General features: G+C 41.5%; 2 protein-coding genes across 2 annotated transcripts; one reads left to right on the top strand and one right to left on the bottom strand.

The window, feature by feature from the left end:
• The first annotated feature begins 34187 nt into the window (after positions 1-34187).
• On the top strand, positions 34188-106659 carry syt6a (synaptotagmin VIa). The gene is made up of 7 exons (XM_052106175.1): positions 34188-34309; positions 82585-82969; positions 86434-86992; positions 97158-97278; positions 98981-99152; positions 102639-102789; positions 103850-106659. The coding sequence occupies exons 2-7, from the start codon at positions 82791-82793 to the stop codon at positions 103919-103921; spliced, it is 1254 nt and encodes a 417-aa protein (XP_051962135.1). The 5' UTR covers positions 34188-34309; positions 82585-82790; the 3' UTR covers positions 103922-106659.
• A 179-nt stretch (positions 106660-106838) lies between these two features.
• Positions 106839-116888, bottom strand: LOC127629111 (olfactomedin-like protein 3B). Its single transcript, XM_052106178.1, has 3 exons — positions 116636-116888; positions 114660-114942; positions 106839-108127 (listed from the first exon to the last, which is right to left on the bottom strand). Exons 1-3 carry the CDS (start codon positions 116747-116749, stop codon positions 107337-107339), a joined length of 1188 nt encoding a protein of 395 aa, XP_051962138.1. The 5' UTR covers positions 116750-116888; the 3' UTR covers positions 106839-107336.
• Between the last annotated feature and the right edge of the window lie 27291 nt (positions 116889-144179).

Raw genomic sequence — 144179 nt, 5'->3', positions numbered from 1 at the left:
TACAATGTCATAATGCTGTTTTAAACATACTGTATTTATAACATCACACAGTTTTATCCTCAATCATCAAATCAATAAAGTTTCATTATCACTTTTGATACAATGAGGCCAGAGTATTTTTAATTTATACCTTGGCCTTGTTATAAAACATCAAGTACTTACTTGTGGTCTTGACACTGTGCTATTACTACAAAGCCCAGCAAGGTAATAAAATGGATGTTTTGCCCTATAGCACTCTGAACCACTTCTTGACTGAGGTATTTATCCAGTAATTTCTCTCTTTAATGGAAAACCTTTAATGATACAGAGAAATGGGTAATCTTTAACCCTCCAGGGTCCAAAATGTATACAAATAAGGTACAACGCATAAGACTAAGCACACATCTTAAAATAAACTGACTCTGTTGTTGTTAAACAGGAGAGCCCTGGATTATCAGGAAAGTCTGGCTAAGCACAGTTAGAGAAGATGTCAATTAGAGAGCAAATATTCCTTCCGTGTCACTTCTTTCAGTGAAACATGCTCTTTTGAACTGCACAGCAATTAATTCACTGTACATAGCTAATATTGTTTGCCTTTCAGTAAAATTGATTCATTTGAAAGACCCTGTATAAGTTAAAATGTAATTATCTTGAATTTAGACTGTGTGTGTACTGTATAGTATGCACTTATTGACTCTGATTCGCTAAGTTCACCAATAAAGATTTCTAATACCTGTCTCTCATTGGTTTTAATTTGCACAAGCCATTGCCATTTCTGAAATGAAGAGATGTATTGTCATAATTTGCAAAAACTATTTGCATTGACTGCACACTGTATTTTGCAAGTACATGGAGGCATGTGTGGGGAAACATACAATATATTGACAGATTAATTTAATTTTGTATAAAAAGCTAGACCCCCCCATAATATGTTGTGGAGCGGAGGGGGGGCGCGGCCGATCAGAATATCGCGCGCCCGGTCCCCAATCGGCCTGATGAGGCGCGCGAGGGATAAAGGCGGCCGGTGACGATGGTTCGAGAGAGAGAATTATGGGTATGTCCGTCGTGTGTGTTTGTTTATGTGTTTTGGTTTAAGTTTTCATTAAATTATCATTTATATTGACAAGCCGGTTCTCGCCTCCTCCTTGCCCATCCTTGAGCTATTTTACATTGGTGCCGAAAGCCGGGAAGGAGGAGGGATGCCCGTCGCAGAGTCCTCGACACTGCCGTCCACCCTGGGGAGCGCCGCTGCCATCTTCCGGGTGACGGAGTAGCCCGACCGCCCGGATGCAGGGAACGGCCGTCATCCGCGGGGCAAATGGGGACTGGATAACCCGACTGCCTGGAGCGAGGGAGCCGCTGCCGGGGGCGGAGGAGTGCCCTGCCGTTCCCCGAGACGCGGAGGGGTCGAGGGAGACCGCCGTCCGCGAGGGGAGGAGGGAATAATCTCTCCGACCGCCCGGAGCGGTAGAGCCGCTGCCAGGGGCGGAGGAGTGTGCCCATATGCTGCCAGAAAAGCGGAGGCGCGTTCTGCCCGCTGGGGGTCGAAGGTGTCACCAGTTTGCCCGGGGTTGGAGCGGCTGTCGTCCGCCTGAGTGTTGAAGAGTGTTCGAGGACCACGCGACGGTACATCGGAGAACCGGTGAGTGAGTTTTTTCTCTCTCTCCTCTCTCTCTCCCTTTCGCACCGTGTTGGCCTTTTCCCTCGCCTATTTTGTTGTTTGTTTGTTTTTCTCCCTCCTCTCCTCCCAGGGTGAGGAAGGCGGGATGACCACGCGGGACGTAAGATACACCCCGCCCCAGGGATGGGGGTGTACGTCATGCCGGTGGCACCCGGCCTGAGATAACGCCGGGAGGAGTGTGGAGCGGAGGGGCGCGGCCGATCAGAATATCAGCGCCCGGTCCCCAATCGGCCTGATGAGGCACGCGAGGGATAAAGGCGGCCGGTGACGATGGTTCGAGAGAGAGAGAATTATGGGCATGTCCGTCGTGTGTGTTTGTTTATGTGTTTTGGTTTAAGTTTCATTAAATTATCATTTATATTGACAAGCCGGTTCTCGCCTCCTCCTTGCCCATCCTTGAGCTATTTTACATATGTATTTTTCTGTCATTTCTGTTTGATTATTAATAATGGTTGTTTAATTATTCAGCGTATGCATGTATATTTGTAGTATACTTACAGCTATGCGATGCGTATCCAGTAGGTGGCAGTAGCCAGGGAGAGAATCCCAGAGTAGACCTAAATGGAAACGATAGAAGAAAAAGTGTTAGTAGTTGTACACTTTACATTGAAATGACTGACAGTATTGTACTGAGCTCAAGCTGTGACTAGATCTGTGAATGATCGTGCAAATTGACTGAATAAAGAACCCGAAACAAATCACACGCTTGTTGAACCCTTCCTTCAAGTGTGTTACGCGTGCCCCAAAAATGAAAATTCTGTCATAATTTACCCACCCGTATGTTATTCCAAACCCATATGAATTTCTTTCTACTGTAGAACACAAAAGGGAAGTTAGGCAGAATGACAGCAGCAGTCACCGTTCACATTCATAGTATGGAAAAGTGACTGAGACAACTTCTACCTAACATCTGTTGTGTTCTACTTAAAATAGAAAGTTAAACAGCTTTGGAACAACATAGTGGTGAGTGAATAATGACAGTATTAGTTTTGGGTGAACTATTACTTTCAGTGAAACTGAAAAGTTGTGCTATTGTACTGTAGGTCCCATAATGCTGATTTTTGGCAGTTCAGCTACATAGTTAACACAACTATTGACTGAGTGGTTTAAACATATTCAAATCTTCCTACATCACGTAAGCAATGAATATGTAAGAGCCAGTTAAAAAAAAACACAGCCACATTTAATTACAGTCACAACAGGAAGAAATTAGAGAGATGAATGTTGTAGAAAGCAACCCTTCAGAAGTGTTTAGTCATTAAACCCACATACACTTCACAAATCCACACAGGGCTCTGATTTCTAAGGACAGACAGACTCACAAAGGGACATGTCAACCTGAAAAAAACAATCGCAATGGTCATCATGAGAAGCTTTTACATTTACATTTATGCATTTGGTAGAAGCTTTTATCCAAAGCGACTTACAGTGCACTTATTACAGGGACAACCCCCCTGGAGCAACCTGGAGTTAAGTGCCTTGCTCAAGGACACAATGGTGGTGGCTGTGGGGGTTGAACCAGCAACCTTCTGATTAGCAGTTATGTGCTTTAGCCCACTACACCACCACCACTCTTTCACTTTTCATAACAGGCGTGGGTATGAAGTGGGGGCATGGGGAGCAAGAGTGGTTGATGGAGGCAGATGCTCACAGCCTCCCTCCTGTGCCCCTGGAATCATTTGTTGCATTTCATTTGTGGATTGTGAATGCCATCTCTGGAATACCTGGGGGCGTTAGTGAATAATTACGCACAGACACACACACATTTGTGCGATTATGCCTACACAAACACAAATGCACAAACAAAATCTGTCTATTTCTGTTAAATATAAACACTTCTTGTATAGAGCGCACACACACAAACCCATCCAGACATGCTCATACATTCTTGCACACATACTTGAGTGACGGCAATAGAGCAAAAACAATCAGCACAAGGGGAAACTTGCATTCATATGGCTGCTTCAGAGGCACCGTGAGAGGGGTTGTGCTTGGATACCGTAGGAGGAGGCAGTCACACTAAGGATGCATCAGGGAGCATGACTGCTGCTGGAAAGGGGCATGACATGTACTGTCAGGAGGCAGTGTCCCTCATTGTTGACCTCTGTACACAGGACAGCCCACGGCTAGACCACAGCACCTGTGAGGAGTTCCTCTTTCTCATCTCCAATCAAGAGCTCAACCGCAGAGAACCGGGTAATGAAGATTCTTCCTTTATCTTTACAGTTCTGGTAGAGCAGATTATGTTTTTTATTTGATGTTGTGATGTTCTTCTGGATGAGAATCTCATTTGAATTACAAATGCTTTTTGCTTTGGGCTCAGAAACAAACTCTGAAACAACTGTGTTTTGCTCATCACAGAACCAATGCCTTGCAGGGCAGTATTGAGTTACTATTACCTGTTAAAATGGGGAATAACTGTTCAGTGTCCCAAGAGATAAAAGTAGTTTTGTGCATGGATATTCCATGGATCTTGTACATCCTTATGCATTGCCACAAAAAAATACACTCATCTTGTTATCAGAAAACTATGTAATGTATTGTCAGATATAGATTGCAAAATGTTTGATCATGCGTGGAATCCTTATCTGAAGCGAGCACAACGATAAAGAATAGCCAGATTTACTTCCAAACTCTGCAATGTATGTAATTTCTTTTGTTGAAGAAAAAAAGACCTTAAACAGAACAATTCTACATTAATTACTGTTAAGTATTTATTGAATTGAATAAATCAAAGCAAAAAATAAATCAAATATAATAACCCCCCCCCCCCTCCCCTTTTGTTTTTTTTTTGAGAGGTCAGTAAGTATGTAGAAAGTAAGGACTCTTGTTCTGTACAATCAGTTTGCTTGCAACCAGACAAGGGGTATGTCTGGCCAATTTTGCTTGTCTCTCTGTGATGTCAATGTGTTGACAGACTCCTGCTTTGAAGGACTGTCTTAAGCGACTGTAGACAAAAATCCTATGCCACTTTGTATTAATCTCACTTGGCAAATCGAAGGCACTCCAGCACACCATTGACATCCATGGCTAAGCCGTGGGGGCACTAAATGCCACAGCATGTCATCAGATCATCGCTATGAATCACTAGTGTCAGATAAAGGCTGAACCGAGGCTCTTCTCATATTGTTTGTCTGATTTAAAGCAGAGTGTTTGGTTTCCCTCACATTACCAGAGGGAAATGTCAAAAAGCTTGCTTTGTTTGGAAATGGGGAGGTTTCTTACCTCTGGAACAATTTAGGTGGAAAATCTCATATTGTGAGATATTTATGTGTTATGGTGAAATCGTGCCTGTCTCAAAGACAACAGTGTGTGTGTGTAATATATTTGTTTATCTTTCTTCTATGTTACTTCCCGTGTCCTTGTTGCCAGACAAATCTTTAAATTCTGTAAACAAACCAATTTTCAGGTTCTTCAAATGTCAGGTGCCTTGTCGCAAAGTAGATTGTAGCAGCAGTAATTGCATTCAGCGTGTGCTTCTTCTGTGATTGCAGACTTGTTTCCAAAATAGTCAGTAGGCTTGCAGTCGGTTGCTGGTTTTATGAGGGGGAAGGATGACAAAAGACGCAAATTTCATTTCAAATTTGCAGGAAGCTCACCACTGATCATTTTCACATTAAAATGAGCTTTGCGGCAAATTGTCCATTATTGCCAAAGGTTTGCGGCAGATTCAGAGCTGCAAACATATGGTAAACATTTACACCGAATCACAAGCTCATTGGCATGTATAAACAATGAGAGGCAAATTTGCATCAAGTTTACATTTATGCATTTGGCAGACGCTTTTATCCAAAGCGATTTACAGTGCACTTATTACAGGGACAATCCCCCCGGAGCAACCTGGATTTAAGTGCCTTGCTCAAGGACACAATGGTGGTGGTCGTGGGGATCGAACCAGCAACCTTCTGATTAGCAGTTATGTGATTTAGCCTACTACGCCACCACCACTCACGTGTTTGCAATAAAGTTTGCAATAGATTTGCCATGAACCTTTGATTATTGTAAGGCTATCCTTCTTCTAGAGTGCATTTGATTGGACAAAAATCTGTGTAGTGCAACATTATGCTGCGTTCCATTCAGGTGGGATATTGATATCTCCGATCTCCGACCATAAAGGCATTCCATTGCGAGATGCTCGGAAGATGACTTGTAAGGACACAAATGTGCAAAGCTCCCATTAGTTTAGCAGGTGTTTGACTGTCACCAGAGAAGTCTCCTAGCATCCCAACTCATAAACAAGGTTGCACTTTGTGATCATGTTTGTGTGATTTCTGAAAATTTCAGCACTAGATTCCAAGTTGGAATTTCTACTTCAAGTGGCATTCCATTGCACCTTTCCTAGAAGGAAATTGTAAAATCATACTTTTCGAGTTGAATAGAATGCAGCATAATGTCATACACATTCTGGTTGGTTTTCTTTGAAAAGAATGTCAATTTTAAATTCATAGCTGCTAAAAGTACATTTTGTCCACTTTTGGTGGACACTAGCATATATATGACTTTAAAGCAGCAGACATGGACTATAAAACAGCAAAACTTCCATTTTAATTTGATGGGGTCTTTAATATAAACTCATATGTTGTGAGGGCACAGAAGTAGTTACTACACCAAGTGTTCCAGTGTGAAAGCTTTCACGGGTCTGTATGTTGGAGCACAGCTGCTGTTCAGGGATGGCAGGACACAGGGCTGCTGTGGATGATGGATGGAAAGCTCTGCATAATCCCATTAACAGTCAACAGATGTCTGAAGATGAGACCGTTAGGGGTATAACAGTTATGACCTGAGTTATGATAAGGAGAAAGAAAAACCAGGAGTCAAGAAGTTCAATCAAAGAATCCAAAATTTACTGAAGAATAGTTTGCAGTGAAATTGGTACAGCCAGCGGCAAAGTCTCACGAGGAGATTGAAAGCTAACTCATACCTTACACAAAATTTTACATCAATTATACCATTTGCAAGGACGTATATTCTATTATTTAACTCCTGATTGGCTAACAGAGCATAAAGTCACAACATATATATAGCTATAGCACATCAACATTAATCAGCGCAATTGTCGTCCTGGCCCGAGATTTACATCTGAAGTGACCTCGCAGATGGTCTCGGGCGTCTTCGAGTCTGCCTGCTGTGTCTCCCTGGGTTCAAAACCTGGATAGAAGGTCAATACGCACACACGAAACACTGACGAACGACAGTGTTTCTCTGCGCACAAGGGAACCAGAGCACACATTTATCAGGTCATTTTAACCAAAACAGTGAGATAAGAAATATTCACCCCTCAGGCAAAGGAGAGGAAAGAAATAATAAGAGAAAATTTACACTTCTACTTATTCAAGTGCTATTACATAGGATTTTAAATCATATAATTAGTCATGGACAGGTAAAAATCAACCACAGAATACATCTGGAACATATGTTTAACATTCTCCCTGGTGTCTCATCTCAAGCTTATTCCCAAGACGACCTTCAAGTCAGCCTCCGTGCAGAACAGAGAGAGAGGCTTCAAGGAATGTGCATGAAATCAAAAATTAACTCTTAACACACATATGATTCGAAGTATATTTCAGTTATGCATAAGAAAAATGAAATTGATTATGTGCGAATGCATATAGTTAATTCATCACTTTATTAAAGAAGTTTAAGCAACAGAATATAGATACATAGTGATATACATCTTTATATATGTATCGATATAACGGAAGAGACAAGGGATTTCGACCCTCACCCTTCAAGACGCAGACAGTGGAGACAAAACAACATTTACCTCCATGAGCATGGAGAGCTCTTTTATAACAAAGGATAGAACAACAGTGACACAGTTGTCATTGTCCACAAGAAAACCCATTTGAATAATGGATGCCAAATCACAGGTGAGGTGTCAGATTTTAACAAACACAAATCAATTATATCTCATTTTCACTTTCACATCTTGGGTTTACAAGATGTACCCCCTATAGAGAATATTAGTGGCAAATGATTATTCATTAGACATGATTATTCATTATCCATTCTTTGAAAGTATAGAGAAAGTTTGGCATTGCACGTGTACCTAAAAAAAAACAGCACAAGTAGTACTAAAGAAGCCTTTTTTTGTTGTTGTGCTATAAAGCATTTAGTTCTTCCAATTTTGTATCACTCCACTTGTCTATGTTTGCAGCAATTCAGATAGATTAACAGTCTATGTTGTATGGAGATGGAATTGTTACATATTAACATACAAATGGAAAGAGATCCACAAATAAATGTAAGAGTTTCACAAAAATAAAGTGAATTCACAAATAAATTATATGAGATTTGAAATTAAAATAATTATTTACAAATATATTTTTTAAATCACAAACACAACTCTGTCTAGCATTAATTTGTGAATCATGCGCATTTACTGTGGATCACTTGCTGTATGTTTGCAGATCGCTACACGCATTTGTCGATTTTAAAAAAGAAATCTAGCATCAAGACGTGCACACAAATCTACAAATAGGAGCACGTCTTGACGCTAGATTTGTTTCAAAATCGACAAATGCGTGTAGCATCTGCAAATCCACAGGAAGTGATACAAAAATAAATGCACATGATTCACAAATGAATGTTGGACAGAGTTGTTTGTGATTTAAAAAAAAAATTTGTAAATATTTTTTTTCTTTTCAAATCTCATATTATTTATGTGAAACTCCTAACATGTATTTAGAAATTTCATTATTTTTATTTGGTGGATCTCATTCAATTTATTTGTGAACCAACATTCTATTTGTTAATCTCTTTCCATTTGTTTGTTAATATGCAACAATTCCATCTCCATAATGTTGTAATACATAATTCAATGGTTGTATATTTAAGCTGTGAATAAAGCATTTCAAATAAATGTCATCATTTCAATAATATATATTCACCTTACAAAATTCATTAAAAAAAATTATAAATTTCATTTCAGGTATATTACCTGTTGAATAACACCCAGTTGCACTATCTAGTGGTGAAGAATAGTAGCAGCAAATGAAGATTGTGTATTGACACTCTACTGCTTTTCCTGTATTGCCAGGATGTACAAGGTTGAAGGAATTTTAACCAATATTAGAGGGAACGTGAAGTATAATGGACTGAAAATTACCTGCCAAATAATAAAGGAGAAATTGAAAAAATATATATATATATTTTGGAACTGATTTTTTGGAAGGTAAATATTTATTATTGAAATTTTTTGTAAAACGTTTTCAGTATTCACAGCTTATACAACCATATGAAATTACCTCACTATAAATGAAAACTGTTTATTTTTCAATTACTGCAGTTCAGCAATGCATTTTGTTTCAAAGACAATTGTGATTAATATACTTCCATATTAATATGCATTCAACAATTCGCATGCATCTTGTCATGTCTTTTATAGACAACCCACATTAACAAAAAACAAAAAACAAAACAAAAAGCTGTAAAACAAAAGTTGAAATTTGCAAGCAGCCATTGGGAAGATAATTCACTTCTGTGCTGGTGTTAGCAGAGGCAAGCAGATGTCATGACAAGTCCAACAGCTGTGGCTAATTTATACAATTATTATGTGTCTTTCAGATACCAGGGTAATTGTTGCTGTGGTGGTGGAGTGTGGTTGTTGGGACCCAGGCTTGAGGTCTATAGTGGAGAATAGTTTAAAGTGTTTCCTTTGAAACTCATTCAAATAAAACTTAAAACTAACATGCATATGTAGGTCATCATGGACTTATACTGACAATTAGTGGATGGAGTATAATGCAAAAGCATTTGTTTTCAGTCACCGATGCCATTGTAATGTGCTATTCAGTCACCCATGATTAATTTATGCAATGAGTGAAAGTGTCTTATTAAAAGTGGGTTACTGAGATAAATTGAGAAATATTCGACTGGTCATGTGATCTTAGCATGACAATCCATCTCTATCTAAAACAGCTTTTATTGTGCTACTGAAATTACTCTATGTAAGTGGATGTGATTTTAAACATGTTTTCCAAAAGCACTATTCATTTCTTTAGGGGTAAAACTGAAGATGGCTAGAGTGACAAGTTTTTTAATGTACTGCATGAAGAATTTCTATTTATACTGTAGCCAAGTGGAGAAATTGAATGTAATTTAAATCTAGTCATAAATTGGACGAGGCCCCTCTGACACCAGAGGTTGGCGATGCCCACTTTCCAGCACTCTCTAGTTAGATGCGTCAGAACATACGTCGTGCAAGAGAGTTCCCAGTTTTGTTCATAAGTTGAACATTTTGGGGATGTGTGAAGTTTGACCACATTCTGTGTACACATGTGATTACTGGTTATGTAAATGTAGAATTAATCATATCTTGTTTAATGATTTATAGCCCCAAGAGTTTTTCAGTTTTAGTGAATCAGTGTTATATGTGAGAGCATGTGTAATGACAATTATGTAGTCTTTAAAAGTATGTCCTTTACTTTTAAAAATAAATAAAATACTGTGAGAGATTTCAGCATGTATTAAATGCATAAAATACTGTGAGTAGAAGCATGTGTTTAGTGCTTGGAGTGCTGTGAATGATATAAGCATGTATTAAGGTGATGTAAACTGAAGCATCTAGGCAGGCTAATGCTTAGTTCCCCTTCTGTCGCTCTCTTACGTTGTGTCAGAGAACGACACTAGGGGTCTCTCTTGAGCGCCGATATTCACCTCTGTACTATGAAAAAAGGCCAATGAGAGTTGGCAGCCAGTATTTGCATGTCCCGCCCCCGGACATACGGGTATTTAAGCGGCGCAAATACGGGAGTTCATTCAGAAAATTTCTTCGGAGCCGATGGTCGTGTTTGCAGTTTGCTGCGTGACTACACACCGAGTTCCTGCTATCCTCTGCTGCATGCTGTTGGATTCTACGGCGCACAACAGCGGCTTTCTCCTGGTTGCACGGCTGTGCACTTCCTGCCCCTGAGCGCATCGACAGTTGCAGATAGAAAGATCTCTCACGAGTCTTTCATTCATAAAAGAGTGATTTTATTTAAAAGAGTAATTTCCTCTAAAAGAGCAAAACACAGCGGCGTGAACGTCCTTTTAAGGACGCGTCTTTTAAAGATGCCCTTCCGCCCCTGTGTTGTTCCTGGATGCGGTAGAGTACTCTCCGCTTCCGACGGCCACAGGCGTTGTCTCGTGTGTCTGGGCAGTGATCACACCGAGGCTGCGTTTGTGGATGGTTCATGCTCTCACTGCGAGAACATGACCATGACAACGTTAGCGATCGCGGCTTGCTTACAATCGTAAGCAAGCCACTCCAGCCGCCCCGTGTCGCTCCTTCTTCCCACGGGATTGAGGACGATGCGGCTGGCGATGGAGGCGATTTGGGGATGGCAGCGGGTGCAGCTCGCCGGTACGCCCCTCGGACCACCAGCGCCCGGCACGCTCGTTGACTCCGTCTTCGCTCGAGGTGGCGGCGACTCGCCTCACAGCCAGTCTGCCTACCCTCAGGCGATGGAAGCAGATGAGTTCGCCGCGACATCGAGGGCGTGGGCTCTGACGCTGAGGGCTCCTCTAGGCTGCCGCCTCGGGCTTGCACGCCCAGCAGGAGGCCGACGCGCAGATGTCCGATATGCTTTCCGGGCAGCCAATAGCGTGGGCCTGGATTGGAACCCTCCATCCTCCCCGCAGCCATCACGGCTAGATGATTGGTTTTTGGGCGTGGAGCCGCTCACAGCCTCGCCCCCAGTACCTTTCTTCCGGAGGTGCATGATGAGCTGACGTCTTCGTGGAGAGCACCCCTCTCCACTCGTCGTGCCACCTGCTCATCCGCCCTCGCCACCCTCGACGGCGGAGCGCCATGGGTACACGGAGATCCCCAGGTGGATAGAGCTGTTGCGATCCACCTATGCCCCGGAAGCACTACCACCTGGCGGGGCCGCCCTGTACTCCCTTTCCGGTCCTGTAGAGCAACATCCTCGCTCACCGCGAAGGCCTACAGCGCTACCGGACGCGCCGCTTCCGCCCTGCATGCCATGGCTCTCCTGCAGGTCCACCAAGCCAAGGCACTCCGCAACATGCACGGGGTGGCCCTGATCCCGACACGCTGCAGGAACTGCGCTCAGCGACCGACCTCGCCCTGAGAGCGACGAAGGTCACAGCGCGGGCACTCGGGCAGGCGATGGCCACTCTGGTGGTCCAGGAACGTCAGCAGTGGCTGGACTTGGTCGAGATGCGTGAAGCCGACAAGACTCGCTTCCTCAACGCCCCTGTCTCCCAGTTCGGCCTCTTCGGCGACACCGTGGAGGACTTTGCCCAGCAGTTCTCCCTGGTGAAGAAGCAGACGGAGGCCATTTCTCACATCATGCCGCGCCGCAAGCCTGCCGCCACGGCCCAGGCCCCATCTGCTCGCCGAGGGCGTCCTCCTGCGGCCAGAAGATCTTCTGCTCCGCCCCAACCTGGGCCCAGCTCTCAGCCCCAGCGTCGAGCAAACCGCAGGAAGCGCACGCCCCTGCCTCACGGACTCCGTCGAGGACCCGGAAGGCTCCCAAGCGTCCCTGAGACAGCGGACCCAGAGGACGAGACGTTAGCTCCGGAGATGGTGAGACCGCTCCGTCCCCGGTGGAGGGCCGGGAGGAGAATCTTGTGTTTTTTCATTTGCCGCACCCCTGGCGGGGCTGCGGTACCCAAATTCTCAATAAAAGAGCTATTTCCTTTACCTCTGGGTCACATGGCCGCAAATGCCGTTCTCACGGCACTTTTGTTTCAGGCCTCAACAGTCCGGCGCCCAGGATGCGGTGCTCCGCCCTCAGCTCCACGACTGTTCCCCGGCCGGCCGGTTCAGACGAGTCCAGAGGGCGCCGACATCAGACCTCCTCCTCTGTCACGAACCCGCCCCTGCCGGGTGCGCGGAACAAGGTAAGTGCTTTGAGCTTATTCTCAGCACCAGAGCCTCGGGCGCCACAGAGCCTCCCGACGCTTGCGTTACCTGTTCCGCACCGCTGCGAAGCCCGCCGGATACGTCCAAAATACTTGTCCCCTTGGTGCCGCTAGCACAGAGCGCAGAGGCATGGCTTTCTCTGCCCAGCTCGTCATGCTGGCTGCACCGGACCATTCGACTTCGGTTACGCAATTCAGTTTGCCAGGTCTCCGCCCCCTTCCTGGGCGTTCGTTCCTCCGCAGTGCACGGCGAACATGCCCTCTCCCTGCGCTGAGGAAATCGCCTCCCTTCTAATCAAGGACAGCGATAGAGCCCGTCCCTCCAACCGAAACGAAGAAGGGTTTCTACAGCCCTTACTCGTTGTACCCAAGAAAGGCGGTGGCATACGACCGATCTTGGACCTCGCGAAGTTTTCAATCGGACCCTGTCCAAACTCCCGTTCAAAATGCTCACCCAGAAACAAATTCTATCTGGCGTTCGGCATCTAGATTGGTTCGCAGCGGTAGACCTGAAGGACGCGTACTTTCACGTCTCAATTAGCCCTCGACACCGACCCTTTCTACGGTTCGCATTCGACGGCCAGGCGTATCAGTACAAGGTCCTCCCCTTCGGCCTGTCTCTGTCCCTCGCGTCTTCACGAAGGTCGCAGAAGCGGCTCTTGCCCGCTCACGAGGGCGGGCATACGCATACTCAATTACCTCGACGATTGGCTTATTCTGGCCCCTCGCGAGGAATTACTATGCGCACACAGAGACCAGGTGCTCGAGCACCTCCGCCGCTGGGGCTTCAGGTCAACTGGGAGAAGAGCAAGCTCACCCCAGTCCAGAGCATCTCTTTTCTCGGTTTGGAGTTAGACTCAGTCTCAATGACAGCACGTCTCTCCAACGAACGTGCTCAGTCAGTGCTGGAATGCCTCGCTTCCTTCAAGCCAGGCACCGTGGTCCTGTTGAAGCGTTTCCAACAGCTCCTGGGGCATATGGCATCCTCCGCGGCGGTCGCGCCACTAGGGTTGATGCATATGAGACCACTTCAGCATTGGCTCCAGACTCGAGTCCCGAGACGAGCATGGCGCCACGGCACGCACGGCGTGGAAATTACCACTGCCTGCCTCCAAACCTTCAAACCCTGGATAGACCTCTGCTTTCTTCGGGCAGGGGTACCCTTGCAGCAGGTGTCCCGTCGCGTTCTGGTTACAACCGACGCCTCCAAATTGGGTTGGGGCGCCGTGTGCAACGGGCGCGCAGCCGCAGGCCGGTGGAACCAAGGCCCCGCTGCGCTGGCACATCAACTGCCTAGAGCTGCTGGCCGTTCGTCTTGCCCTGAAGAAATTTCTTCCGATGATTCGTGGCAAACATGTCCTGGTCAGGACAGACAGCACCACGGTGGTGGCTTACATAAACCGCCAAGGCGGAGTACGCTCCCCCCACATGTCACAGCTCGCCCGTCGTTGGAGTCAGCAGCGACTGGAGTCGCTGCGCGCCACTCACATCCCCGGCAAACTCAATGTGATAGCGGACGCGCTGTCAAGACAAACCTTGCCTGGCGGAGAGTGGAGGCTCCACCCCCAATCGGTCCAGCTGATTTGGGACAGGTTCGGCAAGGACCAGGTAGACCTATTTGCCTCCCAGGAAACCTCCCACTGTCCGCTCTGGTATGCCCTCACAGAGGCTCCCCTGGGGACAGATGCTCTGGCACACAGCTGGCCCGTGGGGCTGCGCAAGGATGCTTTTCCCCCAGTGAGCCTTCTTGCACAGGTGCTATGCAAGGTCAGGGAGGACAAGGAGCAAGTCACTCTGGTGGCCCCCTACTGGCCCAACCGGACGTGGTTTTCGGATCTTATGACAGCCCCTCCCTGGCGAATTCCCCTGAGGAAGGACCTTCTTTCTCAGGGACGGGGCACGCTCTGGCACCCGCGCCCAGACCTCTGGAAACTCCACGTCTGGTCCCTGGACGGGACGCGGAGGGTCTAGCCGGCCTACCTTTAGCCGTCATAGACACTATTAACCAAGCCAGAGCCCCTTCGACCAGGCATCTTTACGCCCTGAAGTGGCGTCTGTTCGCGAACTGGTGTTCTTCCCGAGCCGAAGACCCGCAGAAGTGCGCAGTTAGGTCAGTGCTCGTGTTTCTTCAGGAGAGGCTGGAGAGGAGGCTGTCCCCCTCCACCCTCAAGGTGTATGTTGCTGCTATCGCGGCCCACCATGACACGGTAGACGGCAAGCACGACTTAATCGTCAGGTTCCTAAAAGGTGCCCGGAGGATGATTCCCTCCCAGCCTAACCTATTTCCCTCCTGGGATCTCTCGGTCGTCCTGATGGGACTCCGGAGACCCCCCTTCGAGCCGCTTGACTCAGTTGGACTCAGGGCCCTCTCTCTCAAGACGGCCCTGCTGATCGCGCTCGCCTCCATCAAGAGGGTCGGGGACCTGCATGCGTTCTCTGTTAGCGACGCCTGCCTGGAGTTCGGTCCGGCAGACACTTTCGTGATCCTAAGACCGCGACCGGGCTACGTGCCCAAGGTTCCTACCACACCCTTCAGGGATCAAGTGGTGAACCTGCAAGCGCTGCCCGGGAGGAGGCAGACCCAGCCCTCTCACTGCTGTGTCCGGTACGTGCCTTACGTATTTACCTGGACCGCACACAGAGCACCAGACGCTCTGAGCAGCTCTTCGTCTGCTTTGGGGGACAGCAGAAAGGGAACGCTGTCTCCAAGCAGAGACTCGCCCACTGGGTTGTCGATGCCATTTCCCTGGCTTATCACACCCAGGCTGTGCCCCCCTTTGCGGGTCCGAGCCCACTCCACCAGGAGTGTGGCGTCCTCATGGGCACTGGCTAGGGGCACTGCCCTAGCAGACATTTGTAGAGCTGCGGGCTGGGCAACACCTAACACTTTTGCGAGATTCTACAATCTCCGAAGTTGAGTCAGTTTCGTCCCGTGTTCTCTCAGGTACCGAGCCCGTAGAACTCGGTGACACGCCGACGATCTGACCGGGTGGATCGCTTGCACCCAGCCCTTCCCCTAACCAGGGGAAACAGTGCGCCTTCTTCCCAGGAGATCCCAGGCTTGGGACACTGGTTGGCTCCTCCCCTAGCCCTTGCGGGTCGCAGTTCTGCGGAGGGACTCGCCGACCCAAACCACTGCGGGTACCGCTAGCTACCCTGTACTGGTATAGGGGCCCCACAGGTAAGGCCTCCTGCTAGGACTCCCCCTGTGTGTAAAACCACGGTTCTGTCCCCTCACGTGAGTTGACACCGTGTTTCCCTTAGGCAGTCACAGCTGCCTCAGGTGCCGTGCTGTATGCTCCCCCCTCTTTGAGGCTGGTGCTGCCACCGCACTACTGTTCCGCATAAGGCCTAGGTATAGGCCATGTGATGTATGTGCCACTCAAATTTGCCTCCCCTCCGGGTAGGTGTGGCCTCCGCAGGGTCTTCCCCGCCCTACCAAGGGCTAAGACCCCCTTCCCTCAATGCGTGTAAGGGCCCCGGCCGTAGTTGCTCTATGCGAGAAACATAGAGAGAAAAGAGGCCCAGCCAGGCTGGCCCGTTCCCATGTTGGCGGCCGTCACCTTGTTCCCCCCTCCGGGGTAACGATAAGGAATCCTGATGGCTTAAATGGGGCATTGGGGAAGGGTACGTGCGGCTGATACAGTTGGTCGTTCTGCACGTAGGAATACCTGCTCGCTCCTGTATCAGCGGATCACGTACACGGCTCAGCGCATGGCGCTTTTAAGTGGACCCCTAGTGTCGTTCTCTGACACAACGTAAGAGAGCGACAGAAGGGGAACGTCTAGGTTACGTATGTAACCTCAGTTCCCCGATGGAGGGAACGAGACGTTGTGTCCCCCTTGCCACGTCGCTGAGCCGAGCCCCTGTTGTGGCCGGACCATTTCCGGCTCCTCAGAAAAATCCTGAATGAACTCCCGTATTTGCGCCGCTTAAATACCCGTATGTCCGGGGGCGGGACATGCAAATACTGGCTGCCAACTCTCATTGGCCTTTTTTCATAGTACAGAGGTGAATATCGGCGCTCAAGAGAGACCCCTAGTGTCGTTCTCTGACACAACGTCTCGTTCCCTCCATCGGGGAACTGAGGTTACATACGTAACCTAGACGTTTCTGTTTGTATTTCTTTTGACATCAGCCTCTACCATATTTAATTTGTTGTATTTCATTGTACCTTATTTAATTACAATATTTCACAAGCACAAAGACACAGTTTTTGTATATTTCTTTATTTTTTAATTCCCTTTTTTAATACATCCCCATCGACCACTGTCTTTTTAATAAACATACATCAGAAGAAAACCCCCAAAAGATATTTTTGTGTCCAGTATGGTTATTTGCAACCCACAGGCTATGTTTTGGTATCAGGAGTGGGGTATCTGACTGTTGGATGCCAATTTTTTGTTCTTTTTGAAATACGGTAGAGGTGAAGATAGATGCCTGTGGGACACAGAGTGGAGAGGTCTTCCTTGGTGAGGTTGTCCAGTGAACAGACACCAGGGGTGCATGGCAATGTGCATGGCAATCTTGAAATGTCACAATCATTTTATTATATTCCAGTATTACAAAACACTGATGATGAACATGGTGTAAATATTAGTATGCATGATGTTCAGAGACAAATTCAAGAACTGAACAGAAAACATGACGAGACCATGGCAGCTATCTCCAATTTGAGTAAAGAGCCAACCAGGTCTTATGTATATGAGTCAAGATAACTTCACATTTAACCATTCAATGGTGATTTCAGCAAAGATGGGAGACATGTTGATGAGTTTAGTGAAGAAGTAGAGAGGGTTTTACATGCTACAAATCAGACCACCGAGGACCAGCTAGACATCATACTCTCCCTCTTAAGGGGTGCAGCCTTAGAAGAGGTCAGATTACGGATGGAAAATGAACCAAAGCGACCATGTGACCTTTTTGTGTACCAGAGAAAAGTTTTTCAAGAAAAGCACAGTGTGTCTCAGTTGTTACAAACATTCAATAGCCATAAACAATTAGGCTTAGAAGGGAGCTTCGCAAGATTGTGAGAGATGAACCACAGGCAGCACTAATTGAAGTGCGAGATAAAGCCCTTATGTGATCTCTTGAAGATCTTAAATCTTGTGTCACAAAATTGTCAGCAACAAAAGTGTTGTGTCCGAGACAGCAGAAGCTCAGTGCACAGCTGTTGGTATACCTGAGTATATAGGAGAGCTAACACAAGCTGTCGAGAAACTCACTTTGCAGTGCACTAGGTTTAGACCTTAGGTTTAGAGTTGGAGGTTGAAACCATGGGTATTACCCTACCACAGTGTGGTTTTCTAGTAGTCAGAGACTCACACATTTTTTCTGCTGTACCAGCCCTCATTGGCATGAATATCATTAGTAGATGTAGACAACTGGTTCATGCAGAGTTTGATATTACCCTAGGTGGGGAGTTGCAGTCTGATTGGAGGGAGGCATTTCAGCAGATGCAGTGTCAGCAGTCTAGAGAAGCAACGCATAGTCCGAGTAGCTGGAAAAGACATGGTACACATACCCTGCTTCTTCAGTTACAATGGTAATGGTCAAGGGAGCAAAGAGTATGTTAAATGATGGTTCACAGGACTTCCTTTCAGAACCAGCAAACACACCCTTACCTGGTGGTCTGATTGTTGTTCTCTCTCTAGTGTCTTCAGAGAAACTGTTGTTTCTTGTACAGGTTGTGAACCTCTACCCAGAAGATATCTTATTACAGGCCAGAACCAGACTTGTTACTCTGTCTGGTGTTGAGAGTGTAAAGTCCAATGAACATGTGAGGTGATATTTCAGAGAATTTCTGCCGATATTGAAGATATCAGTGCAAACACAAAAGACAGTCAGTTATTGGAGTACAGCTCCAAATAATTTCTCAACAAACTAAACATTGGTGGTACACCTGGACAGCAGGCAGAGTTGAGTGATTTATTGATGAAGTACTTTGATGGTTTTGCTCTTGAGGATGAAGACCTCAGATTTACAGGCAAAGTGCAACATGAGATTCATGTGGTGGATTATGTACCGGTGTTCCAGAGTATAGGTGTATCCCACCTACTCAATATAGGGAAGTCAGAGAACATATCAACAAAATCCTTAAGAAAGGAGTGATCCAAGAAAGCACTTTTGCTGATGCTTCACCTATAGTACTAGTTAGGAAAACTGATGGCAGTCTCAGGCTTTGTGTCGATTGCAGGCATCTGAACTCAAAGACCAAGCGAGACGTGTTCCCTCTGCCTAGGATAGATGAAAGATTTGATGCACTAAAAGGTTGTTTTTTTACATATATTTAGATATTTAGATATTATCAGGTTGCTGTCCACGAGCGAGACAGACATAAGACTGCATTTACCACTCCATTTGGGATCTTTGAGTATTCTCGGATGCCCTTTGGGGTTTGCAATGGACCTCCAATGTTTTAATGTCTTATGCAGGCTTCCATGGGTGATCTAAATTTACAGATCATTCTAGTGTACCTTGATGACCTACTAGTGTACTCACCCACTTTCCCAGAGCACTTGCAGAGACTGGAAGTAGTCTTTTTCAGACTAAAAGAAATAGGTCTCAAAGTTAAGCCTGAAAAGTGTAATTTCTTGCAGCAAGAAGTAGCTTTCTTAGGTCATCAGATCTCAGCTTGAATTTTTGGAACTGATGCAGGTACATTTGAAGCAGTCAAACAATAGAAAATTCCTAGTACAGTTAAGGAATTACGCTCGTTCTTAGGGTTCTGTATTTACTACAGAAAGTTAATTTTGGGTTTTTCTAGAATTGTAGACCCTCTCCATGATTTAGTAACCTTGGTATCAAGCAGTTTGGTGCCACAAAGTGAGAGTGCATTAGTGCTTTATGGCCATCAGAGTGCAATCAGCATTTGAGCTGCTTACTTCTGCTGTTGTGTTAGGGTAAGCAGATTCCTTTTACAGTGGCGACTGATGCGAGCAATGATGGCCTGGGTGTTGTCTTATATCATCAGCAGGGTGAGTGTAGGAGAGTCATACCTTATGCCAGTAGGAGACTTCTTAAAGCAGAAAGAAATGACAGATGTTACAGTAGCATGAAGCTTGAGCTACTGGCCCTCAAGTGGGCTAACTCTGAAAAATTCTGAGGTTATCTGCTGGGTTCCAAGTTTGCGGTCATCACAGAGCGCAACCCTTTGTGCCATCTTGCCGAATTAACCATCTTTGATTTTGAGGTGAAATACCGCCCAGGATGGCGGAATGCAGCTGATGATGCCCTCTGGTGAAAAGTGCTGTAGGGTTAGACAGATTCGTGCTCTAGAGTGTGGAGTGGAGGAAGGCAGTAAGCCTCAAGAAAGTACGCCTACTCTCCCGGGATATACAACAGCTGAACTGAAGGATATTCAAATGAAAGATCCCACTCTCAGTTCTTTCAGAACCTTTTGGGAACATAAACAAAAGCCCATCAATCATGAAAGATCTTGTCTGTCAAAGTCTGTACTGTCACTGATAAAGCAGTGTGTATTAGAGAGCTGGATGGCTTGCTTTATCGCATTGTGAATGACCTACATCGTGGTGAATGTCAGAAGCTGCTCTTAACCTCACGTCTGGAAGAACAGGTCCTTGAAAGTGTTCACGACAGTATGGGACACCAGGGCATTGAGCGCATGCTAAACCTGTTGAGGCAATGATGCTTATGAGTTGACATATATAATGATGTGCAGAAGTGGATCAAAAAGTATCAAAGGTGCATCTTAACCATGATGCCACAGTCAAGGATACGCCCTCCTATGAAGCCATTTCTTACTTCAAGGCCCCTTGAAGTAGTGGCAGTAGATTTCACTGTGCTTGAACCTGCCTCTGATGTCCGTGAGAACGTGTTAATTGTGACTGATGTTTTCACAAAGTTCACACAGATGTTTCCAAACAAGGATCAGAGGGCTTATACCACTGCCAAGAACCTTCTGAAAAAGTGGTTCATGAAATATGGTGTGCCTGAATGATTACATTCTAATCAGGGCAGAAAATTTGATGTGATTGCTGAGCTATATAAAATGTATGGTGTAAAGAAAACCCACACTGCACCCTATCGGCCTCAGGGTAACGCTCAGTGCAAGCGCTTTAACAGAAAATCCCATGATCTATTACGTACACTTCCCCCTGAAAAGAACTCCTTACTGAGTTGGTTTATGCTCATAATGGAACACTACATGCAACCACTGGATACTCACCACATTACTTGCTGGTTGGAGTCAACCTGCATCTTCTAGTGGATGTACTGTTTGGTCAAGGGCAAACTGTGGACAGAATACATGATTGGTTAGTGATTTACCCAGCTAGATTAAAAGAAACACAAGGCTGCTGACTTAAGGTCTATTAGAGATAAGAGATTAGGTCTATTGCATTATGACTGATGTGGGTCAGCAGGTTTACTTGCATCACAGACCTTTGTATAGAAACAAAATACAGACAAATAAAGTTCTTCTGAACCCAAAAGATTGATTATTTTTTAGAAACAAAACAATACTTATATACTTTTTAACTACAAATGTTCGCTTCAGTAAATCTCTGTGACGCGTGCTTATGAGAGGGATGATGTGAGCTCATTGGTAAGGTCACACGTCAGGTGGAGGAGCAGGCAGGAAGCAGGGTATTCCTTACTCCTGCTATATGGCCAATGCTCAGGGTAATTTTTTGACAGATTAATGAGCAGAAGTGGAAAGGTTGCAACACTTTCCGTGTTAATTAAAGCACTGCTGCTTTATAAACCAAATTGCTAACAAATATCTCCACTTTGATGGCCTTGTAGTGTGGTAGGAATTTTTAAGAGATTATATTAAATCATTAGCTCTTACACTCTTCGAAGAAATGGTTCTATGTACAACCTATAAGGGCTCTATTGCTTGATTCATATATGGAACCCCTAAAACATTTCCAGTAGAACTCTTTAAAAGAGTTCAATTTAAGCACTTTGTTCATTGCCAGGTAAAAAGTTTCTATAATCTTTTTGGGGTTCTAAATATGGGATCATGGTATTTTATTGCTTTTCAATGAAATGCAAATAAAACAATCATAAACCTGAGATGAAATAGCCATGGCCATAACACTTACACGTACCGAATACTTCATAGCCTGCAGAATGCCTTTGAGCCAAATTGATTCTTTGTTATTATATACAGTACGTAGAACCTTGCTGCCATAAAGAGTTCTTAGATGTGCACTTTCTTTGTTCCTAAATAATTTGCAAGAGCATAGAGAGGTGAATAAATGAATGAATGTATTGATTAAATGTTTTACACCGATCAACAACAAGGCCACAAATGGATCTGTTTCAGCATTATGAGCATTGCCATAGAGTTTGCACATTTCTAATTTTGAGGGCTTGAGCTGCTCCGAGTAGAATCTCAGAGGTGACTTGTAACTATACAGTAATTCCTACAATATGTCAACACAGCATAAGGTAAAGAATTCAATAGGGTTCTGAATTGAACAGTAATGAAAATAAATCTGAAAATGTACCTTGTATTATATTAAAAGATATATGAAGAACCTATTTATTTTAAATCCTGCATTTAGAAGTTTTTAGCATCTTATACACAGTGATTCACAGGCATGCTGTCATAAGAAACAATTTGAGTTTTGTGCACTCATTATTCATTGTGCTGTATAAAGCCCATCAATCCTTTTTAATACATTTTAAGGCATGTAATACTGAATGTTCCTTGTCAGTGTAATGCAAATGAAGAGGCATGTTTGGCAGCAAAGCCTTCCTCTAGTTCTTTGTCATGCTGTGTTAACAGACAGCACGGCAGTTAAGGTGCACCATGAGCATCTGCTCCGACAACAACAAAGCTTTATAGATATTATATTCCTTGTTTTCTGAAATACACTGTGTTTGATAAGATGCAGCTGTATTTTCTTCTAAAGTGCTATCTCGAACCCCTACAGATTTGCCAGTATGAGGATAATGTGCAGAAGAAAAGCAGTAATACCATAGTACACCCAGACACAATGGGGTAAAAATAAAAAGATAGATCATATATGAATCATACTGTATATATCTTGCACAAGATCAGAATGAAGATATTTTTGATTTTTATTTTTTATTTTTGCTCTGTCCAAAATTAATGCTGTAAAAGTTGTCCTAACTGTTTTTATTTATTTATTTGTATCTGAGTTCAAGTAAATTGCCTGCAGGTACAGAAATGATCTTTACTAGCTGAGGCAACCAGACAGTAATTGGAAATCTATGAAAGCATCAAAGAGCATCTGAATAGACCTTTAACAAGGCAGGCATGTTTGATTTGATTAATGTAAAGCCAATTGTTTATTTTGGGCTACTTTTACAAGAGAGGTATTTCACTTGAGGACACGACTGTGTCAGTAAACTGAAAAATGCTGTCTTCGTTAGCAATATGGACGTATGTAATAAGGCACATTCGAATCCAATGTTTTTGTCCTGTTTACCAAGATGCTGTCTAATAAGATGCCTTCATCTCTTAAGTTTTTAAATGGTGAATGGTGACTGTGACTATCATTCTTCCTATCATGTACTTTTGTGTTCCAAGGAAGAAAGAAAATCATAAAGGTTTGGAATATCATGAACAGAATTTTCATTTTACATATATAGGTGAACTATTCCTTTAAAGCTGATGACTTTATTATGTTCTTGTTATTCATGCAGATTAGTTACATAATAAACACACCTATTTGCATAATCTTCACCTTTTTATACTGTGTGTAGTAATTTAATGCTTACTAGCCTTTCTGAGGCATCTGCGACTACCTTTATTCATGCATGAATGGTTGTGTGACCCTCAGGTCACTTTTGAAATTCCAACACGCAGGATCCTCAGAATATTTTTTTTCTACAAGATTGCCTTTCCCCGCAAAGTAATCCCAGTGAGGCGTGTAATTACCAGCAAGATAAGGAGTTTATTTTTTCATGCAATGACAGTGACATGTTCCTCATCAGCTGCTTGCTGCTCAAAAGTGTTAAAATGAGTAGGAAAAACAATACACTCTTGTTCAGTCTTAGCACAATGTCTAAAGCCTACTTGCCTCATCTGTTTACACAGACATATTTCAGTTCATTAAATATCAAAGCTGTTGTGTTGTAAAGCTGAGCAACACACAGTGGTCCAAAAGAAAACTGTTATCTCCTCATTCAAGCACTCACATAATGACACTGTGGATTGAATTGTGTTTAGAGTGCACTCTTCACCAAACCAGAGGCACACCTTCTGCAGATTGCATCCGTGAGAGAGTTGGAAGCCAAAATAGATGTAATTAGAAAATGTGTAATGTACAGGGAAAAATCATGGATTGAATGCACTTTCCATTAATACAGATGCTGGAGGTGAAGAATGGGGGCCAGGTTATGAGACCCTCGCTGCATGTTAAACAGGGACAAGGACTCATGGGTTACATGAGTGAAGGGGACATTTTGCTCTGACTGTCTGATATGAATGTCAAAAAAGTATGCTTTCAGTAAAACAAGGTCCTCTTGTTTTGAGTCCTCTCCCCTGCCTTTCTCAACAAAAAAAATAAATGATGACATTTTTCTATACTACTCCAGAGTAATTGATCACATGGTATTTACAACTCATTGGTCATATAGCACGGTGATTGTCTCAAAAACGGCAAGAACTGAGTGCTCATGCACTAAGATGGCTGCAAGCAGATGCCGTACTTTAGGTTGGGGTGAATGGAAATACTAACGGAAAGCATTCCCCTGGCAGTATAGACCTCAATGGGCATGTACATATCACAATATTCTTTTGTAAAATCTTTAGAGATCACAGAGCAGACATTTTGATGGACATGTCTCAGTGTTTGTCCTCAGAACTGGTGATAGAAGAAGAGGATTGTAACTCCTTTGGGCTTTGGCAGACATTGACTGATAGGAGATCAATCCAGAGAAGCTCATGTAGATTAGTTGAACAATATGGAGGATTTTTGCTGACTACGGCACTCTCTCAAGTATTCAAGAGAACAAAACATCGCAAAAGCCTTCTAGTCAGGAACCTGCTGCACTAGCAAAAACAATCAGAGAGCCAATAATATTACTGTGATGTGTTAAGTCACCTAAAATAGAGAAACTGTGTAAAGGAAAGGGAAAGTAAGATTACTGCCAAAGGCTCTAGAATCACGTCTCCATGCCTTTTGAAATCAGCTGGATTTCAGGATTTCATTTAATAGAGGATTCAATGCATTATGTATTGTCCATCATGTGATTTTTCTGCCAGCTGCATTTCAATGCAATCCTTTGCTCTCTTAAATGCGCTCTCTCTCTCTCTCTCTCTCTCTCTCTCTCTCTCTCTCTCTCTCTCTCTCTCTCTCTCTCTCTCTCTCTGTCTCTCTCTCTGTGGTGTTTTGCTGGGAGTGGGTTGAGAGTGGTGTTGGGTGAGATCTGAGATGTGTGAATTCACCTTGCTTTAATTACGCTTTTTTTCTATTTCTTTTTTCCTTGCATGGTTTGTTTAAGTTTGATTTAGACTCAGTTTGTTTATTATTGTGATTATTGCACAAGGAGATGGCGTCTCACGAGGCGTCACAGTTGAAGATGTGCTCATTTCGACTGACGAGAAAGTAGGGCATGAAAATATTGTGTCCATTTCTCTCATGAATAAAGCCGTAGTGGTGTTCTTGAAAGAGCAAAACCTTGTTATTCGTTTAATCGAGAATGGCCTTGTTATAAATTAAAATTTTGTTCAGGTTACCCATTACATGCTCCGACAACAAAAGTCACGGTGTCAAATGTTCCACCTTTTATTACGGATGACGCGTTGGAACGGGAATTAGTACGGTTTGACAAATTTGCCAGCGCTTTCAAAACAATAACGCTAGGCTGTAAACCCCCATCTCTGAAACACGTTAATTCTTTCAGAAGACAGGTGTTTATGTTTCTAGACTCCCCCGAGAATACGTTGGATGTTTCATTCTGAGCACGATACGAAGGAAGAACCTACATGGTGTTTGCAACAACTGGTAGTTTGAGGTGCTTCGAATGTGGCAATTTAGGTCATAAAAAGTTTGCATGCCCACATAGAGAGAGTGCAACAGAGAATGGGCCTACTGTCTCAGGAGAGGGAGATGTGGCGGAGCACACTGCTCAAAAGGAAAAAGCAGGTTCATCAGAGGTAAGCGATTCTGGTGCGGCGCCGTCAGCCATAGAAACACATGAGTATGTTGTTACTAATACAGATACTAATGTGAATGAACGTCAGCAAAATGAAAATATTGCAGATATTGTACAAAATATTAATGCAAATGAGCAGCAAGATAACATTGTGGTAAATGCAGGGCCCAGTTCAAGTAGGTGTGACGAGCCTGTTTGTTTGGGTACAAGAAAAAGAGAGTTGTGTCTCGGTAATGATTGTAGTTGGATGATGTTGATTCTGACGAAAATGGTTCTCTTCTTGATTATGAATGTGACTCACAAGGTGGTTCTGTACGTGGACCTGAAGGTGAATCTCAAGACATGTCCTTTAAAGATCCTTCCTTGTATACATTAGAGGAAATTAATGATTTTCTTGATGAGACGTTTGGAAAACAAGTCAATATCAAAGATTTTTTTCCTGAAATATTTGAGAAGTCAGTGGCGTCTCTTCAGAAGACTGTGAGTCTTGACCAACTGAGTGAAAAGAAACGTTTTCGTTTAAAAAAAAACATGTTACAGTCATCAGAAAATGTAAAAAGGTGGATAAAAAGAAGAGGCTAAAAGCATTCTTATAAGTGATTAGCCATGCATCACGTGGTGTGTTTGTCTTTTTTTCTACTGTTTTCTTCTGCTGTTATCTGTTCTCTATCCTCCCTAAACCTATATATGGATCTTTTGAGGGTGGGTTCATTAAATATTAATGGTGGGAGGGATAGACATAAACGAGCCTTAGTGTCTGAAATAATGCAGAATAAAAAGCTGCACGTCATTTTATTGCAAGAAACCCATAGTGATATAGATAATGAAACCGAGTGGGGGATGTGGTGGAAAGGTCAGCATATACTTAGCCATGGTACAAATCTGAGCGCTGGAATTGCTCTCCTTTTTTGTCCAGATAGAAGAGTTAGTATTGACAAAAAACTGAAGAAATTGTAAAAGGTCGTCTTGTCCTTGTTAAATCTGTTATTGAAGGCACCATATTTTAATTTATAAATTTTTATGCACCAAATGTGGGACATGAACGACTAAATCTTGGTGGAGATTGGAATTGTACAGAATGTTTCAATGTTGATCGTAACAATGAAGAGCCTCATATGCTTTCCTCCAACTATTTGTCAAGATTAATGAAAGAGGCTGAACTTTTAGATATGTGGAGAATCAAGCATCCAGTTGAAAAACAATATACATGGGTTAAAATCTCTGATAATAGAGTTAGTGCTGCTCTATTAGACAGAATCTATGTTTCAACATTTTTTAATAACAGGGTTATTGATTGTTCTCCTATAGGTTTTTCTGATCACCATCTGGTTTTTATTTCAATAAATAAGGTACAGTTTCCAAGAAAATCATCTTATTGGCATTTTAATGCTAAATTGTTGCAAGATACTTTTTTTCTCGAACATTTCGTGGTATTTTGGAATTACTGGAAGAAGAAAAAAGTAGAATTTGAAAACTTAAAACAATGGTGGGAGGTTGGTAAAACTCAAATAAAACTATGCTGTCAACAGTACACAGCATACTGTACTACCACTCAAAGAGAAACTTTTCAAGCCCTAGAAAGAGATATAGAGTCTATAGAGACAGAAATGCTTAAAAAACATGACCCAACCTTTATTACTAACTTACAACAGAAAAAGAAACAGTTAAGTTTTCATTTGAATGAGAGGGTGAAGACAGCTTTGATGAGGTCACGATTTACATCAGTCACTGATATGGATGCCCCAAGTACCTACTTTTTTTAATTTAGAACATTCAGTGGCACAACATAAGCAGATGACATGTTTACGTCTTCCAGATGGGAAGATTGCAAATGACATTATAGAAATGCATCACCATGCTGTTGACTTTTATTCTTGTCTCTACAAAGCTGAGAATTGCAATTCTGGTTGTGAAGCACAACTTTTGCATGAACTTCCTGAAATAGACTGAATTTTATAAACATTTTTGGAAGCATATTGGAATGGACCTTTATGAAGTCTTGAGAAAGTTATGAAGATGGCATTCTACCTGTTACATGTCAACGTGCTGTATTGTCCCTACTACCAAAAAAGGGAGACTTGACTTTGTTGAAGAACTGGAGACCTGTTGCTCTATTAACAACAGAATACAAAATCCTATCCAAATGTCTTTCTAATAGACTTAAGAAGGTTTTACATTTGATAATTCATCAAGACCAAACCTATTGCATTCCAAAGAGATCTATAATGGATAATCTTTTTTGTGAGAGATATGTTGGATATCTGCAAAATGTTTGATGCAGAGGTTGGATTGATTGCTTTAGACCAAGAAAAGGCATTTGATAGGGTCGATCATAATTATCATTTCAATCTACTTGCTGCTTTTGGGTTTGGTCAGGATTTTATCAAATGGATACAGTTGTTATATACTGGAGCTTCTTGTATGTTAAGGTGGGGGGTGGTCTAAGTTGGCCTATTCTGGTTTCAAGGGACATTAGACAAGGATGCCCTTTATCAGGGCAATTGTACAGTATTGCTATTGAACCATTACTTTTTAATATAAGAAAACTGTAACTGGTTTATTAATACCCACAATGCCTCAACATTTAAGAACTATAATTAGTGGAACTGGTTGCTACCCCAGTTATCCTACAGGGGGAGAGTTTTAGTTGCAAACAATTTGGTCGCTTCTGCTCTGTGGCATAAATTTATTGTGTTACAGCCTCCCGCTGGATTAGTTCAAGACATTCAAAGGATGTTGGTGAACTTTTTTTTGGTCAGAACAGCATTGGGTCCGATCAGCTGTCCTTTTTTTGTCAGTACAACAAGGGGGACAAGGTCTGGTAGATATCAGATCTAGACTTATGACTTTTTGTCTACAAGCTGCTCAGAGACTGCGGTATAACAATGATAATGCCTGGTCTAACATAACAGATGCACTCCTGAGAAAGGCCGGCAATATGGGACTTGATAAACACTTATTTTTAATGAACTTGAATGAAACTATTTTAACAGACTTGACTTTCTTCTATAGATCTGTGATGGAAGCCTGGAAAGTTTTTTCTGTCTCAAGACCTGCTGGAATACATGCAGGTTTTTTGGCTGATGGAAGAGCCATTGTTCCAGAACCCTTTTTTACCTTCTAGATGCTTATGCTCTGCCAAATTGTCATTACGGCTGATAGCTGCTAGATGTGTAAAACTTGGCCACATTTTAAGTATCAGTTTTGAGAGAACTGGGATCAAATCTATTCGATTTTTGAAACAGCTTACTGATGAAGTGGTCGGAGAGCTGAATTTTGATCAACAACTCTTTATCAACCACTCTAACCATATTAAAGAATGGATAGCTGGCTGTGGCTATGATTTTCCATCCTTGAAGATAACTGCTGACGTAAGGGAATGGTATGAGGAGGAAAGTCTTATATTATCTTTTAAAACCCTCAGCTGGATAGTTTTGAGACTGCTGGACAAAAGCTCTGTATGTGACTTGTGTGAAAGTGACCAATGCACATCTTTTATCTGGAGTAATGTCATCTAGATGGACTGAATTTTTTGGAGTGGACATCTCCCCAAAGGTAGCTGGCGGTCACTGTACAAACGGCCAATTGATAAACGGTCTGGTGACTTACAGTGGAGTATTGTACATGATCCAATAGCTACAAACAGACATGTGGTGCACCGCAATCCAAATGTAAGGGTGGGTTGCACTTTTTGTTCCGAAAATGAAAAATGTTTTCATCTTTTTGTGCAATGTGCACGTTTGGGTAATTTGTTTTCTTTTTTACTTCAATGGGTATCATCTTTAGGTGAAGATTTATCTCATCAATTGTTCATTTTTGGGCCAAAATATTCTGTTAGTCGTAAAAATGTTTTGGTTTTATAAAATTTTTTGTTTGGAACTGCCAAACACGCCATTTGGAAAATATGGAAAAATAAGATGCTTGGTAAAGATACTTTAGATCTTTATGGATGTTCATGGGTTTGGTAGCATCAAGGCTTAGGATAGAATATGCATATTACAAACTGGTAGGGTGCTTACCAATGTTTGTTAATACTTGGGCCATAAATGGGGTGTTATGTACAGTTAATGAAAATGATGATTTACTTTTGACTTTTTAAGTTATATCATTGTTTTAGTTTTTTTGTTATTGTTAATTTTATTTTATTTTTTACTTTTTTAAATCTTTGTTATTTTATAATTTTTTTATTTTGTATTTGAGATTGTGGAATGAAGATCTTCAGTGGTAATACAGACTGGGTTTAAACATAAGTTTTAAATAAAGGTGATTCAATCTCTCTTTCTCTCTCTCTCTCTCTCTCTCTCTCTCTCTCTCTCTCTCTCTCTCTCTCTTTTTTTTTCTTTACAAAAATCAAAACACATAAAAAACAGAGTACATTGCTTTGTTTGATCAGGGAAAACAGAGAAATGAAACTCTGTGAAATGATTATATTCAATCACATTAGCTACCCAAAAGCCTACCGAGAGCTTTAATTTGGATGTTTATTTGATGTGAAATTAACAGGACTGGCAATGAATCTCATTGCCTCACAAATGTGCTTGGAGACAAGCAAAACACAGTTCCCTGTGAGCTTTGATCTGATCGGAAGTTGTCCTATATGAAGACTTCTTTACAGTTTCCCATAGTGCGACTTCCGTTTTCAGATCGTTTTCACATAAGTATGTCCTTAACCTTCTATACCTCCTTTTAAGTGTGAGTGCCAGTCCGTTTCATCTTTGTTAAGGAATTGATGGATTTCGAGAGGGCTTAAAGCTTTTCCAGGGCATCTGAGAATAACAGCTGTATTTTGAAGTGGATTTTGATTTAGATTTTACTCATCCACTTAGTCCCAAAAGGATGAAGCTTCAAGTCTGCGATATTTTTTCCCCTTTAAACCTCTCGCCATGAATCCCTTAGGCTTCCAGGTGCTGTCAGATCTGTGTCATGGTTGCTGTCAAAGATTACCAGAGGTGTAGATCTATGGTTCATTAGAAAGATGAATGATATGTTCAGAGATGCCCAATCCTTGAGCCAGATAGCATGGCTTGAGCATGTTTAGAGCACAACCCCCTTCCATTTCACATGCAGGCACAGTATTTCCCATAGCACAGCCGAAATTCTCATGAAGCAATTCTATTGTCAAAAAATGTATAATTCTTTCTAATGGAGGGAACGAGATTTTGTGTCGATGTAGTGACACAAGGAGTCACACTTGGGAGCCCCAAACACCTCTGATCTTTATGAAAAGGCCAATGGGAATTGGCGAGTGGAATTTGCATGCCATTCATGCCATGACATATGGGTATAAAAGGAGCTGTCTCACAACCACTCATTCAGGTTTTGTGCTGAGGGGCCAACACAGGGTCCCGGCTGTTTCAGCGGGTAGTTCAGTGTTGTGGCAGGAGGTACACAACATCTCAATACCTCCATCAGGGAACAGATGTTACGAAATTAACCAGGACATTCACTATCTGTCACTAACTCGAAGTTGTGTCAACGTAGTGACAATAGTGACAATACGTGACAATACGAAAAGTGCACATCTACCCCTCCAGGAGGGGAAGGTTCTATACGAAAGCAGCACACCCGGCCAGTTGTCCCTCAAACCTACCTGTTCGTACCTGACAACACACAGTACAGCCACCCCACCAGCCTCTCCTGCAGGAAGGAAAGCACAGACACGACTGCGCATATCTGGGGGTCTATGCGTCGGGAAGAACACCACGCGAAAAGACGCCACTTTAAGGCATACAGGCACCTTGTAGAACCCTAGCCTGAGTGATCATATCTACCACCGCAGGTGGTAGGCCACTTAGGTCCACCACAACCCGTCCAAGGGCCAGACATGGACATTCCAGAGGTCTGGTCTCGGGTGCCAGATGGTGCCCTCTCCCTGAGAGAGGAGATCCCTCCTCAGGGAAATTTGCCAGAGAGGGGCTGTTGCGAGGTCTGAGACCCAAGTCTGGATGGGCCAGTAGGGTGCTACTAGGATGACCTGCTCCTCATCCTCCCTGACATTGCACTGGGTCTGTGGAACACTTACTAGCGCAGCCCCCAGGGCCAGCCGTGTGCCAGCACATCTGTGCAGAGGGGAGCCTTGGTCAGGACGTAGCAGAGCGTGCAGTGGGAGGATTCCCAGGAAACGAACAGGCCTACCTGTGCTTGACTGAATCGACTCCAAACCAGCTGGACTAACACGTGCTTGCCCTGGATCAAAGGCTGAAGCCTCTGCAGGGTGAGAAACACTGCCAACAATACGAGGCAGTTGATATGTACCTTTTACTGGTGCGCCCGGCCCTCGAAGTTGAATGAAGAAAGGGCCTGTGCCAAGGGGAAACCGAGACGTTGAATTACGCGTCTTTCAGGAGCCAAGTTGAGGGGACTCCGACCCCACGCTCATGGCCATTCTGAGTCTGGGGATATCGAAGCACTTACCTCCCTCCGGGTACCTACCATAGGACCGTTCAGTGGCAGGGGAGGAGGAAACTGTCCTGGTAATCCATCACATCCACTCGGGCATAGGTGACAATCACAATTATTATGGTTTAATGAATTTCTCATACCAGCTTTTGTCCAAATAAATCACCTTCAGAGAGCTGCTAACATTCTTCACATCCCTTGCAATGCATCCATGCAGACAAACACTAATATTCGACACATACAGTAATTGCACATTCAATGCATCTGTGCAGACAAACATAATTGTTTTTTTGTGCATGTAAAGTTTTGGTGGTAAATCCATAGAGATAAATACTTTAATAACCTGGGGTGGATCAAGAATTTTTTTATGGGGTGGCATGGTGTGGAATCACTGAAACAAGCACCCATGCATAGTTCTTTTGAATTAAGGTACCAAGCTTCATTGCAACAAATTATAGTTCATTAATTGGAGTCACTATCAAATTATAGCTGAAATAATCAATTTGAAAGATAAGATCAACACAAAGTTCGTTCAAAATAAAATGTTTTTAGTTTTTAGAGGTTTTGGATTTTAATTCGCCCAAATATAACTTTTTATTTTAATAAAACAAGATTGGATCTGTATGTCAGTAGCTGGGTGTTACACTTTAAAAATAAAATGCCATTGGCCATTCCATTGATAGGAAAAGCAGACAGTCCTGGATATCCAGCTGGGATAAGAGAAAGTATTTTAACACTGGAAACATAACACACTCTAGCTTTCAATTGGTTAAGAATGTTCCTAAGACAACTGTTTATAATTCATCTAAATAGAAATGGAATAAGATAAATATGAGAAAATGCCTTGATTTAACAATAACCTTTTGTGTTTAAAGTCTAAACACACACATTTTCTTAACTAAATTGAGCCACGAAGGAAAGAAAATCAATTTGGTACTTGCAAAACTAAAACAAAATGCAATTTTCCACCACTATGCTCATAAAATCACTCAAGGGCTCGTGTGTAGTGTTGCATTTATTATTTGAATCAAAATGGCTCTTGTTCATCAGAGCTGTTGTAATGGTTCCAGTTTGAGATACATGAGGTATGTCCCTGGCAGAGAAGATAGCAGGAAGAGGAAAGTGCACCCAGGGTTTGATTGCGCTGACTGTTCAGTGTGCTCTGCTGAATGCAGCTGATAGGCTGATGGTAATCTAGACAGAGGGAGGCAGGAGGCAAGCGCTATCTCTCCAGCTTGGGGGAAGATAGTGCTGCAGTATGGTTTGAACCCAACGCAAAGGCTGCAGGCTGAGGTGACGACTATTGACGTATTAAATCGCTGTGACCTGTCTCACACATGTTCTCCATCCATCTCTCTAGCTGCCACATGGCTTTGTCTTTAAAGGGATACTTCACCTCAAAATTTAAATTATGTAATTATTTACCCTCATGTTACCAAACCTGAATGACTGTTTTTCTTCTGTGGAACACAAATGGAGATGGTTAAATGGTTAAGCTGAATATTAGTCACTGAATGCCTTGCATTTTGTTCCATACAATGAAAGTAAATGTTGACTAAGGCTATCATTCGCCTGGCATCTCCTATTATGTTCCACAGTAGGAAAAAAATGAGGGTGAGTAAATGATGACAAAACTGTCATTTTGCATGAACTATCCCTTTTACCAAGAAGTGGGAACAAAATGAGTGCATACTGTAGTGCATCGTAATAGTATCTTTTCATCCATTGACACATTTGTGTAATCTAATTTAATATCTAAATAAAGATGAACCTAAACCATTTAGTGCTTCGTCCATTCACTAAATATGCTTATAATAAAAATTGTATAATATTTATGAAGTCACCTTAATAATATACATGCCCCAAACTTATGCAGCAATGCTGCTTTGTACTTCTAGTTTGTCGGGCATAAGATCACAGGTGTTTGCTCAATCTCTAATGTATTACTGCCCTTGTGACAGAAAAGTCTATGCCCTATGTGTAGTTGTGTATTGCAATGTAACAACACAAGGATTGTATGAGTGTGGAGTGTATGTAAGTATAGAGCAGAGTGAGGGAGCTGCCCCCAGCCTTTTGCCATATCTTGCTGACTGGCTTGCTCTCACTGCCATAGAAACGGGGTTCTTAACGCGGTGGAGGCTCATTCTGTCTGGGCGCTGCCGAGTGTAAGCATCGCAGGAACCAAGAGAGGGAGAGAGAGTGAGAGAGAGAGCAAAGAAGAGAGAGTGTGTGTGAGAGAGAAGAGAGATAAGAAAGTGTAAGGAAAGAAAGATAAAATCGGTGAGTAAACAAGTTTTAAATCTTTATGGAGTAGCTTTGAGTAACTGTTATTTGAATTGGTTATGTATTTTGAATGGATTTGTGCATCAATGGACTGTAGGAGAAACAGGTTGCATGCGCATTGATTGTGATACAAAGAAACAAAGGCTTCAACCAGATGGGGGCTTCAAAGAAAGAAAGCACATGCTGCTTTAATTTACAACAATCTACTCTAACTAGTGTGCACATTTACTATTTGGTGTGTCCGTGTGTGCTTGTGTGTATGTGTATGTGTATGTGTGCATGTGCATGCAGCATTCAACACATGAAAGGAGGGATGCAGTCATTCCAGCTCTTATAAGTTCTTTATTGCTTTTATTTTATGTCTCGGCACATCTTCCTGATTGATCGAGGACACTTTGAAAGCTGATTATGACTGAGTGGCATTGACTTATAGGTTAAAATGTTTTTTATCCCCTGCCCTTTCAAGAGGCTTTGTAAATATTTGATCAAATGGCTTTCTGCCCACACTTCGTCCTGTTTGTTGTTGTTTTGTTATCTTTCTTTCATGATCTCAGCTGCCAGTAGAGTACGTACTGAACTTGTACTCTGGCAGGTGAAATGTGCTCAGGGCAGCACATAGGGACTGTGATACCCACAAGTACTTTATCACTTTGTTTTTGTTTGGTTATGTGTGTGTGTGTGTTAGGTGAGCAATCATGTCCACAGAATATTTAAAGTACTATCATATGTACTAAGTCTCCACCAGGTTTCTTAAAGGTGCTACAAGCGATTTCTTTCAAATACCACAAAATATCACTTTTACCAGCCATATCAGACTGATTTCACTGTGAATTTGTTGACAGTACTTCTAAAGTTCTTCAGCTGAAATCAGTCTGTGCTTGACAAAATTTGACCACTGCCCCCAGTCACTAAAGCTGGAAGTGTTGTTAAATGTATGGGCATGTGTGAGCTCCAGTTTTCGGTTGATATGTCCACAGAGTGGCGCTAAAAGCGAGCTCTGAAGGCGTGGTCAAATTTCCTTCACACAGCGAAATTCCATGGGCAAAATACAATCATCTCAATAGGCAAACTTGTGAATTTCCACAACCTGGTGAACTTTGACAGCCGAATTTGCAGCGTTGACCAACAGGAAGTTGCTTGGTTTGGCAGTAACCGCTGTGTGGGCAGTGCTTTGTGCACAGCTAAACTGAATATTCACAGTGGACTAGCATATGATTTTAGTGGTGAGTTTATTTTTGTTTTCACTCTCACAGAGTATTAAGTGCAGCATTAATAAGAGGCTGCTTGGCATTTATTTTTTCACACGTTCAAGGTAATACAGTCAACAGGAATGCAAATTTTATGAACCCTATTCCCTAACCCAAAACACCAACCCTAAACCTAACCATCAGTGGAGTTAAAATGTAATCTTAAGGCCGTTTCACACAAATTGTGAATCTTCACCACAATTTTTTGTAACGAGTAACATTTTGAATTAGAAACAGTGGAAACACAAAAGCTGTTTGACCACTTCCATTAAACGCTGAAGTATCTTGAGGAAGAAATCCTGTGCAGTTAGGATGTGTATTTCATTTGTATCAAATGGTTCTCTTAACATGTAAATGGTCTGCACTTATATAGCACTTATTTAAGCTTAGTGGTTTTCAAAGTGCTTTACACTGTGACTCATTCACCCATTCACACACACACTCACACATCAATGATGGTAGAGCTGCCATGCAAGGCGCTAGCCTGCCATTGGGAGCAACTTGGGGTTCAGTGTATTTCCCAAGGACACTTTGGTATGTGGAGTCATGTGGGCCAGGAACGAACTGCCAACCCTGCGATTAGTGGCCAACCCGCTCTACCACCTGAGCCACAGCCGCCCCAACATGTAAATGATATTACTGCATCACTGCCTTGCAAACCTTTTAAAAATGTTGAATTTAATCTTCTATGAGTTCTTTTATATCTCTAATGTAATATATATTAATAATATTAATACTGTGACTTCTAGTGCTCTGTGTATATAGGGGTACAACAGGGCTAAAGGCTCCCGGGTAAAAGGCACCTTTGATTTTATTTTCTTCCAGAACACTAAATAGCATAGAAAACTACCAAAGGACTTTCCTAAACACTTGTTTGTCATTTTAAATTTTGTTCAATGTGATTATATCAAACAAATTTAGCTGCAAAATAAGTGAAAAAGGCCAACATAAAACACATTGTTGTTTTTTAAGTGGGGGGAAATAGATTTGTTATGAAAAATGTTTAAAGTGGGGTCACATTGACTGATCCAATCACAATGTAGATTAATTTGTTTATTGAATACTAGAGATATAATGGAATGTAAAATATGATTGAAATGATTAATAAATGATGCATCCTTTCTGAAGTGGTTATTTTGATTGAGCGTTATTTTAATGTGTTACTCAAAAAACATCTTGCTGTCTAAATCTTTTTTGCATAAGTTGATATATTGTGCCCTTTAACTATTGCCCTGGTATCTACACTTTATAAATACCCCCTTGTGACCACAAGGTAATTTTCCTTAAGATGTCTTTGTATAAAAAATGCCTCTTTGTATCAAGAAAAGTGGTGGTGTTTCCACAAAATCGTAATTGCTGTGCAGGGGCGTAGCACCAAATTTTGGGCCCTGGGTACAAACCATCTTGCTGGGCCCCCGTACCAAATATGTATGTATAGAAAACTGACTTCTAAGGGGCCCCCCCTGCCTCGGGCCCTGGGTACTCGGTACCCTTTACCCCCCCAGTCCGACGCCCCTGTTGCTGTGCTTTTGTTAATAGTCGCTAACAGCTGTGCTGTCATTGGCAGTTTTAAAGTATCTAATAATGGGTCAGAGTTAAGATGTTTTTTGTTGTTGTTGTTGTTGGATGAGATGGTGTTGGATGGTGTTTTTTGCTTGAATTTTAGACTCCTGGAATATTTGAATGTCATCAGGTTTAATTAGTAACGTGCAGGATTTTTGAATCGTGCAGCAAATGTATAACACAAGTAGATATACTGTATATTTAATAAGATACAATCTGTTTACAGTTGTCCAATTGACAACATCCATTTTAACAGTCAATGTGTTTGCATTATGCAGTGATTTTAAAAAAATGTACTTAACACAAGTACATTTTCATAATCGATCGTTGTGGAAATTAACAATAAATAAATCGATTAATCATTAATGTAAATATCGCAAAACACATGTGGAGGACTTCAAATAATATGTGCATGCAGCCTATTGTTTGAATATAATTTAAATAATGCACTTAAGGAATTAAGGTATTGGCATTTTAATGCATTTAGGCTGTGTTTAGTGCAAATTTGTGAATTGTTTAACTACTGTTAAAAATAACTTATAGCCTATAAATATTTTAGTTCATAAAAAACTTCTCGTTGTGGATCGTGGGATATTTCGGATCTTTGAACTTATTAATTCTTTGAAATTAAGTCACATCATAATATGGTTCATAAACACAGTACTTAACATACAGTTTCTAAGTTGGTGGTGAAATGTCAGCTGAATGTGATGTGCCTTCATGCTTTCCCGGATATCGCTGACGTAATTGTAGGTTGGGATGAAACAAGTAGATCAACAGTGCTTGTTGTCATGTTGTACTTTAGCACACAATTACAGTGTGTGCAGAAAACTTTAAAGTTAATTTACAGTGAAATGCTCCAACACTGTTTACTTTGAGCCAGCTTCATCTCTGATCTGTGCATTTGTGCAGTTCTTCTTCTGTGATTTTGATAAGACGTGACATGCAGCAGGCAAGCGCCCTCCAGCTGTGGATGATTGTATACACAGCCTTATTAAAGTCATCTGGCATGATTTCTGAACGCATTTGTGATAAGCATGGATGATAAGCTTAATCGATCAATTTATTAACAACAATTAATCGATTTTCGATTAAACGTCATATTAACGTCATATTTCCTACCGTGTCCTATATTAAAATCAGTGCGACACACTTTGCAAAACGCATGGGTATTGTCAATATGGCTTCGAGGTATGAAATTAAATTCTTCCATCCGGCTGTTGTTAAATTTACACGTATATATTTATTTTTTTGCGAGAGCACCACCTGAGTCTTCTCCTCCAATCTACCAGTGATGCTTGATTCAACTTCTCGCATCTATTACCTGGGCAGATATCAACAGCGCAACTGGATTGTAGGTTGCCAGGTTAAGGCCAAAAATGGGTTGAAATTTGTGTGATGTGTTGATTGTGATTGTGTGAGTAGGATGTGTTTCAATCAAGATCTGGCAACTGGACAACCTTGGAATAATATATTGATGTGATTATTCATAAAACGAGGTTTAGGCCATACAAATTATGGGAGTTTCCTGGGAGAAATAACAAAACGTGGTGGGGCGGGATATGGGTGTGAAATACGGGAGACTCCCGGGAAAAACTGGAGTGTTGACAGGTATGGATAATACTCAGTCAACTTGTCTAGCAGATAAACTTCAATAAGTCTTGATTATTTTCTTTCTCATTGATTATATCAACAACAAACTCTTCATCACTGATGCAACTTGTAAATAAATTATTGTTTTATTTTTTTTTATCTGCTTGTCAAGTCGTACTCGTAAAAATGCTCCGATACCAAAAACCTATATCATCTGACTCACAAATTAAAATCACATAATGTCCTATGTCAATTATTTAACTGCAAAAGCTGCAATATAATGAGATAAATATATAGTTTTCATGTAATTCGAATGTGCTCATACCTTTCAAAGCTCCTCCTACACCATCATGAGCATCGCGCACTCTGTTTGCAGCAGATGACAGTAAACAGAGTGCAAATTCACGTTATAGCATGAGACACATGCAAAGTATATACTTATTTAATTAAATAGCAACCTTTTACGTTTTAATAATCACTTTGAGTAATGTAGCGACTGGCTTTTCCAGAGTGTGAATCTGCCATTATAACATCAGAGCTCCTTGGTCAAAACAACACAAACACTTCAAAATAAAAGCTCAGTCAAAATAAAAGGTAAATTTATAGGACAAAATACAACAGAAATATATCACTACTGTAAAGCTATGTAATATTCACTGAAATACTACTACTACTACTACTACTACTACTAATATTAATAAATCAGTAGTAATTCTATTGTAAATATATCTCCAATGTTGCATTTTGTATTGTGCTGTGAGATTCTGTATGTAAGCACTTCATTTGATAAAAAAAATATTCAATATAATGACAAATAATTGTTTGTAAAGATCTCCTCCAAGGGATGACACTTGACGCAGTGGCTCAAAGGTGAGGGTCTTTATTACTAACAATAACAATAACAACATGCAAGGAGCACTCTATAAACAGCCAGCTTAATGACACAGCATAGTAACTCTCATGTCACTCTCTTTTTTCCGTGGAGGCCCTCTGGCTGACTTTTATGCCGCTCTCCCCGTGCTCACTGAAATTAGAGACAGGTGTTAGACATAATTTAGCTCAGGTGCAAGCGCCCTTACCGCTTTTCTCTCCCGGACGGGCGCTTGACCACTCCCCCGTTGCCACATACCCCCACTGCCCGACTCAGGCCGGGGCGTCATCCGGCCTGTCTACCACTACCCCCCCCATTTCTGGAGAGGAAGTCGGCGACAGCCATCTGCACCCCCGATCTGTGGACCACCTTGAATTTAAAAGGCTGGAGGGCCAGATACCAGCGGGTGATCCGGGCGTTAGTATCTTTCATGCGATGGAGCCACTGCAGTGGGGCGTGATCCGAGCAGAGGGTGAAGGCCCGCCCCAGCAGGTAGTAACGGAGGTTGATGACCGCCCACTTGATGGCCAAACACTCCTTTTCCACGGTGCTGTACTTAGTCTCCCTTAAGGAGAGCTTACGGCTAATGTACAGCACCGGGCGCTCCTCCCCCTCCACCACCTGCGAGAGTACGGCCCCCAGCCCTCTGTCTGAAGCTTCTGTCTGCAAAATAAAAGGGAGAGAGAAGTCAGGTGCATGAAGCGGCCCTCCACAAAGTGCGGCTTTAACCTGAATAAACGCCTGTTGACACTGCTCCGACCATTGAACCGGATCTGGAGCCCCCTTTTTAGTGAGGTCAGTCAGCGGGCTGGTGACGTCCGAATAATTAGGCACAAACCTTCTATAATAGCCAGCCAGCCCCAGGAACGGCCTCACCCCCTTTTTGGTCTTAGGTCTAGGGCAAGTCGCAATCGCCGCAGTCTTATCAATTTGGGGACGCACCTGGCCATGACCCAAGTGGAACCCCAGATACCGTACCTTCACACGCCCAATCGCGCACTTCTTAGGGTTTGCTGTGAGCCCCGCCAGCCGCAGCGATCTCAGGACGGCCCTCAGATGTTGCATGTGCCGCTGCCAATCATTGCTATAAATGATAATATCATCTAAATAGGCAGCGGCGTACGCGGTGTGTGGTCTGAGGATCCGATCCATGAGGCGCTGAAACGTGGCCGGAGCCCCAAACCAACCGAAAGGAAGCGTCACAAATTGGTGTAATCCAAACGGCGTAGTGAAGGCTGTTTTCTCACCGGACATTGGTGTCAAGGGGATCTGCCAATAACCCTTTGTTAAAACCAAGGTCGAATAAAATCGAGCAGTACCTAACCGATCGAGCAGTTCATCAACACGGGGCATTGGGTACGCGTCAAATTTAGACACCGCGTTGACTTTTCTGTAATCCACACAGAATCGAACAGACCCATCACTCTTTGGAACAAGAACAACCGGGCTGGACCAATCACTGTGGGATTCCTCTATTACGCCCATATCAAGCATCGCATCTAATTCCTCCCGTACTATTTTCTTTTTATGTTCGGATAGCGATAGAGCGGCAACGCACCACCGCGCCCGGCTCGGTCTCGATGTGGTGCTGTATGATGTCTGTACGGCCCGGTAGAGGGGAAAACACATCCGCAAATTCCTTTTGTAATTCAGAAACCTCTGTGAGTTGACGCGGTGAGAGGTGGTCTCCACAAGTAACCGGAGTGTTAAGATTGTAGTTTTTGTTTACCTCCGGTCCGAGCTCCGCCCTCTCCGGAACTACCGTGGCCAACGTCACAGAGGCCGCCTCCTCTCTCCACAATTTCAGGAGGTTGAGGTGATAAATTTGACGTGCACCCCCTCTATCGGTACGTTTAACTTCATAATCGAGATCCCCTACTCGTCGTGTGACCTCAAAGGGTCCTTGCCACTTGGCGAGTAATTTAGAGCTCGATGTTGGGAGTAATACGAGTACCTTATCTCCCAGTGCAAATTCCCGTAGCCGAGCACCCCTGTCATACAGCCGGCGTTGGCGTTCTTGAGCTTGGAGCAAATTCTCCTGTGTTAGTCAGCCCCAGTGTGTGGAGTTTTGCTCTAAGATCGAGAACGAACTGAATTTCATTTTTGCTATTAGAAGGTCCCTCCTCCCAAGCTTCGCGGATGACGTCAAGGACACCGCGGGGCGTCGCCCGTACAGCAGCTCAAACGGGGAGAACCCTGTGGAGGCTTGTGGGACCTCTCGTACTGCAAACAACAGGGGTCTAGCCACTTATCCCAATTTCTAGCGTCATCGGGTACTGCAATTTACTGAATCATGTTCTTGAGCGTTTTATTAAATCGTTCCACTAGGCCATCAGTCTGCGGATGGTAAACGCTAGTGCGAATCGATTTAATGCCCAAGAGCTCGTAAAGTTTGCGAAGTGTTCGTGACATAAAAGTCGTACCTTGATCGGTGAGGATTTCTTTCGGAATCCCCACCCGGGAGATTATCTTGAAGAGTGCCCCTGCAACACTACGTGCGGAGAGGCACTGCTTCCGGATATCGCGTTGCGTAATCCACTAGGACTAACACGAAGCGATGTCTGTGTGCTGACCGTTCTAATGGCCCGACGAGGTCCATCCCAATTCTTTCGAAGGGGACCTCGATTAATGGTAGAGGGCGCAATGGCGCTTTTGCCGCGACTGCTCTAGAGGGAAGTCCCCCTCAGGGAATTCCCTGAGAGGAGGGGCGGCCACCTCGCCCCTTCCCTCGTCATTCCGAGCAGCCGAGGATGGCCCCGGCTCCGCCTCCCCTGCCAAAGCATCGCACACCACACACCTCATTATGCAGGATCCATCCGCACAAATACCCTCTAAAATATCTTTAAAATTCGGCCAATCAGTACCCAAGATTAGCGGATGGGTGAGGTGGGAACTAACCGCTGCCTCCACACTATGGTTTTTTCCCCTGAATTTAATTGCCAAAGTCACCATGGGATACTTGTGAACATCCCCATGCACACATCTCACCCTCACCAGTTTAGCTAAACCCAAAGCCCCGGGTTGAACCAAGCGTTGATGGATGGTGGTCTGATTGCAGCCGGTATCCAGCAAAGCTTGGTAAATACCCCCCCTGATCCTTACCGGAATCCGGTATGCTCCAGCCAGATAAGGGGCAGCCTGCGGGACGTCGGAGACCTGCATCACCGTCCCCACCTCCATCAGCGGACACTGATCCCGGAAGTGGTCCGGGTCTCCGCACATCCAACAGGCTGGCCCAGGCGTTGCGGCCGCACGAGCGGCTGAAAGATGGGGAATGGGAGGGTACATTCTCCCAAGGCCGGGAAGCTGGTCTCTGGAACCCTCCACGCCTGCGCGGGGCAGGAACGGGCCCTGGGGAGAGAACAGAAGGAGAGAACATGGGGAGGGGGCGAGGGCAGGGGCAGACACAAGGGAAGGGGAGAGAGAGAGAGACGAAGAAGAGGGCTCGTCCGCCCTCGGGATCGCCGCCAGATGGTCCTCTGCAAGACGAACGGCTTCCTCCAGCGACGCCGGGCGGTGGCACTGGACCCACTCCGCCGTTTTCCGGGGCAGCCGTTGACCAAATTGCTCCAGTACCACTTGATCGATAACACCCTCGACGTCGTGGTCCCCCGTGAGCAGCCACCTCCGACAGGCGTCCCGGAGCCGTTGGGCAAATGCGAACGGGCGATCAGACTTTTCCAACTTCATGCCCCGGAAGAGCTGACGATTCTCTTCCGGGCTCCGACCGACCCGTTGCAAAATGGCTCCTTTTAGGTCTGTATAGGCCAGGAGGTTAGTTGCCGGCAGTTGTTGAGCCGCGAGTTGAGCTTCCCCGGACAGGAGAGGAACTAGGCGGGCTGCCCATTGTTCATGCGGCCAGCCCCAGATTTCTGCCGTTCGCTCAAATAAATCAAGAAAGGCCTCAGGATCATCTGCTACCCCCATCTTCTGTAACGTGGGTGGGGGCAGTGTGGAGCAGGTGTCCGGGGTCGCGGTTGTGGCCAGCGCGGCCTCCTGGCTGAGGAGGCTCCGGATGGCGTGCCGGTCCTCTGCCTGAGCCCGCATGATCTCAAAAAAACGGCGATCCTGGTCCTGCCGGAGCTCAAGCAGGGATTGTTGGTGGCTCTGGTGTAGTGTCGCGAGGGACTGGAGGACCTCCGTCAGCTGGGAGGACTCTACGGGGCGACCCATCTCCATACTTGGATGAACCAATCCTGGGTTTCGGCACCAGTGTAAAGATCTCCAAGGGATGACACTTGACGCAGTGGCTCAAAGGTGAGGGTCTTTATTACTAACAATAACAATAACAACGTGCAAGGAGCACTCTATAAACAGCCAGCTTAATGACACAGCATAGTAACTCTCATGTCACTCTCTTTTTTCCGTGGAGGCCCTCTGGCTGACTTTTATGCCGCTCTCCCCGTGCTCACTGAAATTAGAGACAGGTGTTAGACATAAATTAGCTCTGGTGCAAGCGCCCTTACCGCTTTTCTCTCCCGGACGGGCGCTTGACCACGCCCCCGCTGCCACATTGTTATATTTGATAAAAAAAAATATTCATTTGTTTATTTAAACACTTTTTTGATGATAAAATTGATATAAACTGTTGATATTGAGTTCAGAAAAAAAAACGTGCATCAGACAAAAAATGAAATATCTGTACTTTTATCATTCTCAAAAAAATCGGGACACCCCTAATTTATATGTGAAAGGGCCATTCGTCAGCAATTCGTTTCACATTAAAGCATTTCCTCTGGTGTGCAAAGGCCTTTAGAGGGAAAATGCAACTTCTAAATCATAGTCATGATTGATTATGTGAATTTGATACCTTCCTGGTTTCCATGGGACTAGAAACTGTGTCTCTGAGGCTGCACCACAGTAGCGCCACAGGAAGAGGTCAACACATTTGAATTGATGCAAAAATAAGATGGCACTTGTTAGAAACCCAGCAGAATGATGAATGGGTACCCAAATATTCGCTAGCAAAAAAGTTGTGTTCCAGTTTGATCATGTTGGGCAGATATTACTGATATGTCTTGAAAAATAACACCTCTCTTTGCGACAGACCTAAGCTGTGTAAATAACAAAAAAAGAGTCAGGAGGGCAGCCCGCCCTTTTTAGGCAATCAGAAACATTCTCTGCCTGTCAATCATTTTGAACGTCTTGATTTGCTGACAATGGATTGGCTGAGATGTCTTTGAATGTTTGGATTTTGGAAAGAAAGATGGTGTGGGTCTAATTCAGTGGCTATGTCAGGAGAAAATCGCTTACAGCACCTTTAACTTAACCAGCAAGAAATCCTTTACAAGAAAGATCATGCTGGTTGTGCTGGTTATATGGACTCAAGACCGAGTCCATATCAGGCAGAGTCGAGTCCGAATGGATCTGTTCATGAATCTGAATTAAAAGTATAACTTTTAAACTTCATAACTAAGAAAAACAGTTTGTCAATATAAATGTTACAAAAACACCTCTATTGCATTTCATATATACACTGATTGTGTATATATATATATATATATATATATATATATATATATATATATATATATATATATATATATATATATATATACATACTGATGATTATTATCCTGCTGAACAAATGTCAAACTGCTTTAGGTGTATGAAGACAAAACTGTCCTTCAACACACTTCTTATTGCGTTCTATTGACATTTCGATTATTGGCTGATTTTTCCCCTCCACTTAGAAATAGACTAAAGAAAGTGAAAGCTGTATTAGTCATTATAACCAAGGTTATTATGTTTAAAATTTTTATTTAGTTTGTATTTCTACTTAATTTTCAATTGGTATTTTCAATTCAATTTAGTTTTATTTAAAATGTTCCTATCTAAAAAAATAATAGTCTATACTGAGATTTCTTTCTGAATCTAATTTCTCTATCTACCGACTGATTTGGGAATACATCTCACGATTTTACTGCAAATGCTACATCCTAAAACACTGGAAAAGCCCACTGATAATATTATGGCCATGTCATCACGAACATGATTTTCTAGTTAATTTGCGGAAAACCACACAAAGCAGGGCAGTTCTGCATGTTGCTCAAGTACATAAATCCTTGATGCGTCCGTGTGCGTCTCGCAGCTGTTGCCACAGAAGATAAAAAATTATAATAATTGATATTTGCTTGAGTGGCATCTTGGTCTGCAATCAGTCTGAAATCTTTAAATACCAATCAAAGAAATTTCCATTGAGCTCTTCTTAACTGCAAAAACATGGAGAATAATATATTTCACTGAATTTTCATTCAAAAGAGTCAGAAATGTAGGCTTAAAAAAGACATGTATAAGTAAAAGGCTTGAGTCAAAGTCAATTCAGAATAAAAATGCATCCCAGTCCAAGTCCATTCAAATTTGACGAGTCCAAACTCAAGTACCCCAACTCTACATTCTCAATCTCTCACCCTGCTGGAAACACCCCATAAATATGTTACGCCATATGTGAAGCACAGTGTTGGCTCTTACCAACACTGTCACACCCTTGTTACATAGAGAGAGGCCGTCTCCCCCCAGCAGCACAACAGTACAGTCAGAGTAACAAACTTTGCCTCTATCACCTCCAAAATATACAGCACTAACATAAATCAATAGTGTTGCATTATGCATGGAGGAGAAAGTGTTTTCGGTGCTGATGGTAGTATAGTTCGGATCTGCACATCATGGCTCTATTGAGTGTGTTGTGATGCTGTGCATGTCTGTGGTGACACTTACCCACATGTTTCGTCACTTGCGGTCCATCTTATCAGATCTGCAGTGGGTGCAGATAATAAGTGGCCTTACAGGGCAGATCACGTGCTGATTAACGCAGTCACTGACATGATGGGGGTTGATCAGTCTAAAATTGTTTTCTGCATCTTTTTCACTCTGTTCCTCATTTTTTCGCTCTTTCTGTCCTCTTTTTCATCCCAGGCATTTTCACGCCAAGTATTTTCTGCACAAATTATATACATAACAAAAAGAAAACAATACAACTGCTGTACAGCATACTGCAACTATGCTATGATCTGTCAATTTTTATTCAGAGGCAAGTTCAACCTTTCAAAATTGTTACTGACAATTCACAGAATGATGAATATCGTTTGGTTACGTATGTAACCTCCGTTCCCCAAGGGAGGGAACGACACGTTGTGTCGGAGAAGCGACACTAGGGGTCTCTCTTGAGCGCCGATATTCACCTCTGATCTATTGAAAAGGGCCAATGGGAGTTGGCAGTCAGTATTTGCATACCCCGCCTCCGGACATACGGGTATTTAAGCGGGGCAAATACGGGAGTTCATTCAGGATTTTTCTGAGGAGCCGGAAATGGTCCGGCCACAAGAGTGGCTCGGTTCAGCGACATGGCGGAGGAAAGACACAACGTGTCATTCCCTCCCTCGGGGAACGGAGGTTACATATGTAACCAAACGTTCCCCTTCTGTCGCTCTCTCCACGTTGTGTCGGAGAAGCGACACTAGGGGACCCATTCCAATCTTGCCATGCGCTGAACCGTGTACGTGAACCGCCGATACAGAGGCGGGCAGGGATTTCATCCAGTGCCGCGCATCATCTGTACCTGGCTGCACGTACCCTTCCCCAATGCCCCATAAGAACATCGGAATCCTTCTAGTTACCCTGGGAGGAACAAGGCGATGGTTGCCAACATGGGAGCGGGCCAGCCTGGCTGGGCCTCTTTCTCTCTATGTTTCTGCATAGAGCAATCACGGCCGGGGCCCTTACACGCATATAGGGAAGGGGTCTTACCCAGACCCTCGCGGAGACCACACCTGCCCTTTTTCTTGGGGAGGAAAAGTGGTAGACCCGTCACATGGCCGTCTTAGGGCTCGTGTGGAAAGTATGGTGCGGTGGTAGATCCAGCCTCGAAAGGGGAGTTGCTACAGCACGGCGACCGGGCAGCTGTAACTGCCTAAGGGAGACACGGAGTCCTTCGTAAGGGGACAGAACCGTGGAATTACACACAGGGGAGTCGAGCCGGAGGCCTTCTTATTTTACCTGTGGAGCCCCTATACCAGTACAGGGTGGCCATCAGGGTACCCACAGTGGCTTGGGTCGGCGAGTTCCTCCGCTGAACCGCTGGACCCGGAGGGCTGGGGAGGAATAGACCAGGGTCCCAACTTCGGAGTGGAGGCCCTGGGAAGAAGGCGCACTACTTTACCTTGGCGTCAGGAAAAGGGCTGAGCATAGCGATCCACCCGGCCGGTCGGTCTACGTGTTACCGAGTTCTCACGGGCTCGGACCTGAGAAAACACAAGGCGCTAACCGACTCAGCGGAGGTTGTAAAACCTCGCGAAGGTGTTGGGTGTTGCCCAACCAGCGGCTCTACAGATGTCTGCTAGGGAGGTGCCCTTGCCAGTGCCCACGAGGGCGCTAACACCCCTTGTTGAGTGAGCTCGGACCCGCAAGCGTAGGGGCACGGCCTGGGTGTGATAAGCCAGTGTGATGGCGTCGACAACCCAGTGGGCGAGCCTCTGTTTGGAGACGGCATTCCCTTTCTGCCGTCCCCCAAAGCAGACAAAGAGCTGCTCAGAGCGTCTGGTGCTCTGTGTGCGGTCCAGGTAAATGCGCAGGGCGCGCACTGGACACAGCAACGAAAGGGCTGGGTCTGCCTTCTCCCGGGGCAGCGCTTGCAGGTTCACTACCTGATCTCGGAATGGTGTGGTAGGAACCTTGGGCACATAGCCCCGTCGCGGTCTTAGGATCACAGACGTGGTGCCTGGTAGAAGGGGCTCTGGCTTGGTTGATTGTATTCACAACGGTCGCCGGTAAGCTGGCTAGCTCTTCCGCGTCCCGTCCAGGGACCAGACGTGGAGGTTCCAGAGGTCTGGGCATGGGTGCCAGAGCGTGCCCCGTCCCTGAGAGAGGAGGTCCTTTCTCAGGGGAATTCGCCAGGGAGGAGCTGTGGCGAGAAGCCTGCGTTCCGAGAACCAAGTCTGAGTGGGCCAGTAGGGGGCCACTAACGTGACTTGCTCCTCGTCCTCCCTGACCTTGCACAGCACCGGTGCAAGAAGGCTCACTGGGGGAAATGCGTACTTGCGCAGCCCCGAGGGCCAGCTGTGTGCCAGCACGTCTGTCCTGAGGGGAGCCTCTGTTAGGGCGTACCAGAGCGGGCAGTGGGAGGTTTCCTGGGAGGCAAACAGGTCTACCTGGGCCTTGCCGAACCGTTCCCAAATCAGCTGGACCGACTGAGGGTGAAGCCTCCACTCCCCGCCAGGCAGGCGTTGTCGTGATAGCGCGTCCGCTACGACATTGAACTTGCCGGGGATGTGAGTGGCGCGCAGCGACTTGAGTCGCTGCTGGCTCCATAGGAGGAGACAGCGGGCGAGTTGTGACATGTGGTGGGGCGTACGCCGCCTTGGCGATTTATGTACGCCCCCACTGTGGAGCTGTCCGATCTCACGAGGACATGTTTGTCCCGAACTAATGGGAGGAACTTCCTGAGAGAAAGAAGGACGGTCAACAACTCCAGGCAATTGATGTGCCAATGCAGCGGGGCCCCTTTCCAACGACACACGGCACCCCACCCGGACCGGGAGGCGTCGGTTGTGACCAGGACGCGTCGGGACACCTGCTGCAGGGGCACTCCTGCCCGTAGAAAGCAGAGGTCTGTCCAGGGTCGGAATGTTTTGAGGCAGGCGGGGGTGATCCTTACCCGATGCGTGCCGTGGTGCCATGCTTGTCTCGGGACTCGAGTCTGGAGCCAGTGCTGGAGTGGTCTCACATGCATCAACCCCAGCGGCGACCACGCTGAGGACGCCATATGCCCCAGGAGCCTCTGGAAAAGTTTTAGAGGGACCACTGTGCCTGGCTTGAAGGAAGCGAGGCAGTCCAGCACCGACTGAGCATGCTCGCTCGTGAGGCGTGCTGTCATTGAGACTGAGTCTAACTCCAACCCGAGAAAGAGATGCTCTGAACCGGAGTGAGCTTGCTCTTTTCCCAGTTGACCTGAAGCCCCAAGCGGCTGAGGTGCGGAGCACCTGGTCTCTGTGTGTGCATAGTAACTCTCGAGAGTGTGCTAGGATGAGCCAGTCGTCGAGGTAGTTGAGAAATGCAGATGCCGGCTACTCGTAGCGGGGCAAGGGCCGCCTCTGCGACTTTCGTAAAGACGTGAGGGGACAGAGACAGGCCGAAGGGGAGGACTATGTACTGGAACGCCTGGCCGTCGAACGCAAACTGTAAGAAGGGTCGGTGTCGTGGCAGAATTGAGATGTGGAAGTACGCGTCCTTCAGGTCTACTGCTGCGAACCAATCTAGATGCTGAACGCCAGCCAGAATATTTCTCTGCGTGAGCATTTTGAGCGGGAGTTTTAACAAGGCCCGATTGAAAACTTCGCAAGTCCAGGATTGGTCAGTAAGCCGCCGCCTTTCTTGGGTACAATGAAGTAAGGGCTGTAGAAACCCTTCCTCATTTCGGTTGGAGGGACGGGCTCTACCGCGCCCTTGGCTAAGAGGGTCGTGATTTCGCGAGACGCCCCTGAAGGGGCGGGAGCGGGCAAACTAAATTAGCGTAACGGAGTCGAATGGTCGGAGCAGCCAGCGTGATACGTTGGGAAGTGAAAGCCACGCTTCCCAGCTCTACGCTAGGGGCACCAAAGGGGCGAGTATTTTGGGCGTACCGGCGGGGCCTCGCAGCGGGCGGAACAGGTAATGCAGCGTCGGGCGGCCGTTGCGGCCTGAGGCTGAGGTGCTGAGAATAGACTCAAAGCACTTACCTTGCTCCGCGCACCCGGCAGGGGGCGGGTTCGTGACTGAGGAGGAGGTCTGATGCTGGCGTCCTCTGGACTCGTCTGAACCGGCCGGCCGGGGGACAGTCATGGGCAGGCGGAAGGCGGGATCGCCGCGTCCGGTGTACCGGGACTGTCGTAATCTGAAAGCAGATTGCCGTGAGAACGGCATTTGCGGGCCAGGTGACCCAGAGGCAAAGGAAATAACTATTATTGAGAATGTGGAAAATGTAAAAACAAAGGATTCTCCTCCCGGCCCTCCACCGGGGAACGGAGAGGTCTTACCACCTCCGGAGCTAACGTCTCGGTCTCTGGGTCGAGTCGTCTGGGAGCCTTCCGGGTCCTCGAGGGGGTCCATGAGACGAGGGGGCGTCCTCTTTCTGAGGGGAGCTCAACGCGGGGCTGAGAGCTAGGCCCGCTCTCGTTGGATTGGTGGAGCACCACTTCCTTTCTTCCTTGAAAGCCGCAGGAGGGCGCCCTCGGTGAGCAGACAGGGCATGGCCCCTGGCGGCAGGTTTGCGGCGGGGCAGGACGTGTGACCTGGCCTCCGTCTGTTTCTTCACCACTGAGGACTGCTGGGTGGAGTCGTCAGGTGCTATCGCCGAATGGAGCTGGGAGACTGGAGAGTTTTGTCTACCTCCTGTACTACGACCAGATCCAGTCCATTTGTTATGTTTCTGGACCACGAGGGTGGACATCGCCTGTCCGAGTGCAGTTCCTGCAGCACGTCAACAACAGGACTACCCAAGTGCAAATCTTGAAGTGCCTTGGCCCGGTGGACTTGCAGGGAGGGGCCATGGCATGCAGGGGGGGAGCGGTCTGGGACCGTTCTACCGCCGAGGGTAGTGAGAGCGGAGGAGCGAGGAAGCTTGGCTCGCTCAGCTCGTCGTGCACGTCCGGGAAGGAAGGGGGCGCGGCTGTGGGCGGCCAACTCCCATTGGCCCTTTTCAATAGATCAGAGGTGAATATCGGCGCTCAAGAGAGACCCCTAGTGTCGCTTCTCCGACACAACGTGGAGAGAGCGACAGAAGGGGAATCATAGTTTTGTTGTGAATTTTTTTTTTCAACTTGTTTTATCATGTTGTTGAGTTATGAACAGGTCTTAAAGGTGTAGTGTGTAATTTATTTGTCACAAACTTAACAAAATTAAAAATAATAATAATAATAATTTAAATGGTTCCATTGGTTGGCAAATCTGACCAACCTACACCATTGGTTGAGCCTATGTTGCTGTGTCCGGTTGGACAGCCACCTAGTGTTTACATTTTGTTTTTCCGGGAAATCTATCTACTAATGGCTTTTAGATTATAGTTGTCTTTTACTGTTGGCTTATAATTGTCCCTGAACATTACAAAAAAGATGTGATAGGAGAAACAATTTTGACATTATGCACTTAACATATTACACATGAAGTGTTTGGAGTGGTGTTTGCCCTATGGCTCTGGCCCTGCAGGATCCTTTAAGACTTCACAAATCAAAATGTCAAAACTGTAAAGAGTCCCCATGCAACAGCTGGATGTGTGAATCTAGTGAAAAGCTATGAGATTTGAAGATTGTAATGTCTGTACTGGCAGGGGGCAAATGCAATTGGTGAGGTGTGAGATGTGCTCAGAGTGCGTATGCTCCCTGGAGATCTGTTAAAGGAGCAATCTGTCTTATGACTGTAAAACATAGTAGAGCTCTTCTGCAGGGCTGTCACTGTGATGACTCTGGATGAGAGCACATCTTCACTCATGAGTGGAAAATGATTGAAAATAACATTATTCAATCTAGTAAAATGTAACGAGAGGCAGATACATATTCTAACCGCTTTCTTGGGTGCTTCTGTGAGAATAGGGATACTGTTTAACATCAATGGATGTAAATATTATTATGTTTCACAAACATACACAGTAGGGATTCAAAAGTCTGAGACCACATTGAAAATCTGGGATTCAAAACCTAATTTAATATATAGAGGGCTTTAGATTTTGAATAGATTGGTTTATAAAGAGAAGGAATAGAATCAACTAAATAGAATGTTTTACATTTTAAAACAAAGAATCATTATGGAATAAAATTAATGAGAAATATAATGGTCTCTAATCAAATAAGCAAATTTGTTACACTGACCATGTTAACTCCTTTGTATAAAACGTCAGATTTCCTTGCTTCCATTAAAGCACATAAAATGCTCTTTGGAACATTCTAAAATCATGCTACAGAACACCAAGCATCAGCTTTTGCACAGACACAAACGTGTAGCATCTATGCCAGCATGAATGTGTGCTGTCATGAAAGTAAAAGGTTCACATAGAAATTCTAAAAGTTTCACAAATTTTAAATGTGAATATGCAAAATAGAAGCATTTTCACAAGTGGTCTCAGACTTAGGTTAAATAAAGATGTTTATACAGAAAAAAAAACTCTGGTGTTAACTGTAGTGTGCATCCCTGTATGTACTGAAGTGTATTGTGCAGGTCAATCATTTACTCATGCACTATTAATTCCTCATGTTATTTTAATTTGTATCTCTCTCATGAGCAACAACGAGGACACACATCGAACCAGAATGCTTCAGAAGAGTTCTTTAACACTATCTTCCATGTGGAAAAATCCTGTGCCCAATAAACACTTCACAGTTGATCAATATCAGCAAATCAGTCATTAATGACTCAAGGTAAAAGAGTATGGTGGAAATAGTGCTTGCACTTAAACCTGAATTTAATCTTGATGAGACTGTTGCTGCACATCATTTATTTTCCTTATGTAGTGCTTGCGGTGAATATGGGCAAAATAGACTCTCCACTCACTTCTTGTCAGGCCTAATGTGCTATGATGTTTTGCCCAACAGCACCAGGACTCACACTGTCATGCCACTGTCAAGTCACGGATCAGTGGAGTGATGCATGATTCTCTTGTGCTGACAAGATGTTTATTTCATGTCACAGGCCAAAGGCCAGAAGGAACCAAGCCCCTGGTCACCTCTAAAACTGATTTGTCAGCCATTTGGAAAAGCTTTAATGTCATTTTAATGTGCAAAGGTTCAAATTCGGAACGGCTCTCTTTCTGACCTTCAAATGAGCCCTTATCCAGAGGAGGCCTGAGGGTTGTTTGATGTGAGGAATGCACATAGACAGTTTTGACAGGAAAGCTTGAGATAAGCTCTGATGTTACCTTCTATTGACACTCTAGTTTCCTCAACTGCCTCAACAACAAATGAAACTGTAACAAGCAGATCATTGCGACAAAAAGGATTTGTCCTGTCTTTAATTAAACGAGTTTCACAGTGTATACATTCTCCTCTTTTTGAGTTAAATAAAAAAATGGTGGTCTACACCCCATGAAAGACTAGATGAAATCAAGATGAGAGTTTTGTGGATTTCTGTCCATGTTTATTAGACATGTCTATTTAAGTTATCTACTGTATATATTGAAGTTAATTTTGTAATCCTAAAAGTTGACAAAATTAACATTTAACAGATAAACATTTAAAATTTTCAGTCTTTAGCGGTCACGGACGCCGGTGAAGGCGCCTGTCTCTTGTTATTTGCCGTCTGCTGTCTGCCCTGATCTTCTGCCTGTCTGACTACTGCCTACCTGTGATATCCCTGTTTGCTTGTCTCTTGAACCTTGCCTGTACCAACCTGAGTCTGCTCTCTTTAATAAAACCGCATATGGATCCCAACCAGCCTGAATCTACATTACAGAAGACTTCGCCACTTACCGATCCAGCTGTCATTTCACGGGAGTCTGAAGAGCTCTCCGCTCTTGGTCGACTCACTTCGATGATGGAGGATGTAATGAGATCCATACACCTCAGCCCATGCCAGCAACGCCTCAAACCAGCCAGATGGCCACCGCTCTGTCTCACCATGGCGCAGTCGCCGGTCATCATCTAGCATTACCCGAGAAGTTTGACGGTATGCCTTCTAAATTTGCCTGCATGCAACGTCTGTCTGAGGTGTTCGACCATCCTGAAAGTGGTAAGGGGAACAGTTGCTCACACGCCGTCAAGGAAACCAGACAGCGGCGGACTGGGTAGAAGATACCCTCAAACTCCTCTTCCGTCAGGGTCTGAATGTAGAGGTTCAATCCGAGCTGGCCTGTCGTGACGAGGGCATCTCACTCGACCAATTCATCACCCTGGCCATTCGCATCGATAACCTCATTCGCTCCAGATGACCAGCTCAGTGGTCCAAGCCCCCCAGCCCGGTGTATCAACACAATGAGGATTCGGAACCCATGCAAGTCGGCCGAACACATCTCTCTCAAGAAGAGCGGGATCACCGCATCTCCAATCACCTCTGCATGTACTGCTGTCAAGCGGGACACCTGAGAGCCAACAGCCCAAAGCGACCCTCACAAACACACCGGCATCGGGTTTCTCAAAATGAACGCCTCTCCAGCCGCCCCCTGCATTTCTCCTCCTTTCCACAGGATTGAGGACGACCCAGCTGGCGATGGAGGCGATTTGGGGATGGCAGTGGGCTCGGTTTCGCCAGGCGCAGCCCCACGAACCACCCGCCCCCCAGCACGCTCGTTTGCTTCCGTCCACTGGACAGGCCACCTTCTCCTTGCATGCCATGGCTGTCCTGCAGGTACACCAAGCCAGGGCACTCAAAGAACTGCACCAGGGTAGTCCTGATCCCGACGTGCTGCAGGAACTGCGCTCTGCCACCGACCTCGCTCTCAGAGCTACGAAGGTCACAGCGCAAGCACACGGGCAGGTGATGGCCACCCTTCTGGTCCAGGAACGCCACCTGTGGCTGAACTTGGTCGAGATGCGCGACGTTGACAAAGCCCGCTTTCTGAACGCCCCCATCTCCCAGTTCGGTGTCTTCGGCGACACCATCGACAACTTCACCCAGCATTTTTCGGCGGTGAGGAAACAGACGGAGGCCATCTCACACATCATGCCGCATCGTGTCACAGCACAGGCCTGAATCGCCAAGGCAGCGTACGCTCCAGTCACATGTCACAACTCGCCCGCAATCTCCTTCTTTGGAATCAGCCGTGACTCAGATTGCTGCTCGCCACTCACATCCCTGGCGACCGCAACACGACAGTTAGAACTCTTTGCCTCCCAAGACAACTCCCACTGCCCACTCTGGTACTCCCTAACGGAGGCCCTTCTCGGCACAGATGTGCTGGCACACAGCTGGCCCCAGGGGCTACGCAAGTACGCATTTCCCTCAGTGAGTGTTCTTGCACTGGTGCTGTGCAAGGTCAGGGAGGACAAGGAACAGGTCACCTTGGTGGCTCCTTATTGGCCCACCCAGACCTGGTTCTCGGATCTCATGCTCCTCGTGACAGCACCTCCTTGGCAAATTCCCCTGAGGAAGGACCTTCTTTCACCTGCAGTTGTAGACACGATCAACCAAGCCAGAGCTCCCTCTACTAGGCAACTTTACACCCTCAAGTGGCGTCTGTTTGCAAATTGGTGTTCTTCCAGATCTAAAGACACGCAGAGATGCACAGTTCAGTCAGTGCTTTCATTCCTGCAGGAGAGGCTGGAGGGGAGGCTGTCCCCCTCCACCTTGAAGGTGTATGTCGCTGCTATCACAGCCCACCACGACACAGTAGACGGCAAGTCCCTAGGTGAGCACAAATTGATTATCAGGTTCCTTAGAGGCGCCCGGAGGTTAAAAGCTTCCTGGCCAAGCCTGTTCCCCTCCTGGGATCTCTCAGTGGTCCTCTCAGGCCTTCAGAGACCCCCCTTCGAGCCGCTTGAGTCAGTCGAGCTCAAAGCACTATCCTTGAAGACGACCCTCCTGATCGTGCTCACTTCCATCAAGAGGGTTGGGGACCTGCAAACATTCTCTGTCAGCAACACTTGCCTGGAGTTCGGTCCGGTTGATGCTCAATACGATACGAGTAAATATAAATCGTTACTGTACTTAAGTAGCTTTTTTGCGTATCTGTACTTTACTGAAGTATTTAAATTTGGGGAGACTTTTACTTTAACTCCACTACATTTCAAAGTCAAATATCTTACTTTTTACTCTACTACATTTTCAAAATCAGTCGTTTCTTTTTATTTATGAGTGGATAAAAACGTAACTGGTCAAACGAGCCACCAATCACAGTACAGCGCGTTTGAACTTGCCTTGGCGGCATCTACTAAGCGCGAACCAGGGTTGCGTTTCCCAAAAGCATCGTTAGCCAACTGTGGTCGCAAGTTCCGTCGTTATCATCATAGTTCAACGAGTCGGTGTTTCCCGAAACCATCGTTCCAATGAACATTCGCAAACAGCATCGCAGAGTTGTGTGGTTGGACCGACAGCTCTCGACCTGTGGTTAGAAGCAGAGTTTCTTGTTATTATAACATGTGGGCTTAATAAATTATTATCTTGAGCCAAATAAGCAAGATGACATTCAGTACAATCAGTATCTTTTATTTAGAAGACATACAAATGTCCTTTATGTCTTTTAGTTTGTCAATAGATTTAAAGCACCGTTTTTGAAGAGTGCGCATGTGTGAACGTGCTCTAGTGCGTAAGAACGAGCCTATGATTGAATCTGGAAATAAAGCAAATAACTGAGAAAAATATGAGATAGTCCTCAGATGACATGTCCGTAATTTATAGCAAAACATCTAGCATTAATTCGATCGCAAACAGATTCATTAAAAGTAGTTTTTACTCCACCACATGTGTGACATCATTAACCAACGTGGTTGAACAACCAATTTGCGACAATACGGTTTCGGGAAACAGTCGTGACTAGCAAGTTGATTTCTTCAGCTGTGCATCGTACTCACGGTAGTGGAGCAGCAAGTTACGTCGTTGTATGCGGAAACGCACCCCAGAGCTGTTAAATATGAGAGTTGCGAAAATAGACGGTTCGCGACAGTGATCTCGCGCCGCGCGTGTCACGTGATTCGTGTAGCTCTCAATAGTTCCAAACAAATTGCGTTGCCAATGATTTTAAGTGGGGCAGAGAGCAGCAGCTATTATTGCAGCAATTATCGGTAAATATTGACGCATAATGTACATTGCTTATTATGTTGACACTAAAATGACTTGCATATAATAGCATTTTTTTCTGGGGAGTAGCAGAAACACTGCATTAATACGTTTTTGTGTTTAATTTTGGAGGAAATTGGCTGCTCCCATAACATAGAATATATATATATATATATATATATATATATATATATATATATATTCTATGTATTCTATGTATGTGTGTGCATGTAGCGTGTGTGTATATATATATATATATATATATATATATATATATATATATATATATATATATATTTATTTAATGGCGTTGTGCAGGTTTATGTGAATGTATCATAACATTAGGATGTTAATAATTATGACCATAGACACTCGAGAAAAATATATACAGTAAATACTGTAAACGTATTATACCTTACGGGAACAGTCCCCTTCCCTCCAAAATTAAACACACAAAAAATGTATTCAATTCAAATGTATATATACATCTGACTAATTAATGTCATTTTATTAATAGATTGGTGTGCCAAGAGTGACATTAGTCTTCATGTAGACTGAGTTAAGCAAGAGTCTTGTGACAAATTATAATAGGACATTATGGCCATAAAAAATCATAGTACTTGGATACTTAAGTACATTTGAAGGCAAATACTTTTGTACTTTTACTCAAGTGAATGTTTAAAGGCAGCACTTCTACTTTTACTTGAGTAATATTTTACCTTGAGTATCTTTACTTTAACTCAAGTACATGGTATGTGTACTTCGTCCACCACTGTTCTTAATAATAATTGTTAAAAAAAATTTATAGTAAACATATCTGAAAATTCTTAGAACAAGATCAGTTTGATTTATCTTGTTTTAGAAACAACACTGCATAAAATATTTCGTTTTTTCAGAGAATGTATTTTTAACATGTGTATTAAATCGACCAGTGCTGAAAAAGTAATCTAAAGTATTTAGAATACGTTAATGACCTTGAGAAATCTAATGAAATGTGTTACAAATGACATTTTACAGCATGTATTCTGTAGTCTGTAGTGGAATACATTTCAAAAGTAACTCTCCCAACCCTGCTTGTTAGTTTGCTGTGTGGACAACATTTGACTTCGCTGAGGCTTCTACATAATTCATTCCATATGTATCTTTCATTCTGTCAACACTTTGACCATGTTTACATGCATTTAAGAAAACAACTTATTCCAGAGTTTTGCAGAAAGTGGCATTCTGAAGCATCACGTAAAAGTAAATGCAGCCTTTCAAGGGTTTAAAGGTTGTTGAGAGAAAGCGCTTTATCACACATGGTTTCAGTCGGAGAATGCAGCTTTAATGTGTTTATGTTAATGCATTAGTAGAATTTATATATTTTTGAAGAGTGCGCACGTGCACACTCTTAAGTATGTTTTCAAGTGCATCAGGGGAACACCGAAGTCTGATGTAGTGGGAAACCCATCCCTATCACTCCACACACTGCATAATGTCATTAACGACAGCTCTATATTGTTGAGCCAACGTGGTTCGAACGATGGATGTGCGACATAGTTACAAGGGTTTTGGGAAACGGTTGTGACTAATTTCTCTAACGATGCATCATGCTGCAGTTATTAAGCAGTGAGTCACGTCATTGTATGGAAAACACTATGGCACGCATGCCAATGGAGGGATAATCACTGGCTAGCCAGCAACGGCGAGGGAGGAGTAGACTATTTTATTCATATGAAATTCCACACCTGCTTTCCAATCTACATCTTGATGTAATCCCTCTTCATGATCACACAGTGTTTTTTCATGAGCTTAATGGGAGGCTGAACAGGTACAGCCATTGACCAGGAAAATAAAAAATGGCAATGTCAAAATGGTTGCCGACCCCTGCCCTAGGACTTGTACCCCAGACTTTTGCTTTGCAAGTGCAATGCTGTACTCTACTACTGAGCAACTGCTCAGTGTGGATGCAGTCAAGCGAGTTTGTAAATGTAGTTGGTTATGTAATGCAAACATAAAAACGTTAAATGTTGAAAAGTGGTTGCATGGGGTCTTTAAATGGTTAGTACACCCAAAAAATTTAATTCTCTCATTTACTCACCCTCATGCCATCAAAGATTTGTATGACTTTCTTTAATCTGCTGAACACAAATGAAGATTTTTTAAAGAATATTTCAGCTCTGAATGTCCATACAACGTAAGTGAATGGGTACTTTGGTGGTTAAATCCATATCTTCTGAAGTGGTATGATAGGTGTGGGTGAAAAAGAGATCAATATTTAAGTATTTTGTTTACTATAAATTCTCCTCCCTTCTCATTCATTCTCCATTTACTTTCCCATTCTTCTTCTTCTGTTGTTGATTCACAGTCTTCATTCATATCGACCCCTACTGGGCAAGGAGGATAAAGTTTGATAAAATTACTTAGAAATTGTTCTGTTTCTCACCCACACCTCTCATATCATGTCTGAAGATATGGATTTAACCACTGGAGTCAAATGGATTACTTTTATGCCAACTTTATGTGGCTTTTGGAGCTTAAAAATGTTGGCATCCATTCGCTCTTTAATGGACCTACAGAGCTGAAATATTCTTCAAGAAGTCTTAATTTCTGTTCTGTAGAAGAAAAAAAGCCATTCACATCTGGGATGCTAGAATGGTGAGTAAATCTTGAGAGAATTTTATGTTTTGGGTGAACTATCCCTTCAAGCAATGAGGTTATGAGTTCAGCAATTTACAAGCAAAATATTTATCTTTCCTTTTAGATTTGTATTCACACTATATTAAATACCAATTTCAGTCAAGATCCCTGTCTGACACAAAATGAATGTCAAATCACAGCTGCTTGGGTTTTTTAATTAGGTTCACATTCTCTTCCTCTTGGATACAATCAAATGCAAGATGAAAGCACCCATGTTCCCTACCTTTTTAAAATTGCAATTTTTTAGTGCCATAAGTTCAAGCTGGCAGACGTATGACTGATTTTAGCAGAGTGTCTGGAGAATGTCATACATAACAGGCATTTTCTCCCACAGACAGACAGGGCTTAACATTTTAATCCAAGGTATAGTAAAAAGAGGTGAAATATTACATGAGCCTAATCTACTTTTACAGCACTGAAATCTATAGATCTATTGAATTTATTGTGATATCTGTTTAAGTGAAAGCAGTCATGAACTAGCAGGGGATGTGAGAGCCAAACCCTACAAAACTTTATCACCCTAGCCATGTCACATAAATTTTCTCACACTCGGATACCGCTCCCAATCCCAGTGTCTATACTGTATGATGGAATCAGCCTTCATGATTTCCCTACTTTATATTTTGGGGTGTGTTCTTGCTCTCAATGAGAGATCTATACAATAGGTAAATATATCAATCTTGATAGAACCAATTAAAGTCCAGGATATGTGATATACCTGTAGGAAGCTATGTGATGGGGTCGGTCATTAGGGGGATTGTAAATGTTGCAGTGGGCAGAGAGGATAGACACCAATTCTTTTATTGCCAGCCCACACATTTAATTGGCACACCTGAAGCTGCTCAGCTAAAAATAAGCATAACAAACTCAGACAAGACCTCAACCAGTTGCCACATGTCACATACGATTCGGTAACACTTTACAATAAGTTTCCAGTCATTAAAGGGATAATTTAACCAAAAATGAAAAATTCATTTACTCACTCTCATATACAATACAGATCAAAATGTAAGTCCTTTTTGGCTTGAAATTCTTCTCCTGGCCCAGAAGGTGGTGGTATGCATGAAGAATATGAATTGCCAAAAATACAAGAAGAATTTGAAACTTATCTGTTTCTCACCCACACCTATCATATCTCTTCTGAAGATATGGATTAAACCACTGAAGTCTTATGGATTTCTTAAACGCTGACTTGTGGAGCTTCACCTATTCATTTGCATTGTAAGCATTACCGGTATATAAGCATTATATATTCTTACAGCATTTAACAATCTTTTTAATGTAAGTTAATTAAATACATTTGTTCATTATTATTTCATGTTATGAAATTGTGCATTAACTAATGTTAACAAATTATATTAAGTTATACTAAGATTATACTACGGGTCTGCTGAATGCTTGATTCTGATTGGTTGATGGACATTCTAAGGTGTGCAATTATTTTTCAAGTAAACGCACGGCTATGAAGTAGTTCCAGGTCTTTACCACATAACGGTTCCATATTACTTCGCCAAATTACTTCAGTTATTTCAAAGAGCCATACAGGCTACCACAACAAAATAACCAATTAAAACAAAGACACTGGTTAAGTACATCGGATAAGAATGAAAAACAATGTCTGTAATATAATACATTTATTTCAGTATCGATTGAAAAACATCCTTGGGCCTCCATCTCTTTCTTTCTCTCTCTTTTTCTCTTGTCTTACCAATACACACACCGTACATACATATAAACAAAGACATCGGTTAAAGTAAATCGGTTATTGTCTATAATATCCTACATTTATTTCAATTTCGGTTGAAAAGCTCCCTCGTCTCCGCCGCACTTACACACACACACACACACACACACACACACACACATTGAGACTTGTGCCAACTTGCACCGCGGTACTCCTCCACCTCTGTTTCAGTGACATTTTCGCAAAGAAGCCTTAATCTGTATCAGAGCAAGATGCTGAATCTGTGGTGGAAGAAAGTAGTTCCACTCACAAGAGCGTTTTAAGGATGAAAACCAGAAAATGTGAATGATGTTAATGTGTGGTAGCTATGGTATAAGCGGAATAATTGACTCCGGCTCATTGAATTATTGAAAAATAATGCACACCCGAGATGCAACTGTCACTCTGCTGTGCGTCGTGAACGCATTACCACCTTGGTTGTGCATTATCTTTCAATAATTCAACGGTCTGTCATCAATTATTCCTTACTTAAAAAAATGCTGTAAAAGTATTGCACATTGTTAGTTCATGTTTACTGATGTTGTTATCTAATGTTAACAAATGGAACCTTATTGTAAAGTGTTACCAATAATTCTGTATTGTTTAAAGAGGACATGAAGGTTAAAATTGATTGTTGAGCCCATATGGAATAAAACTAGTATATTAACACAGAACATTTAAAATATTTAAAATATCCATTGATGTTTATTTCATTACTCTGCCAACTCATCTGTTATTCCAATTAGTGTGTTTTGTGCTAAGCACAAGTGGGTGTATTTTAATGAAAGTTCTAAAAATAAAGATGAATTAGTGTTTTACATATTAACGAAGGATTATTTAGTAATTCTGTCTAATTTTCTATTCCGAAATGGTTGTTTTAAATGTAGATCTATGCAGAGACCTGAAATAATGCATTAGCTATTGGAATACTACAATGTAACATTTTCTCATGTTCCCAAACTGAGCCTGCTACAACGTTTTTCCAGCATGAGGGAATAATTTGCTATAGCAGGTGTTGATATTAGGATAATCTAGAGTAGCATTCCTCAGTGGAATGCCTGCTTCACTGTCTTTGGTAGTGAGCCAGATACAAACACTAAAGCAGAGAAAACACATAGGAGACACAAATAGCATTTCAGGAACTTTGTGACCCCATTAGTCCTTTCCTGTTGTAGGAATATGTCTCGTAAAGTATCGAAATAACACCAATATCAGACATTCTTTTAAAAAAAATAAAAACTCTAGTTCATACCGTAAGAGTGCATTGCTTATTACAGTCAAATATGCTGTATATTACACATAAATTCTGGTGTTGTTTGAAATTTAAGCTAATATTCCTCAAAGTTCTCCTGATTCTCTTCAACCCCTAAATGATGCCATTGACTGAAAAATCATTTTTTGGGTAATTTATTCAAGTGCCTGATTAGAAATGCTAAAATCTTTCTTAGCATAGATAACTGAACATTATTATAGGATTTGAAGTAAACATAGGTTATTGTGATAACTAACAACGAAAGCACAAAATTATATAAAGGTTTGTTTGAATTACCAACTAGTCATTTGTGTCAATGTGACAATGTGCCCTCAAGGGGATGCCTCTATAGTGGAAAATGCCCTTCTGGTGCCCCAGTTTATATATATATATATATTTCCTTTTACAAAAAAAATAAAAAATCGTTTAGTGGCAGCATTACTCTACCTCAATTTAATTTCTGTTTGGAGCCAAAAAACTCATCCAGAGAAGTTAAACTTATGTTTAAAAAATTAAAAACTGTCTTGATGAGTTTATTGGTAGAATCATCTCTTGGGTGTAGTACCCCTTTATTTTTGGAACAGTCCACACACACACACACACTCAGGTGTTCACAATGTTCAGGTGTCAGTGGGTTTAGTGCAGACTGAGCTGTAACCTTCACATCCCACTACAGTGTGTGAGGTAGGTTACATAGCAATATGTTTTACATTTAAACCAACGGAAATATTGCAGCTTACTAAAGATGCATTACTAATGTGTATAGACTGCATTTTCTGGTTTGGTTTGTTTTTTAAGCTGTATACCATGTGATGACCAAATGCTCAAAGATTTTGGATTTATTCTATGCATGGAGATTGCCACACGTGTCTTCTCTGAGACTGCCATTGCTGCTTCTGCACTCCAGAGAATGTACCTTTATCTGTCAGTGTCATACACCATTGTGGAAGGGGTCATGGGAAGGGTGAAAGCAATGAGGAATTCAAGGTCCTCTTTTCACAAGCCAAAGAACAAAAAGGGGCAGCAGGCATTGAGGTCCTTGATGAAATAGCTAGACAAGCCAGACACAGAAAGGTACCTCAGAGATACATGTACAGCTCCGAATCTTCTACAGAGGACAATCAAGCCCAGAGCTTGGAGGAGCACTACCGGGGAAAGGTGTTCTCTCCAAAGAGCTAGACCGGAGATTCAAGGGGAAGGTGACACCCTAACTGCAGCCATCCTATCGGGTCTTCAGTGCCTTACCATCTCAAGTCACTGGAAAGGCATGACAGATGACAGAGCTGCTCCATCTATTAGAGATGTTTGCCAGTTTTATGATGTGGATTAAGAAAATCTTGTCACTAACTCAAGGTAACTCATCCTATGCTCTTCCAATCAGCAATGTGTAAGCTATGCTAAGATGCCTTGAAGTCAACGATGTGGACACAGTATTCCCTACCCTGACTAAGCTCCTCAAAATATATGCCACATTACCAGTGACAACCACTTCAGTAGAGCGGTCATTCTCTAAACTGAAGCTGATCAAGACCCAGCTCAGGAACAGATGTGGGGAAGGCATGCTTTCAGATCTTCTGTTGCTATCCATTTAGAGGGACATCCTAGTTCACCCAAGTGAGGTCGCTGAAATTTACAAACACATGGCCAAAAGAATAATTGTACTCTGATTCCACCACCCTGACCATCTCCCTACCCTGACTATGCTCCTCTATATACAGCTCATTCGCAGTGACATCAGTTGTGTGTGTGTGTGTGTGTGTGTGTGTGTGTGTGTGTGTGTGTGTGTGTGTGTGTGTGTGTGTGTGTGTGTGTGTGAAATAAATTGTTAAATAGTTAATAGTTCCCTGTGTGTTTTTATTACAGAGTTGTAGTAGTTATACTCAAAATCTGAGTCATATAATCAAATAATTTGACTCTTAACCAGAGTTTGGAACTGTTTCACCATGAATGCATCACAAATTTCAGTGTATTGGTGCCCCACCAGACGCAGCTGGTGCCCTTTTCATTTTTTTCACCCATGCCCCACAGACAGCCTGAGTCCACCACTGTTGATTACCACAAAAATGTATTTAGACCCATCCCTCCTTTTCTTTAATAAAAAGCAAAAATTTAGGTTTGTGAGGCACTTACAGTGGAAATGAATGGGGCCAATTTTTGGAGGGTTTAATGCCTTAAAGCACTTACATTACTTATTTTGTTAGAACTAGCAATGTCAAAATAGCACGTTAATTTGGTGCGATTAATTCTATAAAAAATATTGTGTTCAAAAATTGTATTAATCTTGATCCTGGACTGTAATAATGAATATTCCTTATAACTGTGGAGTACCACCTGTTTTCTCCAGCGGCAGTAAGCGAATCTCGCTGTATAGGCAACGTGCAGCTAATACAGAGAGCAAACTGCAAAAGATGAGAACACATTCTTGCATTCAAACTTGATGAATTGCAAATCCGAATGCAGGGATCTCAATTTGAGTTTTCAAAAGCGGTTCAAAAGCATCCATCTGACACCGGTGTACACTGACATGTCAAGGCCTTATAAGAAATCTCATGCTTATTGACGAATTCAATAGCAAAATGGATGGCTATGAACTGTAGGCCAATGATAAGCTAAAGCCACTTTTTGCGTCTTTTTTAATTCTTTACTTATGTGCCAAAATAATGTAATTAATTTTAATTATCTGTATTAATATTTTATAGAATACATTCTGTAGCCTATATATTTTATTTATAATTATTTAAATATAACTATTTATAATTATTTAATCATTATATGTTGAATTATTGTTATTTGAAGGGCTTTCTCAGCAAATATTAATGTATGTGATTAATTGCGATTAATTCAATTAATAGGCTTACCATGTAATTAATTTGATTAAAAATGTTTTTCGATTGACAGCTCTAGATAAAATGTATGTATTATTTGAGCTATAAAGTTGTTTAAATCATATTTTTTACAGTAATTTTAGGGTTTTAGGGATTGCTGATATTATATCGTCATGGCAACAAAGTTGTAAAATTGGCTATAATGTAACACAAAAAAGGTTAATGAGTGATTTTGTCACACTTAAATCATGTTAACACACATTTTGTTTATGTCTTGTGGCTATAATTTTAAAATAGTTAGTATTTTTACATTCAAAATTTTGCCCCCATTCACTACCCTGTTAAGTGCCTCTCTGTAAACAAGATTTTTGCTTTTGTTTTAAGAAAAGAAGGGGCAAATAAAACATTTTTTGTAATCAATATTATGCCTCAAATGCTGTTGATTTAGCTTTACTCACACTGAACCCAGAATATTCCTTTAACAGCCCTCCAGAAAATCTGTGACTAATAAAGCATATACTTATATAATAAAAAAAGTCAGAATAAACAGCTACTTTTGAGTGAAGAAAGATGCTTTTTGCCTGCAGAGCGGTGCAGTTATTTGTGCCATCTACCAACCAGGGCAAACCATGCTAATTAGACAAACCTTGACCTTGTGTTAGCATGCTACTGAAAATACAAAGAAAGACTATGACAGGGCGGATCAGGGTAATCAAGCCTCAGAGAGGGATAAGGGCCGACTGGTGACTGCAGTGGGACAGAGACAGAGATTTACGTGCAGCTGTCCGACACCTTTGTGTTTTTGTCTTTTTTGTTTAGTTCTTCATTAAACTATTATTTATATCGTCAAGCCGGTTCTCGCCTCCTCCTTTCCATTAATCCCTTTACAAAGACATTTCATTTGACCATTCGTTGCTTTGGTTATATAATGTGATATAATATATACTTTAAAAATATTAATTTACAGATTTTACTGGTTAAGACTACATAGATCATCAAGCTATTTCCTATTTAATGATGTCTAATTAGGTGTCAAAAATAATACCCAACACAGTACGAGAATACTGCATTTTATTAAGATACAGACACAACACTGGTTTAGCTTGTGAAATAAGTTCCCAACTTGTCACATAAACACTGGGCTTACAATGAACTGTGACCAGTGATGGCATGTATTTGCAAATAGAGAGTGGATGTAATGGTACACAGCAGCAGTCTCTGTGATTTCTAACACCTTAGCAGAGGTCTGAGAGGTAGATTCAGATCGATAAACACTTCTAGACAATCATGCTGTGTCAAATCCAGGCTGTGAAAGCAGGGAGCATAAATTTAATAGCATGTGTGCATGTAGTCTGGTGCTAAGCCCAGCAAGCCATCCTCTGAGACATGCAGGTTGGAGGCAATCAGATTACTTTGGGTTGTCAAAGGGCTGAATATAGTATATACCTAGCACTTAAGGAAAAGTACACAATCAGCGCATGTTCTCACTTGAACTTAGGTGCCACTGTGAACCAGCTTCTCTCATGCACTCATGAACGGGCAAAGTATATAAAAAATTTTGGTGAAAAATTACAGTTTTGGTTTGTTTCCCATTCAAACTTACTGTATACTTACAGAAGACTTGGAATGTATGAGCCGTATGGGAATTATGTGCTATATGATGTGCTATCTCATTTACAATCACTCAAACCCCCCCTTGGAATAAGTGGCTGATTTAGGCACCCATACAATGCTGAAGAGGGTTTCACCCAGGGTGTCATACAAGCTAGTACCACTACTTCTTGGAATAGTACTACAACTACTACAGTACACAAGCTTCAATATATTCCCAGACATTAGTGGTATTCATTTGAACTAGGTTGTGACGTTATATTTGCAGCTCAGACTCTGCCTCACTGTGGAAATAGAGGCTGTTTCAAACAGCACACTAGATGCAGTGCAACAGAATGACAGGCTGTGAGAATTTCTAGAGCAACTTTTCCAAATTGAACTCCTTTTAACTTGACACAGCGTTTTAAAACGCATTCCTCAGACCGAATGCGTTCTTACGCTATTAAGCTAGACACAGTGGAATGCATATCCACCTTTTCCAGAATGTGGAAGTGTTCCACGATTCATAACAGAAGCCTGTGTTTGTTTTCCAGTCTCCAGTGATTTCAGTAATTTTGGAGAGTATGTTTTTAGTGGATAATTAGATTTGTAGCATATTATATTTGTGAAAATGACCAAATAAGAATACATGTAGCTCAGTAGTGCTGATACTTTACATAGTCAAGTTGACCATCTTTTGACACACGTTGAGCCTGAACTCAATTCTACTCCAAATAATACTTACAACTGGCTGTTGTTCCCCATCTGCATTGCTCATTAACATTCAAAGATGTGTGCAAAGACTAAAGTCTGCCACCTAATCATCATCTAATAATAGCCCCTTAATAAAAAATGCATACTGACACTGCTACAGTGGCATTTTGCATCTACATTTTAAATTAGGGTATGATGATTCGTTCTGACAACGATCGTGATGCATCATGAAATCTGAAACCAGTAATTATGCAATGTCGTTTGCAGGCACATCTGAAATCACTCCCAATTCTTCCTCTATCTGTCTGTCTGTCTGTCTGTCTGTCTCTCTCTCTCTCTCTCTGTCTGTCTGTCCGTCCGTCCGTACGTACGTCCGTACGTCCGTCCGTCTTTTCACAGGGTGATCTCGGCTGCACAATTTGATTTCAAAGTGTGCTTTCTTTCCCTTTAATCTCGCATGCTCCACTTTGTGTCTGTTGCGAGAAGGTTTGTGCAATATGAGATGGACACATTGGGTATTAATATATAATGAAAATCAATAATTTTTCCACCCCTAATGTAGGGTATTTTGGTCAGTTTCATTGGCACATCCTGAGCCCTGGTTAATTTTCTACTAGTTGGTGCTCATCTGTATAACTGCATGCAAGTCCTGGCTCCTTCTGAGTATGACATTTGAACACAGTTCTCTGAACATCTAGCACTTTCTTTGTCTTTTGGTTATCTTTAACTGTAAAGAAACTGACTCTGTGGGGTTCTGAGCCTTCAAATGTTTTGATGATATTAAATAGACTCACGGTTTTTTCCTTAAACCCTTGGTTCTCTTACGAGAGGTTCTCTCGTATTGCGTAAGCTAGCTTACGCTACGGGAAAGATTCATCTTTTCTGAGATATTGAAGCCAAAAAATTATCCTTAATTTTGTATCCATTGTCAACGCAGTGCAGCAACTGCATACCTTGAGCGGGCTAGCTAGTGAGCTCATAGGTTGCTCTGCGGCAACTGCTGCAGCCTATAGAGGAACTTGAGTGAACTTGCGTCCAATGACAGGCGCCCGCGCCGTCACTGCATCAAAGCCCGCCAAAATGGCCGTGGCTAGAGTGCATATAAGCGTAAGTTCGTAGGCTGGAACCCTGATTTTCATCTATTCAGCGAAGCTCTTCGCATCTCTGAACTGCAGAAGCCGCGTCGCTGTTCGAGGGGCATCTAGCAAGCTTGGACAGCGCTCGAAGAAGCCGGCCGTCTTCGCCACCTTCAGCCATCCTGCGAGCTACGCCATCCGGCGACGTATCCTTTTTAGAGCAAGCAAGTTCCTCAGCGAACTTCACAAAAGAGCAACGAGCGTCTTTTTAAGATGCCTCGCACCACCTGCGCCTCATGCCGCGCCCCTCTCAGCGCCGGAGACTGCCACCTCATCTGCGCTCTCTGCCTGGGACTGGAACATGCAGAGCTCGCCCTCGCTGACGGCAGATGCGACCTCTGCGAGGAGCTTCCGATGTCGACCCTGCAGGCTCGACTCGAAGCACTCAAAACCGAAGCCGCCGCGCCGCCTTTCATTTCGCCAGCGCAGAAGAAGCGCCCGCTCCCAAAGGCTGCGGAACCGGTGTTAGAAGCGACTACCTCGCCGGAGCCTCTCCCTCGAGCCTCGCTTTCACCCTCCCGCCCTCCGGGGCAGCGCAGTTGCCGCCGGCGGCCGCACTGTTGCCATCTCGGATGGCGAGGCGGAGGATAAGGGCTGCTGTTCCATCATGGCTTCGGACAGCAGGAGTGGTCAGGCTCCCAAGCCTCCTCCTCGGCCCAGGAATCCAGCAGGACCAGCGCCGAGTCGAGGAAGAACTAGCGCCTCCTCACACAGGCCATCGACCGCCTCGGGCTCGAGTGGTCACCGCCCTCTGAGCAGGCTCCCAACAGACTTCGGCGGCTGCTTTCTTCAGAGCCGTCGCCGCTGGCGCCAGCGGCCGGACGCGCCCTTCCTGCCGGAACTCCACGCCGAGCTCTCTAAATCGTGGAGCAGCGCTCTCTCGGCCAGGAACTGATCCACGTCTCCACCTCTCTTGCTCTGGTGGGCGGCGCCACCGAGAGGGGCTACTCTTCCATCCCCGGTCGAGGATTCGGTAGCAGCACACCTTTGCCCACCCTCCACGAGATGGCGGTCTAAGCCAGTGCTCCCGTCTAAGGCCTGCAGAACTACTTCCGCCTGTGTTGGCGGCGCCCATGCGCCGCCCGGCTAAGCGCATCTGCTCTGCATTCCATGGCCGTTTACAGATCCTTCAAGCGGACCTTCTCCGAGAATGGGATGAGAAAGGCAGGCACCCAGAGGCTGTTTCAGATCTAAGGAGCGCGACGGATCTCGCCCTTCGTGCCACCAAAGCTGCAGCTCAAGCCCTAGGGAAGTGCATGGCCGCGCTGACTGTGACCGAGAGACACCTATGGCTAACACTAGCCGATATGGGAATAGCTGAGCGCTCCACGTTCCTCAACGCGCCGCTCTCTCCATCCGGTCTCTTCGGTTCCGCGGTGAGTGGCATTGTTGACCGTTTTTCGGAAGTCCAGAAAGCCACCCAAGCCATGAATCTCTTCCTGCCTCGTCGCGCTAAGCTCCTCTGCAGGCCGCCCACGTGACCAGCCTCCTGCACGAGCCTCTTCACAGCGCCCAGCCCAGCAAAGCCAGACTTCTCAGCGTCGACAGGGCGGCCGCCCTAGAAGCAGCTCAGACAGCCGCCGCAGACCGCCGTCCCCTGCGGGCCTTGGCCTAAGATTGCGCTGAAACCTGAGCAACCGAAGTCCTCCTAGCTTTGTTAAGGAAGCGGCGGCTCAGTCCCGCCGTGGCCGGACCACCGTCAAAGCTTCGCCCCCTGTCAGTCCCCTTCTCTCAGGCTACTGCAGTGGTGGATTCAGCAGCCAACGAAGCCGGTGATACTGCCCGCTTGCCTGCACTCTAATGCCGTTTTCACGGCAAACAAAATACATTTTGTGAAAAGCAAACATGCCTTATGTGTAGAAAATGTGCCCACAATCCAGTGTTCACCCCTACACACAAGCATTACACTTCCCGTGTCCCTATCAGAGCCCACTCACATAAAGCAGGCACAGACAGCTTGAGTGTTAGAGTCAATAAGCAGCCCGCGAATCCGTCGCGGCGCCCTTCTCTGCCCGCTCTGTCACACGGCCAGCAAACACCTCTCTGTATGTAAGTCCCATGCCCGTGACTATGCTCGCGCATCACTTCACAGATATGACTCTTTCCCCATTCACCTCAATCGGGAAGTCACTCACAGAACAGCCTGTCCCTGCTGTCTGCGGGCAGTCATGCATAAGCACAGTAAGCGCGCTCACACATTCTGTTCAGCTCGCTGTGTGCGGCAATCAGGGCGACTTGGCCATTCACCCTCTAGCGTTACGCTTCAAAGCGTGGAAAGCTATCCCAGGGATTTCCAAATGGGTGTTAAGCACAATAAAACAGGGCTATTTGCTACAGTTCGATCACCTCGAAACTACTGTGAACACGGAAGCAGCCTGCATGCTTCGTTCAGAAATAGCAAACCTTCTGTGCAAAAGGGCCATAGAGAGAGTGCCACCTTCTCTGAGCGAGTCGGGGTTTTACAGCCGTTATTTTCTTGTCCCCAAGAAAGACGGCGGCCTCAGACCAATATTAGATCTCAGGGTTTTGAACAAGGTGCTGCGCAAAAGACCGTTCAAAATGCTTACAATCAGAAAACTCCTCGCGCATGTGCACCAGGGGACTGGTTTATTTCTCTCGATCTGAAAGATGCCTACTTTCAGATTCAGATAAATCCCGTCAAAGGCCATTCTTGAGATTCGCCTTCGACAGCCAGGTTTATCAATACACCGTCCTTCCGTTCGGCCTGTCTTTAGCACCCCGTACTTTCACGAAGTGCATGGATGCGGCGCTCGCACCCCTGCGGAGTCAGAACTGTTTGGACGATTGGCTGATTTTGGCACAGTCACATACGGAGCTTCTGTCTCACAGGACAGTTCTCCTCAGTCATCTGAACAGTTTGGGCCTTGCAGTCAATTGGACCAAGAGCTCACTACAGCCCAGTCAGGCAATTTCCTTCCTTGGAATAGAACTAGACTCCATGGCGATGACGGCTCGCTTATCTACACGGCGTGCGCACCGTGTTCAGCGACTAGCCGCGTCCTTTCAGATGAACAGCCTCACGCCTCTGAAAAAATTTCAGAGAATGCTAGGTTACATGGCTTCGGCCGCAGCAGTACTTCAGCTGGGCTTACTGTGCATGCACCCGCTTCAGCATTGGCTAAACACCCGCGCGTCTCGGCGGGTTTGGGCCATGGGCCGCCAGCCGATCACAGTGACTCAGACCTGTATCTCAGCTCTGCAGCCCTGGGCAGTGGCCGAATGGTATCAAAAGCTCCTTCACATAAATTGTCTGGAAATGATAGCGGTCGAGTACGCGCTCGTGCGCTTCCTCCCGGTCATTCAGGGTCACCACGTCCTGGTCCGTTCGGACAACAGATCTGTGGTATCCTATCTAAACCGTCAGGGCGGTGTCAGATCCAGGAACCTCTTCCATCTGACAAAACGCATACTGAGTTGGTCCCAGTGCCACCTGCGCTCACTGAGGGCGACGCACATGCCAGGCCACCTGAACGACGGCCCAGACAGACTGTCCAGAGACAATATTTCCCCAGGGGAATGGTCCCTGCACGCTCAAACAGTCCAGAAGTTATGGAGTATATTCGGCAGAGCAGAGATAGACCTCTTTAGCGTCAGAAGAGAACTCTCACTGCCCAGTATTTTTCTCAGCGAGGACGCGCTGGCCCAGGACTGGCCCAACCGCCCGCTTTACGCCTTCCCTCCCGTCTCGCTATTGCCACAGGTAATGCAGAGGATCAGGAAGCAGCGTCACTCGGTGCTCCTCATAGCCCCGCGCTGGGAGAATCAGACATGGTTCCCGGAGCTTACGCGTCTGTCACTGACAGCCCCGTGGCCCATTCCAGTGAGAGCAGATCTTCTCTCTCAAGCTCGCGGCACGATCTGGCATCCCCACCCAGAGTGCTAGGCGCTGCACGCGTGGGTGATCAACGACTACCCGTCGCTTTGCCAGAAGGAGTAATAAACACTATCATACACGCTAGAGCCCTTTCCACGAGAAGACTCTATGCGTCCAAATGGTCTGTGTTTTCAAAATGGTGCACCGATAGAGACCTGGACCCACGGACATGTGGGGTGTCGTCGCTGCTCGTGTTTTTACAAGAGCTGCTGGATTAGGGCAGATCCCCATCCACGCTCAAAGTGTACGTGGCGGCCATCGCGGCGTTCGCTGAACCCCTGCAAGGCCAGTCACTGGGAAAAAATGAGCTGGTCATCCACTTCCTCAGGGGAGCTAGAAGGATGAATCCCCCGCGCCCCCCATCGGTTCCTATCTGGGATCTTTCCGTAGTTCTCGAAGCTATGAAAGTCCCCCTTTCGAACCGCTTCAATCCGTGGATTTGAAATACCTTTCACTCAAAACCGTTTTTCTGACTGCCCTGTCATCAGTTAAACGTGTGGGAGACCTTCACGTGCTGTCTGTCAGCGCTGCGTGTCTTGAGTTTGGACAAAGTAACTCCAAGGTCATTTTAAAGCCTAGACACGGCTATGTCCCCAAGGTGATCGGTACTCCTTTCAGAGCACAAATCATTTCCCTATCGGTGCTGCCAGCATCCGATAGCGAACGCGACGCCAATCTCCTTTGCCCAGTCAGAGCACTGAGATTGTATACTGCGCACTCCGCCTCTTTCAGATGCTCTGAGCAGCTTTTCGTTTCGTTCGGAGGGCGCACCAAGGGTTTCGCCGCCTCGAAACAGACACTGTCTAGATGGATAGTGGACGCTATTGCTGCCGCGTACGCATCAAAGGACCTACCATGCCCGTTAGGCATTAGGGCTCACTCCACTAGAGGCATGGCCTCCTCGTGGGCATGGTCCAGCGGGATTTCCATTCACGACATATGTGTGGCAGCGGGCTGGGCTTCCCCCTCCACCTTTGTCAGATTTTACAATCTGGAAGTGCCCGCCCTGCAGGCGAAACTACTAGCGGTTTAATACGCTACAGCTCCCCTGGTGAGCTGCACTGATGGGACACATTCCACACAGACCGGCACCGCCGCTCTGTCTTTTCCTTCCCACTATGTGCTTATGTATTACACACACACTGGCCCGCACTCTTGCCGGCCAAATATTATTTCCCCACTCACAAGGGCTCCCCCGGGTCCCCCCACCCCCGGGGCTCATGCAGTGGATCCTTGGCGCGCACGGCGTTGACAATGGGTTCCCGTAGCGTAAGCTAGCTTACGCATATCTGAGAGAACCTCTCGTAAGAGAACGAATCGGTTACCTTACGTAACCTCGGTTCTCTCTAGAAGAGGAGCAGTATTGCGTAGCCGGCCGTGCTTCGCGCCACGGCGATTTTAGCTTCATTCAATGAAAACCAGGGTTCCAGCCTACGAACTTACGCTTATATGCACTCTAGCCACGGCCATTTTGGCGGGCTTTGATGCAGTGACGGCGCGGGCGCCTGTCATTGGACGCAAGTTCACTCAAGTTCGTCTATAAGCTGCAGCAGTTGCCGCAGAGCAACCTATGAGCTCGCTAGCTAGCCCGCTCAAGGTATGCAGTTGCTGAACTGCGTTGACAATTGATACAAAATTAAGGATAATTCTTTGGCTTCAATATCTCAGAAAAGATGAATCTTTCCCGTAGCGTAAGCTAGCTTACGCAATACTCGTTCCCTCTTCTAGAGAGAACCGAGGTTACGTAAGTTAACCGATTCGGTTTATATTACAGTCTTATATGAGCATAGCCAGCATGATATTCCTCAGAACAATTTCCAAACTCTCCAATTTTGTATTTCTTTTGTATTTCTTTCTTTTTTTTTTTTTTTGTCCATCAAACTCTGGGAGTTATGAAAAAGAGTTATTTAATTCCTGTCATTCCTTGGAACATAGTTTGGTGTGTCTTGTTGTTACAGTGAATTTTTGAATATATGCTTGAAGCTTTGTGAGTGACTATTTACCCCTTTAAGTCTTAGAAGATGAATTCTGTATTACTCCCTTCAGTCCTTCAGTTTGAGAGCCCTGGCTTTGTTTGCTGTGGTGCTTCAGGATTATGAGATCCAGCGAATTAGGGGATTTGAGATTGCAGTGGAAAAGGAGCTATAAGACGGAGCAATCTAAAATGGGATGTTGCATGGAGATTTATTGGCAGAAATTATATGTTCCTTTGTGTAGAAATGAGGAGAAAATCTTCCCTCTAAAGCCTGGGGTTTCATGCAGCATTATGCACTTTGATTTATACAAGCAGCCAACAGAGGAATGACCCCCAAGGTTGCAACCTGATGTTTAAACTTTCACTTTTTCAATTCCCTTAATTTATTATTTATTTAATAATTTTTCACGTTTAAATTATTTTTATATTCCAGCTTAATTTGCAGAGTCGACTTCAAGTGAAATATTTATAGGTTGATTTCACTTAAAGGTGAAATTGTGTGGCTCTGTGGCAATATCAAAACATTCCTCTGTTTGTTTGAGCATCCCACCCAACCAGACACAAGCAAAATTGGCTTGTCCAATTGCGTAAGTTTGGGACGGGACAACACTTTTGCATAACTAATGGTAGACAAGGGTAGTTTTCTGGAATCTTTTTATTTTGCAATTGCATTTGGTGACATTAATGTGCAGAAATTACACTCTTCAGATTTATCTCCTAATAATTGAATTTTTTTTTATCCATTGTTTCATTTGGTATACCATAGTTTAAGTAACAGATTAAAAGTTAGAACACTGTTTTAAATAAGAATGGTCAGTTTTCTCCACACCCTACGTGTCATTAAGCTGGAAACAAAGTTACATAATGCACAACACATCTCATCCATTTAGTTAAGGTAAATTGTTTTTAGTTTTTTTTATCAAAGGTCAGACTGAAAAAAATAATAATAATAAAATTGCAGGAATCTGCTATTTCACTTACTAGATGAAGATAAATAATTTCCCCCTCAAGCATTTCTTGTAGTGTCAGTTAAATAGTTAATAGCATTATAAAAGCAATTTACAATTGGCTCTGTAACAGGTTTTTTTTATGTGGACAGAATTTTATTGTTTCTAAAAATCACAGCGTGCTCTTTACAGAGCTGTCACACTGATTTATTCAGGCCGATGTAATTGATCTTGAACTGTGAGATGCAGCAGGGGTTTGGTTGACTCGGAGGCCAGACCTACTGTGGTTATATTTGCACACATCCTCAGGAGATAGACACAATCAGGCAGAGCTGAAGCCAATAATAGTTAAATTCATCTAAGAGGGGATACAAGGTCTTTGAAGCTGAGCATATTTATTTTTACATTTTTCTCCTTTTTATTTTCCCCTTATCTCCACCCTAGATATTATTTTCTAAATTGTTTTAATCGTCTAAATTCTTTTCTAAAATATAGGAACAGCGATCTAGTTCAAAGGCATTTATAGCAATGCTTCTGTGCTCTCTCTAATGGTGCTCATTGTGATGCCAGTTTTTATCAGTGTCTCCTATTATCCGGAAAATATCAGCTGTCACAGAGATGCGTGGGCAGAAGAGAGTGTGTAATTGTGGGCTACTAAGTTTGGTTAACACAAAGTGTCCCTGTTTTTCTGTGATTGCCCTTTGTGTTGGGTGAAAATGAGGAAATAACATAGTTTACCATTTTGGTGTATTTACCCTTTATAATTAAAGGAATTGTGTCATTTTTACCCAACTTCATGTTGTTCCAAATCCAAGTGATTTTCTTTCTTCCATGAAAGACAAGACGATATTTTAGGTAGAACTTCAAGGACATACACCCTCAGTCACCATTCACTTTTATGCCATCTTCTTCCATACAATGAAAGTAAATGGTGACTGAAGCTGTCATTCTGCCTAACATCTTGTTTTGTGTTCCATGGTAGAAAGAAGAGGGCAAGTACATAATGACATTTCATTTAGGTGTACTGTCCCTTTTAATAAAATATTTTATTTTATGTATTTCAATACAAAGTACCCCCCCCCCATTTTTTTTTTTTGCTTCACATTTTTGTGCCCCTCATTAATTACGCGTTTCATGCTGTCCTTTGAGCACTCAACAAAGCTTTTTGTTTTTGCTGGGGATTAGATGATGTGAACTGACAGGGCACACATTGCATCTTATAGCTTGGTTTCTATGGAAACCAGGTTACATTGGAAGACATTTGAAGGAAAAACCCTCGGGCCCCAGTTTCTGCTCTGACTTAGTTTCAAAACAAATCTTAATTTAATTTGTGGGCCTCCTGATATTACTCATCTGCTCCAGCCACTGCCCAACCTGGGTGAATCCTTCGCTTGAAGAGGGGAGGAAAAATGAACAGCCCCCTCCTCTCTTGCGCAATCTCAAATGATAGCATGTTCTCATTTGTGTCCCTGCAGCACAGGGCTGGAAATTTTGCTAAGCGCTAAGAGAGGCTTATAAATTGGAATGCAGGTCCACACATATAAATGCTCTGAAATTAATTAATTATGGGGCCATTATGCATTGGAGGTTGTGACTGTATTTATTTATTTATTGTTATTTATCTCTTTTTATCATTTTGAGTGCATAGCTAAATAGGGAGTAAGTAAAAGTTTATCTAATTGTTGTAACACCATTATGCTGTAATGTTGTTTGCTCTTTGAATCTTTGAACAGGACAGAAAATCATCTTTGCAGGTGCAGTTGTGATCTAATCCACAGAAATTTGTGTTGTCTTGTGCAATCTGAACAAATTTTTGTGACGAGGAATGATGATCGAAACGCAGCTTTAATAAAACAAAGATAAACAAAGTAACACAGAGCATCAAACAATACATGCACAGACTGACAAAAAAACAGGGGAAACAAGGAATTAAATACACAAGGGCAAACATGGGAAAGAGGAACACCTGGGGAAAACAATCAGGGGAAAACAATGAAGGCAGAGCCATGGAAGGCTGAGCCGTGGGAGTCTCAAGTGGCGGAGCCATGGAAGGCAGAGCCATAGGAGGCTCGAAGTGCAGAGCTGTGGGAGGCTTGAGGGACGAAGCCGTGTGAGGCGGACCTCAAGGCTAAGAGTCCTGGATGACTGGCAAACAACCTCCATGGTCATGAACATGGGCAGAGACTCGGGAATGACCTTTGTGGTCGTGAACACTGGCAGAGACTCGGGAATGACCTCTGTGGTCGTGAACACGGACAGAGACTCGGGAAAGACCTCTGTGGTCGTGAACACTGGCAGAGACACGGGAACGACCTCCGTGGTCGTGAACACGGACAGAGACTCGGGGACTACCTCCGTGAACGTGAGCACTGGCAGAGACTCGGGAACGAACTCTGTGGTCGTGGGCACTAGCAGCAAATGGGGAACGACCTCCATGGTTGTGAGCACTGGCAGCGAATGGGGAATGACCTCCGTGGAGCATAGTCACAGGAGCGGATAAGGCCACAGTCATAGGTGCTGGCTCATTGGTTGTGGCAGGCATGGGCGCTGGCTCATTGGCTGTGGGTGCTGGCTCATTGGCCGTCGCAGCCATGGGCGCTGGCTCATTGGCCGTGGCAGCCGTGGCCACTGGCACATTGGCCGTGGCAGGCGTGGGCTCTGGCTTGTTGGTGCTGACTCATTGGCTATGGAAGGCGTGGGTGCTGGCTCATTGGCCGTGGCAGCCGTGGCCACTGGCTCGTTGCCCGTGGAAGCCGTGGGTGCTGGCTTGTTGGCCGTGGCAGGCGTGGGCTCTGGCTTGTTGGTGCTGACTCATTGGCCATGGAAGGCATGGGTGCTGGCTCGTTGGCTGTGGCAGGCGTGGGCTCTGGCTTGTTGGTGCTGACTCATTGGCCGTGGAAGTCGTGGGTGCTGGCTCGTTGGCCGTGGCAGACGTGGGCGTAGGCTCTGGTCGTGGCAGACATAGGAGCTGGCTCGTTGGCTTGGGAAAGGCAACTGTAGATTGACCTCCATGGTCATGAGCACTGGCAGCGACTGGGGAACGACCTCCGTGGAGCATAGTCACAGGAACGGATGAGGCCACAGGCATAGATGCTGGCTCGTTGGTCATGGTATGCATGGCGGCTGGCTAGTTGGCTGTGGACGCTAGCTCATTGGCCGTGTGCGCTGGCTTGTTGGTCATGGCAGCCGTGGGCATTGCTCATTGGCCGTGGAAGGCTTGGACCAAGGAGCCATGGGAGGATTGGATGAGGGAGCAGAAGATGCAGGTTTTGGCTTGGGGTTCCCGCCATAAACCACTGTGTAAAGGGATCCGCAGAGTGTCCAGTGATGATCAGTCGGCGGCATCAGTTCCTTCAGTGCACTATTCAGACCAGACCAGAAAAAAGCCACCAGAGAGTGGTCTGGATAATGCACTAAATTCAACTCTGGGATACTGAGAGCTTTTATCTCTAAAGATTTAAAAACAAATAGGCCAAATTACTTAAATGTTAAGATCACTTTATCCACTAAACTAAACACGGAACAGTAAGACTTACCTTTTTCTTGAACAACTTTAAAATCTGTGTTGACTGACTGAAAGCATTTGTGAACCATTATGGGCACGACTCATGTCTATTATAACCAGGGCCGTGTTGAATATCATTCTGGCTGGCAACCAGGTCCATGGGGAGTAACAATGTCACACTGTTTAGATTCATTACCCATATCTTACTGGGTGGAAGACTATCCCAGTGCTAACGCAACACCCTACATCACGGCTGCATGTCTTCTGTACTTCTTTACTAATGTTTTATTGCATACAAATCATGATTGTCATGTACATGACAATAATATGTCAAGTATGCATACACATATGTAATTTTCAGATGTTTACTGTGAAATTGGGTGCTATACATGTGTTATTACTTATTTATTAACATGTAATAACACACACTTACATTGCTGTAATTCTCATAATTGTATCTGCCCATTCAACCAATCTTATTAGAGATCAAAGGACCACAGAGATTGAGTAGTGGTAGCCACACTTTGTGTTCTGGATAATTTCTGATGACAAAAGCAAAGCTATGTCAGGGTCCATGTGAAAGTCCTCTAAACACATAAATCCCCAGACCTAGAAATTTAATATCCTTCCAGGATAAACCCTGAGTCCTTCAAATGGACACTTTAGAGAAAGCAGTTTACAGAACTGGGAGCTCTTGACAGCACACACACACACACACACACACACACACACACACACACACACACACACACACACACACACACACACACACACACACACACACACACACACACACGTTGGTTTACCTATCATTATGAGGACTTTCCAATAAGGATTTTTATACTGTACAAACTATATAGACTATCCCCTAAACCTTATACAACACCTAAACCTAACCCTCACAAAAAACTTTCTGCATTTTTACATTTTCAATAAAACATTGTTTAATATGTTTTTTAAGCTATTTAAAACTATCCATCACTTTTGGATAAAAATACAATAGCTTTTATCCAAGAGCATAAAAGTGTATCAGTACTTACATTATGTACCCTGGGAATGAAACCCATGATCTTGGCATTGCTACTATAGCGCCATGCTATACCTTGAGCTTCAGGAACACAATAAAACCACTATAAACTAAAACAAAATGCCTTACACAAAACCTTGCTTTTAAATGTCATTGCTGGATTTGAATGACTTCATCAAGCAGATTATATTACATTGAAAACATAGGAAATTCCATATTCTGGAATCTGACCTTGTGTTCCATCTTGAGTAACTTCTTTACTGTGCTTACAGTGGTCAAGTAATAACAAATGAGTTGCAGAGGAACGTGGAACTGAATGAAGAACAAAAGTTCTAAAAGACTCTAAATTAGATCTATCCCCGAGCTCTTTGAACTGTCAGAAGAGATTTATATTCCATTTGAGCAAGGACACATTCTGCATTCCTCAGGAAGCCCTGGGAGATATCAGCATGCATGATCTCAAATAAATCAAACCAGTCAAAGCAGTAGGGGGAAAACATTCTCACAAATGTTAGGGAAAAAACATAATCAGTATTTCTCACTGTGCAAACACATTTCAGATCAATTAAAATTAATTCCTGCATTGTCTCAATATTACTGTGATAAAACCTATAGAACCTATATTTCTATAGTGCTCCCACACAAAATGACAGATCTCTCTTCCCCCCACCCTTTTATTTTAAATTAATGTTTACACTGTAGTTGTCAGCAGTCTGGGAGCATCTCCAGTCTATTTGTTCTGTTCCAAGCAAATTCTCTGTAATCGTGATGAAATGAGTTTGAGCCCCCTTTCCGCCTACATGCATAAGAGACATTCATGGGTGGAACACTTCTCAGTGAGAGCATTTAATATTGCAGAAACGTCTTCTGCTAGCATTGTTCCTTTGAAAACAGATTATAAGCTTGTAGTTTGCAGTATTTGCGATAACTATAATTACATTGGATGGTTTCTGTTCTGTGTGAATTGTGAGAACACTATGTGGGTCTCTGATTCACATTCTCTGATTCACAAAGCGTTACAGTAAATGAACCCCATGAGGGCGAATTCACTAAACTGTTGCGCCTCTTTTGTATGCAATATTTCAGCACAAAACACGCATCTTATTCACTAACCAAACTCTGTCCAACTTAATCTGGAGCTAAATTCACTCAACTAGTGCTGTCATATTTTAATTTCAGTCCCACTTTTGAATTTTAGCTTTTGAGATTGTGTCTCATTTAAAACTCTATTTTCTGCACAATTTACGTCATGCTTTTACCACCAATGAAAAGCAGACAGTAAAAAGTGATGTTTTTGTACATTTTGTACAGTTTCTTTTGATCATGACAGCAGTAATTCATAAAACGATGATCAAATAATAGAGAAGTGTATTATTACTGGGCATATATTTAGGTATGCGATATAGATGAGTGCTGCATTTTAAAGTGCAGATTCAGGTGCCTGCTTTAGAGGTTGACCAATTTAGCATTTATGCATAGGTAAAATTCCTGTATTTTGCACCAATTTATTTATTCTTCTTTCTGGTAATTGGGATTTAAATTGCCCAATCTGGGATTTAATAAGAAAAAAATTCTGCTTTTCCATCGGTTTTTGGCTTTCTTACAGCTTCTTAGTTATCGGTACCAGCAAAGTCCACTATCGGTCAACCTCTAGCCTGCATCACAGTGGTGGAGTGATGCCATTCAGTCCCATTCAAGTATGCCAGATCAAGGTAGTCTGTTGCATCCTCCATAACAAAGCATTCAGAACCGACCCACAAGATCGGAAATTGCACCATGCAAAATGCGTACAGTACTTGGGTGTTTGAGCCATTACTCCATGGTGTTTGCAAAATGTTTGTGCTAAAGCAGAGCAGATAGCATGTACAAATAAACAGCGCAAATTTATAGGCAAAAATCAATACTTTGTGAATTCCACCCCATATTTATATTTCTATGTGATATAAATAAATGTCATTACTCATTTGACCCCTCTTGGACTAATTTCACTTTCTGCTTGTCTCACTGTTTTGACCATCTGTTTGTCCATATTGTGGCCCATAACTTCCGCCTGGCTTTAGACATCACTGCTGGCCTCCCTATCGGTGTGATAATAGCGTGTGGATTGGCACTGCTGTTACTTGCTGCACTGGTCTCCTGGAAGCTGTGCTGGGTTCCTTGGAGGAACAAAGCCCTCTCATCCAGTTCTGCGGCCCTCGCCCCAGACGACTACCTCTCACTTCAGTTACCATCTCTCCTGCCGAGTCCTCAGCCATCTGAGGTCGCTATGGCGACTGAGAAGGAAAAGTATCCCATGGCGTCGATGGGCTTTCTGGAGGCAGCTGTTAAAATAAGCCGCTCATCTCCTGACATCCCTGCTGAGGTACAGCTCTCAATGAGGGAGCACTTTTTGCGCCGTACGCAGCGCATGCAGAGACAGACCACCGAACCAGCATCATCCACCAGGTAACAGATCCAAAATGCATGCAGGAACACACACACATTCTCACACATATTTAAGGATGTTTCCTCAACTATGGGCACTTTTGGCCATGTGAACTTTTAGAAAAGAAGTGCACATCTTAAGACACACTTTTCAGACTCTCACTTTATAAATTTTTTTTCATTTTTCTGAAACATCACAAACATTTTCACCACAATGTCATTTCCACCACATCTGAAATTATGGATTGTGTTTAATAGCGTTCTGTGGTGAAATGATGGTAATGGAAATTTCATTTAAAATTTTTTGGAATAACATGGCAGACTGCTTTGTCTTGCAAAGGGTAATTTCATGGCAAGCTTTTTATGTTTCTAAATACACAGTTAAATAAGATTTTGACACTTTTTGCATATTTTGACAAAATTATTTAGTTCAATTAAGAATTAAAATTAAAGTGATTTTTTTACTGGATTTTCTTTTACTTTTTCTTCATAGATCACATATCATATTTCATTTAAAATGTGCTTTTCACTGACACTTTTGGCTCCTTGATAACCAAGTACACTAACTTTTGATTAATGGCAAAATTGTTGTTGTAATTTGTGTAAAGAATTATGTCAATTATTTTCACACCATGAATATTGAAATGGTTAATAAGGCTTCCTTTAGATTTTCACAGTTTTTTAAATGGAATGTAGCAATTCATATTTGATGATTGATTGAAAACTTACAGTTTAAGTTTAAATGTGTTTTTTATTATTATTTATTTATCAACCTGTTGTTTAAAAGTGACCACAGTTGAAGAAACACCCTCAAACATGTATCTTATAAATATGCGTAATGGAACAGACTCCTGTTCCTGCAGTCATATATAGTCACACATAAACACATTTACACATTTCATTCAAACACTGACATGTATACACCTGAAGGCAATGCAGACTCTGAGCCAAACATCTCTGAATGAAACCACACAATCCAGAAATGGGGACTACAGTTATAGACTCCAACTCAAGTTGCACTTGAGTCACATTTTTATAGACTTCAGATTCGATTCCAGACTCGACCTAAAATGACTTCAGACTTGACTCAACACAAAGGAGTGGGGAATATTTCAAAAACTACTCAAGTCTTTTAACCTAAATTGTATGGTTTTATGACATCTGCGTCACATTTCCCCGTGTGTCATGATCGATTGGACCCTGATGATATTGCATTACATCGCATTGCATATGATATGTCATATTGCATTGCTTGTGTGCGTGTTCTGAGCCTTGTTGAAAAAGACAGTGAGACAAGTGACCTTGAGAAAGACAGTACAAGATAAGTTAAGTCAGTGAAATCATAAAATTAAATAAAATAAATAAGTTTAGGTAGAATCTTATTAGTATCCCATATATTTCAAAGATCATAAAATTATAATAACTTATAATTTTTGAGTATATATAAATATATATGACTCAGACTTCAGATAAAAGACTCGTAACCATCTCTGACACAAACACACAAAGTCAGAACTCATTTTAAGTCAGACCACCATACCTGCATATAACTAGATCTAGTACTTCCCTCTATTTGCAAGCTGGAAGTGACAAAATACTTTCAGTAAGAAAGGCCTCTAAAGGCACCATCAATCACAAGTAGCTCATAACAGAAGAATGTCTCATGGATATTACAGGGCAGGTGAAGTGTAATCTTCTGACAAAACAACATTTGCAAGTTTGGAAATTTGAAAAGTTTATTGCTGACGATGCAAAAATGTAGAACCTGGACTCCAGAAATGTGTTGCTCATGCATACTTGATTAATTGGAAATAGTTCCAGGACACTTAATTAAGGCACAGTACTTGTTCACTCAAAATTAATTGTCATGAATCTTTTGCCCAATAAGAACCCCTTTGACCTAATTGAATTACTTGAAGTAACCCCTGATATTTAAAGTAATGTTAACCTTTCAAATTATAATTCATTTTACATGTTTATTTTTCTTATTATTGTTATATAATGAACATGTACTATTATCTATTGTTCTTTACTTTATTAATTTTTATAAAAAAAATTATTATTTTTTTTTTACCATTGGCATTTCTATCCCAATCATAGACAGTATCGCAGTAGTACAATTTACTACAGCAAAAAAAAAGTGTGGGGGTCATGTCCCCCTTACTTCTAAAAATATTCTTAAGAAATTAAACATTATACTTATATTTTTAAGAAAATTATACATTAGCCTATATTTAAAGTTTTGTCAGCCGTGCAACAAAATAGTAGGTGGCACATATATGACACCTTTAAGACCCATCAGAAGAATCCGTCAACTGGTCGGTTCGGCAGTGAATAGAACACACAAACGGTTAATGTTACATGCCAAGGAGGTACAGCTTTCATCTTGTGCTTTTCAGGACTACAGGGAAAACAATGTCAGGTTAATGAAGGTTACTTTATAAACATGATTGTGTTGCTGATCATGAAAGTAATTATGTTACGTTATACTGTTTAATAGAGAGTAGAGCTTAACTTACTTTTGCATTAACAGTGGCATTTTCTCACCATCAGTCAGTTGCATGAGAGCTCTCTCTCTATCTCTCTCACTCTCTCTCTCTTCCTCTCTTCCTGCACGCACAAGTGTGTGCGCTCTCCTGCAATCGACGGTGAGATAATGGCACTGATGCAAGGTTGGCTAAAAGGAACATTGAAGTGCTTGTTTTAAGTTGTGTTCTTTCTTTTTTATTTTTTTTTATTTGTCAAATGACCAAAAACATTTTGAATTATCCATGTTTTTAAAAATCTGTAAATGACGGAAATATTTTCATACGGTATCTCCATACTCTTTCACAAACGCCGTTTGGGAAACCCTGGTCTAGAGTTATGAGCCATTGTAAATTCAGTCAATAGGATTCTAGTCTTATAGCATTCATATATATTTCATTGGGTTGTAGTTCAGGCTTTCAAACATGCAGGTATCAGCTTCATGACTCAGATTGGACATTAAAATTGTGACTCATCATAGTACCAAAGTTTTTTATTGTACAAAAGAAAACAAATATCTTTAAAGGGATAATTCACCAAGAAATAAAAATTCTGTCATAATTTTCTCAACCTCATATTGTTCCAAACCATTAATTGTGTAGAAATCATGACACAAAGACAGTGCATGTTATATGAGGTTGTGAATCTGCTTAACATCTTGCTGTGTTCCTCAGGTTTGGAACAGCTTGAGGGTAAATTAATGATGACAGAATTTTTATATTTAATCTCTTTTAAATCAACCATTGTAATGTAATAACATTACCATGAACATTACCATTAACAAATATGATGATGAATAAATCGTCTCACAACTTGTCATTATTGGCATCTGCCTAAGTTGCATAGCTTCTAACTGTCATCATTTAACAATAATCCAACTTTCTCCAAACAGTATTTCGCCTAAACTCACTTATTTTTACTCTGTCTCTCCATTTCTCTCCTTTATATTATTTTTCCAGGCATAGCTCCTTCAAACGTCACCTGAACCGTCAGATGCAGGTAGGCAGTCTGGACCTGGGGAATGACTATGATGTGGATGAGCAGCCAACCAGCATCGGCCGCATCAAACCTGAACTCTACAAGCAGACGACGACAGAGAACGAAGATTCAGGCAATAGTCAAAGTGCCAAAAACTGTGGGAAGATAAATTTTTCTCTATGCTATGATTATGAGAATGAGATTTTACTCGTCAAGATACTCAAGGCCTTTGATCTACCAGCTAAGGATCTTTGTGGCAGTTCTGACCCTTATGTCAAGATCTACCTGCTACCAGATCGCAAGCAGAAGTTTCAGACACGAGTCCATCGCAAAACGCTCAACCCAACATTTGATGAGTCCTTCCAGTTTCCTGTACCCTATGATGAGCTGCCTGTCAGGAAACTCCATCTCAGCGTTTTTGACTTTGACCGGTTCTCAAGGCACGATGTAATTGGGGAGGTCACATTGGACAATCTGTTTGAAGTGTCTGATCTCTCAAGGGAGACGTCCATCTGGAAAGACATTCAATATGCTACCTCTGTAAGAAATCCCTGGCATTGTATTGGCCTGACTGTACTGTGATGGTACACTTCAAATTGGCTGGTTTTTATGTGGATTTTTAATGGAGAGGTATAAACCTCTCCATTAAAAATATATATACCTATAAAGGTGTATAATGAGGAAGCTCAGCAGAGATGTTAAAATCAATATACTATAACATAACATAATGTAAAACTATCTTGCCTGGTGCTTCAAGGCTGATATATATTGGTCATCAGTAAATCATTTAACAGTGGTTTGAAAGAGAGCAATGGATCTTATTGAAAACCTCAGCATGTGCTCTTGATACTGCTCTGGTCAGACTGTTTGTGTTTTGTGCAGATAAGCAACTCCATTGACTCTGATTGAAAAGGTTATCCCAAAATGTTAAATTTTGGTCAAATTCTGCCATAATTTACTCACCCTCATGTTGTTCCAAACTTAAATACTGTTATTCTTTTCCCATTAACAACAAATAAGAATGTTTGAATATTTCCACAGCTCTATCCATAAGACAACAATTCACAGTGACCTTGTCTGTCAAGCTCCAAAAAGCACAGAAACACAATATTCGCACATGCTATATTCCAAGTTTTCAGAAACCATAATATAATTTGACCCATACAGTTGTTTAAGGAACAGGCCAAAAGTAATTATTTACTGATAATTTTACCCTCCACCTAAGCTCACAGTCCTTTTTTGTATCCAGACGATGGATGACAAAAATGGCAAATTTTTTTCTTCTGGTTATTTTGAACTGTCATTGCATGGAAAGAGCTGCATAAAAACTCTTCTGATTTGTTCCTCTGAAAGAAATAGTCAAGTCAAGTCAATTTTATTTGTATATCACCTTTCACAACACACATCGTTTCAAAGCAGCTTTACAGAAGATCAGCATTAACAGACGATAAAACTGTAATGTCTATAATGTCGATGAATCATCATTGTGTAATTAGATAAAATATGATTGTTTATCATGTTTAAAAATAAGTAATTAAATATTAATTGTATTAATAACCCCAGTTATTAACCCCAGTTATTGAGCAAGCTGAAAGCAACTGTGGCAAGGAACACAAAACTCCATAAGTTGTTGATTAATGGAGAAAAATAGCCTTGGGAGAAACCAGACTCGCTGTGGGGGCCAGTTCCCCTCTGGCTAACATCATGAATATAATGTAAATATTATTATGTATAGTTAAAGTCATGGTTTAAAATTATTAAATTAAGTAAGTGTTAAGGGTCAGTGTTTGAACATACATTTTGTTTGAACTGTAAGATTAATGACCAATGTCTTTGAAGTCCATCCTGGATTAACTGCAGAAGTTCACATAGGTGCAATTGTCCTTGTTAATTGGCTGATGAATGCTTTTGTTGGCAATTGTTAGTCTATGCATTCCATTTCAAGATCGTAGTCCATCAATAGACAGAGGTGATGCAGGCAGAGATCAGGGATGTGAAACGCAGTTCAACCTGGCCAGTCAACACATTCTCACCCCGACTCGACACATACGGACACTTCGGGCAGTTTCGTCACATAATGACGCGCCGGGTATACCTTTGGCGTAATTTTTCGAGGCGCAGGGCAGTCCCATAGACTTCTATGTATCTCCGCGAACCGGAGCGTGTAGCGTTGAAATGTCATGTCTTGGGTAAGCTCACGCCGCGAACGGGTGGAGAGTCGAGACCGTGATAAATAACAATCAAAAGGAATAGGCTGCAATGGCCCTCCAACTGTTTTTTTATGTTTAAAACACCGGACACGCTGTAAAATGACGCCGTTCTACATATCTCCGAACCGGAGCGTGTAGCGTTGAAATGTCACGTCTCGGGTAAGCTCACGCCGCGAATGGGTCAAGAGTCGAGACAGCAATCAATAAAAATCAAAAGGAATACACTACAATGGCCCTCCAACTGGTTTTTTATGTTTCAAAACCGAACACGTCGTAAAATGACGCCAAAGGTACACCCGGCGCGTTAATAAGCGACGCCAAGGGGTCCTGCCCTAGCGTCCGTATGTTACGAGTTGGGGTGTGAGAATATGTTGGGCCAGTAATTTCGGTGAGGTTCGGTGTGGTCCATCCTAAATCCAAGGTTCAGACAATGGCATATGAAGAATCCCATGTCTTATGGTTGGAGTTGTCATCAGTTCATCCTCTGAAGTCCATCATAATAGACTGAAGTGATGTTTGGCTGGCACCAGCTGCATTTATTCATCATTATTCAGCGACACGTAGCAGTGGAGTCCAACGCAAAGCAGGAAATGTGCTGGATCCAGCCGGTTCTGGTGACCTCAGGATAGAAGTCCCGAGGTTGAGACAGGGAAACAAATAAAATAATATAAGCAAAGATGCCATTCAATTTATTGCAGAGTTATATTCAATGTTTCTGGTTTCTGGTTCCAGCAGACCCAACTAAAGCAGCCTAATTGTGGGTTGGAGGATAAATTAGGTGTATGCCTGGCTAAATAGATGAGTCTTTAGTCTAGACTTAAACTGAGGGAGTGTGTCTGCATTTCGAACATTGTTAGGGAGTTTAGGAGCCAAATATGAAAAGGATCTACCTCCTTTTTGTGGATTTTGATATTCTAGGAACTATTAACAGGCCAGAATTTTGCGATCGTAATGAACGTGATGGAACATAGCGTGGTAGAAGGTCACTTAAGTACTGCGGAGCTAGACCATTCAAAGCTTTGTACGTAGTTAACATAATTTTAAAATTAATATGGAATTTAACAGGTAGCCAATGTAACGATGATAAAATGGGGCTAATATGATCATATTTCTTGGTTCTCGTTAGCACTCTGGCTGCTGCATTTTGAACCAATTGATGTTTATTCATTGATCTTGCTGGACAGATGTCATCGCTCTGCTGCAGAATTTCTATATTATCAACATCATCTCCATATGACAGAATTAAATCTAGCGCATGTTTATGGCGATGAGTTGGTCCTGTTACATTTTGTCTGACTCCAAGAGAGTTGAGAATATCGATAAATGCTAGTCCAAATGTATCATTTTCATTATCTATGTGAATGTTGAAGTCACCAACAATTAAAACTCTATCTACAGTAACTACAAGATCTGATAAAAAATTTGATAATTCACCAAGGAAATCAGAATAAGGCCCGGGTGATCTATACATTGTAGCAAGGACAAAAGACGACAGAGATTTTTTTATTTATATCTGACAGTGTCGCATTAAGCATTATTAGTTAAAAATACTTACATTTATTTCCTGTCCTCTGAGTAACACCAAAAACTTAACTGTAAATTGTAGCAACACCTCCTCCCCTGGAGGGATGGAGTCCGTCTCTCTTTAGCAGGTCAGGTCTACCCCACAAACTCTTCCAATTGTCTATAAATCCTATTTTATTCTTCAGACACCACTTAGACATCCAGCCATTCAGTGACACTAATCTACTATAAACCTCGTCACCACAACGAGCATCGACATCGTTTTTGCAAATTTGCACACCTCTTTAACATTATCTTTAGTGATCTTCGACTGGTGAAACCAGACATCGTTAGTGCCGACATGGATAACAATTTTAGAAATCTATATTTAGCATTAGCCAGCACTTGTAAATTTGATTTGATATCAGACGCTCTTGCCCCCAAAATGCAATTAACAGTGGCTGGAGTCTCTATTTCCACGTTCCTTACAATAGAATCGCCAATAACAAGGGCTCTTTCAACATGATTCTCAGTGTATCACTGAGTGGGGAGAATTGATTGGAAACCCTAACAGGAACGGGAGAGTGGTGTCTCTTTGCTGAGTGAGTATGTCACCCAAATGCCCTGCTGCAGGGGCTCTACGGCCGGAACCAAAGTATGTATGTTGCTCTCTGTACTAATCGCATCCGAAACAGTATCTACCGGCTTCTCTTTCTCACTGACCTCCACTAGCGTTCGGATGCAAGTCTCTAACTCATGAACCTTCTCCATCAGCCTGACTAATTCTTTATATTTATCACATGTAAATCCCTCACTGCTGACGGAGGAGGCTATTGTAAACATGTGACATGCAATGCAGGAATAAATAACATGAGCGGATGCCATGACTTACTGCAAATTGTTTGTTGTTGGTTGTTCCCGAGCGGTGAGGGGTTGAGATTGTTGTAAATCCCTCACGCAATTGTTTGATGTAATTGGTTGTTCTTGATAAGTGGTGCTTTGAGATCGATGCTATTATCTGTGTACCGCAGAGGAGAAAAAACGGGTGCGCACTGAACAAAATGCACGCAGTTTAATCGCAATAAAAATAGAACGTGGATGTAGGTGGAATATGCGCACAGTTAAATCACGATAAGATAATAATACGAGGGAAAACCCGATGCGTGCTTAAAAATGGCAGATGTTAAGGATTAAAGGCTGAAAACAGATATATAAGCGATGCTAAAAAACTAGCAGGCCACAAACACAGACTATAGCTAGGTGCCAGCAGCAACAGGTAAATTACATGCAGATGAAACAGTAGAAAAGCGGAAATAACCGCATTCAGGTTTGGAACGACATGTGGGTGAATAAATAATGTCAGGATGTTCCTTTTTAAGGTGTCCTATTATTTTAACTATATTACAAAAAAATAAGCCCATTAGATTCATCAATGCATGCTACAAAATGTAAATTAGCTTGTTTTGTCATTGACATGGTCTGCTCAAATGTACTCACAGCATTCCGCACTCTTCTTCACCTGCTAAATAGCAAAAGGCAAGAAAGCCAAATGAATGAGCATCCAGGGATCTTCCCTCATTATCACACAGATAAGGTGGTAATTGACAGGTGAAACTGATTGACACATGCTGGTTGTGTGTTTGGACAAAGTAATTGCCTATTTTTCCATAATGGCCACTAATAATGGGTGCTGCCAATCACAGCAGTTCAATCACAGCATGCTTAAAGGTGGACATATTAAATGCTGAAGTTAAGCTCCAAAGCTAAGGTCATCTGAGGTTACTTGAACCCTTAAAATGGCAGACAAAATCAACTCCAACTGGCCTTCAGTGGTCTTATTTCTCTCTCATTTCTAGATTTAAAACTATCCTCAGAGGAGCAATTCAATAAACCTGTGCTTATTGCTTTTGTGGCAGGAAGCCGGCTGCACCTTGAACAATAGCACACATTTTATTGAACTTGGCAGGTCATTTATATTTGGAACGTAGGGCACATGTTCTCAGAACTATCAAAATTGTTGATGCCAGAAGACAGTAAACATGTTCCAGAAGACACGTCAGGTGGTCATTGTAAGGAGAACCTGGCAGAGGAGGATATTTAAACTCAGTAACTTAATAGTGACAGTATATAATTTCTGGCTCACCAGCATAACCTAATGGAATTGCAAAAATAATTATTTTTTTCAATGATGTTTCCCAAACACTCCCCTTATCGGTCATTTGAATTTTTATTTTATTTTTTTTTCATTTTTCATTTTTATTTCACACAAGCTGAATAGGACCAATAGAACCAAAGTTTATCTGTGTACCTCCGCCCCCCACACACACATACACATTTTACAGCTATATACTGTCAATGCTAGCATTTGACTCATCCATCAACCCACTAGCCTCCCCTAGATAATACTGAAGTGCAACCAACTAATAATCACCTTAGAGGGCTTGAGAAACATTAAGCCACATGTACTGGAGTCGTGGGATATGTCCATCCAAGAGAGGCTTACTGAGCTCATTTAAAGTGATTAATATTTACACTAATCTTAATACTGCTGAAGGGATGAAGCAAACTCCACCACCATGAGATAACTTGTCGCTGTCCCTATGAATTGCTTTTCTTCTCTTGATATCGTTACTGGATAAGTTTGTTTTATCCAGGTAAACCTGACCCAAGCAGACAAGTTTGTATAAGCTGTGAGTCATTTATGGCTCATGCACAATAGCTTAGCCCTGACTGAAATGTTAAGGATTGCTGATGTTTAAGTAATGGTTTGCTGGAGTGGTGTCCAGGAGAGCAACACGACTTAAGATTATCGGAACAGCTATATTGTCACTGTGGCTATATAGCTGTCCAAACAGTCAGGGGCGTAGCAGTCATTTTAAAAGGGGGGTGGGGGGGTCACAGCTGTCAGGAGGTGGCTCACACAGACCCAATATTTACAGTGCAGTATTAATATATAAAATTATATTTTAATACATAAGTATGACATAAATATTAATGTAATATATACATTTTGTCAACTGCACACCAAAGTAGAGGTAAAAAACAGGAGATGATATTAAAAATAGCTTCACATATTTAAAACAGATCTTGTAATCTGATTAAATTGTCAAAAACAACCAATCAAACTATTACCTCACAAAAATAATATAAAAACCATAACTTAAAATAACTTGATATAAACCACTTACAATGTGTGCTTAAAAGAAGAATTGTCCTTACTTTTTTCCCGCAGTGCATTTCACATGCTGCCAATCAAGAACAATATGCTGATAAATAACTCCCATTTGTGAGTTCCTCATCTCTAGATTATTAATTTAGATCAACATCAAAGCAGAAAAAAAAAAAAAATTAAAAAAAAAATCAATGAGAATTGTTGAAAGCAACTTAGAAATTAAGGGAGCCACATTGATTAGACTGACATGTTTTGGCTCATGAAACTCACATGTGAATGGCTGGATGGTTGCTCAATCAGCTCAAAGTAACAAAACAGAATACTGTATATAAATCCACCATTTGTACTCGATATGGGTTTATCTTGAAAAAGTGCGGGGGACAAAATCACCTTTTTAAAGAGCATGGAAGTCCCCCACATCCCCTGCGGCTGCTACGCCCTTGCAAAGAGTACTCCCTGAGACATGGATATTGAGTCACAGGCTTATTAAATCCAACCATTTACCATATCTATGAAACCATGGAAAAGTCACTGACATCTTATTGACGTAGGATCTTTCTATGTTCAGCCATAGTGCAGACACAAACATAAATAATTGCTGATCGGCACTACTTCAGTGGTGTAAGCCAACATGAATCATAAAGATCAAGGTCTGTGACTCATAGCTCAGGCAATAGTCACAGAAGTTTTAGCCTGCTGAACAATAATAATTGAAATTACGTTAGAGTTTTGTTGGGCTAGTACACTCTGAAACATTAAAACTGTATTTGTTGCATAACATAGATCTTCCTAAGCTAGAATAAAAACAAGAGTTTATACCCAATAATAACACTTTTTGTAATTATTAGCACCAGTGTTGGGGAAGCTCCTTTAAAACTGTGTCTTCCCAAGCTATTAGCTTCTCTTTTAAAGTAGCTAAACTACAGTCATGCTACTCTTCAAAAAAACATAAAAAAATAAATGAGTTAGCCACATTACAATTTAATTAACAAAAAGTGGCTAATTATACTGAAAATATATATATAACATATATATATATATATATATATATATATATATATATATATATATATATATATATATATATATATAACAAATCAGATAATGCTAATTCATTCTGCATTCAGAGCTTTTGAAGACTTGATATAAAATATGGTGAAAACATTAAGTTGAACAAATCTATACTAAATATAAATGAATAAAACTAAAATTCACCTTATTTTATATTACGGAGTCAAAATATAGTGATAAATGGCAGCATTTCACTGCCATTCATTCATCCATCCATCCATCCATCGTCAACCGCTTATCCTGTGCCATTCATTCATATAATATACAATTTTGTCCCAATTTTGTGAATTGTGGCAAAGTCCGTTTAGCTGCATGGCATCTTAAAACAATTAGTGAATCGTTTATGTGAAAAAAACGTATTTAAATGGATCGTTCGAATGAACTGATTCATTATAAAGTTATTCAGGTTGTAGTCCAAAAACCCGGAAGAGAATTAGCATTTATGACCCATGGATTCCCTATTTTTTTATAATGTCAGTTTTGGATTTATGAATAAAATAAGCTCTGCAGTAAAAATTACTTAATGATACTTTGACGGTTTGTTCTACAACTTAAATTACATACAGTCATACCTTTTGAATCCACCATGTTTTTATTATTGTTGTTGTTTTTAAGTATGTTTCTAACAAGTTTCTCGATAAGGACTATGTAAAGGGGTTAAAAGGGAAATGAGGAGGCGAGAACCGGCTTGACAATATAAATAAAGTTTAATTATAAACTTAAACAAAAACACACAAAAATAAACACATACAGGGCAGCTGCCATAGTTCTCTCTCTCTGTCGAACTGCCATCTATGGTCGCCTTTATCCCTCGCTCGCCTCATCAGGCTGATTGTGGTCCTGGCCCCGCCCTCCTCCGTGCTATGGACTACAATTTATTTTAGGCACACACACACACACACACACATGGGTTGTGTGCAGGGCTGGACTGGTAATCTGGCATACCGGGCATTTTCCAGGTGGGCCGATGCACATTGGGGCCGTTCAAGGGCGGACTTGCCATCGGGAGAACCGAGCGGGCCGGTGGGTTGGCCGTGAAAATGGCCGAATGGGCCACGATAAGCTAAAATGAGCTGCCGCTTTATGCACAATGGACCACAAACCGGTGCCGCGATATGCAGAAAAGGACAGCGAAACCCCCTCTCCACTCAACTTTTGGGCCAGTTGCCATGTAAATTCCCGGGCCGATTTCTCTTCCCAGTCCAGCCCTGGATGTGTGTTTGGGATACTGTAGTTGTAGTCCTTATTTAGCAACTTATTAGCAACATACCTTTTTTTTAAATACACGTGCAAAGTTTGAATGCGTAAATCTGCTAAAGGTTCATTTTGACAGTGATTAAGAGGACATTAGCATATAGATGACTTCAAAGCTTGTAGACATGAAAAAAGTCATAAAGATCCAATTTAGATTTCATGGGATCTTTAAAGCTACACTATGTAACAACATCTAGTGGATGAAGCATAAAGCTGCAAGTTACTTAAAGAGGAACACTGTTTTGGTAATTGACCTTATTCACGCTAGCGTCATCTTTGATTTTTATTGGGAATTACAATGTTGCGGTGAGGGATACACTTACAGTCTCTTCAGTGGTCTGTGCAGCAGTTTAAAGTTTTTTTGGATCATTCCTCCAACAAAACATTGATCAAATATCTGTCCAAGAACATTCAGTATACAAAGAACTCCAGACAACATGAGTTTTGGAAAATCAGCTTTATACAGCTTCATACCGTTTGTGTTATCTATCCCTCACAGCCTCGTTGTCATTCCCATTAAAGATCTAAGATGGCGCTAGCGTGAATAAGGTATATTACGTGAGTTGTGCTTCAGCTCTGCTCTTCTCCAGGGATGAATCTGATGGTTTTAGGCATACCGGTGTACCCATGGCTACAGGTGATCACCTTATCAGAGCAAATGTCACTAACGACATCAAATCTTGACCCCTCCCCTACAAAAGTTATTAAAAAAAGTAAAGAAAGAAAGAAAGAAAGAAAGAAAAATATGGATATCCAAAAATATGTCTTTTTTTATTGAAAATGTAGTGGTATTAAAAGAAATAATGTTACAAAAGTTAGGCAATGCTGACATTAGACATAACGATTGCTAGTCATATCAGATATGGTCAAATGGTGGAAACTATTATAACTTAGCTAGCAGGATGTTTTAGGCAAATAGACCTTGGTAGAAAGTGGTTAAGAGACTGGCATTGTTACCAACACAAAGCAAACATTTTACACTGTCCTTAATCGAAGAACTGCAGTACCACAACCCATAATAACATGCCCTATTAGAGTGGCTAACACTATCTAATGAACTACTGCGCTAGTGTTAGAGAGCTACCTGGCAAACTATCTATCCAAAAAAATATCATATCTGTCAAGTAAGAAAAAGTAATCTCTGGGATAGTTTAAAATCCTTTTTGGAGATGGCGCCAAACGTGGTTTGGAAGACAAATTTTTACTTGCGCATTACTGAAATGTAGTTTATTTCTACAAAAAATTTAAAAAACAGACATAGTGTAGCTTTAAGGCTTTTTCAGGATTTAATGTGTGCCCAAAGCAGTGGAAGGTGCAGCATCTTCTCTAAAAATAGTACATGTGGCTTTTACAGTACATTACTGCACAATTACTCTGTTTTTACCTCACTGATTCTCTTTAATGGAAAAGGTGACCTGTATAGAAGAGAGTGCCAATACATCATGTTGTTACATTGATTTCTGTGTTTTTGTGTGCATGTATACCTATCTGACAGGACAGTGTGGACCTGGGAGAGATCATGTTCTCACTCTGCTATCTGCCTACAGCAGGGAGATTAACACTCACAGTCATCAAGTGCAGGAACCTTAAGGCAATGGACATAACAGGATACTCAGGTAGTGTTTCTAGCACTCACAACACAGCTGCCTTTAAGCATCCATATACAAGAGATTAGTAACATTTTAAGGCATTTCTCCATTTCCTTGAAAACATTTCATGAGATCAGGCTGGTTTTCTCATATGATTGGGTCAAAAAGTCTGAGAGACCACACTGAAAAAAAGAAAAGAAAAAGAAAAAATAGGATTAAAATCCTTTTTGAAACTTGTTTAAGATATTAGAAAAATGTCCAACAAATAAACATTATACTGTAAATTGAAGAATAAATATTTAAGGTTTTGCACTATTTCTCTGTCACCCAAAAATGAAAATTATGTTGTCATTTACTCACCCTCATGTTATTACAAACTCAACTGACTTACATTCTTTTGGAGACATTTGGCACAATGTTAGCCTCATTTGGTTTCCATATAATGAAAGTGAATGGGGAGTGAAACAATCAATCTGCTTTCTATGTTAACTCCATAAGGTTGTACTGAAGGTCAGATTTCCTGGTTTCCAATAAAGCATACATATAACATGGATTATCAGGTTTTGCACAAACTTGTGGATTCCATGCCAGCTCGAGTGCATGCTGTCATTAAACCAAATACTTATAAACTATAATATTCATGTTCATTTTTTAATTACAATTTTCACTTAAAATATTTGTTATAACTCACTAGTGTTTTCAGACTTTTGGACCCCACTGTATATTGTTAACACATTTCCTACATATTTAAATCAATGTTTCATATTACACATTTCTTGGTATTGGTTCCATTTGAATTGTTCATAAAACAAATAGTCAGTGAAAGATTTAAAATGAAGCAGCATTCTGAATTTGATTAAGTGAGCAATTTTAAGCTCCAATAACATTAATATCTAACACTGTCATGGTTTTGTCTTTTAATTATATTTCCCAAACCAGACGAAGTAAACTTATTCCATTGCAGTGAAACTGAATTTGTATGCGCTGGATCATATCTATTAAGAAGTGCTCCAAGCAAATTTGGTGTCAGAAAACTGTTCTTTTCATCTGATTTGTTCTGCCCGAGCTGGAATAGTTTATGGCTTACTAATACACAGGCATAATAGATTAGACAAATCATGCGATGCTGAAGAAGTAAGGAAATCAGTATGCAGCCCTCTTGTCAGAATCAGCACTCAAGTCATTTCATTTTAGCACTAAATTGCAACGGCCATCCATTCACTGAATATTAAGGTGGCCCAATGAAGATACTCAACATTCATTTCTAATCTCCTCATATGATTGTCACATCATAAAGCTATTGTTAAAGGATTAATTAGTTTAAGAAAGTATTACTGAAATAAGTTTAAAGATAAAATACATGTTTAGACTGCAAATGTGATATTTACCCTCTGGTACATGTCAATACACTGGACAGATCTTTTTAACCTTTCATGGTGTGATGTTAAATCGAAATTGCCATGAGTGATTCATTTTGATCCTTCTCAATAACTCTATATGACTGTCCCTTTTATATGTGATTGTGTTTCATATTTATGACAACATCAATTCAGCATGGCTGACAAAGGTTCTCATGCACCAAGTATCTGGAATATTTACCATAATCAATGCATAGTTGTGTAGGTTATTTTTTTGGAGAAAAAGGAATGATAATACTTAATATTCAGATTTGACCATGTGTCAGTGTTACAATCTATATATAAATGATGGCAGTGTTTTCTCTGAGCAGATCCCTATGTGAAAGTATCTCTCATTTGTGATGGGAGACGTTTGAAAAAGAAGAAGACTACAACAAAGAAAAACACCTTGAATCCCACCTATAATGAGGCCATTATCTTTGACATCCCTCCTGAGAGCATGGACCAAGTCAGCTTGCACATCTCTGTCATGGACTATGACCTGTATGTAACACAAACAGTTTTCACAAATTTTTACATTAAATGCAACAATTTGAATGCTTCTGACATTTAAACGTGTATAACTCATTTAATGCATAAACCTCAGTGTAAACAGCATAAGGCATAAGGTTTTCCATGACTGTGAAACATGATACATTAACTAAGTGGCTTTCAACTGGTTTTGCTTCAGGAAACAGATTTATACTAGACAAAAAAATGCAAAATTGTTTTATTCAAAAATGACCCTAAAATAAAACATAGCAATTTATGAATATTACCATAAAGAGCATATGGCACAACAATGTAAAATTATAAACATATAGACTGAGTGTTTGGTTTGTTCATGACTAGGCAGTCATAATTGATCATTTACTGCACAAAAGACTATATGGTCAACACAACACACTCTTTTTTGTTTACTTTTATGGGGTGTTTATTTGCACACTGGTGTAAATAGCATCTGCCACACAGTGCAGCTATTTGCTCCCCAATAGTCTGGTGAAAGCACAGGAATGCAAACTAGACAATAGTTGTTGCTGCTGTGCATGCAGTGTAAAGACGATGTGATTATGTAGTGATGTCCTAGTGACTACGGTTCGATTCCAACTTTTGTCCACTCTTTTTTCTCATCCGATTTCCTATTTGCACTCTTAATATTTCCTTTAATACTACTTAAAATAATATATAAAAATTGCTTGTTTAGACTGTATCACTGTATTACTATAGTAGTATTGTAGAAACCATGTTTTTTGGCAGAAACCATAGTTTCAATGCAATTAACCATGGTGTTCCTGCAGTAATATGGAGGTAAATTAATTTCTTACATTTATACAATGTTTTTCTTGGCACTCAAAGTGCTTTACATAGTATGGGGGAATATCCTCAACCACCACCAGCGTGCAGCGTCCACCTGATGTTGCGACGGCAGCCATAGTGTGCCAGTACACCCTCCACATACCAGCTATTAATGATTGCTATTAAAATAATGAAATTATTTTACCACAAAAAAGTTACTGTAAATTTACAATACAATACCATGATGGTTACTGTAGTAATATAAAGGTTCTTTTTCTGAGGTAAGTTTAAGGTTAGGTTTAGGGGTAGGGGTTAATGTATTGTGTCTGTAGGACTCTAAATAAACACAATCAACACACTGCAGTGATGCCCATATAATGTAGGTTAGTATTTAAATATGGGTGCAATTAGTATAACATTGTTTGCACCAGGGATGTGGTGCAAATAATATCTGCCACTATTTACACTGGGGTGTAAATTTCATAAACCATTATTTTCACTAGGCTGCAAATAGCATCTGCCTTATTTTTATAAAATGTGAAACTGTATAGTCTGGGTCATATTTTCTTTTGCCTAGGGGTTTACATTTTGAATAATTTCATTTAAATTTAGTTGGGTTTTTTCCCCTTCTGTTTGAAACCGTATTAGAGCAGACCAGAGACCATTTTTGGGCCGTGACCCACCAGTTGTACAATCTGTACACATATATTAGAATAGCATGAGCAACTGTCTGAATTATCAAATGGTACATTGCTTATGTAGGAGAATGAAAAGGTCAGGTGTCAGAGCATACAATGCTCACCTCTCTACAGGCAAGGACAGAGAGAAAAAACAGGTGCTTATATTTTACACCACATTTTCAACTCTCAAGTAGTGTGTTTGTGATTTGGTCTGGGGTATAGAGGATTTCCAAGACAAGAACAAACACACCGTTAGATGACATGGTGGGAAGTGATATTTCACAATTTCATTTAGTGGATTAACATAAAGGACTCACATAAAGTTCAGTGCCACTGAGGTAAATGTATCCTGATGTATTTCCTCTGCAGCACTTAAACGCTTCTCTCTAAATCACAAACAAACATCCACATATCTGAATTAAAAAAAACAGCAGTATGTCATCCAGTATAACATGCAAACAAACCGAAAAAGGATGTTTTGGGGTCATATTGTCTTTCTTGTAAATCCCCATTACTGGGTGAAATACAGTGGCTCCAAAAAGTGTTTTGACACTTAAGCCACACAAAAAATATATGAAAATGTTTTTATTGTAAAAAATGAAATATCAAAGCAAAAGGCATTTATTTATAAGGAAATTTAGCAAAAACACACACTAACAAGCACACAATTTTTTCAAGTATTTTACAAAAGAATTATGCTAGGTTTCAAGTAAAAAAATAAATAAAAAAAAGATACATTGTTCAAAATTAGGACAAGGACTATATTTGTTTTTCAAACTTAGCGGAACATGTGATAAACTACTGTACACCTGTGGTTACTCTGCTGGGACGCCTGTGTGGACATAAGGGAAATTGACATAAATGGATAGTTCACCCAAAAATGAAAATTCTCTCATCATTTAATCACCCTCATGCCACCCCAGATGTGTATGACTTTCTCTCTTCTGCAGAACACAAATAAGGATTTTTAGAACAATATTTCAGCACTGATGGTCTATACAATGCAAGTGAATGGGTGTCAACATTTTTAAGCTCCAAAAATTACATTTAGCCATCATAAAAGTAATCCCTTCTACTTTTTGAGGTTTTTTAATCCATATATGCAGAAGTAATATGATAGATTAGGCTGAGAAACAGATCAATATTTAAGTTCTGCGATATGCATGAATAATGTAAATAATCAAAAACACAAGAAGAAGAATGTGAAAGTTAAAGTGGATTTAAATATTGATCTGTTTCTCATCCACACCTATCATATCACTTCTGAAGATATGGATTTAACTACTGGCGTCTTATTGATTACTTTAATGCTGACATATGTGATTTTTGGAGCTTCAAAAGTTTGGCACCCATTCATTTGCATTTTATAGACCAGAAGAGTTGAGAAATTATTTTAAAAATCTTAATTTGAGTTCAGCAGATGAAAGAAAGTCATACATATTTTCATACAACATAAGAGTTTTTTTGGGGGGTGAACTATTCCTTTAATACATCCATTAAAAATTACTTTGTGACCAGTTGGTTAAAAGTAATTGCAGAAAAGTCTCAGAAATCCTAAGTAAAGCTCTTGCATAATTTGTTTACAGATGCCTTATGTTTGATATTTTATTGTCTAATGCAATTAAATTCATAAATTTTGAAGTGCCTAAAGTGTCCAAATACTTTGTGAGGAAACGTTATGTGCAAAAGAGCAGTATGGTTGTACTGACAGGCAAATACATGTAATTTTCTGGAAAACAAAAAGTGTTTGAATGCTGAACAACAGTCATGTTTGAAAAGTGTATTTTGTTGTCTGTGGTCTCTTTCTCAGTGCCTACTTCAAAATGGGCACTTGACAACTTGCTTTAGTATAATAGCTGTTTAGTTGGGTTCTGCTTGGGTCATTTTGATCATGCAAACTTGGTTATGCAACATTATTCATTGTCAGTGGGGATGTACTTATTTGGGTCACTCAGGTTACAATTATACCTTATTTCAAAACCATAATAAAATGTGTTTTTTCTCTTCCTTGCAGGGTGGGCCATAATGAGATAATTGGTGTGTGTCGTTTAGGTTGTGGTGCTGAAGGTTTAGGTAGGGACCACTGGAATGAGACGCTCGCCTACCCCCGTAAGCCAATTGCACACTGGCATCCCCTGGTGGAAACCAAGAAATCAGAAAAAGAGGTAAGTCACCCCCTGAATATAATACAAATATAATAAAAACACAAATGTGAATACTGAACATAAAAAGTGAAAATATTCAGCAGAAAATTGGGGGGCAGATTAAAAAACCTTGAGATTCAGTGTTTATATAAATCTAGGAACTGTTTCAAACGCAAATGGCATTGCCAGAGTCTATTTCTGACCTGTTGCCAATCTCCCTTTGTAAACATTCAAATCCCTCTAGCCACTTCCTCATATTTGCATGAGTGGAATATGTCAGTGCTGGTTTTAATTTACACACTGAAATGCTATTCCTTCTTCTGACCTGTAGTCAAGAGTTAATCATCAGAAATCAACATTTTCAAAGAGAACTCCTCTTCTGCTGTATTAAGGGGATATATTTCAACCGCAGTGCTTTATAATGTAGTCCTGTGTGCCATTTTGTTGCAAAATATTTAGTTAAACTGCATTTTAAAACTATGTGTTTGATGTAGATTGACTCTACTTTGTAAAAAGTGCTAACATGCAATTGTTACCCTAAAATTATTAGCCTAAAATTGATTTTGGTGGTTTGCATAAAACCAGTTAATTTTGATGTTACCATATGAAGCACATTTATATATACCGTATATTTATATATATACACACACACACACACACACACACACACACACACACACACACACACACACACACAGTAGTATCTGTTGTATCATTTGTTTTGAGTCATTGTTTTTGAGAAATACATATCTGATTATTTAATAAATTAGATAATCTGATAATCTGATAGATAATCTGATCATATCAATGTACACTGTAAAATGTTTTGTTGAATAACTTAATATGTCCTTCACATGGTAACATATAAATTAACTGGTTTTATTCATAAATCAACCTGATCAACCTGATTTAGGCTATGCTAACAAAATGAATTTTTAGGGTTCGATCAAGTAGAAATAGATCCTTTAGTTAGTAATTGCTTGTGTAACATTTGCAGCGCTTGTAGCTTGGCAAGTTTCAGAAAATGTTCCACAACACTGATTCTCACATTGATTGTTTTTTCATGTGTGTTCTTTTACAGTGGAAGGCTAGAACGGCCAGTTTTGACAGTCAGGGGTCCTGTCCCTCCCCCAAACCCCCAGCCAGCCCTTGATCAGAGCTATATATAAGGCACCCCCCCTCTCTAACCATTGTCACTCTGACAGTAGAAGGTAAAAAAAATGACAAAGAGAGAGATTAAGAGAAATGTTCCCCAAGCCCTGCTATTTCCACACAGATGGTTTACAAACACTGATCTAAGTTCAAACTCTGTTGTGTTTGCCCGATGTTCCGTGTATTCAAGCTGTTCCAGTACATATGATCCTCAGTCAGTTCTTAGGGGTGTTGTGCAAACCTTTTCACCTAGAATACTCTGCAATGCCAATTTTGTGTTACTAGAATAGCTTGGTATTGTTAGCAGAGATGTTTCTTTCCCATTTGACTTTTCCTCCAGACAAAAGCATTTGAAATCTGACCGTGGTGTTTTGCATGCAGTGTGCGTGCACGTAGAACGTTGTGCACAGTACTGCTGTACTTTGTGGAAGGCTCTACTCAGATCTTAGACTTTGAAAGCAGGATCAGCCATCTTGGGGGTTGGATGGTTAAGAATATGTTCAGAAAGGACGAAGGTAAATCAGAGACTGAGGGAAAGTACAATGTTTTGTATGAGTGAGAAAAGAGAACTGAAGAGTGAGATGGATTTGTTGTGTGCTACTATGAACAAATTATTATCTCTTGAAAATCAGTATGAAAACAAAACCTATGTGAAGGTATACTTATATCAATATATATCAGTTTATAGATGTTATATAAATGTTATATGTGTACAAAAAGACTGTCTGAATTTCTTCAGAGCACAACAATCTTTGTCCTATTCATAGATTTGCCAAAACAAAGACAGTTTACATGTAAAATAGTTCATATTTGCACACAAAAACACTTCAGATGTAGCTGAATACATTTATGTGATTACATTAAAATTCATGTGTGAGTACCGTGTGTACAAATCTGGGCATTTAAAGTAACAGTGTTTACATGTGACACTGAAATATCCTTAGATACCTGTCTTGGTTGATGTGAGTTGTTCTTTTCACTTTTTTATTATTCAAATACATTTGAGGAGATAATTGAGGGTTTTATTTATAGCATTGTATTTAATAGATTCTATTCCTCTTTGAACCCTCCAGCTGTTCTTACAGTAACATCTTGTAATCTTTTGAAATGTAATTTTACTGTAAGTTATACTGGACTGACATAGTTTTCTATACTTTGATGTATTGTCCTGGGCAATGTCTACAGTAAACAATGTATGCTCAAATTTTGAAATAGAGTACTATTCAGGTCTGTATGTCACGAGCAGGTTTGACATAACGTAACAGGAACAAATGTTTTATTTAAAGATTTGCATTTGTTGCATTTAACACCAATTATACTGTTATGATTATGTCTTAAAAAGATGGACAATTGAAAGGATATGTATGAGATAGTGTGGTACCTAATGTCTGTTACATATGGAAATATTTATATTAATAAAATATAAAATATAATTATTATAATTTGAATATTAATTTATTAATATTTTAATGTATTAATAATTTTTATAATAATTTACAAAGCAGTCAAAATAGTAATTCATGTTACTTTTTAGACGTTTATGTCATAAATCTAAGTCTTTCATTTCAATTTAGGGTTTTCCATTATTATTTATTTATTTTTGTTTATCTCTGTGGTTAAAAGTTATCTTTGGTCTGATTTACTCAATCCTGGTTTCTGACCTAGTTATTACATTTACTTTCATTCATAACACAGTGAAATTTAAATCTAACAAACAGAGCTACTCTGGTTCACATTGCTCAGTGCTAAATTAAAGGGTAAGTTCACCAAAGTCTGTCATAATTTTCTTACCCTCATGTCACTCCAAACATGTATGACTTTCTTCCTTCCATGGAACATAAGAAGAAATTTCGAAAAAAAAAAAAAAAGAAAAGAAAAGAAAAAAAGTCATACCACTTTGAAACAACAATAATGTAAGAAAATGATGACAGAATTTTCATTTTGGGTGAACTATTCCTTTAACGTGCCTGTAGTTGCTATAGTCCAAAATTCTCCTCTCACTCAAATTTACTTAAAAATTGCTGCAAAATGTTGGAAACAGATAACATAAATGCACAAAAGTAGCATTAGATCAGAGCTTCCTTTCAAAGTTCTGGACATCTTGACACTTTTATGTTTTAAATTAAAAAGAAAATGAGATATAGTTTCCTTATAGACAGACAATTCAAATGCATGCAACAGCTGTTTCAAAGGCACAACCCCTGGTAGAGTGAACCTACTATGCAGGAAGCTTGTTGTCAATGCTGCCAAAACATGCTGGGCAGTGGGCACAGCTCAATATTCCAGAGCAATGACTTTTCACTTATTTCCAGTTGGTGGTGTTAAAATATCTTGAAATCCATATGGCACATGGGGCACATCCTCCATCACCTTGTAGGGTAATTGTTAAGCTTTAAGTATTTCTATATAGTAAGATTTCATATTTTAACAGAATCTTTAAAAATCCCAGTCAATGTGGAGGAAATGGTTGTACTAAAGTACAACTTTTTGGTTTTACCTGTTTTTACAATAATAATAATGTTGTAAAACTCAGTTAACTTAGAGTGTGTTTCTGTAGGTATATGTAAAAAAATAAAGTTAAGAAATACAATCTGGTTATTTACCTCACAACTGACTCTTGTGTGCTGTGTATTAACAAAATGTTTCTGCCCCCTTGTGAATGAAACGACTTTCTAATTTTGTATTGATCATTTGTACTTACAATATAACTTGTAATGTTTGAAACAGTTCTTGTATTTTAAAAATGCTAAAATAAAATGTTGGTTCAGTCATTTCATGGATTTTTTGCTTCAAACAGTTGCTTCACTTTCAGTTTTATAAAGTTCAACCACTGACTCACAAGAGTGAGTGCAAGTTATATATTCACTGATCATTCAGTTATTGAAAAAGATAAGTATACTTCTTTTAAGGAAAGTATCTAATATGTTTTTAATAAAATGTGCAACTAAAGCAATATAATGTATCTGTGCATTAATAAAGTTAAAGAAAAACATTTTGAAGCCAGAAATGGTATGCCCTTTAAAGACACCATGATATTGCCTGGCAAGTACATTTTCTTGACCTGTGTCGACATATTACACATTTAAACAGTTAGTTTAGGCAGGATTTATCAGAGGGCTCATCATCTACAATTTATTTAGTTCAAAGCCATTAACTATGATTTGCTACTTGCTAGTCGGTTGCAGGGGGAGTGACATTCTCATCTGATTGGACAAAAAACTTTGTAGTGTAACATGAGTCATCAATATTTTTGAATGATTTTCCGGAAAGTAGAGACTGTAATTTAAATATCTATATCTAAGTGTATTTTGTCAATACTGAAGTGAACATGCATATAAATGGCCTTAAAGCAAACACACATGGACTACAAGCCACAAAACTCTCATTTTGATGTCACAGTGTCTTTAAACGCACACCTATTCCTCAGGTGGGGGCATAATCGCCCATAGCTTCTTCTTCAGTGCGAGCTTATAAAGAATCTGGTACCCGTCATCCCACGCATAAAGCTGCCTCTCCTCGGGATTGTATTTCAGGCTGGAATGGCCCCCATAGCGCCTGGAGAAATAAACCAGAGGTGCCTCACCACTGCTTACCATGTCATTCACATCAAACACACACTGCACACGTGAGCGGCTCGGTGGCTTGGTGTTGTAAACCACATAGACTGTGCCGCAGACAATAAAGGCTGCTTCAGCGTTGTTTCTCGGGCATGCCGTGTCCCACATCTGTTCTATGTCCAGGGAGTTGGAGTCCATCTTAGCTAGATTGATGGTGTCTCCAGCAGCGTATAGTGCCCATAGCCCATCTTCATCTGCCACTAGGTCTATCAGAGTCTCTGGATTAAGGCTGTACACTGGGGAGTGATCTTCTACTGGAAACACTGCACTGTCTGCAACTGAACCATTGCTGAGGTCATATTTAATAACTCGGAGCTCAGAGTCCTCACAGACATAGTAGAGGAAGCCATCATATACCGCATGACCGGTTCCATTCCAAGCAGAGGGCAGAGTAACTTGTCTGCCTTTAGATATGCCAGATGATGCAGAGAGCTCTCGGACGGAGTTGAACTCGTACAGTGTGTTATCAGATGTGCTGTTAAAGACATAGACTTTTGCTGATATGGCATCTTTGGTCCAGACACCTTTGGGACTCCCCAGTCTCTTAAGGATCTTCATTGCTCGAATACTGGATACAATGTTAATGCACACTGTCAATGAAAACAAACAAGATTAAAGTGAATGCGGCCTGTACTTAATGATTAAAATGGCAAACTTTGAAGCAATTTAAACAGAATGCTTTGTATCTTGCTTTGCACAAGCAGTGGAGGACAGCGCCATGAAAAGTGGAATCGAAAACTAAGCAATTATTGAGTTTAAACCCTGATTTTGGCCTTTAGATCTTGGAAGAGCACATAAAATTTGTTTGACTTTATTGTAGGAAGCAATAAAATAAAACCCCAGAGAACACAAATGAAAATGAGAGAGAGAAAAAAGACCTGTAGAAAGAGGAGTTAAAATTAAATGAACAGTGTGGACACTGCCTTATAAGCCTCCACAACATGGCATAATGTCCATTTTACATCTGCAACAATTAAACAAAAACCTTTCAATGCCACACATGTTATTGCAACTTTGTAATCAAGGAAAGATTGTGAAGTGATAATGAGGGGCTAATGTTCTTAATCACCTTAATTGTTTGGTGTCTGTCTGTTTTAGATTACAGAACATGGTTAATGTTTCTAAGACATGTGATTTATTGAATGTTTTGGGCTTTAAAGCTCTCTTGTCATGATTTGCCACATTTTGCAGCTAACATCTTACATCTCTTTTGGATTTTAAATTTTTAATAGAAGAGGTATAAAACATACACCATCAAATATCTTTTCGCCATATTTTCCAATACAATCATTGTTTTAATTATATCCGTTTTATTGCTGAACAAATATAAGTAAATACACTTTCTGATATTAATTGTGTGGGAAATTGGAAAAACTACTTTCAATTTATTATATATATATATATATATATATATATATATATATATACACACACACACATATACTCACGCTCCTCGCGACAGCCCCTCCCTGGCGAATTCCCCTGAGGAAGGACCTTTTTATACATATAGGATGCCCCGTCCCTGAGAAAAAAGGTCCTTATGCCATGTTGTGGAGCGTGAGATCCGAGAACCAAGCCCGCGTGGGCCAATAGAGAGCTACTAAAGTGACTTGTTCCTCGTCCTCCCTGACCTTGCACAGCTCCCGTGCAAGTAGGTTCACTGGGGGAAATGCATACTTGAGCAGCCCCCGGGGCCAGCTGTGTGCCAGCGCGTCTATCCCAAGGGGAGCCTCCACTAGGTAGTACCAGCGGGCAGTGGGAGGTCTCTTGGGAAGTAAACAGGTCTACCTGTGCTTTGCCGAACCGCTCTCAAATCAGCTGGACTGCCTGGGGGTGAAGCCTCCACACTCTGCTGAGTGTGCCCGCGTCCGCGCCGTGACCCGAGTCGTGACTAGTGCGCCGGCACGATTTATGTAAGCTATCGTGGTGGTGCTGTCTGAACGGATAAAGACGTGCTTGCCCCGAAGTAGTGGGAGAAACCTCCGCAGGGCAAGAATTACAGCCAGCAACTCTAGGCAGTTGATGTGCCAACCCAGCCGGGGCCCTGTCCAACCCCGTTTGGAGGCATCTGTGGTGACCAGAACGCATCAGGACACCTGCTGTAGGGGGATTCATGTCCGCAGAAAACAGAGGTCTGTCCAGGGGTTGAAATCTTGTGACAGGCTGGGGTGATGAACACACGGTATGTGCCGCAGCGCCATGCCCATCTTGGGAATAGAGTCTGAAGCCAGTGCTGAAGCAGTCTCATATGCATCAAGAGGATTCCATATGACCAAGGAGCATCTGGAATTTCCTGGGTACAATGAAGTAAGGGCTGTAGAAACCCTTCTTAATCTCTGCTGGAGGGAAAGGCTCTATCGTGCTGAGTGAAAACTCGAAGCACTTACCTTGCTCCGCACACCCGGCAGGGGGTGGGTTAGTGACTGAGGAAGAGGTCCTGCGTAGGTGCCGGACTGCCGGAGTGTGGCACCGGGTTGCCGTGAGAACGGCATTTGCGGGCCAGGTGACCCAGGGAATGAGGAAATGGATCTTTTATTGAGAATGTGGGTACCACAGCCCGAAGGGGTGTGGCAAAAGAAATAAAGGTAAATTAATATTCTCCTCCCGGCCCTCCATTGGGGGATGGAGTGGCCTGTTTACCAGCTCCGGAGCAAACGTCTTATTCCCTGGGTTGTCCATCGCAGGAATACTTGGGAGCCTTCTGGGTCCTCGAGGACTTCCGACAGATGGGGGGCTTGCGCTTCCTGCGGGGCGCTCGATGCTGGGGCTGAGAGCTGGGCCCAGGTTGAGGCAGAGCTGCCTGACGTTTGGAAGCCGTAGGGGGACGCCCTCGGCAAGCAAAAAAAGCACGGCCCGTGCTGGAACGGCGGCGAGGCATGATGTGAGAAACGGCCTCTGTCTGTTTCTTCACCACCGAAAACTGATGGGCGAAGTCGTCCCAGGTTTCGCCGAATAGGCCGAGCTGGGAGACCGGGGCGTTGAGAAAGCTGGCTTTGTCTACCTTCCGCATCTCGACCAGGTTCAGCCAGAGGTGACGTTCCTGGACCATGAAAGTGGCCATCACCTGCCCGAGTGCCCGCGCTGTTACCTTCATGGCCCGGATTGCGAAGTCAGTCGCAGTTCCTGCAGCACATCGGGGTCAGGACTACCCAAGTGCAGATCTTTCAGTGCCTTGGCCTGGTGGACTTGCAGGAGGACCATGGCATGCAGGGCGGAGGCGGCCTATCCGGTGGCGCTGTAGGCTTTTGCGGTCATTGACATCATCCTACAGGGAGGGGAGCACCAAGTGATCCCGCCAGGTGGCGGCGTTTTTTGGACACAGGTGGATCGCAACTGCTCTGTCCACCTGGGGGACCTCTGAGTACCTGTGGGCTGGCCCGCCATTGAGGGTAGTGAGAGCGGAAGAATGAGGAGGTTGGTTGCGTGCAGTGAAAGGTGCCGTCCACGACCTCAGCGTCGTCAGCTTATCATGCACCTCCGGGAAGAAAGGAACCGGGGATGGGGGAGCAATCTTCTAGCCATGAGGGCTGCGGGGAGGATGGAGGGTTCCAGTCCAACCCCACCCTCACAGCGGCTGAAGGCAGCAGCCCAGTGGAGTCTTGTGCGTCAGATGCCGGGACACTCTCCGATGCAGTGGCGAATTCATCATCCAGCTCAGCTGGTCCGATGGAGTAGTCAGACTGGCCGTGGGGCGAGCCGCTCAGGATATTTGTCTTGTTTTATTGTGCTGTTTTCTTTCTCTTAAAAAAAAATAAAAACATTTTGTTTTATGATTTATGAAATTTCATTGTAATAATTTGCCCAGGGTAACACTTAGATATGCATCGGTATGCAGTCAATCATTTGTTGCATTTATGATTTAATTTAATTTGAAACAATACCTACTGAAAATATATTCTTCATTTGCAGTTTATTTTTTGCCATTTGTCCAATACTGTCTATTTTCTGCCACTGTCAATTTCCTGCATGCATATTGTCAATGTCAATTTCATGCACACCAAAAACCATGCACTTTGTAAACCCTATTTAGTACTACAATATGTTATATCAAATAAAGTATCAAACATATTGTTGGCCTACTATTGCACTGCAAATTATAAACAGTTGGCACATTGAAATGTTGAACAAGGTCTTAAATCTGTTTGCTGCATTTGTGAATGTGACAAAGCATAAACATAACTTTAGCCTACCTAGTACTACCTAGTAAAACTACATTGAATCAGTTTTTTTTATGAAACAGGGGCTATAATTTATTTTCCTGTATACTGTATTTCCACTTAGAGTACATTCATTTCCGCAAATTCCGTGGAATGGTTCTCACGGAGAACGTGTTTCCTTCCTGAGCCGTAAACGTGTTTCCTTCCTGAGCCGATCCTTTTTTACGACAAACTTTACATACTGGGTAACCATCAACATGATAGTGCCTCGTGGGTCTTTAATATACCCAAAGTAATCCCAGACAGCGGACGTCATCTGCTTTGGTGGCAGAAATAAAGGTTAAGGCTCAGACATGTCTGGATGATGTGCTTGCGCTCTGATAGTGCCACACTTCTGATGTGCTCGTGACACCTGCATGTCAATGTAACATGAGGAAGGTGCAGTTTAAAGACTTATTTTATCTCGCTGTGTAAATGTAGCTGATTCTGTCTCAATTAAACAGATTTGGATTTTAGAAAAATTCAGATATTTTTCTATATCTTTATATTTATGCAATACCGTCAATGAGAAGATTTCATCGGTATGATAACAGTCCTTTTTAAAACAGAGGTACATTGTTAAACCTTGAAACCGTTACATCCCTAGTCCATACAATGCAGATGAAATGGGTGCCAAAATTTTAGGGCATCATATAAGTAAACCATATTACTGATGTGGTTAAATCCATGTGATCAGACACTATATGATAGGTGTGGGTGAGAAAAAGATAAATATTTAAGTTATTTTTTATCATAAATTCTCCTCCCTGCCCAGTAGGGGGCGAAATGTACGAAGAATGTGAATCACCAAAAACACAAGAAGGAGAAAGTGAAAGTGAAGGCAAAAGGACATTAATATTGAGCTGTTTATCACCCACACCTATCATATCGGTTCAGAAGACATGGATTTAATCACCAGAGTTGTCTGGAGTACTTTTATGTTGCCCTTGTGTGGATTTTAGAGCTTCAAAATTTTGGCACCCGTTCAATTGCATTGTATGGATCTAGAGAGTTAAGATATTCTTCTAAAAACCTTTGCTTGTGTTCAGCAGATGAAAGAATGTCATTCACATCTGGGATGAAATGGAGTTGAGCAAATCATAAGAGAATTTTCATTTTTGGGTAAACTAACCCTTTAAAACTTAAGGGTACACCTTTTTCGATGTTAAAATATTTTCTCCAATCCCAGCTTAATATGCAGTGACATCTATAAGTAAGCCATTCATACATATTTTTAGCACTATTGAAATTGTTTGTTTTTATTAGCCAGTCCAGCCCAGCACAACAACACCGACTCAACCAATGGCATGAGTTTTTGAATGCGACTTCATAATGTTAAAAGTAATGTCATTCAATTGATACATATTAATGGCGTCAGATTAATGGCCAAATGTCCCACTTCATTTGCTTGTATTCCAGCATTTTGGACAAAAACATCAAGAGTCAGCTGTAGAAATCAACAACTGCACAACATCTTAACAAAAAACGTGGTTGGTATAAAGTCAGTGAACTGACTGACATGATTCTTTGTTCCTTGTTCCCTTATTACCAAGACACACCACATCTTTCCTCTAAATAAGCAAATCTTCAGTTAAGCCAAGCACTAGCATAACGTCTAGGTTACGTATGTAACCTCCGTTCTCCGATGAAGGGAACGAGACGTTGTGTCGGAGAAGCGACACTAGGGGTCTCTCTTGAGCACCGAAATATGCCTCTGACTTATGAGGGGACAGTACCGCAGAGATTACACACAGGGGGGAGTCCGCTTAGGAGGCCTTTAACCTGTGGAGCACCTATTCCAGTACAGGGTAGATTAAGTACCCGTAGTGGATTGGGTCGGCAAGTTCCTCCGCTGAACTGCGGACCCATGAGGGCTAGGGAGGAATCAACCAGGGATTCGAGAGGTGAGATCTCCTGGGAAAGAAGGCGCACTATTATACCTCGGGTGAGGGAAAGGGCGCTAATTGCAAGCGATTCACCCGGCCAGTTCGTCAACATGTTACCGAGTTCTACGGGCTCGTTGACGAACTGGCCGGGTGACTCGCTTGCGCTTAGCGCCCTTTTCTGTTGAAAGCAAGCCGCGACCGCAACGTTGTCACGAGACAACGCCTGTGGCCGTCTGAAGCGGAGAGCACTCTACCGCATCCAGGAACAACACAGGGGCGGAAAGGCATCTTGAAAAAGACTCGTCCTGAAAAGGACGTTCAACGCCACTGTGTTTTGCTCTTTTAGAGGAAATTACTCTTAAATAAAATCACTCTTTTATAGAACTCTTTACGAGTTTGTCTGTGCTGTCTAAGCGCCCAGGGGCAACAATGTACATGCCGTGCAAAGAAGGAGAAAGCCGCTGTTGTGCGCCGTCGAATCCAACAGCATGCAGAGCGTCAGATGAATAACAGGAACTTGGTGTGTGTGACTCGCAGCAAACTGCATGTATGACCATCAGCTCCGAAGATAATTTCTGAATGAACTCCCGTATTTGCCCCGCTTAAATACCCGTATGTCTGGGGGCGGGGTATGCAAATACTGTCTGCCAACTCCTCATTGGCCTTTTTTCATAAGTCAGAGGCATATTTCGGTGCTCAAGAGTGACCCCTTGGGTAACAATTAATGCAAAAACTGTTCAGATGAGACAGTAACACAGCCTTCTCTCAAAGCACTATAGCACAATCCCAATAGGGCATGTTAATTAGCTCTTAAAATATAAAAATGAGAATTACAAGTTGCAGCCATTAACTCCCACCAATTTTTTCATTCTATTTTCCAGTATCACAATTTTCCAGAGGCAGATCCTCCAAACTGGTATACTGTAACTAGGGTCTTTCTATCGGCCAAGACCATGTCAAGGCTAAAACTGAAAGCAAATGATCAAAAGCAAATTCCAAGTGGCTTGAGCTGGGCTTCAGCTGCCATTCCCAATACTCACCAGAGACCTCAAAGAATTCTTCCTTCTTCCTCTCCTTAACAACCACATCCTGTTCCACCATCTTGTCTGCTGCTTTAACACAAGGCTTTGGAGGATTCTTGGTTTCAGTGTAGTCCATCTCACGCTCCACACGGTCCACCTGCGCTGCGGCAGCCTCCAGGTCTGAATGCAGTTTAGTGTACTCTTTGCCTAACTTCTCCAACAGGTCTGTAGCTTGCTGCCTAAATTCCTTCAGATCAGAATTGTAGCGGTTGTTCTGTTCATGCCACAGGGCAATACGTTCCTGGAAGTATAACAAACTCACTAATAAGTAATGTAAATTGTTTAAAATGATCTGCAGCCTGTCTTTAATTGGACATTTTCAGATGAAAGAGTGCTAGAAATTCTTTCAAATAAAACAGTTACTCCAAATGTGAATAGTTTTCTGTGCATTAAAATGCTGTTGGCAATAACTGTACAGAAGAGATACTCTGTTAATCTCTACAGAAAGCAGTTAGTTTCTGATGATTTCTTTTTTCCTATTCAAGGCATTGGTTGGGGAAGTTAAAAAGCTCATTCATTGAAAGGTTACATTAACTGTCATATGGAGTCAGCACACGTTACTGTGTCAGGTCAGCATGGCAATGGATTTATAAAATTGGATATGCATTTACACAGAAAAGGTTATCAAGCGATTTTATTTAACAGTAAAATTATGTTAACATGTATATTGTTTATGTCTTGTGGCTATACTTTTATTTATTTATTTGGCAAGTAGTCTTGAAATCGGCAGAATATTGAGGGTTCAGGCAGTCAACAGAACTCTGACACAAACTGGAGGTGGATTTAAGCAGTACAGTGATTTCTTTCTTCTTAAATTACATAATTTCAATGATAATTAATATTTTATGTCCATGTCCATGTACTGTAGTTATTTTTCTTAGTAGCCATGTAATAAGAGGCTTTGCATTGGTGTCCTGATTACCCTGTCCCGACAGGGTTTGTTGTGCGACAACAACCGGCTGACTGTACATTATCCTTTACATACCATCTTGACTGCTAAATAAATTGTTAATTAAAAGTAGCTCATACATATTTTGATAATAACACTGTTTTTTTTAGTTCAGTGGACTCCTGCTGATTCAGTTAATTAAAACTGACCTGCCTGAATATGGTAAAATATGGAGATTCACTGGATACATTTCATTAATCTTATGAGTTGTCTACTTAATCATAACAATTATTTGATTACTGAATTAGCATAATTTCTCATCTTCACTGAGAGAAAACAACTGCTGAGCTACACGACTCTATCAATCAGAGGAATGTTTCTCTGCTCTGGAGTACAAGGCAGTGTACAAAAGAAAGACAAAGATAAAGAGTTGAATCTTCAGAGTTGATGTCAGACAGCACAGCACTGACTTTGATCAACAGCCACCCGTTTTGTTTGAATATTCATCTAAGTCTTGGATTTTTGGTTTGAGAAACATTGTTTCAGTCACTGCTGCGTTGAGGGGCTTTTTCTTAAGGGAACTTGTATTCAGTAGGTTACTTTAGATTCAGCCAGATGTGTGTTAATGTACAAAGCATGCTTTAACCGATATTGCCACTCTGTAAACCATTCTAAAACAATTGAAAACTTTTATTTCATTGCTGCCTAAAACTGTAAGTGAAATCAAACTGGTACCAAAGTTTTAATCTGTGATCAATGTTTATTGCACTTTTTGGCCACTTTGATGTGGGAATAGAGTAGAAAAGATGTTAGCATTGATGTTCTCAAAGATTTTGAATTACATCTTCAGTGGTCTTTCAAGAAATCACCAAATAGTGATGAATTGCGAAATTTGAGCAGTGTGGAATTGTGCCTCATCTGTTCTTGAAAAATAAAAGTCTTTGTAAGATGGCTGAAATCCAGCAGGACTGCAGACAGTATAGACTTAGACATCATAATTTGTCAAAACAGCAGATTTTGCCCAGACAAACCCAATTATTCTTACCTCCATAGCAAGCATCCTGTTTTCCAGGTAGTTCATCAGACCCTGGTAGTGGTACTGGCCCCTGGAACGCTGAGTAAAAATGATCAAGAGAATGAAGAATATGGTGGCTTTCATGGTGGGTTTGGACAATAGACACTTTTTCTAAAAAACAAACAAAAGAACTTAAAAACTCTGAGAAGCTGATGTGAACCGTAGCTGGTTATGGAGCGTTCTTGTCCTCCAGTGAGATTGCTCACAAGGAGAAAGAACCAGAACAGAGACTTCCAGGGTTTCATATTCGCTTGCTCTCTCTCTTGGCTGGAATGTTTTTACTAAAATTGAGGGAGGAGCCATGTGTCTCTGTCTGGCCTCTTTCTATCCTCAAATGAGAACAATGTACTGTGCTTGAAATATAAGTCACTAAAGTACTGTAAAATATATTTATATATTGTTTCTTATTGATATAATATTCTTTTTCCAATTTCTGCTGACAAACATTCTCCTTTAACCTTCATATTCTGTCATGTTTATATTCTATTCATTCAGACTGAGACAGTAAAAACCGGCATCCATAAAAAAAAAATGTACATTAAACTTTTTGGGTAACAGACCTCAGATATAAAACACGATTAATAATAATAATAATAATAATAATAATAATTAATAATACATAATAAATAATAAATTCACATGCTAAGATTTTACTTTGATTTGTTTTTTGTATTTTTCTACAATGCATTTTTGCTGGGGTCAGATTGATCCCAAACAGAAATGTTATTATTCAGGATAACAATTACCTTTTAGGGAGTGTAGGCCTGCTTTGTGGTAAAATAGAGGGTTATAGTTTTAATACTGCCTTTCTACTGTGATTTGATTAAGTCAGAGCAACATATACAAAAATAAATATATAAACCGATTCAAGAAAAGATTATATTTTAAATTAATTGATATTTTTACATGTACATGTACCAAACATAAAGTAAAGACAATCTCAACAGAACATGAAGGTTTTTTCCCCTTAAAATAAAATAAAAATCAAGGTTTCAATGTAAACATTAATCTTACATTATTAGGCACAGATTAGCTTTCATACAGTAAATACCTGGGGCCAGTTACAAGAAAATCGATGAGTGACAATTCATAATGATAACAATGGGTTTTCTAATTTAAGGTATTTCTAGCAACTGGCCCCTAATATACATGAAGTATGCCTGATAATAATAACTTCTAAGGTATGCAGAATTCCTCTTTCAAATTGTCAGATGTAAACAGTGCCTCCTGCACCATGCTAAATAAGAAAATTATCATACAGTTATCATACTCTCTCCCTATCATCACATATCCTACTTGTGAAAATGCCATTGAAAGGGAACTCTGTTCATTTAAAGTGAAATGCAATTGAGGATTCCTTAAAAATATCAAACTGAATTATGCAGGGCCAAAATCATTCAAATTGTTTGCCATTTTTGATTGTTTTGTTATTACAGTTATTTTGAAGAAATGCCTTTTCCTGACCAAGTCAATTTACCTCAAAAGAATGTTGTTTAAAGTAAATGTGTAATTTGACTGGGTAAACATCTTCAATTTACAAAAAAAAAAAAAAAAAATACTTTCTACCTCTTTATTCAGAGATTTAACTTTTTACTGTGCACAATTTTCTGTCAATGTGCTCTCCAGGCTAAGTGACTGAAGAATCTGACCTTTTGCTTTGACATACAGATGAGCTTTATCAAGGATTTATACAGCCTGAGCTCAATACAAAATGTCCAAGGACAAAATGTCAGAATTGATCACTCTTGTTATATGAATCTATATTATGTGTCTTTGAAGAGAGCTATATAATAACCTGAATAAAGGGGAAATGCCCTTCATGGTCACAACACATGCTGGTAAACTCAAAAGAAAGAGATTTAATTCTGTTGTAGTCCTGTTATGTTACATAATATGAGATTGATCAAAAAGGTGCCAAGTCTTTAAAATAATTCATTAATAATTGATAATTCCTTACAAAGCCTGCATCAATTCAAAATGATAATAATAATAATTCTAACATTAGAATGTTAAAAGTAACTTCTTAATAACTGAATAAAACCTATTTGTTCAGACAACAGCAAGACAACATTCCACTCCATGTGCATGCCTTTATATAAATGAGAATGCAGTGAGTAGAACTAGTAGTTGCCTACATTAGACCTTTTATCTTTAATAAGTATTGCGGCAACAAACTGTTTTAAATTTGTATGTGTTGTTTTGTATGATAAAAAGCCTTTTGGAATTGCATTTATTTCACATAACTCTAATAGTTTAAATATGCAAACAGAGATGTAAGAATGCACTGAGGAACTAGTGTTTCATCCAATTTTCTTGATTATCTATTTGTATGCCTCACTGTGCAGTAACTGTAGTCATAACAACAGTGTCAGCTTGCTTGCAGACTTGAGGCCATGAACCCTTGATGTTGATGAGTTCACGGTTGGATTCTTCCTGTCTTATATTATATGTCCACTAGATGGAAGTATAAGCCAGCTAAAAAAAATTGATTAATGGCATGGGTTTCCAAATTAAAGTAATGGCTGCCATTCCATTACATACCAAACATATTTTAATGAGCCTAATTTTGTTTTATCCATGTTATGAAACAGCATAGAAAGAAAGAAAGAAAGAAAGAAAGAAAGAAAAGAAAGAAAGAAAGAAAGAAAGATATATCACTGAAATTCTATAAGAGTACAGTTAGTCAGTACTAACATTGAAAGAAAAAGTTTTTATTTTCTTCATATCATGGAGTTCCCATAAGCATTCAATCCAAGATTTGTATGGTACCGTGGGTTTTAGCCACAACAATTTATGTTTGTACAAAGTTGTGTTTTGTGATATTTATGGATCCACTATGTGAATAAAGGCAGTCTCATTGTCAATGATCCCTGCAGAGAAGCAATTCTCTCTTCCAAACCCTAAAACACAACCTAAGTACATATGAAAAGAAAGATTTTTATTGGGTAGATATAATGATTGAATAGGTCAGAAAGCATGACCACCTAGTGCCAGGTCATATAAAAGAACAGACAGTGCAAAAGCACCATAAATCCCTCTGCCTCTTAACACCCAAGGCGCCAAATCACTTGACCTGTGTCAGCCTCTGCGTTTGAGAACTTTCTGCTTGACTGGATGTTCCGGACCCACCCCCTCTCCTCCTATTCTCTTGCTGTCAGTCCAGGTAATAGTCAAGCCATAATTAGCAGCACCCTCGCCTGACACTTATTTTGTCTGACTCTAGCCTTGGGCCCACTTTGTGATCTTGATCAAGTTTTGGGCCTATTAGATATCCTCCTTAAATTGTTGTGCTCTCTTCTCTTCTCCCTAAAGAAGTCATTGTAAATTTGTTTTATTATTATCATGTGCTATAGGGCGGACAAGGACGTCAAGCACACTTTTTTTTTTTTTTTTGAGGTGGCACCAATTGCAATCCTGGCTCACTCTGTGTCCTATACAAATGGTTTTCAAACTTTATGATCTCATGATCCCCTTGCGAAGGACAACTTCTTAAAATATCAAGGCAGCTATATATTTTCATGTATAAAGGCCCATTTATCATGTCTGAGGGAAACAGTAAGCGTGATTTTACAGTTTTTCTGAATTGATAAAACACATTTCTTGAAACCTTCGCCCATTTTCTCATAACTTTGCATATATTTTTCCAATTGTTTACACAGATTTGCTGAATCATTGGCCCATTGTCCAAAACTCTAAAAACAAAACCACAAAGACAATGCTGACTACCACTCCTGGAGTCGCGAGTTCGAATCCAGGGCATGCTGAGTGACTCAAGCCAGGTCTCCTAAGCAACCAAATTGGCCCGGTTGTTAGGGAGGGTAGAGTCACATGGGGTAACCTCCTCATGGGTGCTATAATGTGGCTCGCTCTCGGTTGTATGCGTGGTAAGTTGTGCTTGGATGCCGCGGAGTGAAGCCTACACACGTGCTGTCTCTGTAGTAACACGCTCAATAACCACGTGATAAGATACGTGGATTGACGTTCTCAGACATGGAGGCAACTGAGATTCGTCCTCTGCCTCCCAGATTGAGGCGAGTCCTACACCACCACAAAGACTTAGAGTGCACTGGGAATTGGGCATTCCAAATTGGGGAGAAATAAAAAACACAAACACAAATCTCTAGCAAAAGCAAACACACATTTTTCATGCATTCAAAGCTGATTTATCCCTTTCCAAAAAATCTTTTGCATAAAAATGACACACACATGCCATATGAATAGATCTGTCTATCAACCAACAAAACACTGATGTGCCCAACACAAAACACTACTATATTTATTCCATCATTAGGTTGATGCCTTTTGCATTATCATTGTTACACTGTAGCTGGTTGTAATAGAGTATTACAGTAATATCTACATACTCAAATATACATAAATAAACACATCTAGGGCCCATTTCTCAATACATTGGTTACTTTTTCAAAACTGTTCACACAGTGAGCACAACAGCAGTCTATGTGGGCTAAACTGTGGATCGTTTTTCATTGCTTTGGCACAAAATGTATTCAATGACTACATCTTTCAAATTACATGAATTCTTTTCTCACTCAGACACAACCACCACCAAAACTCTATGTACCTACAGGACAATTTGCACATGTTAACATACTCTTATTCAAAACTTTTAATTGTAAGTTCAAAGCCTAACATAACACAAAATTTAACAAGACAGCAAGTTGCTACATTTCTACAGTAATACCATATTGAAATATATTCCAAATCTAAAAAAAAAAAAAAAAAAAAAAAAAAACAATTATACCAATCACAGCTGATTCCCATTGTAACCCAGGTGTTAGACTTTCAGTTTCATTACCATCTATACAAAAGGGGACATCTTAGGAATACTCTAATTTTGTACTGTTATGTAAACTTGGACCCAGCCAGAGATAGAGAAGTGGCTGACAGAGGAGGAAGAGTGGCTGGGAGAGGGAGACTTCCAGCTTGGTCAAAACACAGCGGCAAGGAAGGAATGTGATTGGGAAAAGAGCCACAGTGGATGTCCCGGGCCAGAGGGGTGCCAACATCACAATGTGTGTAGCAATATCCTCTGGTGGATTGCTGTTACACAAACTGCTAATTGGGACATACAACACAGAGTCTCAATTCATTCCTGGATAACCTCTATTGAAGGGTTGTGCCAGGTGAAGAAAGGGTTGCAGTGAGGCAAAATCAGCCAACGTTTGTAAATGTATGGGACAATGTGGCATTTCACCATGTCACAGTGTTTTGCATCCCATCCCAGGATGGTGTCACATTTCCTCCCACTTTACTCTCCGTTCCTCAACCCCATAGGAGGAATTATTTTCCTCATGGAAGTGGAAGGTTTATGACCACCATACACATGATCAAATGCCCCTCCTGAACGCAATGAATGCTGGACACCTGGACATATCTGTAGAAGATTGCCAGGGATGGATCAGGCATGCCAAAAGATCCTTTCCTATGTGTATTGAAAACATTGTGTAATGCCACTTGTTGTTAGTGTTTTTTAGGTCGTTGTTTTATGAGTGACAAAGTGTCTTTGTTGGGTGACAACCTTTGCTAGTGTTGATTTGAGACATGTATGGTAGTTTTAGTGCATTTTGGATGTGAAATTAACTGATGTGCCAAACTGAAAGTTGGTTAGGAGAACTAAAAAAAAAGTGACCTGAAGTATTGAGAAATGGGTCCTAGCGATTGTAAAAAAAATAAATACATAAATAAAATATATTTCCAAAATGCCGTAATTTTTGAACACTTGTGTTCTGTATATAAATATTTCCATACCCAACAGGAGAAAATCAGGAAAGTGGCTCATTCTTTCAAAACTCTAAACACAAAAAGACATGCAAAATGTTAGAAAAAGAAATTAGGCTGCATCCTGCCTCCTATTTTGGTCTGGAGAACAAGTGGTGTTCTCCCTGGCTAAACAGCAGGGAAAGAATCTTCTGAAGTGATGGATCCAGCCTGCCGAATACACTCACATCAACTTTACCATATGCATCCTCCATTGCCTGGAGAAAAGGCATGCATGTGAGGGGATAGCGGTCATACACCTCCCATCGCCATGCCGAAAAAAACTCTTCAATTGGGTTTAGGAATGGGGAATATTGTGGGAGGTATAGAACAATAAATTGTGGGTGGTTAATGAACCAGTTGAGGGCCAGTGCAGCCTGGTGGAAACTCTTGTTGTCCCAGATGACAACATACCTGGGCTGCTCTGGTCCACCCCTCTGCTCAGCTGGAATGAGGATGCCATGTTGTGTGTCCAGGAATGTAATGAGAGAGCGGTTTTCTAGGGCCCAAGGTTGATATTCCCTCCACGCTGTCCAGGGACATTCACAACGGCAAGGTGGCCAATAACAGCCGGTGTCTTCCACCATGGCCTGGCCACCTCTCAGTTCTGCAGAAGATCCACAAATATGATAGGATCACTTCAGTCTATTATGATGGACTTCAGAGGATTAACTGATGCCAACTCCAACCATAAGATATGGGATACTTCATATGCCATTGTCTGAACCTTGGATTTAGGATGGACAACCCTGAACCTCACTGAAATTACCGGCCAGATTGAACCGATTTCTGCCTGCATACCCTCGGTCTATTGATGGACTACACTCTTGGAATGGAATGCATAGACTATCAATTGCCAACAAAAGGCTTCATCAGCCAATTAACAAGGACAATTGCATCTATGTGAACTTCTGCAGTTAATCCAGGATGGACTTCAAAGACATTAGTCATTAATTTTACAGTTCATACAAAATCTATGTATACTTAAACACTGGCCCTTAACACTTACTTTGTTTAATACTTTTAAACCATGACTTGCACTATACATGTGTAATATTGCCATTATTTTCATGATGATAGTCAGAGAGGTTATTTTAGGTTATTAAGGTTATTTTTCTCCCATTAACCAACATCTTATGGAATTTTGTGTTCCTTGCCACAGTCACCTGGGGTTATAAATACAATTATAATTGAATTACTTATTTTTAAACACAATTCACAGTCATATTCTCTCTAATTACACAATGATGACTCAAAGACATTATAGACATTACAGTTTGATCTAATGTTAATGCCTGATCGTCTGTAAAGCTGCTTTGAAACGATGTGTGTTGTGAAAGGCGCTATACAAATAAAAATGACTTGACTTACATAAAACTAAAATGATCTCTTTTCTTTCAGTATGAAATGACATTACTGTAACATTTGCCAAAAATCACTGAGTAACTCAGGCCTACTAATATGTCAAACTGCAGTATACATACATAAAGAGCAAAGTGTAGATGTTAGGTAGCTTACCAGTTTGCATTTCTGAATGTACGGATGATAGATACAACCGTGTTGCGGCTAAGGTTGGGCTGGACTCTCTGCCTCAATCCATGGTTGAGCACATGGTCAAACAATGTGGTCCTGATCTCTTCAGACAACTGTCCTTCCTCATCCTCCTCTTATTCTCACTCCTTCACTTGCTCTTGTCTTCCATTTTCCTCCAAAACAGGATAGCTCATCTGAGGCCTTTTATACTGCTAAAGTTCTGATTTAAAAGTGAGCAATTCAGCAACTATTGTTTACACCTGTGAGGAGTGGGTGTTGCCAATTGGTGTATAGAGCTTGGCATTGTGATTGCCGTTGCTTTCCTAAGGAACTAAAGAGATTTACAATTTTAATGTTGAGCCTATTGTAGAGAACTGTGTGTAGTGTTTTGCAAAACGTGTGATATAGAACTGAAAACTGAGTGTAAAGCAGGAATTATGCTTGCAATTTTGCAGACTTGGTTTAGGGATTTGGTACATGTGTTTCAGGTTTTGGTTCCAATTAGGTTCCAATTTGGTACAATTTGGTTTGAAGTTCCAATTTTAGTGTGTATGGAAAACATTTGGGGGAAACTGTAAACACAAAACCCAAATCTTCAAACTACATTCACAAAATCCCTAACTCTTCTGGCAAAATCAAATAATTGCCTCAAAACTATTTAATCTGTGCTCACAATCAAGCAATCTTTCAGATCATACACACAGCAATTCAGTATATACAAACTACAGAGCATTCATTTGACACTACATCAGAAAATGGTGAACATAGCATCCAGGGCATATAGTTACAGAAAACAACGTTTATTGTATATAGTAAGTGCATTTTCCAATTACAGTAAAAAAAAAAAAGAAGAAGAAGAAGAAAAGTATAGTATTGTAATCACAATTTACAGTAGTACAGGGAATATATTCATAAGGAATATTCATAAGTACTGCAAGTAATACAGTATTGAATGCCTGTAAATTCAGCACTTGCATACTGCAAAACCCCAAAGAACACTCTAAATGAAAAACACATTACAGTGCACTCAAAAATGTTGTGCAACTGCAAAATCAAAATCAATGAGAGATTCATTCTGCCTCAGCATCAGGTTTTCACATTATTAGAAACAAGTGTGAACAATTTTGAGTCGTTGTATCGTTGTAAACTGTACATGTGTAAACGATGACAACTGTGTTGTAGCTGTGTTTAACTTTTGTTGCCTGTGTTTACCATTTTGCAACACAAGTGCATCACAGTGTGAAAAGTATTTTAGTGAGTGAGAAAGTGTTTAAAGTTTTGCAAAAAAGAGTGATTGATTTTACAAATTGGTTTAGGACACTGAGATTAAGAGAATGGGGTTTGGTATTTTAGCAGTTCAGAAAAACTGTATAAAATCGTTTTGCCTTTATATTGTTGTAGTACTAAAGACAAAAGAAATAACAATAATATTATATGGAAAATATGAACTTTGTATAACTGTAAGCTGACAGTGTATCTTTTTGAAGGAATGTTACATTAAAGAATTTTTAATTCAATTGAAATCTATTTGTATTTCTTAGAAACCAGAATGAAACTGTCATTTAAAATTTGGGAAATCGTAACTTTTCTTCTTTAAAAAAAAAAATACAATTACCTGCATTTTCACTTTTCAAATAAGTAATTTCTTCTGTATACGATGGAATAATGTAGAGGTAAAATGTTCATTTATCATGCAGGATGAGCTGGGTTTAATCCTCATATCCTTATAAATTTGTGTGTATGTATGTATATGGCAAACCATACACCAAGGATAAGGTAGCGGCCGCTTCCCTCGCTCCGACGACGATTCTTCCCTCATCCCTTCAACTCCCCATCTCTACCTTTATCTTTCATAACTCCAATAACAATAATTTCAAAATGTCTTTCTATTTCTCACTTTATTCCGATAGACCAGGTGGGGGGGAGAGAGATCAAGAGGTCTCAGAGATCAAGCCACATACATACGTTTAACTTCCTGTAAAGTTTCAGGAAAATATGTGCCAGTGAATGAAGGAAAAGTAATATGAGTTTCAACATGATGCGATATGATGGGTCGCAATTTGATTGGACTGGCCAAATTTAGAATGTGAATATGTGATCTGACACAGAATTAATTTTTTTTTTTTTACCCACAATGATATTGCAATATATTTTTTTTATCTAAGATACAAATGTTTATTTTGAAATTTATGTTCAAAATCCACTTGAGTGGAAAATCTGAGGGGGCACGTGAGGGCAGTTATTATTTTTTTATAGCTGACCATATTGGTGTGCTTCATGGTTAGAAACCCTTATTTATGTATTTGTGTTTCTTTAGATGTGAAACAATATATTGTATAACTTAATCTTGATGGGCACAGAAACCGAGTCTTGATCCATAAGGTACCCTCAAAGAAAACATGTTTGAGAATGATGGCACCAATTAGCTTATTAATTAGCTCAGGAAGCATTTATGTAAACTGAACTGAAGATAGTGATGCTTATGTAACATATGTTTGCAAGCTGAGTAAAAACTGTTGCATCTCTTTTAACAAATCCATTTTCGAAATGTCATCACAACCCTATTTGTACGTTAAACTACATGTGTTAAGTCAGCATTACAGAAATCAGACTGGACAATTGGCAGAACTTGGAGAAATTAGAACAGAGCAACATTCATTTCGGAAAGCACACACAGTACAGGCCCCCTGCCCAGCAAACTGGCCATTGGAAATAAAGACACAGTATCTAGACATGTCCACAGCAAGCTAAATCCCCAGCCAGTCATCCCAGCACAGGGGCTCACAACTGCCTGGAGAGCTGTTGTACCCCCCACATGGTCTCGGCTCTCCACAGGCTACGTCAGCGGCCAGACTACACCACCTCTCTCTCCCCTCACTGAAAACCAAAAACAAACTCTATCATCAAAGACAAACCTGTTCCCTTGTACCTCACACATGTTCTCCAACTCACTCCAGCAAGTGGGCTGAAGCAAGTTAAAGGGACAGTTCACACAAAACAATTTTGCCATCATTCACCTCAACCTCATGCTATTCCAAAACCGTTTGACTTTTTTCATCTGTGAAACACAAAAGGAAATAAGCAGAATGTAAGCCTCAGTCACATTCACATTCATTGCAACATTTTCTGTACAATGAAAGTGATCTGAGACTAACATCTCCTTTTCTGTTGCACGGGAGAAAGTCATGTTAGTGAATAAATTATGACAGAACTAATTTTTGAGTTAAGGGTTTAAGCAGAGCACTGCTACAGCTGGGATCCACTTGTGGGCTTCATATGTGCTGCTGGTCAGTGGCCAGCTGTCATGGCCTGCTTAGACTGAGTTGGGGCGTCCAGTCTCTTTGGCCAGTCTGAGACCTTGATTTCACATTGCCAATGCACACATTCTTGCTCTGAAAAGCTTTGTGCAGAGCCGGTGGGGTGTGACTGTGTACCATTATATCACCGAGCACTAATTACAGCAGCACTCCAATCCACAACATAGCACGACAGTCAAACATGTTGTCTCACGCTCAACTCCAACAGCGCAGCTCTCAATGCTATAGCTATAATATGAATAGTATACTTGTATGTGGAATGCTTATGAGTTTGTTTGTTTGTTCATTCAGTCCTAAGTGAACAGTATGCTGGATAATACAATTCACAATATCACAAGCTCAATTGTTCTTCAGAATAGAGATAATGATGGTTGGGGAATTAAACAGTGCAATTTTTGTGTTCTTCTGATGTTTAGGAATAAAATCATACTGCTTTCTCTGTATTACCTCACTGTGACAATTTTATGATCACCCAATAGGAAATAGTGATGTGTAAACATGGACAATCATACAATGTGTTTTTGATGTATTCTATAAAAATTCATCAGACTTGTAAGTGATTCCTTTTAAACATAATTAAATCATGCTGTGCCAGTATTCTACTGACAATGGAAATACTGTTCTAGAATATATATACATATATATCAAGTGTGAATACCCTTTCTATAAAGGGTATATTTATATACTTTTATTATAATATTAATATTATATAATGTTATATAAATTATATTATAGTAATATACAGTAATAATAAACAATGATATTCAGTAATAATTGTTATATTATATATATATATATATATATATATATATATATATATATATATATATATATATATATATATATATGCACACCTAATGTTAATAGAGCCTGATCTTGTTGTGATAGGATGGCCCTATGAGGCGGGGCGATGGTGATGAGAGGGAGGGCTCTGGATACAAGCAGCATACAAGTACAGCTCCTATCAACTTGAATGGGAAAGGTTATGATCAAAGAACATATTTCAAATCAGCAGTATAAATCTGACAACAATGGTATAATAAAATGTGATACTAAGGCTCAGAAGGTTAAAAAAAAAAAAATTCAGGCTGCTTCAGATTATGCGCATGTGCATTCTAGAGTTAACTGACAGGGGATGTATCTATCAAATAGTTGATTGGCTGTGAGGTTGGACTTCCTGTTCTACATCTGCAATATTGGACGTTCCAATATCTCCCATTCATTTTAATACAATCTTAGGAGAGAGACCTGTTATCAGTTTCATAATTTCACATGGTAAGGAATGGTGAGAGTCCACCAAATTGTATGTTTTCTTCTTGTGCTGGAGTTTCATAAGAAAAAGAGGGTGGTGAGAAAGAATATTTACAAAGCAAACACAGATATTGTTGCGCCTAACCACAGGATTGAGAAGAAGAGAAAGAGAAAGAGAAAGAGGGAGTGTTGGGGGAGAAAGATGTGGGTATGTAAGCGAGGAAGAGATGCTGCCACACAGTCAGACTGTCTGGCTACAGCAGGATCCCCAGCACTCAGCATCACATGATTCGGGAGGTCAGAGGTTATCCCTGCTGATGAATATCAGGCTGAGGCCAGTCGCACTCACTAAAGAAAGGGAGTTGTTTTCACTCCCAGAGTCTGGAAAGTTTATTTCAGGAATTTATTCTGCCAGCATGAGATTGTAAACCTGTCCCACATTGAGGAAATTATGTCCACAAATTTTCCTTTTTTCCCCCAAAACATAATTATGTAGCAGCTAGAGTAACTGCAGGCCCTTATTCTTTTGCATAAAAGCATTAATGTTTAATCTTTTGTGGTAGGTAAAATAAGGAAAGTGTAAGGTTTCTGATTAAACACAATAAGAAATTGAGGAGCAATGTTGTACACTAAAAACTGACCTCTCTTTCAAGGTGCACCAAGTAATTTTTTATTTATGTGGCGCTAGCCAACATGGACTTATACTGACACCAAAGCATTGATCCAACAATTATTTTCAATTACCCATGTGTAACTGGTCCTGCTTGACCCACTCCAAATGAGATTCAAACCAGGGTCTCTGGCATGTTAGGCGAATGCACTAACAAGGACGCTGTGTGCAACGGGAGTGAGGTTTACACCTTTCACAGCTACCTACCAGTTGGCTAATGTTACACATGCCATTGTAGAAATGCACTATTTACAGTCAGCAATTATTCATTTATTCTAAATACATTTTATATACATATAAAAAAAACACAGAAATTAAAACTAGATTACAAATCATACTAAACAGTAATAACCCTGCCACACACATACACCTTTCTCCTGTAGAGAAAGCCTGCAGACTGCTCTGGGATACTGTTGCCCTCATCACAACAGGTGCTGAGAGGCATTGACAGAGGGAAGCAGAGCAACTCTCCCTCCATATGACCTGAACAACAACCCGTTATTAGAATGACAAGATCACTTCCTTAAAATGAGCAGAAATGGAAGGAACACTGTCCTCATCTGAAATGGCACTATATTTTTTACATGTGTTATTTTTATATATTTTTTACATTTATTAATGCCATTACAAAGAAAGTATTAAGTGATGGCACATTGGCTGGCCTGGAGGAGGAGGAGGAAATGGGGGGTGGGGGGGTTGTGTATGAGGTCTGCTCAAAGTTGTGTAAAACCACACCACATACCATCACCAACGGGAGAATGAGAAATCTATTTGGATTGTTGACATTGAACTTTACGAACCAGACAAGACAATATTTCAAATATTTCTCCTTCTGGCTGTCTCCATCTCACTTCTGTGTTACTCCTGCTTCTCTCTAGAGGAAACTGGATCTCATAATCATGGACTGGTGGCCAGTTCAAAGGAAAGGCTTACTTCATGTCTATAGATGATTTTTGGATGTGATTCAGCAGAAAAAGAGTCTGCACTCTGAATACGACTTTTTAATTCAATGCAACAGGGGAATAATACATGTTTCAGCCATTGGCTCCTTTACTGTGTCTATGTTCAGAATCACATACTACAGCATGCAACCTGGTCTCATAGTTTTATTCACTTTCACTCAGATCACGACATATTTTCTCTCTATTACTCAGAACCTGCTATTTTATGATATTGACACACTTGTACTCAAAAACTTCTTTTGAAAAACAATAAATTGTAATGCTTTAATTACAGAATCACCTACATATAAACACTTCACTCAGCTGTCTAACTAAGCTCTCTATGTCTTTTCTTTAAATTGTGTGTAATATTTGTAAAAGTTTTGACATGTTTCATCAGACTATTGGAGTGCATATAGCTGGGCTGTGTGCCTAGTGCTATATACAATTATTGCAAATAATTATTTGGCTTAAATTGGCTATACTGAACCCATGGTAGGGGGGCCCTGGTGGCTGCCGGGGCCCTAAGCAACACTGGCATTCCATTCAGAACATGGCCCGTGTTAACTTACTTCCCATTTGGTACTTTTATTGCTATCCTTTCAGTTTTCCCAGGTGTCAGTAATTAAATTGTCAACCAATAGGCAGTGCTGCAATCAACTCAATCACTTAAAGGGATAGTTCACCCAGAAAATGAAAATTCTGTCCTCATTTACTCACCCAGATGTTGTTCCAATCCCCTGTGACATTCTTGTTTCAGTGGAACACAAAATGAGATATTAGGTAGAATGTCAGCCTCCGTAATCATTTACTTTTAGTATGGAAAAAATGGATGCAATGAACGTTAATGGTGACTGAGGCTTACATTCTACCTTTAGTGTCCCACAGAAGAAATTTGTGTTTGAAGCAACTTGAGGGTGACTAAATTATGTCAAATGATCACTTTAATCGATCTGATGAAATACCAACAATCAGGGCAATCTGAAACACCAGACATGGAGTGCTGTTTATTAATCAGCATTATCACCTACAGCCTAAACATGAAACAAAACATAACAAAGACAGAAGATATGAACAAAGCTACATATTTAATAAGAAATTAAGTTGAGGTTTGGAGGTCATAGAAAAGGGGAAAATAAAAAAAATCTTAATTTAGACCTAAAGGAGACATTTTGTAAACTTCTTATATATTTTTTTCTGTCTCCTATAAAGGACCATTTTAGTGGAAATACATTTGAATTGTTTTAGTGATTCAATACCATTTCAAAGCAGATAGTATCTTGAGAAATTCCATAAGACAAACAGAAAGGAAAAGAAAGGCCCATGTATTAATGAATTGCATGTCTACTGATGAGACTTATTTGACATAAATCAAATTTGCATGTTTACCTTCTGTGATGTATTTTAAATGTCTCTTCTGTGCTGTATTTTATGGAAATTCACCCAACAACACAAGCCAATGACATTTTAACAGTCACGCGAATGACCACTTTACCACTTTAACCCTTTGGAGCCGTATTCAAGAGGCCCTTAACTGACCTTCACAGTATGTGTACTATTGGATTCAATATGTTTTAATCTGTAGGACTGTTGCGCAGCAATCTTTCATTGTTTTATTATGTGACTATCATTGTTGGGCAGGATTAGGGAGAAACAGAATATATGTAACAGCAATTCTCATTGAAAAAGAAAATATGAGTAACTGTGTTCCATTATAGTTGGTTATTAGATCTAAATATAAAAATATTTAGATTCCTAAAAGGATTACTTTTAAATGTACTGTCATTTGTTTTATTTAAATTGTACATTGAGAATAGCATGTTTTCTGTAATCTAGTGGAATTCTTTTTAAAAGTAGCACTCCCACAACTATTTCATGGAACACCAAAGTTTTACTCTTTAACTATAATCAATAATGTCTATGAAATTGAGGTGCAGGAATGTTAATCCCATCAACAAGCTTTGATATGTGGTCATTTTTACTGGTTTTTTATTTGTTTACTCCATCATCCAGTTCACCATTGCATTTTCCCATCTGTCTGGCGAGGGGTACCACAGCCCCTCCACTTGTCTTATCACTCAGAGCTGAGATAATAGGGGCAGATTTACCCTGATTAGTGCTATTAGTTCTATCCCTGTCTCCTCATCAGAGATGTTTGACATGTTTCTCATAACAACCCAGCACAATGGCGCTGAGCAATGACCTTGACTGATGGCTGCTCCTGGACATGGGTTTGAGTGAGGCTTGTGGGAAGTGACAGTCTGACCACTACTGATGAAGCATTTTGTGTAATGTGTATATTGAATCAGATTCAAGCCAAAAATGGAATCTTATAGGATATGAGGGGTCACTGGACATCATAAAATGGAATAGTTCTCCCCAAAAAATTAAAATGTTGTCATCCTCACATCTTTCCAAACTTCCAGGGAATAATAAACAAAAGCATTTCTGAAGAATATCCTGGCCACTTTTTTACCTAAAATGAAATTATATGTTGACTGGGGTTGTACTTTGTGCTTTATATTCCATGCCTTCTGAAGCCATATGATAGTGATTAAATAAGGAATAAACTAAAATTCAAGTCATTATGAGATGTTATTTATTGAAAGTCTTGACATCAGCCCTAACTAACAGAGTCCGATTCATGAACTAATTGTTCTACTGAGACTGATTTTTTCAATTACTCTTTTGATCAGGTTCACAATACTGGTTTTAATGATTAATTCATGAAATGGACTGATCCAAACTGATCCAAACTCACTGACTCCATTTCAACCTGTTTCTCATGACTTGGAAGTTAGTGCATGAGTCGTATGAACTTCTTTTAAGATTTTATAAAAGCACTTTTATGGTGCTTTTACATACTTTAAGCTTGGAAGATTCAGTCCACATTCATTGTAATTGTGACCAGACCGACCAGAACATTCACCAAAATTTCTCCTTTTGTGTTCCAGAGGGGAAAGTCAAACAGGTTTGGAACGACATGAGGGTGAGTGAAATTAAATGAAAATTCATGAATGAAAATGACATTTTCATTTATGGGTGAACTATTCCTTTAAGTACGGCTGGTCACAAGGATGAATAAGGGGATCATGCACATACAGAGTCTCTTCAAAAACAGAAGTATCAATTTGAGAAGGGCCACATTCTACCCGGCAGAATTGTGTCTGGATGCCTGACTCAAATCTGTACATGCAATTGTCTCTAATTGTGACATTGATTCGGGGAGATCTACATTCTTCAGCCTCTTACGGTTTTGCAGTGTGGCTCTTGGAGTCTAGGGAACCATTAACACGATACCAATCTAAACCAATGGCTCCAGTTCTGGCCTCCCACAGTCTCTCAGGGGCAACCTGTCCAACCCCAAAGTACCAAAATGCACCTTCCCCTCTATTTTTGTGGACAGAAGGGCATTAACATGAGCAGTGTGTCATTGACCGATACATGTCAGAGCAGGGGCAATTATGAAGATGTTCTCAAAGACAGCCTGTGTCATCACATCCCACAGTCGCCATTCTGAAGTGAACATGTCAAGCCGCTGTGCGTTTGTGGGGTAATTATTTTAATGATGTGGCTATCCAGTATGTGATTAATAATCAGAGTTGGGGAGTAATGGAATACATGTAAAGTGATTACATATGTAAAATACAAAATATAAGTAACTGTATTCCACTACAGTTACAATTTAAATCATTGGTAATTAGAATACAGTTATATTCAAAACGTGTTTTGATTATTAAAGAGAATTCTTTGCATTTTATTGTCATTTGTTTCATTTAATATTTAGTCCTTTCAGATGGAAAACATCTATACAAATAATGCGATCCAAAGTGCATTTGAACAGCGGTGAAACACTTTCTTATGATGTGTTACATTCATACGAGCAGACAGAGAAGTACGTTTGAAGTAAGTTTGGAGCAGAAGAAATATAAATAATCATTGTGTAAATTCTCAGCTTTACGCTAAGATAAAATGCTATTTCTAGCCATTTTTCATGCACATGTTACCAGACACGATCACATTTTTTTATCAAGAAAATTCTCATTGGATCATTATTTATTTTTTCTTGTAAAATCTTTGATATTAGGTCAAAAATTTTATCCTTGATAATACTTTTTGAATTGTTTTCCTGTAAAAATATAAATAAAATCCTTAAATGACTACTATATGACTTTAATAACATAAAATTAGTTTTATTTGCTCATGTACTGTAACAACATACACTTCATAATAAAACAAAGAATAAAGGATTTGTTTTCACACAAAATGTGTATTTTACTTCATGCTACATGATGGATGATTTGAGAAAATGTACCATGAAACTGTATTTGTTTTTGTTTTTTTGTTTTTTTTATAAAAATCTAGATTTTCGTCCATATGACAGTGGTCACTGTCACTCACACCATCATATACAGTATGAGTCAGTCTCCACATCACAAAAACATAAAAGAAGATCTAACGTGATTTTGTTCCTCGTATTTTTATTTTTAATAACTTACATTTTCATTCTATTCCTCACACATCGACTTTAGAAGACATTGTATACATTGCATGACAAGTTTTGTAAGGACTAGATTTATCCTTGTGCAACCCTGCATTCTCTCATGTGGACATTGTGTTTTGTCTTCACTCTTTAATTTTATTTCAACCGACTGATCTCAGTTCAGCACACTCTGGACTGTCAGTAAAGGCTTAAAATGTTGACGCTCCAAGTAATGTGACAAAACAACATGCCGCTCATATCAGTCGAGTTTTCTTTGGGAGAAATGGCAGCAAAACTACATCTGGTAAAAAACCTAATTAAGTTTTTACATTAGAATTTGTTTGTAGTCAAAAGACTAGAGTCTCTAGTTTCATCCGATATGCCATTTTTTAAATTTCAAACTGTTCTGAGACCAATGCAGCAGACAGTACACTGGAGGTTAAGTCATTCACTAAATATGGAGCAAGGGAGCATCCTATTTCCTATGCAGCCAAGGAATTCACTCCTAACATCTGACCAAAAGTTCAAGTTTCAGGCTGCATATGATGTTTGGACTACTCAACAGGTTTGCAGACATGGGACAATGGTAATCACTAAATAGATTCAGAATTTATAATGCAAAATTTTATTTTAACATGGTTGGCAGTGATTGAAAGATGCTGGTCATCGCTTTAAATCAGAATTAATTAGGCTAATTTCTGATTGGTAAAATGCTTCAGCACTGTCAAACACTTGTTTGTGTGACAGTGCAAAAAGAGAACAATGAGATTTTGTTGCCAAAGTAGAAAAAAATAGTAACTTAAAATTCAAATCTAGTCAATGAACTGTAATTATTATTTGGATTGATCTGATGTTATAACTATTTTTTAGATATAGTTTTTGTTAGTAAAAAAAATAATAGTTTTTTATTTGTGCTTTTCCCAATAGGCCTACACATTGTTCCAAAGCAGATTTACAGACAATCAGCTGTAACGTAATCTGTAACGTCTTAAAAACACAAACAACCAACACTCCTGGAAACATAATTAAAAATTGTATTAAAAATAATCTGACTTTCTATAGCTTGGTATATTTTAAAACCAGCCACAGCCCATGCATTTTAAGTCTAGGCCTTCAGTGCTATTCATGCCATTAAGAAAACAGTTTCACAATAAATAAAGACACTGTATGCCTATCATGCATTACGTGGCAGTCAACTAATAATACAGACTGACATTTTAAAAAGACATCCACGCACGAAAGCCAGAACCAAGGAGGTCTAATACCAAGAGAAAGCTCTCTAATAATATTTGCAATTAAAATTTAGCTTGCAGTAAATTTTGTTCCGTCAGGGTACACGGTTACTTTTCAAAACTTGATCCGACACTGAATGCTCAAGCATTCTCCTGATGTTGATTTAACAATAGAAAAAGCACTTAACAATTTGATTGAAGTGGAAATCAGTCTGTTTAATTAATCAATCGCACAATCATGCAGAACATCTCAGGTTTTAAATCTATAAGGATCGCTTTCTCAATGGTGATGTGGCAGTGACAGCCGACTCGTCAGCTTGATCTCGCGCTCTTCGCTTTCAAATTATGTACATCACTTAAAGCGTCACTGCAGGCCAGCTAGAAGTCCTGGACTAGGACATACCCTAAAGACCACACCCACCTAGAACTAATAAATCAATCTGATTGATTGATGTATCTGACAATCTGACATTAGATGTGCATTAATTTGCCCTGTTGAGGTATTCTGTGGAAATTCTGAAGGGCTGACAGGGTACAGCACAGACTCACATGCTGCTTAGGCTAAGAAGCATGGCTTTGGGTATGCGATTTGTGAAACAGTTGTCACACTTTGCTTGAAAGCATCGAGGAATACATTTTGATTGGATAAACTTTTTGGTTTTTGCTATTCGTTTGTTGATGAATTAGGAGTGGAAAGTGATTGAAAATATATAGGCAAAAAGGTCAATGAGAATGTTATTTATTTGGCATGATACGCCAGCAGAGAAAACTTTGCTGGCCCTGAGAAATCGCTGCTGTTTAATAGTCCAGCTTTTCCCATTGGAGGATATACATTTTTAGGGAAACCATTTACTCTAAAAAAACTTTTTAATTTTTTTGCATGTTTATTAGGAGCTACTAGTTACAAATCAAAAATGGAAATGAAAAATTTACACAGCAGTTGCTCTCGGGACTCGATACATCTAGGGTGCTTTTTGCATCCTTTTTGTAAGGACCAATTCAATTTGTAATATTGACATTATTTTAATTGGAAAAAAAATATGTTTTGTGTTGTGAAATGCCTCGGGTTACATGTGTAACCCTTGTTCCCTGAAAAAAGCGGAATGAGATGCTGCGCTGCTAAGCGCTACGGGGAACAACCCTAATTGTGACTGAGCTGAAATAGTGTGTGTAACACGTCAATGAACATTGACCAGAATTTATAGCCTCAGCTGATGTAATCATTAGATGCACCTGCGACCAGGCTATAAATGGATACGTCACCAGGTGTCGTCAGATACTTCTTTTTGAAGAGCAGTTCTGGGACGTCCCAGTGCGGCAAAGCAGCGCAGCATCTCGTTCCACTTTTTTCAGGGAACAAGGGTTACACATGTAACCCGAGGCGTTCCCTTTACAAAAAGCTTCACTATGATGCTGCGCTGCTAAGCACTACGGGGAACGCAATACCCACGCCGCCGCACTTGGGGCTGTCCGGACCCCTACGGTTGTGCAGTGTACTCACAAAAACGCGAGAGGTCTCAGACATGAGCTTGAGATGTCGACTCAAGGGCATAAGAGCCCGGAGTTGCATAAACATCTAAACAATTAAAATTTGATGAATGTGTGCGGAGAGGACCAGCCTGCCACATCACAAACTTGTTTAGGCATGGGCTGAGATGTCGACTCAAGGGCCTAAGAGCCCGGAGTAGCAAAGCATCTAACCCATAAAGTTCGATGAATGTGTGCGAAGAGAACCCTATCGCAACACAAACTTGTCATAAAAACTGATGAATGTGAGTGGAGAGGACCAGCCTGCCGCATCACAAACTTGTTTAGGTATGGGCTGAGATGTCGACTCAAGGCCATAAGAGTCCGGTGTAGCAAAGCATCTAACCCATAAAGTTCGATGAATGTGTGCGAAAAGAACCCTATCGCAACACAAACTTGTCATAAAAACTGATGAATGTGAGCGGAGAGGACCAGCCTGCCGCATCACAAACTTGTTCAGGCATGAGCTGAGATGTCGACTCAAGGGCATAAGAACGCGGAGTGCAGAACATCCAAACTAGAAAAGTCCAATGAATGTGTGCGGAGAGGACAACCTGCCGCATCACAAACTTTTTTAGGCATGGGCTGAGATGTCGACTCAAGGCCATAAGAGTCCGGAGTAGCAAAGCATCTAGCCCATAAAGTTCGATGAATGTGTGCGAAGAGAACCCTATCGCAACACAAACTTGTCATAAAAACTGATGAATGTGAGCGGAGAGGACCAGCCTGCCGCATCACAAACTTGTCCAGACATGAGTTTGAGATGTCGACTCAAGGGCATAAGAGCTTGGAGTGGCAGAACATCCAAACCAGAGCCATATAAAGGTGAGTTGCGACAATGGAAGTTCTAAATGCTTGATCGTCACGTGATTCACGTAGACTTCAGATAGTTCCAGGAAGTGCTTTTGCGGTCATTCCAAACTGTTAGAGTAGAGTGACAGAACTGCGATTTCTGGAAATTAGTAGTCAATAAATGCATTTATTTTATATATTTATGTAACACACCGACATATGTATGTAGCATGAGTATGTTGTTACAGCGATGTTGTATTTTAAAGATCAAATCAGCTAATATTTGAGGATTAGTGTTCAGCTACCGTTATTTGCCTCAACTTATTTCAGGCTAGGGTTTCTGTTGCCTTTTTATGTTACCTCATGTTCATTGTTTTCACTAATCTCATGGTAACTAATGTCATAATTATGACTTTTCAGATAGTACAGAGACAGGCTGGTGACAGGTGATTTCCAGCTCGCACCGCACAATGGGTCAATGAACTATTAACTAGTAGCAGCAGTTACGTAAATGTAAAATTTAGTGAAATGAAGCTTATTGTTTACAAGTCTTACAATTCTATATATAGTAATATAATTATTTATGTATTATAAATATTATATATCCAATGTATAATTCTTACAATACTTATTCATATACACAATATATTCAGCTTTAAAACAACTTAAGCATACTCATATATAAACTGCCGTTCAAAAGTAATGAGGCTGAAAATTCAGCTTGGCATCACAGGAGTAAATTACATTTTAAAATACATTAAAATAGAAAACAGTTATTTTAAATTGTAATAATATATTACTGATATTACTTTTTTTGTATTTTTATTCAAATAAATGCAATAACTATTTACAGCAATTCATGAATACATTTCTAATAAATTAAATAGCATGCCAAGCATTTTGTATGTGTCCTTTCTTTCATGTTGTCATTGCATAGTCTTCACCATGGTTTGCTGTGCTGCATGGGGATGCTCCAATCAGCTCAGAGAAAGGTGTGCTGAATGTATGGCTTCCCCACTGACATGGAGAGGAGAAAACAATTGTTGGCTCAAGTCAGCAGGAGCAATCTAAATATAAATAAAAATTACAACAACAAAAAAATGTGTGAGGTATTTGCAAAGATTTTACAATTAATAGGGTGTTCGTTACTAACTTTATCCAGCTCCAATCCTTGCCTAATCTGTTAGTTATCCGATAACATCCCTTATCTCCTAATTTAATGAGTAATACTCAACTATAAGGTTTTAATTTACAAGTAATTTTTATTTAGATGTACTGATGATATACAGAATAAGATAATATTATTCTTTAAACGTCTCACCTTTTAAAAGTGCGATGCAAACGGTTTGTTCTGATGCATCTCTACGGTGTTTGCTGCTACTTCCGGGAACTATTGAGAGGCTCCACGAGCCGCCATTGCTGTAAAAAAAACGTTCCATTGGAGTCAATGGAGTTGTCGCAACTCTCTCTATATATGGCTCTGATCCAAACTATAGAAATCTAATGAATGTGTGCGGAGAGGACATCCTGCCGCATCACAAACTTGCTGCAGAGGGAGACCTCTAGCCAAGGTTTTAGAGGAGAAGAGCCCTCTGGTAGAGTGTGCCCTAAAACCTACTGGCGAAGCTTGACCGCGCGCCTCGTAGGCCCGGGCAAAAATGAGGAAGCCTCTTTGAGGGCACCCCGCCCACCAAGCCGTGACAAACCGCAGTGGCCACATAGAACCTGGCAGTGGCGAGGCAAGTGCCCGCTGACAGTTCTTTCTACAGAAAATCCATAACTGAAGCAAACTGGCAGTTAGCTGGTTCTGTAATAAGAACTTTAGTAGAAGGAAATGCATGCAGGTGCATTTGGGGGGGGGGGGTTGCTGGGCGACTCGGGTAGAAGTAGAGGAGACATTGCGCTATCAACAGAGGCAAAGAGGTCCTCTTCTGCCCTGTAAAATCTACCCAGATCAGTTCCAAGTGGAGGGAGCCCTAGCACTTGAAATGGTCTCGATAACCTCAAGACAAAACCCTGTGAACCTCATTTGGTACCCTTAGGGGCCAGACAGAAAAGGTTTCACAATTCGGACCAAGGATGAGAAGGTCCTCCCTGTTCGGAATCGCCCAAGGCGAGCCGTCGAGGAGAGGAATTAACTCCGAGAAACATTTCCTGTTCGGCCAGCGCAGCGCCATTAATAGACCCTTGCTGGTGAACATTGCCAAGACTCCCGGGAGCAGAGAAACCGGGGAAAGAAATGCATACAGACACATTCTGGTCATGTATGTGTCTTAACGTCCAGACCCAAGGGGGTTGGGTGATTTCAGTGAGAAGTAGAGGAGACGTTGCACTATTCATAGAGGCGAAGAGGTCCTCTTCTCCCCTAAGATCTCACCCAAACTTGTTCCAAGTGGAAAAAGCCCGGCATTTAAAAAGGTCTCGATAACCTCAGGAGAGAGCTCTGTGTCCCTCAGTTGGTACCCTTAGGGGCCAAACATGAAAGATTCCACAATTTGGGGCAGGGATGAAATACTGCCCTGTGCCTGAGATAGAAGATCCTTCCTGTTCGGAACCGCCCAAGGCGAGCCGTCGAGGGAAGAGATTAGCTCCGAGAACAATGCCCTGTTCGGCCAGCGCGGTGCTATCAGTAAGAGGCGCAAAAACCCTTGCTGGCGAACTCTGGGCAACTACTACCTTAGGGTGGAGTTCTTAACTCCCCCATTGGTATTTTCTGTCTGGACCGTAAATCTGCTCCCATATATGGGCATCCAGGGATATAACTGACCTTAGTGACAGGAGCTTGCCCTGGGCCCTAAGGAGAACCCGACGTGTCAGAAATACAGCTGACAAGAACGTGGGTCTCCTTGATGATTTATGTAAGAGGCTACCGCTGTATTGTTCACCCGCACCAAGACATGGCAGCCTCAGGAGGAGGTATTTCAGGGCCAGAAATACAGCCATCAACCCGAGACAGTGACTGTGACAACCGAGCTGACGACCCTCCTATCCCCTTAAGCTGGATGACCACTTAAGACCGCTACCCCGCCTGTCAGGGAGGCGTCTGTTGTTAGCAGCCTGTGACAACAAGATGCACCTAGAGTGGGATCCAAGGCAGAAAACCGGGGTCTGAACCACATAGAAAGGGAACGAAGCCTGAGGTGCGTAACCCTTTTTAGCCTAGGGGTTTTGGCCCTTGGAAGAAATCCCCTGGCTTTTGGCCACAACAAAAACGGTCTCATGAGCAGAAGGTCCAGAGGGATCACCGTGGACGCGGTCGCCCTGAGACCTGAAAATCGTTGATACTGATAACAGTGCAACCTTGACCTAGCCTGACTTTGCTCAGGGTGATCTGTATGGACTCAATCCTAGCGGGAGACAGTTGTGCCCGCATTGTGATTGAACTCCATACGATGCCCCGATAGACAGTGTTCTGAGTGGGAGAGAGGACGCTTTTCTTGGCGTTGAGCCTCAACCCCAGAGAAACAGATGAGCTAAGACTATGTCCCTGTGCTGAACTGCCAGTTCCTGGAACTGCGCTAGGATCAGCCAGTCGTCTACATAATTCAGAATGCAGATGCCCCGGAGTCGCAAGGAGCCAGCGCTACATCATGCATTGTGAATGTGTGGGTAAAAAGGGCTAGGCTGAGTGAAAGAACCTGACACTGGAAGACTTTGCCCCCGGAAGCGAACCTCAGGAACTTTCCATGTTGTGGCAGAACTTCTAATTGAAGTATAGAAGTGCGTCATAAGATCGATGGTGACCAGCCTTTAAGATCTAAGCCAGATGCCACCCCTCACCCTCCATGTGAAACGGGAAGTATTTAGTGTAATAACCTAACTCTCTCTCTGGAAGGGGAACACATACCATGGCCCCTTTAACCAGGAGATTGAGTTTTTTGTTTTTACATAAAAAGAAATCCGGTTTACGGTAGTGAGAACAGTTGAGGGGTTGTCGAGTGTTTCGCGTCCTGAATAAAATGCAGGAACAGCGAAAACACCCAATTTTGACGGAAGCCTCTGCAACCCGAAACACCAAGAGGTGGTGGGAATGGAGGGGTTTCTAGGGGGTACCGGGAGGGGTGAAGTGAAGCACGTGCCCCATCCCGAGGGGAGCTACCCCCTAATCTAGGCGCAAGACCGTCAGGGTTTTCTCTTACTAGAATTTATAGTCCTGAGGTCTTGTTTCGGGGGCTGGCGAGGGCGGCGAGACTGTCCCCAATCCCTGGGAGGAGGAGCACGACTCGCCACGCTTTGCTTTTGAGCCTCCCTTCAGTCAGGACCGAGGCGGGTCTGAGGCTTGCTCGTCAAGCGCAGAACCCACACTCAGGTCGTCCAGGAGGTCAGCCTGGTACGCCTGTAAAACAGCGTAGTGTGCAGAGCAGCACCAGCCTGACCTGCTACATGATAAGCCCTTCCCACTAAAGTGGAGGTTGTCCTACAAGGCTTTGAGGGAGAGAGGGCTTTAAGTGACGATGCCGAGCCCGGCGAGAGATAGCCCATAGCGTCTCTTCGACCGGCAGCATCACTGTATACCCCCGTGCCTCAGCACCCACGATAGTCGAATATAATGACGTCAAGGGTATGTGAACACGGGAAGAAAATATATATATATATTAATATTTTTTTTTTTTTTTTTTTAGGGGTTCTCCATGAGCGAAAAAGCTCTTCATGGAGGTTATCAAAGAAGGGAAGGGACCCATGAGGCGTTCCCTTTCTTAGACTGGAAGATAAAATCTATCCCCTAATTTGGAGCATTTGGGGGTCTCTTTTTCGCGTGGCCAGTCCAATCTGGCAACCGCATGAGTAACAACATTGAGCAATTCCTCCGTAGATTTTTTTATCGCGGACGGAAAGCTCAGAGGCGGTAAGAGAATCGCGATCCTCCTCATGATCCGAAGAAGCGTCGGAATGCGCTTCGAGATCTTGTGAAGACCAGCTGGGTTTGGGGAGAGAGTGAGAGAAAGAGATCAACCTGTCTCTTGCTCCTCAGCCAAATCCATGCAAGAGCCCCACAAACGATCTTTTTTTTTTTTGTGAGTGCTGACTCCCGGAAGCAAGCGAGGCGAGCACAAAGCACTTTGCCTGTTAAAGCAAATCGCAGTGCTCGCACCCGCCCTGCTGCAACGCGAGAGCAGCGTGCTCTTACCCCCAAACAAACAGCAAAAACTTATGCAGTGTTTGCGGCTTTCAGTCATTCCCTCTTTTTTCTTTTCTTTTTAGATATATATATATATATATATATATATATATATATATATATATATATAATATTTTCTAAACAGAAGAGAAAAGAGGAAAATATTCACTGCGCACTGTCTAACCAATTCTAACTCCTAACAGAGGAAAGAAAGTTTTGACAGGGTTTGTAAAACACACAGAAACAGAATCGCTCTGAAAAAAAGAGTTTCTGACGACACCTGGTGACGTATCCATTTATAGCCTGGCCGCCTGTGCATCTAATGATTACATCAGCCGAGGCTATATATTCCGGTCAATGTTCATTGACGTGTTACACACACTATTTCAGCTCAGTCACAATTAGGGTTGTTCCCCATAGCGCTTAGCAGCGCAGCATCATAGTGAAGCTTTTTCTAAAGGGAACATTACAATATTTATATTATTAATGGTTTGATTTTGTACTATTGCATGTGTAGCCGGTGGACTGTAAATAACCACATATAAAAAAAAATATTTTGGGGTTTTATTCTGATGGCTGCTTTAAAAAAAAAACAGTGGGTGATGGGGCCATATATATATATATATATATAAAAAAGGATAAATAAAATACAGAAACTGAAATACGGTAGAGGCTAATGTCAAAAGAAAACACAAACAGGGCATAAGCCTTCCCATATGCTTCACCATACATAACCTTAACACATGCTTAAATCACTCACAGTATTTTATGTATTTTTTTAATCAGGCTTTAAGGAAATGTTCAACCATTTAAAACAATATAATTCTCATTACTCATGTTTTCACCTATAAAACAAATGATACCTATTCAA

The sequence above is a fragment of the Xyrauchen texanus genome, chromosome 35 (assembly GCF_025860055.1).
Source record: "Xyrauchen texanus isolate HMW12.3.18 chromosome 35, RBS_HiC_50CHRs, whole genome shotgun sequence".
NCBI lineage: Eukaryota > Metazoa > Chordata > Actinopteri > Cypriniformes > Catostomidae > Xyrauchen > Xyrauchen texanus.
The sequence above is the reverse complement of the archived record's forward strand: the minus strand, read 5'-3'. Positions and strand labels throughout refer to the sequence as shown.

What these genes read in the sequence shown, in the direction of transcription:
- syt6a (XM_052106175.1), top strand. Translation starts at nt 82,791, where the DNA reads ATGGCGACTGAGAAGGAAAAGTATCCCATGGCGTCGATGGGCTTTCTG. An exon ending in ACATTCAATATGCTACCTCT is followed by an intron (nt 86,993 to 97,157) that starts GTAAGAAATCCC and finishes CCTATCTGACAG; the next exon opens with GACAGTGTGGACCTGGGAGA. An exon ending in CCAAGAAATCAGAAAAAGAG is followed by an intron (nt 102,790 to 103,849) that starts GTAAGTCACCCC and finishes GTTCTTTTACAG; the next exon opens with TGGAAGGCTAGAACGGCCAG.
- LOC127629111 (XM_052106178.1), bottom strand. Translation starts at nt 116,749, where the DNA reads ATGAAAGCCACCATATTCTTCATTCTCTTGATCATTTTTACTCAGCGT. An exon ending in ACAGGATGCTTGCTATGGAG is followed by an intron (nt 114,943 to 116,635) that starts GTAAGAATAATT and finishes TTATACTTCCAG; the next exon opens with GAACGTATTGCCCTGTGGCA. An exon ending in AGAATTCTTTGAGGTCTCTG is followed by an intron (nt 108,128 to 114,659) that starts GTGAGTATTGGG and finishes TTTCATTGACAG; the next exon opens with TGTGCATTAACATTGTATCC.